At 40.2% G+C, this 144179-nt stretch overlaps 2 protein-coding genes across 3 annotated transcripts; both read right to left on the bottom strand.

Annotated features, from left to right (window-relative positions):
* Window positions 1-24576: 24576 nt before the first annotated feature.
* Window positions 24577-28130, bottom strand: LOC142107841 (uncharacterized). The gene is made up of 4 exons (XM_075191473.1): window positions 28043-28130; window positions 26903-26968; window positions 25805-25958; window positions 24577-25467 (listed from the first exon to the last, which is right to left on the bottom strand). The coding sequence occupies exons 2-4, from the start codon at window positions 26943-26945 to the stop codon at window positions 24873-24875; spliced, it is 792 nt and encodes a 263-aa protein (XP_075047574.1). The 5' UTR covers window positions 26946-26968; window positions 28043-28130; the 3' UTR covers window positions 24577-24872.
* Window positions 28131-35228: 7098 nt separating this feature from the next.
* On the bottom strand, window positions 35229-136698 carry SIK3 (SIK family kinase 3). 2 transcript variants are annotated; one of them, XM_075190377.1, is made up of 25 exons: window positions 136485-136698; window positions 94298-94414; window positions 92743-92806; window positions 88190-88351; window positions 82007-82131; window positions 79093-79216; window positions 75983-76101; window positions 73793-73903; window positions 73487-73624; window positions 73260-73337; window positions 71464-71573; window positions 70982-71138; window positions 65473-65706; window positions 65120-65190; window positions 63802-63948; window positions 52709-52862; window positions 51522-51647; window positions 51119-51219; window positions 49905-50014; window positions 49497-49821; window positions 48066-48847; window positions 45387-45553; window positions 44956-45088; window positions 43905-44056; window positions 35229-43578 (listed from the first exon to the last, which is right to left on the bottom strand). In XM_075190377.1, the coding sequence occupies exons 1-24, from the start codon at window positions 136635-136637 to the stop codon at window positions 43911-43913; spliced, it is 3954 nt and encodes a 1317-aa protein (XP_075046478.1). In that variant the 5' UTR covers window positions 136638-136698; the 3' UTR covers window positions 35229-43578; window positions 43905-43910. The 2 variants fall into 2 exon arrangements, with proteins under 2 accessions (XP_075046478.1, XP_075046480.1); XM_075190379.1 differs by having other exon boundaries at window positions 65551-65706.
* Between the last annotated feature and the right edge of the window lie 7481 nt (window positions 136699-144179).

Genomic DNA, 144179 nt, shown 5'->3' with positions numbered 1-144179 from the left:
CTTTTTAAGGGACCAAAAGTAATGGGACAAACTAAACAATCCTACATCAAACTTTCCATTTTTAATACTTTGTTGCAAATCCTTTGCAGTCAATTACAGCCTGAAGTCTGGAACGCATAGACATCACCAGAAACGCTGGGTTTCATCCCTTGTGATACTCTGCCAGGCCTCTACTGCAAATGTCTTCAGTTCCTGCTTGTTCTTGGGGCATTTTTCCTTCAGTTTTGTCTTCATCAAGTGAAATGCATCAGATTCAGGTCAGGTGATTGACTTGGGCATTGCATAACATTCCACTTGTTAGTCTTAAAAAACCCTTTGGTTGCTTTTGCAGTATGCTTAGGGTCATTGTCCATCTGCACTGTGAAGCACCGTCCAATGAGTTCAGAAGCATTTTACTGAATATGACCAGATAATATTGCCCGAAACACTTCAGAATTCATCCTGCTGCTTTTGTCAGCAGTCACATCATCAATAAATACAAGGGAACCAGTTCCATTGGCAGCCATACATGCCCACGCCATGACACTACTACCACCATGCTTCACTGATGAGGTGGTATGTTTTGGATCATGAGCAGTTCCTTTCCTTCTCCATACTCTTCTCTTCCCATTACTCTGGTACAAGTTGATCTTTGTCTCATCTGTCCATAGGATGTTGTTCCAGAACTGTAATGACTTTTTTAGATGTTGTTTGCCAAACTCTAATCTGGTCTTCCTGTTTTTGTGGTTCACAAATGGTTTACATCTTGTGGTGAACCCTCTATATTCACTCTTGTGAAGTCTTCTCTGGATTGTTGACTTTTACACATATACACCTACCTCCTGGAGAGTGTTCTTGATTTGGCCAACTGTTGTGGAGGGGTTTTTCTTCACCAGGGAAAAAATTATTCTGTCAACCACCACAGTTGTTTTGCATGGTCTTCCGGGTCTTTTGGTGTTGCTGAGCTCTCTGGTGCGTTCTTTCTTGTTAATAATGTTCCAAACAGTTGATTTGTCAACACCTAATGTTTTTTCTATCTGTCTGATGGGTTTGTTTTGATTTTTCAGCCTAATGATGGCTTGCTTCACTGATAGTGACAGCTCTTTGGATCTCATATTGAGAGTCGACAGCAATAGATTCCAAATGCAAATGTCACACTTAGAATCAACTCCAGACCTTTTACCTGCTTAATTGATGAGGAAATAATGAGGGAATAGCCCACACATGTCCATGAAATAGCTTTTGAGTCGATTGTCCCATTACTTTTGGTCCCTTAAAAAGTGGGAGGCACATATAGAAACCGTTGTAATTCCTACACCGTTCACCTGATTTAGATGAAAATACCCTCAAATTAAAGCTGAAAGTCTGCAGTTAAAGCACATCTTGTTAGTTTCATTTCAAATCCATTGTGGTGGTGTATAGAGCCCAACATATGAGAATTGTGTCGATGTACCAATATTTATGGACTTGACTGTAAGTGTTTTAAAGACACCCATTTCAAGCCTGTGTATTTGGCTTAGTATGGAGTAGGATGCAGGTTTCCTACTATCCCGCATAATCCGACTATTTATCCTGCTTTTTCGATCTCCATCTGCTGTAGCCCACCTAAAGGGCTACAGCTTACTTTGCATCCATTTTTGAAGGGATATGTTGTCCTTGGAGGTCTGGAGAGGACTTGTTCTGTCGCATCGGTATAGCCCATTTGGTGATTTTACTCCCTGACACAGGTCCGCTGCCCTATATGTACTGTATGGAGTTAATGTCTATATATATATTACGGGCATGTCTGAAAAAAAAACTTGCAAGAGAGATTGTGGGCTTTTGCTATCTTTGAGGCTGTCATTGCTTCTAAGCATCACTGAGGCTATTTTTGAATAGGCTATCACCATACTGCCACACCTTCACATCTAGTCTTCTTGTGAAACATTTTAAATACCTGTTTTTCTGTTAGTGGGGCTCAGTTATAAGCCTTCCTAAACATTTTGGATACTAATAAACCAGTCTTCTACCCCCTGTACTTCTGCCTATGTCTTAGGATACACTTATCCAATCCTGTATTGATGACTGTGGACTCCTGTTACTATTGAGATTATATAGCCTCTTCATACATGAGAGGTTATTTGGATCAGTGTCTGCTGACATCTAATTATCCTTTAAATATCTGCTGTAGCAGGTGTTGTTGGAAAATTGCCTGTGGCACATATCTTGTCAAACATGGGAAAACTGGACATCTAGCGGCTACTGCGGCCAGATGGGAAAAATATGCGCCTACCAATACCAATGACCCTTCATCAGGATCTCATCCATCTACTATCTTATGGGACCAAGATCATCAAGGTAAAAGGGCACCCCTACCTTCCATCAAGTTCTCTAAGCTTTAACATCTTCTGAAAAAAGGGTCACAGATAACATGTGAGAAATGTTTGCCGCCCGAACCTCCTCAGCCTGGTGCCCCTTGTCACACTTTTATTGCCAAGCTGTTGCACTTCAAAGACCAGAATGCTGTCCTCAGTTCGACAAGACAACAAAGGTCTTTAAAATACACAGTGTTGGTGTTTCCTGACTGTGACCTGGATATCCAGAAGAGTTGTTCACTGTTCACACAGATTAAGAAAAAGTTTCAAAAACTTCAGCTGCCTTACACCATGTTGTTTCCAGGTTGAATGCAAGTGTCGGGAGAAGGGCAGATCCCATTTATTTTCTTCTCCACAGGAGGCAATGCTCTGGCTTAAGAGGAGACCACCAGCTGGGCTCTGGGACCCTATTCTTACATTTATAACCATTATGTTGCTTGCTCCTCATTAGTCTTATATGGGAATCTCTATATCTTCTAAGTTAAGGGTATAATATGTTTGATTTCACACCAGTAGCAGTGATTATTTGTTATGGAAGTGCCTCTAATAGAACTTTTAGAACTTTTCAGTCACCACCCCACCCCTCTGTTTCATATTTGCTTTTCTATACACATTAGTATTGCAAGTTATTTAGTATAGATAGGATCTAGGGGGTCAGTTGTGGATTGGTTCATGTTTTGTTAATATACTTGTAAATCAGTTCATCAGGACACTGAAGCATGGGTGGGCACTGCTGAGCTCTTTATTCAGCCATAAGATCTTGGTGCTACTTGTGCTTGCACAATACCTTTCTGCATCCAAATGCCTTTCTCATGATCTCGGAGACGGACTTGGTCACCTGATCTTAGATCAGATAAGCTTTTTGCTCGCCTATCATGGTACAGTTTCTGTTTCTCCTGTTGACGTACCTTACTCAGTCTCACCAATGCTGAGTTATGCGTATTAAGCAGTTCATCACTTATCGGAAGATTTGCTCTAATCCTCCTTCCCATCAGCATTTGTGCAAGAGAGAGTCTATTCTGTAGAGGTGTACTGCGGTAGATTAAAAGACTTTTAAAGAAGTCTTCTTTTCCGTCTTGTGCTTTTTTCATTAGACTCTTTACAGTTTTTACTGACCTTTCCACCAACCCATTTGACTGTGGATAGTGGGGACGCGATGTTGTATGGACAAATTCCCACTCTTCAGCAAATTGTCTAAATTCAGCGCTGGAAAACTGAGGTCCATTGTCAGTGAACACTTCCATAGGAACACCATGCCTTGCAAAGATTGACTTCATGCAACTGATTACGGCTTTACTAGTAGTTGTAGGTAGAGTCTGCACCTCAGGGTAATTAGAATAATAATCAGTCACGACAATGTGCGTTTTTCCAATACAATCAAACAAATCTGCGCCTACCTTCTGGTATGGTCTCTCTGGCACTGCATGAGGACTCAGCGGCTCGACTTGTTGCTTTGGTCTGTACATAAGACACAGTTCACATGTAGCTGTTGTCTGTGCTATGTCCGGGTTCATTTTTGGCCAAAACATCACTTCACGCGCCCTCCGTTTACATTTCTCTTCTCCTAAGTGGCCTTCATGTATCTTGCACAGCATAATTTTTCTTAGTCGTGCAGGTATAACAATTCTTTTGCCTTTGTAAATAATACCATTGACAACCGTAAGGTCAGTGCGGTACATCCAATAATCATGAATAGACAGTGGGCACGCATTTTTTTCTGCTGGCCATCCTTTCAGAATGATGTCTTGTAACACTTTCATTGTGATGTCTGTCTCTGTTTCTTTTCTTATCTGTTCTTGTCTTGCAAGAGACACAGGTAGAGAAGCTACAATCAACTTAACATATGCATCTATCTCTTTATCCATCAGGCTTTCGGAACCTTCACTTTTGTTCACAGCACGGGAAAGTGTGTCAGCAATGTACATGTATTTACCAGGACAGTACAGCAATTGGACATCATATTTCTGTAGTCTTATAAGCATTCGTTGAATTCTCATGGGACAGTCATGTAACGATTTAGCCATGATAGCTACCAATGGCTTGTGGTCAGTTTCCACTGTAAACGCTTGACCATACACAAATTGATGAAATCGCTCACATGCATATGTGATTGCTAGAAGTTCTTTTTCTATCTGAGCATATCTTGTTTCAGCACTTGTCAATGCTCTTGATGCATAGATTACCGGTTGCCATGTATCCTCATGTTCTTGTAACAACACTAAGCCTAGGCCAAATTGCGAGGCATCTGCTGAAATTCTTATTCTTTTTGTAGGATCAAAGAATCTTAGTACCGAATGCTCTGTGATGGTCCGTTTCAAGTTTTGCCAACTTTCTTCTTGTTCATGTGACCACATCCACTCATTATTTTTGTCCAACAACCATCTTAGAGGTGCTGTTTGTTCGGAGAGTTGAGAAATAAACTTTGCTAAGTAAATAATCATTCCTAGGAATCTTCTCATGTCGTCTTTGTTGTTAGGACGTTCCATGTTTATTATGGCTGATATTTTCCTCGGGTCAGGCTTCACACCTTCCTCCGAGACCACGTCACCCATAAAGGTAAGTGTTTTCACACCAAATTCACATTTGTCCTTGTTCAGCTTTAGATTCACCTTCTTGATAAGTTCCATTACTTGTCTCAGTCTAGAATCATGTTCTTCTTTTGTAGATCCCCAGACAATAATGTCATCCATCATTGTTTCAACACCTGGAATGTGTTCAAAAATCATGTGTATCCTTTTGTGATATACTTCTGGAGCAGACAATATCCCATATGGTAGTCGAAGGAATCTGTATCGACCTTCTGGGGTATTAAATGTACACAGCATTGAGCTGGCTTCATCTAGCTTCATTTGCCAGAATCCTGAAGATGCATCCAATTTACTGAACCATTTTGCTCCCGCAAATTGTGACATGATTTCATCTCTGGTTGGTAGTTTGAAATGTTCTCTTTTAATAGCCTTAATTAAATCTCTTGGATTTTCTACAGGGGTGTATCACTGGAGGAACTTGGGTGTTTAGATTTATCTTATGCTCGCCAGGCAGACAACCTAAACCTTCAAACATGTCTCTGTATTCTATAAACACTGATTTGCATTCATCTTCTACTTGTGATGTCACCATGAAAACTTTCTTTATCAAGTTAAGCTTCTCACATGAACTTAATCCTAGAATCGGTTGTACATCTTTATCCACAATCAGTAGAGATGTTTTGAACTTTTGTCATTTGTAGCTCAGGGTCACTAGGCATGTATCTTTCACAGGAATTTCCTCCCCAGTGTAGCCTGTAACTTTCACATTGGCTGGATGAATTTTAGGTTTTACTTTAAAAGTCTTATAGTCTTGAAACGATATCCAATTCATCTGCGCACCAGTATCAAGCTTCAAGGGAATGACAATTTTGTTCACTGTTAAAGGAACAATCCATTCTTTCTTGTCTGTACTGCTAAGTTCAATACAATTCACAAAAAAATCTTCAGACGTAGCTTGTTCAACGGCATGCACTTTGTTTGTTTCACTATTGGTTCTACAGCATTTGGCAAAGTGATTAAGTCCACCACATTTCATGCAGGTTTTACCATAAGCAGGGCACATTTTAGGATTGTGAGTATTTCCACATCTACTGCAGATTTTCCTATTAGATTGCATTTTAGACTGCTTCATTTTAGAGAATGGTGGTTTGCTTGGCTCTGTTTTCTTCACCACATGTACAGTAGTATCAGATTCCTTGTGTAACTGTTTGGCTTGCAGTCTGGTCATTTCTGCAGATCTGCACATAGTCATTGCCTTGTCTAGTGTTAGGTCTTGCTCTCTCAGCAATCTTTCTCCATTATCAGGTATACCACAGACAATACGATCTCTAATCAGTGAGTCCTTTAAATCACCAAACTCACAGGTTTTGCTGAGTGATTGCAGTTCTGTAACATACTGATCAAATCCTTCTCCAGACTTCTGATCACAGGTGAAAAACTTATATCTTTCATATGTCACATTTTTCCTTGGCACAAAGTAATCTTCAAACTTTTGCATTATAGAAGATAGCACCATATTCTGCCCTTCAGCAAACTGAAAACTGTTATAAATGTCCAGCACATCCTCTCCTATCACATGGAGGAAGATGGATGACTTTGTTTTATCCTCCATTGCATCAGCTCCACATGCAGCAAGATATATATTAAACCTTTGTTTAAATCTTTTCCAGTTTTCAGACAAGTTGCCAGACATGAGCATGCCTGCTGGAGGAGACAGCCTATCCATAGTTACTCACTGTTTGATGTGACCAGAGCACAAGGCAGATATTCAGACACTGCGTGTCACAGCTTTACAGACTTCTGCAGGATCCTTTCACACTCTAGCAGTCCAGTTAAAACTTCTTCTGACACCATGTTTTGTTAATATACTTGTAAATCAGTTCATCGGGACACTGAAGCATGGGTGGGCACTGCTGAACTCTTTATTCAGCCATTTGCAGACTCTGGGTACATTGCACACTGGCCACACCCACTTCCCAGCATTCCCCATGGTCTTAGGGACCATCACTAAAGATTCAAGCTTAAACATATAAGGGAGTGTCTACAAACATTAAGCATATCTAATGCAATAACATCACAGTTCACTTGTTTGTTTTGGGTAATAAAGTATACCTTAGTTAGAAAGAGTATGCAGGGAGGGGTGGTAATGGTGGTAAGTTATATAGGAATTGTAAAATATTGGCTAGATGTATGCAAATGTATTAACCTGTTGATTTGTGTATTTTCTGAAATTGTAGAGTATCTGCTGCAATATTGGCTGCTCATCAGATGCTGATACCAGACTTCAGTCCAAGATACGATTTAATATTATTATCTGATTCATTAATTTGACCACTGATTTCCAATGACTAACAAGAACGTAAGCAGTTCTATTTTGGGGGATTCCGTCTGCTGGTCTGGAAGGTCAGGCGTATGCACGACTAAACTAAACGTTATCTGGTGTTAAGAGGAGGAGATACAGCCCTGATATAGTCTGTCTACTAGAGACACATCTTATGGGGAGTAAAATCATTTCCCTTAAAAAATCCTGGGTGAGATGAGCGTACCATTCTACACCCTCATTGCACTCTAGAGGTGTATCTGTTGTAGTTTTTATTGAATTTTGTTTTGGAGCAGATTAAAATAGATCCATATGGAAGAGATATCTTCTTCAGGGCCATAATCCATTCTTTTCATCTGACACTGTCAATCATCTATATCCCTCCTCCATATAGCAGCAAAATCCTTAAAAAAAAAAAAAAAAAAAGGTGCATCCTTTGTGGTTTTGGCCCTGAAACCTCAGTGTTGTGTTTGGGGGACTTCAATAATGTTGTAGACTCCAACTTAGACAGATGGCACCACTATCCAGCTGATAGTGGATATATGGAGATTTCAGAATGTGACAGCTGAGTATTTCTCCTACCACTCTCATTCTCACCATTCTCTGTCATGCATAGACCTAATCCTTAATTCCCGTACTGGTCACTCTGATATCTGCTGTAGCCTACTTCCCCAGGGGAATCATAGATCACTCCCATTTTGACAGACATTAACCTTACGATGAACAAGGGAATAGAATTCTGGAAACGCAACCATTTCTGGTTGACATTCATCGGAATAGGGTCAGATTAGGTCAGCCTTTAGTAGCTAGCGCAGGTGTATTATGGACTATTTCAAAGCCTACTTTAGGGTAATTTTATACATAGAGTGGCTGGGATCAAGAGATTTAACAGGAGGAAGGAGTTTGAGTTGGAGCAGAGGCGCCATGACTTAGAGGCCTTGTATATTGACTCTCGTTTAATGTCAAATAGATTGAACTCGCTATATGCACAGGCCGAGTGCTCAAACCATTTCTTTGATAAATAGAATGATAAACTCCTCTTTTCTAAACACAATCTGTATTTCCAAGCAGATATAGGTAGTAGTTACTTGACTTACCTGGCCAGGGATGAAATGTCTAACAGGACAATCCCAGTCTTTATGGATAGCAACCACACTAAGCATTATGAGAGGGATAAAATTGCTAATGTTTTCTTTGATTATTCATCATCATCATCATCAACATTTATTTATATAGCGCCAGCAAATTCCGTAGCGCTTTACAATTGGGAACAAACATTGATAAGACAATACTGGGTAATACATACAGACAGAGAGGTAAGAGAACCCTGCTCGAAAGCTTACAATCTATAGGACAATGGGAGTTTGAAACACAAGGGCATGTGCTACATCATATTGCACAATGGACCAGCCAGACTGCAAAGGTAAAAGTACTGAGTGGGCTGTGTGTGTTGCAATGTTGGTCAGAAGGTTGTTGTCTTGCGTTAGGAGTGTAGAGGATGGCAATAGGGTAATCTAGGGAAATTAAGATGATGGTTGAGGAATATCATAACCTTGTCTGAAGAGGTGGGTTTTCAGTGAACGCTTGAAGGTTTGAAGACTAGAGGAAAGTCTTACTGTGCATGGGAGGGAATATCACAAAGTGGGTGCAGCCCGGAAAAAATCCTGTAACCGAGAATGGGAGGATGTGATGAGAGTGGAGGAGAGACGTAGATCTTGTTACAAACACTTATATACGTATATATACTTATACACTTATATACAGTATGTCAAAAGTTTGGTATATGCTGTCCAAGCTCACAGAATACCTAGATAAAATCAAATTGCCTAGACTAACACGGGATTCCTGTGTGTTTTAGAGTTCCACCAACACAGAGGATGAAATAAGGCAATTACCTCATTCCCAAACAGAAAGGCCCTGGGTTTGATGGTATTCCGGGTGAGGTCTATAAGAACTTTGTTTTATATACCTGAACTCATGGATAATTTTTGCTACTTCCTAAAATTTAGAAATCTGGAAAAAAACAATGCAAAAGGTGCTACAAATTACATATAAATAATAAAAATATATCTAAAATCAAAATTAGGTACAATATCAGCCCAAAATAAGAGCCCTATTGTGAATATAATACTAATAATCACCACAAAAGTAAAATTTGAATGATGGCAGAATTCATACTTTAGGTATAAATAAATTCCTTTTATTGTACAGTAATAAATAACTGTAAGCTTACTAGTTCATATACAACGTTCCAAACCTGTTGATATTTTCTGGAGAGTCACCTGTGTGCCCTGCTGTTCGCTTCTGCTTTGATTTTCTCAAACAACGGTCACTTGCTACAGAGAGAGCCCCTACTAATAACTTGCTAAGTCTCGTTCCTAATCTATTTCTTACCCTGCTACAACTTACCATCCAAAGTTTTATATAGAGACTGGTTTAGCCTACTTACCCCATCTGCTGTAATATATTGTGATCTTCAGTTTACCTGGTAGAAGAGTGCATGTTTTATGGAATGTTCTGCAGGCTTTTAGCCATCGCTAAGTGGAATTCCACTCTTCACCATTAGACCTGACACTTATAGTTTGCGGATATTCAGCTCTATAAGAAACGTGGAAGAAAAGAAATAAGATACAAAAAAGCGTTGTATATATATTCTAATATATATGACCTGTTTGAGTTCTACATGGATGTTTGCTTCATGGAGTCTGTTATTTTACATGTATCATTAAGTAAACATCTGGGTCCAGAAATCTGCTGCTTATTATATTTTGATTGAATCTTATTTAGCCTGCCGACATTTTCATGTCTGCAGGTTAAGTGCCGACATTTACACTGTTAGAATTATATACCCTACCCGATGGAAGAGCATCCTAAGAGAGACTGAGCTGTGTGATAAGTCCAGAGATGGTGACTAAGCAGAAGGGCACTGGATTCATGGTCTGGACAGAGAGAACAGACAGTCTGCAGGAGGAGATTTGCAATCACCTCTGTAGAAGGACATTTTGCAAGTCTGATTGCAGCACAGTTGGCGAAGTGGTTAGCACTTCTGCCTCACAGCACTGGGATCATGAGTTCAATTCCCAACCATGACCTTATCTGTGAGGAGTTTGTACATTCTCCCCATGTTTGCGTGGGTTTCCTCCGGGTTCTCCGGTTTCCTCCCACACGCCAAAAATATACTGGTAGGTTCATTGACTGCTATCAAATTGACCCTATACTGTGTCTGTGTTAGGAAATTTAGACTGTAAGCTCAAATGGGCCAGGGACTGATGTAAATGAGTTCTCTGTACAGCGCTGCGGAATTAGTGGCGCTATATAAGTAAATGATGATGAAGTCTGCCATTTTGGAGGGAATCAAGTTCATATGCTGGGACCCACACTAGTGCAGATAAGTAACTGTGATTAATTTACTTGTCTGTTATTGAAATGGGGTTTGGACTATATCTGGCCACAAGGGCTGACGAGTCAGGGATAGATGGGTGGGCAAGTAAACATGCACCAAGTATTTGTTTAATCAGCATTTGAGCATATACTACAATGTGATCCCTCTGGTGTTAAATTAAAGTTGTGGAACTACAAATCCCAGGAAGCAAGAATACAAGCTAAGGATTTTACAGTTGTTGCTACAGAAGAGTTTGCATACTCTGACTGTTGTACCTTACCGCAAGTGATTGCAACTAGACACATGCTGCTTCTATGCTATGCTGGCATCCATGCAGAAGGACCCCAACTTGCAGTGCGCTGCTCCATCTGTGTGGTGTGTTTGAGTGCTGCTGGATTGTGTGTTTGGCAGTATATTGTAGAGATATAATAAATATATATATACATTCACCCCTTGAGATAATTCCCAGTATCAGGAGCCAGTAAGGTTAACATTAATATATTGATCTGGTGTGTAAGGTTGTGACAATTAATGTTTATGTCTTATGCTGTTGATATTATTGATTTATTGACAGTTATTGTGTTAACCTGCTCTTCATAGTAAGGGTTGGTGCTCTACTTTTGTCCATGCTGTCTTATTATTGTATTGTTTACACTATTATTTCAAATTATGCCAAAGTATACTTTTCTATTAAATCACAAAAGCTGCATTTAGTGGTTCCAATTTAATAAATGTGCTTGGCTGGCTTCTGCAGCACACAGTGTGTTAGTATTGGGCAGGTGATTCCCCAAATCTCCCCCTGGTGTATTTCAAGAACACTCTCTAAAAGAGAAAATGGTGATTCAGGTGGAGGCACTGAAAACCAAGTACAGAGGTGAGAAACACCTACGTCATTCAATATATACATCCTCACAACACATAATACAGGAGGGAGTGTTACAATGCCAATGATGCAAATGCTTTAAAATGTGCAACAGAACTTGTTTTTAGTTTGAATAGAGAGATGAAATCTGCTCGCCAGCTACCCAGCCTTCCTCCTCGAGGACCTTCTTCCCCCGTCCCCTCTCGCCTTCTCCTCTTCCTCCTGGGGGTCTCCCTCTCATCCGTGTCCTCCCTCCTAGGTGCCGTTGTTGGCTGACCTTCCCCTCTCCCCTCCCCCGCCCCTCTAGCTGTGCCTTGAGCTTACTGAGTTACTGTGATTATTGTTTACTGTTCTGTGCTGTCTCTCCTCGTATTGTAATCTCATCTGTCCCTGTACGGCGCCACGGACACCTAGTGGCGCCCTATAAATAAAAATTAATAATAATAATGAAATCCGCTAAACACATTAAGCTCATGTTTGGGTGAAGCAAAGTAACAAAATAATTTTATTGTTAAATAGTACTTAAAATTTTAAACATTTTTACTTGCATAAATTATATAGAAGATATCTATAACATTTATCATCTGTTAACCTATTCTGCATTGGACATGACACAAAGTATCACAACACCAATAATGATAGAATCTATATATTTATTTCTCTATAAGCACAGTGACTAGCATTGCTTCCTCACAACGCTGAGGTCATGAGTTTCATTCCACCCAGGGCTCCATCTATGTGGTGTTTGTATGGTCTTCCTGTATTTGTGTGAGATGCCTCCAAGCATTCAGGTTTCCTCCAACACAGTCCAAAAACATACTGGTAGGTTAATTTGCTTTGAACAGAAATGAATCCTAGAGTGTGCGTGGTAGGGAACTTATAATGTAAGCGCTAATGGGGGCATGGACTGAAGAATATGATTACCCAAGATGGCTGCCTCCCCCTCCGCTAAATGTAAAGTGGCTAAATGTAATAAGCTTTGAGTCCTATTGGGAGAAAGGTGTTATATAAATAATAAATACTATAAATAGATGAATAACTTTTTGCTGTGCAATGATATGGGACATCTGTATTTTGTGAAAGTGATAATACAATTGCTATAATGTACTACTTCTTGAGGAAATTACAATGCATGTAAAAATGGTACTGTGTGTAGTTTGTATGTTCTCCCTGTGTTTGCGTGGGGTTCCTCCGGGTGCTCCGGTTTCCTCCCACACTCCAAAAACATACTACTAGGTAAATTGGTTGCTATCAAATTGCCATTACACTCTCTTGGTGTGTGTGTGTGAGTGTGTATGTTAGGGAATTTAGACTGTAAGCTCCAATGGGGTAGGGACTGATGTGAGTGAGTTCTCTGTACAGTGCTGCAGAATTATTGGCATTATATAAATAGCTGATGATGATGTGATGATGAATGGTCAGTGCATCTGTGTGCGACTGCTGCAGAATGATACAAAGTACTGTGTGGGGTACGTGATTCCGAAGAGTAAAAATCAGATAACGGCTATACAGACAGGAAAATGGTGAAAACTATAAGAGTGACGTATACGAAATAGACACTTACTCAAAAATGTGACAGGCAACATCTCCGACATGCGTTCTATAAACCCCCCACAGCAGAAAATCCCGGCAGTGTGGATTGACGTCACTTAAAAGGGCGATGCTCACATTGCAGGTATTAAGGTGGCAATGGCAGATCGCGGCCCGGCCAAGAACCTATCAATGAAATTAATATTTAACACCCCACCCACATCACATAAAATGATATGCCCACAAGCTGCAAAGTGGCTGGTCCCAAGGGCAGGGTCCAGCCACGTCAAGCATACAGTGCAGCAGGCTTGGAGAGGTGGTTTCCAGACATTATGAAACCTGCCCTGGGTGCGCCCCTCACTGATGGTAGGAATAAGAGAGTATAAATATATATCCTGTATATGTGTAATTAATATGAGAGCTCCCTTAACCAGGGGCGGGTTGGGCCGTTTCCCCTATGTGTGGCCTGCCCAGTGTCACATGGGATATGCACCATGTGACAGGTTCCACCCCATGTGTAAAGAGAAAGAAGACTGCATAGCACGTGCGGATGGAACAAGGAACAAGATATATTATGTGTGTGGGGCCAGTGTATTTATAATATGTTTGTGGGGCCAGTGTATTTATAATATGTGAGTGTGAGGGGGCCAGTGTATTTATATTATGTATTAATTTAATGGTGGAGTGCAAGTGGGGGATAATTATTAGGTGCTATTTTATTTGTGGGGTGATGGTAGGGCAATTTAATTTAATATGGAGCCTATCAATTTAGGATGGGATGATTGGATCTTCAATTTAATGCTAGGGTGGCTTGGGAGCTATTAATTGAATATGGGGCTGTTTGGGGAAAATTAGGTCTATTCATTAAATGTGATTATGAATTATTTAATGCCCGGGATGGTTGTGGGAAATGCTTATATTTATTAAATGGAAATTATATTTATTTAATTAATTGCTGTTTGGAGGGAGGGAATTAGGTTTATTAATGAAATGGGAATATTCTTAATTTAATGTTTGGGCTGGTTGCAGTGAAATTGGTCTATTTATGAAATGTGCATGCTATTAATTTAATGTTGGGGCTGAAGGGAGGCCTAATTATAAAACATATTGGTGTTATATTAATTTAACACCGGGGCTGGTTGGAGATTTCTAAGTTTCATGTATCCACTTTTTTTGCCAAATAGGGCCTCCAACATTCCAGGATACAGACAACCAGCAACTGATCTAAAGACACCAGCAGCCACAAGTGGTGAAAGTGACAAGAACAGGTAGGAGAGAGCAGGACAGTTTGCCAACTGTCCTGAATCTGTTGGGGCAGTACCAAATTTGGGTGACTGTCTCGCTTATTCAGTTTATTGTTTTTTGTTGCATTATTTGTTTTACTTATTTAAGATTTAACATTTATAATAATTAAGCATTGTTGGGTTAAACAACACTAAAATAGGCTTTTTTTATATTGATAAATATATATTATACCGAAAACCACCCTTTAAGGATGGTTCACTACTTATGGGCCAGTGCTGTGTGCTTGCCCCCCGGGCTAAAGTCTGCCAACCAGCCCCTGCTGGTATGTGTTCGCAATCCAGTAAACTTGTTCCTCACATTCAAAATGCTTCCAAATCTTCTCTCGATCCGATGACTCCGCTAAGTGTAGGAAGCCTTAGAGAAGACGACCATGTGCCAAAAAATGTTTGGTCCATGGTCTGCTGACCTATAAGTACTGTATGGTATTGTACTGAGTGCTGCTCTATCATCCTACCTCCTGCCATCCCCCCTGTCTGTCTAAATAAATATATATATATAATGGGCCTTACTCATTGAGGCATGTATTTGCAGAGAGTAGTAAAACTCCATGCAAACAACAAGTAATGAATTTCCTAATACATTCCTTGCTGACTGAATAATATTAAATGATTATTTTCAAATCCTTTACCAGCAGTAACTCTTTTCATGTATAAGGTGATGTGATAAAGGACTCCTGTAACCAACGAAAATGGTAAATATACCTTTTCATCCTTTCATAAATAGCCGCTAGGTTCCAATATTAGCTCAAGATAAACTAATCAAGAGTACAGGTAATTCCCTAAAAAAACTAAATTACCTTTAAAACACAAATATGAGTGGTGTATTGTGTATCTTTGTAAACAGTTGCTACTTTGTCAACTCCAAGTGACCCTCTTGTAAATCATTGGTCCAAAACAATGGCAAGTTTTGCTACTACAATTTTATTATTATTGTGGCAGGTGTTCTACATCAATTTGACAGGAGCCAAACATCACTACTATGCTATTGGGGGATCAAACCTACCTCTGTTATCTGTCAGTGTGTGGATTCATTCTTGGCTCCATTCCTCTTATCACATCATGACACTGTCACATGCAACCCCCAGCTTATCCTACCAGTGGTCCGGTCTCTGCCTTCCACAAGATCCACACACTTATCTCCTGAAATAATCTGTGCCATTGTTTGCATTCTGATGATTTTAGAGGCTACAGATTGTTCCTTTCCCAATCACTTAAAAACTGGGATACAAGGACAGCCAGGGGATGAACATCCAAAACAAGAACGGTGCTGTCATCTTAGCCATATGCACCTTAAAGAGTAAGGTAAACGTCTTTAAGGTTTTATACATGTCTGAAACGTTCACTAATGTATTTATAAGTGGTACTATAAGTAGCATTTTGCACAGGGCAAATTGTATGTTACTTTTAAGTAGGGATGTGCACCGGCGACTTTTGAGGTCTCGTGTTTTGTGTTTTGGATCCGGATTTTCGTTATTTTTGAGGTTCGGCTTTGTCTCGCAAAACACTTGACGAAAGGTCTCGGTTCGGATTTAAGGTATTGGATTCGGATTTTTTTGGAAAAAAACATAAAAAGTTTAAAAATCAAGTTTTTGGGCTTATTTTCACTCCTAGGCTATTATTAACCTCAATAACATTCAATAACAAGCATTTCCACTAATTTACAGTGTATTCTGAACACCTCACAATATAGTTATTAGTCCAAAACGTTGCAACAAGGTATCTTTCTGGACTGCGACGAGGAGTGGGTCACCACAATATATATTAAAAACCCTGAACTTTTATGATTCGCACCAATAAATGTACCTGGACTGCGTAGAGGAGTGGGTCACCACAATATCTTAAAAATCCCGAACTTTTATGATTCGCACCAATAATTGTACCTGGACTGCGTAGAGGAGTGGGTCACCACAATATATTAAAAACCCTGAACTTTTATGAATCGCACCAATAATTGTACCTGGACTGCGTAGAGGAGTGGGTCACCACAATATATTAAAAACCCTGAACTTTTATGATTCGCACCAATAATTGTACCTGGACTGCGTAGAGGAGTGGGTCACCACAATATATTAAAAACCCTGAACTTTTATGATTCGCACCAATAATTGTACCTGGACTGCGTAGAGGAGTGGGTCACCACAATATATTAAAAACCCTGAACTTTTATGAATCGCACCAATAATTGTACCTGGACTGCGTAGAGGAGTGGGTCACCACAATATATTAAAAACCCTGAACTTTTATGATTCGCACCAATAATTGTACCTGGACTGCGTAGAGGAGTGGGTCACCACAATATATTAAAAACCCTGAACTTTTATGATTCGCACCAATAATTGTACCTGGACTGCGTAGAGGAGTGGGTCACCACAATATCTTAAAAACCCTGAACTTTTATGATTCGCACCAATAATTGTACCTGGACTGCGTAGAGGAGTGGGTCACCACAATATCTTAAAAACCCTGAACTTTTATGATTCGCACCAATAATTGTACCTGGACTGCGTAGAGGAGTGGGTCACCACAATATATTAAAAACCCTGAACTTTTATGATTCGCACCAATAATTGTACCTGGACTGCGTAGAGGAGTGGGTCACCACAATATATTAAAAACCCTGAACTTTTATGAATCGCACCAATAATTGTACCTGGACTGCGTAGAGGAGTGGGTCACCACAATATCTTAAAAACCCTGAACTTTTATGATTCGCACCAATAATTGTACCTGGACTGCGTAGAGGAGTGGGTCACCACAATATCTTAAAAACCCTGAACTTTTATGATTCGCACCAATAATTGTACCTGGACTGCGTAGAGGAGTGGGTCACCACAATATATTAAAAACCCTGAACTTTTATGATTCGCACAAATAATTGTACCTGGACTGCGTAGAGGAGTGGGTCACCACAATATATTAAAAACCCTGAACTTTTATGATTCGCACCAATAATTGTACCTGGACTGCGTAGAGGAGTGGGTCACCACAATATATTAAAAACCCTGAACTTTTATGATTCGCACCAATAATTGTACCTGGACTGCGTAGAGGAGTGGGTCACCACAATATATTAAAAACCCTGAACTTTTATGATTCGCACCAATAATTGTACCTGGACTGCGTAGAGGAGTGGGCACTGGGCACCACAATAAAATATATAAAAAACCTTCAACAGATCTGCATTACACTACACATACGGCTGCTCCTCCATCCTCTCCATCATATACATGTTGGAGTTTTAGCGTGTGACAACCTCTTGTTTTTGATAATGTCAGTGCATTTTGAATATTTTTCAATTTGCCCCACACCACTGAATGTACTTTATCTATGATACGCAATACGCATCTATCTATCTTGACTGCGTAGTGTGGTGGCCCCGGTACACAATTTGGTACCGAGGCCACAATATAATTAAAAAACCCTCCACGTGTCTGAATTCCACCAAACAAGTATCTGGACTGCATAGTGGGGTGGCCCCGGTACCCAATTTGATACCGGGGCCACAATACCTCCTCCAAACATGGTACAGACAATTCGTCATTGAGATCCCAGACAGACAGGGTCAAAGTGTTATTGTTTGACTTTGTAAACCCAAAAAACTGTCCCTGTTGCACATAGTCGTGCAATGAAGACTGACTTTTTCATTTAAAGGCAAGATCTTTCAAGTGTAGTGTTTGTAAGTCTAAGTCATATTATACTTTTGGTAAAATTGGTTTATTTTGTTCCTCTTTATGGTAATTAATTAGTAATAGAATTAAAGTATGAAATAGAATTAAAGTATGAAATAGAATTAAAGTATGAAATAGAATTAAAGTATGAAATAGAATTAAAGTATGAAATAGAATTAAAGTATGAAATAGAATTAAAGTATGAAATAGAGTGGTATAGAGTTGTAGTGTGGTATAGATAGAGTGGTCCACACAATATAATAATAATAAAACCCTCCACGTGTCAGAATTCCACCAAACAAGTATCTGGACTGCATAGTGGGGTGGCCCCGGTACCCAATTTGATACCGGGGCCACAATACCTCCTCCAAACATGGTACAGACAATTCGTCATTGAGATCCCAGACAGACAGGGTCAAAGTGTTATTGTTTGACTTTGTAAACCCAAAAAACTGTCCCTGTTGCACATAGTCGTGCAATGAAGACTGACTTTTTCATTTAAAGGCACGATCTTTCAAGTGTAGTGTTTGTAAGTCTAAGTCATATTATACTTTTGGTAAAATTGGTTTATTTTGTTCCTCTTTATGGTAATTAATTAGTAATAGAATTAAAGTATGAAATAGAATTAAAGTATGAAATAGAATTAAAGTATGAAATAGAGTGGTATAGAGTTGTAGTGTGGTATAGATAGAGTGGTCCACACAATATAATAATAAAACCCTCAACTGGTCTGAATTCCACCAAACAAGTATCTGGACTGCGTAGTGTGGTGGCCCCGATACACAATTTGGTACCGAGGCCACAATATAATTAAAAAATTGGGCATCAACTGTCACCGTTGTTTAATATCTGATACACCTAAATATGGACTGCACAGTGGAGTGGCCCCGGTAGTAAATTTGGTGCCGGGGCCACAATACCTCCTCCAACTTCCAAGTGTAGTGTTTATAAAGACAGACAGCGTCGAAGTGTTATTAGTTGACTTTCTTAACCCTAAAATTGTCCCTGTTGCAAATATTCGTGCAATGGACAGTTACTTTTCTATTGAAAGACTCAAGCTTTCAAGTGTAGTGTTTATAAAATATAAACAACAATACAGTAGTTTTAGAGCACGTCAATACCTCTTGTTTTAAATTATGACACGGCATTTTACTTTTGGTTTAATTTCTTGAATTTTTTTACATTTGGTTTTACTTTTTGAACATGGCAAACGACTGTTGATTGGTCATCTAATGCAAAAAAAAAAGTTCCAAGATGGAATTGTCCTTGGGCCCTCACACCCACCCTTATGTTGTTGAAATAGGACATGCACACTTTAACAAACCAATCATTTCAGCGACAGGGCCTACCAAACAACTTTGGCTGAAATGATTGGTTTGTTTGGGCCCCCACACCAAAAAAGTTATTCATCTCTCCCTGTACAGACTAAACAGGCTCTACTGAGGCAAGATGTCGTCCTCATCCTCAACCTCTGATTCCTCTCCCCCTACAGTGTGTACTTCCTCCTCATCACACATTATCAATTCGTCCCCGCTGGACTCCACAACCACAGGTCCCTCTGTAGTATCTGGAGGGCAGTGCTGTACTTCATTGAGGAATTGATTATTCATTTTTATAAACATCATTTTTTCAACGTTGTGAGGAAGCAACCTCCTTCGCCGCTCACTGACCAGGTTCCCCGCTGCACTAAAAACTCTTTCCGAGTACACACTGGAGGGGGGACAACTCAGGTAAAATAGAGCCAGTTTGTACAGGGGCTTCCAAACTGCCTTTTTTTCCTGCCAGTAACAATATGGACTGTCTGACATGTCTACTTGGATGGTGTCAGCAAAGTAATCATCCACAATTTTTTCTATTGTGACAGCATCCAATGCAGCGAGAGTAGACATGTCTGCAATGGTTGGCAGGTCCTTCAGTCCGGACCAGATGTTATCAGCATCCCCGCCAGTGCCTCTTTTGGGAAAACTGAGCTTTTTCCTCGCAGCCATAGATGTGGAAGAAAATGAGGGTGGAGCTGTTGGCATGTCACGGTCCTCTTCAGAGGACAATCTCCTGACCAGCAGGTCTTTGCACCGCTGTAGACTTGTGTCCGCCGGAAACAGAGACACAACATACGCTTTAAACCGAGGATCGAGCACGGTGGCCAGAATGTATTCCTCTGACTTTAAAAGAGTGACCACCCTCGGATCCTGGCAAAGCGTACGAAGGGCTACATCCACAAGAGCTACATGCTTGGTGTAATCGCAATGGCTTACCAGCTCCTCCCTCACTTTCTCCAGCTGCTTCTGCAACAGCCTGATCAGGGGAATGACCTGACTCAAGCTGGCAGTGTCGGAACTGACTTCTCGTGTGGCAAGTTCAAATGGCTGCAGAACCTTGCACAACACGGAAATCAGTCTCCACTGCGCTTGACTGAGGCGCATCCCCACTCCTTTGCCTATGTCGTAGGTGGCTGTGTAGGCCTGAATGGCCTTTTGCTGCTCCTCCATCCTCTGCAGCATATAGAGGGTGGAGTTCCAGCGCGTCACAACCTCTTGTTTGAGGTGATGGCAGGGCAGGTTCATGCTTTTTTGATGTGCCTCTAGTCTGCGGTAGGCACTGGCTGAATGCCGAAAGTGTCCAGCAATTTTGCGCGCCACCGCAAGCATCTCCTGCACACCCCTGTCACTCTTGAGGTAATGCTGCACCACCAAATTAATGGTGTGGGCAAAACATGGGACGTGCTGGAAATTGCCCATATTTAATGCCCGCACAATGTTACTGGCATTGTCTGACACCACAAATCCCCATGAGAGTCTAAGTGGGGTAAGCCACTGGGAGATAATTTCCCTCATTTTCTCTAATATGTTGTCAGCGTTGTGCCTCTTATTAAAGCCTGTAATGCACAATGTTGCCTGCCTTTGCATGAGCAGCCATTTTGTAGATGCTGCTACTGATGCAGCTGTTGCTGTTGCTGCGGAAGGGGATGCATCTACCCAGTGGGCTGTCACAGTCATATAGTCCTTCGTTTGCCCAGAACCACTTGTCCACATGTCCGTGGTTAAGTGGACAGTGGGTACAACCGCATTTTTAAGAGCACTGAGGACACTTGATCGTACTTCTCTGTACATTTTTGGTATCGCCTGCCTAGTGAAGTGGAATCTCGAGGGGATTTGGTACCGGGGACACAATACCTTCATCAACCCTCTAAATCCCACTCCACTGATGGCGGACACCGGGCGCACGTCTAACACCAACATTGCAGTTACAGCCGCAGTTATACGCTTTGCAATAGGGTGACTACTATCGTATTTTGTGGTCATGGCAAACGACTGTTTGACGGTCAATTGTTTTGTGAAAGACTTAGCGGTCTTACGACTTCCCCTCTGGGAAGATGACCGACTAACAGCAGCAACAGCAGCAGTGGCAGTAGTAGGCGTACCGCTGCAGGATTCCTCGGATGAATCCCGTATTGAGGAGGACTCAGTCTGGCTGCTGACTTGGGCTGCAGGACTGAATCTGATGGAGATTGTGGAGGAAGTTGACGAGGAGGGTGTTGCTGGTGTGTATCCAACTGGACCACGGGATTTAGGTGTCCCTGTACCGATGAGGGTCCTAGCCCCAGTTCCTGAACTAACCACTGAACTATGAAGGTTATTCAGGTGACGTATAAGGGAGGATGTTCCTAGGTGGGCAAGATCCTTACCCCTGCTTATTTGAGCTTTACATAAGCTACATATGGCCATACATTGGTTGTCTGGATTTGGATAAAAATAACTCCAGACCGAAGAGGTGCATTTTTTGGTCTTCTGACCAGGCATGACGATGGGCTTTTTCATCCCATGGACATCAGCTGTTTCCCCCCCTGGTGCCTCATTTACAATAACCACATCACCATCCTCATCATCAAGTTCCTCCACAGCGCCAGCTACATCATCAATAGCCTCCTCCCGAGCCACCTCTTCCCGTACAGTGATGGGAAGGTCAGGCTTGACAACCACCAACACCCTTGGACTCGCCTTGGGGATTTGTGATAATTTCTCTTTAGAAGGCAGAGTTGTTTGCTGTTTTGTTGCTGACAGCATAACTCTCTTCAATTTTTTGTAGGGGGGGGGGAGGAGGAGGAGGGCTAAGATCCGTGGGTGAAGCTGAACCACTAGTCATGAACACGGGCCAGGGCCTAAGCCGTTCCTTGCCACTCCGTGTCGTAAATGGCATATTGGCAACTTTACGTTTCTCCTCAGATGATTTAAAGTTTCTCTTTTTGCTACATTTTCTTAACTTGGGCTTTTTGGATTTTACATGCCCGGTACTACGAGATTGGGCATCGGGCTTGGAAGACGACGTTGATGGCATTTCATCGTCTATGTCATGACTAGTGGCAGCAGCTTCAGCATTAGGAGGAAGTGGGTCTTGATCTTTCCCTACTTTATCCTCCAAATTTTTGGTCTCCATTATATGTAGCACAAGATACTGCAGAATGTGTGAACTTGGTAATATTGCAGTACCAATGGACTTATACTGCTGGATTGGTTTTGCAAATTTGGTTATAATTATTATATATTTTTTTTTTTTTTTAAATTTTTTTATTTTTTTTTACTTTTTTTTTATTTTTTAAAAACTTGGGAATAATGGGGAAATAACTATGCTCTTAGAAGCACAGAGCACAGGACACAGCACCACTGGACTGAACAGGACACGGCACAGGACCCAGCAGCACTACGGAACTCAGCAGGACAGAGCACAGGACACAGCACCACTGGACTGATACTGCAGAATGTGTGAACTTGGTAATATTGCAGTACCAATGGACTTATACTGCTGGATTGGTTTTGCAAATTTGGTTATAATTATTATATATTTTTTTTTTTTTTTAAATTTTTTTATTTTTTTTTACTTTTTTTTTATTTTTTAAAAACTTGGGAATAATGGGGAAATAACTATGCTCTTAGAAGCACAGAGCACAGGACACAGCACCACTGGACTGAACAGGACACAGCACAGGACCCAGCAGCACCACTGACCTCAGAAGGACAGAGCACAGCACACAGCACCACTGGACTGATACTGCAGAACACAGCACAGCACAGCACAGCACAGCACAGCACAGCACAGCACAGCACAGCACAGCACAGCACAGCACAGCACAGCACAGCACAGCACAGCACTAAACAGCACAGCACTAAACAGCACAGCACTAAACAGCACAGCACTAAACAGCACAGCACTAAACAGCACAGCACTAAACAGCACAGAGGACCACCTAACACACCCTCCCTCTACCCTGATCAATGCCCGAGTGAAGATGGCGGCGACTAGCGGGGAATTTATAGGATCCGAGTATCGCGAGATCCGACAACGGGATTATGAGTCAGAGCCTCAGTTTCACTTTTGAATTTGGCGCCAATACCCGGATCTGTCTCGGATCCGACTCGGATCCGCAACGTTCGGGTGGGCTCGGATTTCATAAATCCGAGTGCGCTCATCCCTACTTTTAAGGCCAGTAAAAATTAATAAAAGCTCTTTGCTTAGTTGCACAGGGGAATGCATATGCTAGAATTACAGTTACAATCAATAATGCCCAGAGGCGCACGCAGGGGGGGTTTCTGGGTCTCCAGGAACAGGGCCATTTTAACAACATTATGGGCCCCCGGGCAAAGCAGTGCACCAGGGCCCCTAGATATAGATATAGATATATAGATGTATATAGATACAGATATAGATATAGATGTATACAGATATAGATATAGATATATAGAGATAGAGATAGATAGATGTACTTGCTCAGTGACCCTTGAAGGTTTTTTTGCAGGTTTTTTTCTTTTGCAGGATTATTTATTTTCATTAAGAGCCGTGCCTATGGGGCCCCCTTGCCCGTGGGGCCCCCCGGCAGCTGCCCATCGTGCCCAATGGAAAAGATGGCCCTGTCCAGGAACCCATCCCCTCCGCTAAAGAAGTGCCCCTACATAGCGGCACTGTACTATATAGCAGCCGCGGCGCTGTCAAAGAAGCGTCCGCGGTGGTGCTGTATTGTATACAGCACCGCCACGGACGCTTCTTTGACACGCTGCGGCTGCTGTATACTACAGTGCTGCCGAAACGGAGCTGCTGCGCATGTGCGGGCGCATGCACAGCAGCTCTCTCGCTTTTTTTTTTTGGGTGGGGAGGACCTTAAAAATCCTGCGTGCACCCCTGATGCCCCCATATATATCATACTGCATCTCAAAGATGTGAGGCCCTACCACAAGACAACTCCAAAATGCTGTTGTATACCCAGAGGGTTATCAAACATTCTTAAAATGTACATGTCAAAGCACAGTAATGTTTTTATCAAAGGTAGGCAAAGTCTGGGAACCAAAGTATTATTTATACATTAACAATTAAATTAGAATGCAAAATTAGGGTAATTGTAAAGTGGAGTAACACTATGTGGAACTGAGCTTTGCTAACAGTTAATTTTAGAGAAAATGTGTTTGAAGGTTTTATGCTTCTTTTTTATTTCTTTTATGTTTCCTTTAAGATACATGTTGTTATTCCTAAACTAAGCTAGTGTGTTTTGAAACTTGCATTTGTTTTATTTGTGTCATTCATTGTGATCTGCAATGTATATTTTGAATTATGTTACAGTATATTACATATTGTATTTACATCAAAATACACTAAAACAAAATATTTTACAGATGCATTTTATTTTCAGACCAGTGTGAAATGAGATGAAAAGGACATGGCCTCGGGGTGGAGGTAACTTGTTTATAATATGTAAACAATGTATCATACATCACATATTTACGCACATTTATTAATGATATTCATGCAGCCTAGAAGTAATATTTTGACATTAGCAACATGTTAATTTGTCCTTCTTTAGTCAATATCATACTTCTGGTAGAACGATAAGAAGGTCATGCAATGTCAGAGAAGAGGATATCTCTAGTGCCATGTCTTCACACAATCATTTGAAGGATGTTAATTTGCTTGGTATCTTTCCTTGATCCTGGCCTTCAAGGCCTCAAACAATTGAGCCAGTTTAACTTTGGCTTCCTCTGCTTTAGGCAAGAGCTGTTCTTTGATGCCTTCAACAACAGGTCCTAATTTTTCTTTTAGGGCTTCAATATTCTGGGCTATCTGTGCCCTGTACTCATCAGCCTTAGGACCATAAATGGCCTTGGCTTCTTCCAGTTTCATGGTCACATGTTGCCTCAGTTCCTCACCATATGGGGCCAAATTGGCACGAAGGGAATCTACTTCAGCACGCAGCTTTTCTCTAGCATCCTCAGCCACGGGTTGAATTTTCTTGTAGAAAGCTTCTAGGTTTTCCCGGGTTTGCTTCCTCAGCTCATCTCCAAAAGGTTCCGCTTTCTCTTTAAAAGCTTTCACCTCCTCACTCCATCTTCTTTGAAAGTTTTCCACCAGGGGACGGACCTTTTCTCTGATAAGAGGGATGTCCTTCGACACTTCTGCAGCCACCTGCTCTCTAATTTTTTCCAAATATGGATGCAATTGTTTTCTCACAGCAAGTGCATTAGCACTGAGGCTGTCAAACTTCTCTGCAATTTTTAAACTAAATAAAAGAAACAGATAATAAAATGTAATACTTCTACAGTAACTACTGAAAAAACACAAAACAGCCTGTAACTTTAATCTATTGATGACACTCCCTGAAATGAATGGCAACTTTCCACAACTTCCATGTACATCAGTCTGCACCCCATCTCACACCATCCAATGTGGGTGTGCTGCCTTCAACATAGATGCATTGTTCCTATCTTATATCCCCCCCCCCCCATTTTACATCAGGGAAAGCACATTCAGCTCCTGATATCTCCCTTCTACAACTGTAAGTGTGTTCCATTCCTTGGAACTTCCTCTAGTCATTTTATGCTCTGCACATCACTTACTCAAGCTGTTTTCCAAGATCTGAGGCCTCCAATTGTGATGAAGCTTCTTTACCAACATCTCGCAGTTTGTTTAGGTAGCTCTCAATCAACTCCCGGGCATGCTGAACAGGGCTCTGGGGTTCCTCATGTTGCCAGTAGTAACGAGCCTGTGTTCCTGAAGAGAAGGAGAAAGAGCTATGTGTTAAAGTGAAACAAAAGTGTCTGTCCACACAATGTAGATGGTTCAATGATGTGCTGCCTATACCATGAACGATAAAGGTACAGAAGAGCGGTATTATGAAAGATATTGATTACAAATATTTTTAAAAATTCTCAACGGATAAAAAATAAATTTTAAAATAAGCCAAATAGCATTTTAATTAAAACTCATCCCTCTAATAGGAGGCCACACATGATTTACACGCCAGCCTCAGAACCTGTATAGATAACAGGTCCATTATTAAAGAAACAATGTAATCTTAGTTAAAGTCAGAACAATATATCTTTGAGTTTGAATCCCCTACTGAGCACAACCTATTTCACAGATATTAGCCATAAGATTCTAATTTCATGCTTACACATGGCTGTCATGGGCATTGCTTCAAAACAAGAAGGGTGACGGTGTATTTTAGTTTAGGAGAACACAATCCACAAAGAAAAGAGCAGGGGATTACAAGTGTCCTCTAACTTCTAAACACTGACTGCAGTGATTCAATGATAAACAAAAGTTATTGCTCATCCTTTTCTAGTAGTGCAGACACCTTGCACTAGATCCACATTTCATTTTAATTTGTACAATTTTCCAAGGCTGAATATATTTAGTGACTATAATGTAAGTAGAACATGTCATTTATGAATTTACAATGGACATTTCAATAAAAGGCAGTAGCTTTTGAGCCGTGTTCTGTAAAAATCCCTTTAGGTTTTGCAATGAAAACAGAGAAGGAATTGCATAAACCTAGGCTATCCTGATATACACATTCTCTGCTGCTATGAGACAGAGAGAGAGCTATACCCTGCCCTACTTATGTGGGAACTCTATAATATTACTGCTTGAGAACATTGAAAGTAAAGATGATAGCAATGATATACTGAATGTCTCCCATATCCCCCACCTACCTGTGAGGAACAGTAGCACAAGGGTTATGGTTAAACCTCTCATAGCTGCAACTTGTCCTTACCAACCTATAACAAAATGCATAAATATTAAAATCTTAACCTTTAATATGTTTCCCGCTTTTTAGAGGTTAAATTTATTTCAATGTTTGCTAATTCATGCATAGACATAATAAGATGAATATGAGTAAGATACTACGTTCAGCCTTTCTTTGTAAATTATCATATATTCCAAATGATTATTTTTGGACTTAATAAATTGGTGTCAATATAAATGTACACTTCTATACAATATACAATCTATATATGCACACCAAAGACCATAGTTTTTCCCAGAGCAATCCATGCAACTGGTCCTTATTCCAGAGGAAAAATGTGCCTTAAGATACTAATTTAATATTATTTCATAATGAATTTATGCAGGCAGCTATATGATTTGAAAAATAAACAAATATATAATTTAGACAATTACGTTAAGGTTATTCCACACAAAATTGTCCATCCGCACAAGAACATTATGTACCTCCCTTTATTTTCTATCTGTGACCATCCACATTATTTCATTTTCTGGGTGGTACTTTCCCAAAACTCAGTAGACATCCGTAACAGAGGGCAAGAAGGGAGGTTCTGTTATGGGGGGCACTCATTTCAGTCCAAAAATTGGTTGAAAATCCTCAAAGTCTATTTGTATTCATTAAAAGCTTACATTTATTTGCAAACATTTTAAAATACATTTTTCCCCACTATATTTTCAAAATATTTTATTGGTAAGCTTTTATTGAATATAAATAAACTTCGAATTTTAAACCAATTTTTATGTACTGAAAAGAGTGCCCCCATAACAGAGCCTTGTGTCTTGTTCTTTGTATTGTGCTAAGGTTGCTACTAATGCAAATAGTCCTATTGGATAGTGGGTCCCCCATCAAAAGTTCTGTTGTTAAGAAGAGACAAGATTTAATAAAATATATTTTTGAAATGGAAAACCCTTAGAAATCCGTCAGCAGCACACACAGCATAGTGAAATTCCCAAAAAATGTTCCCTGGCGTAGAAAATGAAGATATTGTGGCTAAAATAAAATAACTCAGACAGATCACTGCTCATACTTCTCGTTCACGCCCAGTTAGGGTTGTCTGAGCTCTTACCTCTCTCCTTGCTGGTCAGTTGCCGATGGGATTTGAGTTAGGCACCTCTCCAAATTTATACTCCTGTGTACACGCACAGCCTGGGTTTTATCAGCTGAGATAAGCAGGATATGCAGTTTAACATGTGGAACTTGGGGAGTAAAGTTCAAGATGAGCTAGGAAAACACAAGGATCTGCTGTCTCATTCCCAACCCTAGACACACACACATAATATTAATGTATTATAGACACGTGTCTTATTATTCAGGCTATACATTTTACCTTTAGAATTATCATTAATATTTGAAGAAACTAAAACTATGACAACATTAATTTAAGCTCCATTTGGACTATTGTCCCAGTTCTGTTGTTCTATATGACAGAAGCCATGTACAGAACCTATTGTTACCCTCTCAGGAATTGTTAACCTGTAATACACGTACCTCCAAGAACACATCTGATAGATTCTAGTGGGTCAATGTATTAACTTCCGATTTTTTCAACTCAACGCTATTCGGCGAGTTTGCAGTGAAAATTTAAAGCGGCAGTGGCGTTAAAGACAAAACCATGTCTTTAAAGTCATTGCCGCTTTAAATTTTCACTGCAAACTCGCTGAATAGCGGCAAGTTGAAAAATCGGAAGTTAAGACATTTTCCCCCCAAGTGTCTGAAAAATGTAACAACTGGTTACTGTAGAAGGTATACAAGGGATATAATGTCTGTCCTTGGCACAGTTTGCTGCTATGCCCTGGGCAACTGGAGCCCAAACCCAGAGACTGAATCACATTTTAATTAATGATTAATAGTTTTTTCACTGCAACCTATATACAGGTATGGGATCTATTATTGGGGCTCATGTAGTTTTCTATGGTCTTACCTCACACTGCCCTCAGCACCCCTTCTCATTTAATTGTTTAGCAATGCTCCTCACAGTGACTATAGGTGGGAAAACATGTGATTAGGTCTATGTCAATTACATCACCAACCAACGGCAATTATATTTTAATGTCCGGATAATTACTTCCCCAGTAAAAGATCCTATATCTATATTTAAATATCAATTTCACTGTTTTAAAGATAACGTTCCTATTTACGTCTGTTACTTGTAAGTTAATGTATGCTTGGCAAGCGAATCAACAAATTGTGTCATTTAATCACCCACAAATTGTTCCAAATAACACCAGCGATGCAGCTTCTTAGTAGGATTTGGATTAGTGATACTTTATTTGTAACAAATAGGGTTAATCAAGAGTGTAACTACATAAATAGCAACTCATGCAGCCCGGAGGCACTGTGAGCCCAACATGACCTGGTCCTACTCTCACCTCCTCATCATTCTGCCTTCCAAGGCTGCCATGTACCAAGGCAAGCCTGCAATGACAACAATGATAATGCTTACAGTGGCAGAGATAGAGACGTGGAGAACTGTGGGGAGGAGAAGTTGAGGGAAGGAGTGGAGGCTGTTGGACGAAGCGGTTGAGGAGCTTTGTGTCGTTCAAAGCACCTCTACATGGTGTCACACACAAAATTTATGTGATGATGAGGTATTGCTAATTGTCACCACAGATTCTGTAGCGCTTTACAATGAGGAACAAACAGTAATAAAACAATACTGGGTAATAGATACAGACAGAGAGGTAAGAGGGCCCTGCTCGCAAGCTTACAATCTATGGGACAATGGTTTGATAGACAAGGGTTACTTCATCTTGATAATAAATGGTGTGTGCGCGCATTTAATCATATTCTATATGTTAGTTTAAAACATTTGTCTAGATTATAGGAAAGCTATTTGACAGGATATAAGCATAGTTTCAGTGGTATATTATTATTATTATTATAATTTATATGTTAGGCGCCACAAGGTTTCAGCAGCGCCTTACATAGTACAAACAGTAGACCATACAGGGTGAAACATTACAGAACAATGAGCACAAAGTATCAATGCTTCAGAAACTCCGGGCAGACATATGGAGTAAGGGCGGAGCAAAAGAGTAGGCATTGAGACAGAAGGGGAGAGGGGAACTGCTCATGTGAGCTTACATCCTAAGGGAGGGTGGACAAAACAGGCACGAAAGGGAGGCAGTGATGCAAGGGAGAAAAAGGAGACCAGGGGAGAGAGGGGAGAACAAGCAAAGTGGATGAGGGGTTAAGTGGATGTTTGGTAGGCTTTCAGGAACAGGTGAGTCTTGAGTGCCCGTTTGAAGAAGCACAGATTGGGAGCAAGACGAATGGAGCGAGGGAGGTCATTCCAGTGCAGGGGGGCAGCTAGGGAGAAGTCTGACTCTGGAGTGGGAAGAGGTAATTAGAATGGAGGAGAGGTGACATTCATTTGCAGAGGGCAGGGAGATGGCAGGAGTGTGAATGGTAAGGAGGTTGGAGATATAAGGGACTGGGAGAGAGCTTTGTAAGTAGTAGTAAGGAGTTTAAAGAGGATTCTGTAGGGGAAAGGGAGCCAGTGTAAGGCATGGTAGAGAGGTGAGGCAGAGGAGGAGCAGCGTGAGAGAAAGAGGAGTCTAGCAGCCCCATTAAGTACAGATCGGAGGGGGGCGAGATGGAAGAGGGGGAGGCCAGTGAGGAGAAGGTTGAAGTAGTCAAGGCGGGAGATGATGAGTGCGTGGATGATGGTTTTGGTGGCGTCTTGTGAGAGGAAGGGTCGGGTGCGGCAATGTTGCGCAGTTGGAAGCGACAGGCTTGTGCAAAGGATTAGACGTGGGGGGCAAAAGAGAGAGAGGAGTCAAGGGTGACACCCAGGCAACGGAGTTGGGTGACAGAGGAGATGGTTGTGTTATTAACAACGATAGAGAGGTTGTGGTGGGAGGGGAGTCTGGAGGGAGGAATTCAGTCTTAGATATATTAATTTTGAGAAAGAGTGAGGACATCCAGGAGGAGATGACAATAAGGCCTTTGGGGATGGTAGCCCAGTGTCCAAAGCATAGTTTTCAACATTTTAAAATAATTTCCAGGTACATACGTGGAGCGATGTTTAGGTGTAACATGTAACTATATAACCTTTGACCTCCACAAAACTAGTTAAATACTAGTGAATGATCTCAATGTCAAAGTGACTGCATATGTTGGGCAGTGAACAGTGTTAGTTATGTCTTGTGGGAAGTAAAGCGATAGCGTGCTGGTTCCTCTCACCTTCTGTTTCAGTGTGTGTTACAAGATGCTACTCTAGGTATTGTTGTCCTTGAGTAGATAGATAGATCTTGATACATACTGGCTTCCTATGGACTTAGGAAAACTGCTTTTTTCTTTAGATGAGCCATTATTATATGAAGAAGTATACATAAATACATTTGTAGAAGAGTCCTGGATGTAGACATAGAGGTGACATCATTCATATCTAGTGACATTGTCCCAAAACTATAATATATTGATGGAAACATATACAATGGTTGAACAGATATTGGACACTAATTTTCCACTTTTCACCTAGTCTGCTCTTTTGTGCCTCCCTGTCCTGATATGGGTCCACAATCTAGTAAACTTGTTTCTCATATTAGAAATGCTTCCAAATCTTCTATAGATCCAATGATTCAGCTAACTGTAGTAAGTCTTAGAGAAGACCATGGACCAAAATGTTTTCTGAGTTTGTAGCACAAAGCTGGCAGGTAAGGGGAGGAATCCCTTCCCCCTATACCTACTTCTCTATCTGATGAACTGATTAAGCCCTACTAGTGCAGAGGCTGAGCAGTCAGCAGCTCAGCAGGAAAAAAAAGATGATCCAATCTGACATCTTGGGTCCTGGGCTCATTGCCAGATACAGGTCTACTGCCTTATAAGTATTGTACCGAGCGCTGCTCTATCCACCTAATCACCACCATCCCATCACTGTCTATATATATATTAGGCCTGTGTTATTGAGTCACGTATCCGCAGAGTAATAAAACTCCATGCAAATAGGCTCTGCTACACCTGTAGTCAACAAGTAACGGATCTCATGATACGCTCCTTGTTGACTATGGGTGTATGTTCACACCCCTCTCTGCTCTACTACACAGGATGCTGCAGGATAGAAGAGTACCTGACAGCTGCTGCATCCATTACAGCCAGCTTAATGCAGTGTAATAATCAATATTTTTTTTATTTTTTTTAAAGTTTCTTCCCCTTCCACCCAATGATATTAAACCTTGTGCTGCCAGCCTAGTAGTGGCTGGGGCAAAATCGGGGAGAAAACAAACATGGTGTCCTCCCTATTTAACTCCAGTCAGCATTAACAGTCATAGACAAGTCTGAACCTTATTCTAAAGGCTTATTTTCAAATCCTTATCACCTTTTCCAGCAATAACCCTTTTCAACCCTTTATATTACAGCCGGCTCAAGATAGTGTCAAACCTGCCGGGGCAGTTGGCTCTATAGCAGGGGAACCTGCAGCATGTGGAGCCCGTCATAATGATAAACCAGCCTCAGTCTCACTACCCAGGGAGTCGTGGTCCGCAAAATAAAAGTGTGGTACCTGCCGGGACACAAATCCTTTTCCCACAACCCTGGGGGGTGGGAGAGGGGTAAAACAAAAGTGAATAATGTAAGTGTAAACACTATTTTAGTTTGTGGACCTACAGGTCCCAGCAAGCCAAAGTTGCCATTAACAGTCTAGGCCTGCTGGAGGTTGCAGAACTAGAAGCACCAGCCTACCCATGGCAGCCAGATCATGCTGGCAATTGGAGAACCACAAGTTATTTTCTTAATCTGGATAGATTCGCTAGATGTATGCAAATGTATTAACCTTTTGATTTGTGTATTTTCTGAAATTGTAGAGTATTACTATGCTGCAATATTGGCTGCTCATCAGATGTTGGTACTAGACTCCGGTTCAAGATACAATATACCGTATATACTCGAGTATAAGCCGAGTTTTTTAGCACTTTTTTTGTGCTGAAAAAGCCCTCCTCGGCTTATACTCGGGTGATGGAGATGCAGACCTCAATAAATAGTACTGAAGGGAATGGTGGTAGATCCGGAGGCTCCAAACTGTATAGGACATAACAATAAGGAACAATGCAGAGCAGTGTTGGTGTGTATAACTCACGATTTCTTGATAGCAGTTCTCAGTCCGTCCGCGGTATTCCTTAAAGACTGCAAGCAAACAGATGGGGTGCGCTGACTATAATAGCCGTCCAGACACAAAGTCTTTTGAAGGAAAGTTCCTAGCTCCGTTTGGTCCTACCACTCCAATAGCGCTGGTTGAAGTAGTGATGTTTCCATTCTTCAGACGCGCCTGTGCAGGAGGTTCCTGGCGTCCCGGCTGTTACTGATTTCCTCATGTCTCACTAAACAGGCTGTCAGTGCAGTCCAGCGCTGCAGCGGCAGAGGATGAATGGGATGTGAAGCGATGACGCGATGAATGGTAAATGATAGCAACCACATTAAGCATTATGAGGGAGATAAAGTCACTAATGTTTTCTTTGATCAATACAAACATTAATACAATACTGTGCAAAAGTTTTAGGCTTTGTGGAGAAAAAATAGAAATGTTAATAGCTTATTTTTATCAATTAACAAAACGCAAAGTGAATGAACAGAAGAGAAATCAAATCAATATTTGGTGTGATCACCCTTTGCCTTCAAAACAGCATTAATGCATCAATTCTTCTAGGTACATCTCCAAAGAGTTTCTGAAGGAACTTGGCAGGTAGGTTGTTCAAGACATCTTGGAGAACTAACCACAGATCTACTGTGGATGTAGGCTTGGTCAAATCCTACTGTCTCTCCATGTAATCCCAGACACATGTAGAGATCAGGGCTCTGTAGGGGCCATATCATCACCAGTTATTTATATAGCACCACTAATTCCGCAGCGCTGTACAGAGAACTCATTCACATCGGTTCCAGCCCCATTGGAGTTGACAGGCTAAATTCCCTAACATACACACAGAGAGAGACACTAAGGTCAATTTGACAGCAGCCAATTAACCTACTAGTATGTTTTTGGAGTGTGGGAGGAAACTGTAGCATCCGGAGGAAACCCACACAGGCAAGGGGAGAACTTGCAAACTCCACAGATAAGGCCATGGTCGGGAATTTAACTCATAACCCCAGTGCTATGAGGCAGAAGTGCTAACCCCTTAGCCATATCATCACTTCCAGGACTCCTTGTTCCTATTTATATTGAAGATAGCTCTTAATGAAACTGGCTGTATGCTTGGGGTCCTTGCCCTGCTGCAGAACAAATTTGGAGCAAATCAGGAGCCTACCTGATGCCATTTTTACACCTAAACTTATGGATAATTGATTTATAATTAAAAAACTGAAAAACACCGGAAGCAGAAAGCACTACAATTGATATATAAATAATAAAAACATACCTCAAACTAAACTAGGTACAACATCAGCCCAAAATAAGAGCCATATCGTGGACAGAATACTAAAATTCACCCAAAAAACGTAAAATTTTATAGAATTCACACCCTGGGTATACATGAAATTTATTGTACAATAAAAACAATTGTAAAAACCAAATATATATATATATATATATATATATATATATATATATATATATATATATGGCGTTTGATGATCCGGGGCACAAATAAAGGCCATCTCCTGTCTAAGGTTTCAACAAGTGCATTTCTGTTTAGTAGATGTGGTTCTCCTAACAGTATTACCACCATTCCTGGTACTTTTTGCCAGGCTCTGGAGTTGCCCTGTTGTACACTGTTGTACATGTATTTAGGGAAGAGGTGTGGAAGTGTAAATGTTCCCCAATTGTAGCTGCCCCTGCCTTCTATCCTAACACATGCCTCCTCGGCCTTACTCTGGAGGAGTGCTTTAGTAAACCTTCTTTTTCTTTATAAACATATTTTTAATTTACCAACTTTGGCTACAGTCATACTTGCCAGATGTTGGACGCCATATGAGGCACCTACTATTCACAATTGGATTACCCTTGTTAATCATGTATGAAAGATGTATAAGTGTAGAGATGTTTCACAAAAATATCATAAAGTTTGGTCTCACTGGTATCGGTCTCTCTCTATTTTTTTTTATAGATCCCCATCAAGATGATGATTATACTGAATAAGGAGAGGTCTCTGGTCAGTTGTCTCCTCTCTCCATTTTCTCTCGAGTTTTGCACAGCCCTCTGCAGCCTACTTGTCCTATTTTGTACTGTTCACTTATACAGTAATACACTTATACACATTTTATTTAGTTTCATGAAAAAATCCATTTAACCAACACAAATTCACAAAATGGAGAACCAATTTGTCTGCATATCACAAGTTTATTTCCAGGAATTCACTTTCAAAAATCATTTTCTGACGTCTCAAAAAAATTAAAATAAAATAAAAAATTAATCACTGAAACAGCCATTTTTACTACATGTTTTATATTTTTCTTGCTAGGCCAACATAAATTATGGAATAAAAATATCAACCAGAAAACAAAATCTAAATAATTACTTTGGACATACTTCATAGAGCAGTTTTATTACATTCAGCGGATTCCTGCGTGTATTGGATGCAAAGAAATGACTGACTGAAAAATTCCCAGTATAATTTACAAGTTCATCTCTTAGAAGTTGTAATGAGGCTTTGTTGATAGAAGCTCAAAATTATCTCAATCGCTTGCAGTGAAGCTTTACCGATTGCTTTTACAGCAAAAAACGGGTAATTTAGATTGTGTCAAGCTGCTGCAACGTGTTCTGAAAATGTCCATACATGACGTGGCATCATGATCAAAACTGCCAGCAACTGTGAATCATTCCTTCTCCTTTGCTAGGAACTCTGTGGTGTTGATGTGTCATTCAATGGGACAATACAGAGAATTCAGGCTCCAGGTTCAAGTTCATGGTGAATCACTCTGGAAATCAGGATCTGTAATGTTTAGCTGTGCTATGCTGCACATTCTCCAGCACTTACAGTTCTGTGTAAAGATAGTTTTCACAAAATTGAAAGAAAAAGATCAGTTGCACAGTTTTAACAATTTAAAACTCTAATCTATAAATAATGTTTTGAAGACAGCTCTCCAATCCCCTACATGTAGATGGGCGTTACAGAAAGCGAGGGGAGAGACTTGCAGGGCTTGGCCATGCTTTTTAACATATCAAACCTCTTCCATGAGCCGACGACTCCAACAATGGCAGCTCAGTGGGAGACAGACGCTTCTAGAACACCTTAATATAGTTTGTTTGTTTTTTTGTTTTTTGTTTTTTTTTATTATATGTGAAAATGTTTTAAACTGTGCAACAGAACTTATATTTAGTTTGAATAGATAGATGAAATCCACTAACACATTAAGCTCATGTTTGGGTGAAGCAAAGTAAAAAATAATTATATTGTTAAATGTTACTTAATATTTTAAACATTTTTCCTTGCATAAATTATATAGAAGATATCTACAACATTAATCATCTGTTAACCTATTCTGCATTGGACATAACACCAGGTATCACAACACCAATTATGAATAGAGCCTATATATTAATTTCTTTATAAGCACAGTGGCTAGCATTGCTTCCTCACAGCGCTGAGGTCATAAGTTTCACCCAGGACTCCATCTATGTGGTGTTTGTATGTTCTTCCCATATTTGTGTGGGATTCTCTGGGCACTTAATTTGCTTCAGACAGAAATGGATCTTAGAGTGTGTGTGGTAGGGAACTTATAATGTAAGTGCTAAGGAGGCATGGACTGCAGTGAATGATTACCCAAGATGGCTGCCTCACCCTCCACTAAATGTAAAGTGACTAAATGTAATGTGCTTTGAACTTTATTGGGAGACAGGTGCTTTATAAAAGTAATTAATGAGATGAAGAATTTTTTGCTGTGTAATGATATAGGACATATGTATTTTGTGAAAGTGATAATAAAAGTGCTATAATGTACTATTTCTTGAGGAAATTACAAGGTATGTACAATGGTCAGCGTATCTTTGTGCGATTGTTGCAAATGATACTAAGTACTAACTAGCTGCAAACCCAGCATCAGTGTAGAATAATGTAGGAGCATGTCAAAGCATATGGCTATTAAACTTAATACACAGGTGTCCTTTATAAGGTAGAGCACATTTCAGATAATCTGTATTTTGTGGGAAAGGCATATTCCCAATTATAAGTTGTATTATAGAGTTGCTGAAAAAGCATAAGGTAATAGACACAATTCCAAACACTGATTGTATGTAGCTATTGCCTGTTACACAATGGCTTTTCATATGCACGTTATATTTTAAAATTATAATTTTGTTTTTTTTTATTTCATAAGTAACTTGGAAACCATTACAAATAGCATCCTACATTCATTCCAAGTTAACTGAACAAACTTAACACTTCAACATGCAGAAATCTGTGCAGATGACAGTCTTTTGTCTCACCTCTATTCTTTTGACATGCATGAGCTGGTCACAAAGATCGTTGATCCCTATGACGATGTCTGTACAATGCAGGAGCATACACCATATCCCCCTTGTCCAGTCATCCACTTTGATAAGGCTCTGGTGTATACTGTACCAGCATTCACTTGAGTAAAACTCTTTATTGTACCTGTGTCTCTCCACAGAGACTACTGATCATAATGTGACTATGCATCCATCTGTCACAGCTACGTCTATAACACAATACTGATGTATCATCATTTATAGCAGTTATGGAAGCATTTTATATCAGTGCTCCATAATATTTATCTTAGAATAAATGCAGTTCAGCAATGGAAAGTACATTAACAGAAACACAATGTCACGACCAAATTATGATTGCCAACAACCCTGAGAGTAGTATGAGCTCACAGATATTTGCTTTCTACATAATACCCTGCACAGCTAAAGGATATGAATGATGGTAGAAATAAGGGTATAAATAGATATCATGTATAAGTGTAGTCAATATGAGAACTCCCTTAAAAACTACTAATGCTCAAGGAGATATTGGGGTAACATTTTTGCCCCCAGCATAACTACATTTCTGTTTAGTGCCTGAATTGCCTTGTGTATCAGCCAGATGGGAATTTGTACATTTGTTGAATGATTATATGAAAATGATAATTACTGCAAAACAAAAGAGGCCACAGCAGACCATTAATGTGCTATTATTTTGGATGGATCATGAAAAATGAAAAACTACCTGAAAGATGAGTTGGGAAAAGTATGACAGATATTGTCCAGCTGTTTGGAATCTTGTACGGGACGGGACTAAGGGCTAGATTTACTAAACTGCGGGTTTGAAAGAGTGGAAATGTTGCCTATAGCAACCAATCAGATTCTAGCTGTCATTTATTTAGTGCACTCTACAAAATGACAGCTAGAATCTGATTGGTTGCTATAGGCAACATCTCCATTCTTTCAAACCTGCAGTTTAGTAAATATACCCCATAGACTCATTAAACCAGAGGTGTTTTCTGGATTTCTGTCTGCAGAAACAGGTGGGATAATTACTGACCCAGCCCAAAAGACCTGTGCATGATTAAAGAAATCCTGAAAACATTAACTGTTGGTAGCCCTTGAGTACTGAGTTTGGACACCTATGCATTAAACAGTGATGGAGAGTGGGGAGCTTGGTTCTATACAAATAGGTGTGGAGATCCATGTACATCTGACCCTTCTCTATACACAATGGCACTATCTCATGTTGTTTTATCAAGTTTACATAAGTAGATTTATTGATGGATAATTTTTTTTATCAGAATTTTAAAGCAAATTTAACTCTGTTTTACAGCCCTTCTTCAAAAGCCATCTGCAGCAAGTGTACATACACAATATGGCAATAAAATGACAGACCTTAGCAGGTGCGGACTCCATATCCATCTTAGTGTTAAATGATGATAATAACCTGTGTTTTACTGTATATCACACACCACTGCCTAAATAAGCAGATTCACCCAAACAGAAGCCTTTGAAAACATTGTACAGGAGAATGGCCAGCCTATGGCTGCAAAATAATCTCACCATGTTAGCGGTGTGAAAGCATTTAGCTTTAAACGCTTGAAAAATGTAGGTTTTATTGTAATGCACAAGTAGCGATCCTCAATCCAGACCAGAAAACTATATTTATAAGTATTTGCCCATCCACAGGTGCGTAGATAATTTGAGAATGAATGTTATTCCTTTTAGATAGCACAGACATATTTTACAGTACTGTACAATAGGTAAGGTCAGCACTTGCAATAAAAGCATATGTTTATGCTGCTAAATGAAGTGACTCCAAGAAAATAACCCATGCATAGTTATTTCTGTCTTGTAGGGAAATCTGCTCATGAACCTATCAATGTCTATAAGAGCGTTAGAATTAGACTGCAGAGCTGCTCTGCATGGATTTGTAATAAACTTAATACTGGGACATTGTGAGCACTTAAAGCCCTCAGCTATTGACAAAGGCAACTTATCCAGTCAAAAAATAAATAGCATTGCACAACCTCTTGGTAAGCAGTGTTGCAAATAACTGCATTTCCTAGAATGCTTGTTCCATTCTAAGGTACATCCAATGTTTTCCAAGAACTAGACAGCGGCTAAACACGAATACACTGCCACTGGTAATCACATGACTTTCCATGTGCATATAAACCCACAAGGGCAAAGGCAGACTCTGCTAATGCATGTTACCGTTTATATGCTGAGAGAAACATAAGTTGATGTTCAGAAGACTGTTTAAACATGTGTGCAAGTGATTTGTTTTAAGTGCTTATAGAGTGGTACCACTTGGGAATGCTTGCAGTCTTTGATTAAAAGCAAACAGCGGGCAATTTAACAGACAGGAATTAGAAAAACAAAAACACCAAGAACAAAAATAGAAAGAGAAATAGAAAGGATGCATTTAAAAAAATAAAAAAAAAGCATGCAAATCAAAAGATACAGAACATCCACCATAACACCAAGAAAATATCCGGTAATCACTTCAAAGGCTGCTGGAATGTTGCTGTAAGGCAATCAGGATATGTAACCTGGGCTGCAGCAGACTCTAGGTAACCTTCATTCCTGAATGCCCCAACACACTAAAATTAAATCCTTACAAATGCTCATCCCATCTTTCCCTGCTAGGCCCAGCAACACTACTGAGGCAGCAAAAGACAAATTTCGTGCACATGCCAGACTGGTGATTGATGAATGTCTGCACCCCATGTAATAAAAGTTAGGGACAGCAAAATAATGTATGTTTTATGCATGAGTAGGCACAACAATTTTGGAGGGGGAAAAAAAAAAAAAAAAAAAGTATAAATAAAAATAATGAGTTTCTTTTTACAAGTCAAGATTATGTCCACTATGGGCACAAATGTTATGCCAGCTTTTGGACATAACCAGAGCTAGACACACGGATTATCACCAGCTTTTACCTGCTCGCAGTGAAGGTTACTTACGACTTGGAAAGGTTGCAAGATGCAGGTTTTGCAGAATCAAAAGTTCTGTCAAGAGTGGACGGGAGGGTTACATATTCAGATTTGTGACAATTATGGAATGTTATCCAAACATTAAAAGAACAGCACATCTGCACAGTACAACGCTCCCACTGTCTGCATTAGCGCAGTATTACACTTTACAACAATCCTTCACCTAAAGACAAGTTAATCTGGCCCATCCCCAAAATATAAATGGCGCTCTTAATAAGGAGGGTGCAAAAAATAGTTTTCTTTCTATATGGGAAAAGAATGGAAAGGCAAACAAACAAGTAGAAACAGAGATGAGACTATAGAAGTCAGATGTACAGCAAACAAGAAAATGGACATAGCGAGTGGTGACCCACATGCAAACCTACATTTTCTGCCCTCTTAAAACACAAACTGTTTCTTTTTTTTGTTTTTATTATCAATAATAACAATAATTATTATATAACAACATTTAGGGAAACAAGAAAGATGAACTAAGAAATAAAAACGGAAAAAAAAAAGAACATTTCTTACGTCAGAGATGCAGTGGGAGCCTGCTCAGTCCAGCAGGGGTGATTTTTTTTTTCTTCTTTCTCAAATAATAATATATATATATATATTTATTTTACTTTGATATTTGTGTTTGTAAGAGAAAAGAGAGGCTCTTTGGGCCAGAATTGAAATGAACTGGTGACGAGTGCAGGGACAACACACACACTTGTGTATATAAAGACATGTTGCTTCCCCCTCCTCCCTCCCCCTCAACACAAGTTGCTCTGTTCTGCATACATTGCTTCCTATGACACAGATATACACATATCAGCAAGCAGAAAATATGCTGTATGCAACGTTTTAAAACCCCTGTGCCAGCCGCCCACACGGCACTGATATATGACTGAAAGGGCACTATTGCAAAACGCTTGTTCCTCTAGGTAGGAGATCAACAGCTTATGAGGACAGGAATGAGTAGTGTGAGAGGTGGAAATATAGCAGCATTAGAAGACGGGAAAATGGCTAGTTCAGCAAAATAAAATGGTCAGCGTGACACATTGCAAATGTAAAAAGATGCAGAGCAAAGTGCTAGGAAGTTGAATGTGGCTGGAACACTGCTAATCAGAGCAAGGAAATGATGGTAAACAGAAGGACAATGCAGATGGGGATGAGAAACCTTTGTGCATGTGATAAATAAGCACAGATATAGACTGTGTAAGGTTATAGTGCAGGACAAGGTCTTGTTTGCAGTCAATAAAATTTTAACTGGTTTTATGGCTGTACCTCTTGTGGAGCTCCCACATGCAGTGGCCAATTGCTGCGGTTTATCACGCAAGACCATATTTGTCTTAAATACAAATATGCACAGTCTTCCTGAACGCTTCCCTCTATGACAGTCCTGTAACAGACCAGGGGTGCCCTTAGTCCATTAATGACTGCAACAAATTACAGGTTATTCATCTCATATGAGAAAACAGCTAATGTTCATGATTGCAAAACAGGGTTCAGAAGATAAATGGCTATAGATGATGATAGATGAAATAATTGGCAACAATTACTGATCTCTAGTAACAACTGTCTTTATATACACCAACACCCTCACTATATATACATCCATACACACAGACATTTATATACACACACTCACATATGTACAGTCCCCACACATACTTTACATGGAACACTTTAAGATCTCACTTTAACCCTCTCGCTGCCATGTGGAGATGAACTCCTGGCACACTCAGGGTTAATTCTGATCATAATGAATGACAGACAAAACACTAAAATAATAAAAATAATCATATGTAAAATAAGTAGCATATTGCACCAGGCCTAATCTCCCAAGGGCCTCATGGGCACTGTGTGGGATGTGTCTTCAGGGCAGATGGGCAGGAGGAGCTAGCACCCAGGGTGTAGGTTATCCTAGATTATATCCATCTTTCATCACCTCACTACACTATATACCCCACTTGGGTATTCCGCACACTGTCCCCATGCATTTATGTAGTGTGATGTAAGCACCTCTGTAAAAGCCTTTTATCAGGCTCAGTGTGTGCAACAATAAGCTTTCCTACACTCACTGCACCGTACCACCGTATTCTATGCTACAGCAGGACCAACGCTATCTGTAAGAGCATAACTAAAAATATTCAGCTCCAGGTATCAGACATTCCCGTACACTGACTTGCCTAGTTCTGTTAGTCACATTTTTATATATGAATCACCTAACTACTTCTACAAACACGGGGTCTCCTGAAAACTGGCCATGTAATAGACCCTTCAAAGAATAAAATATTTTTGAATCGGGGATTGGAGTTTACGGTCCACCAAAACCTTCTACATGTTAATACACAAAAATAAAACTAAATATATATATATATATATATATATATATATATATATATATATATATATTAAAACTGCACATATTTCCTGTCCTATTTACTCTTTGCAAAGGGGGTTTGTGTGTGTATGTGAACGTTTATATTTTCTTTGGTTTTTTATATCTGAGGTGGATACACAGAACTACATGCCCTAAGCGATAAAATAAATTAGTGCAACTTATGAAAACTGGAGCTTGATCTAGGTCATAGTTTACATTCATGACCACTGCCCAGTGGACCATAATCAACTCTGTAAACATGGATAAAAAACAGATGTAACTATGCTAGTGTAGATTGTGAAATATCAGCTGTCAATCAGATGCCAAACTCTCCTACAACACTTCACCCGAGGCACTAGCAGCTCCTGCCAGACCACCCTGGTCGCTTATGCACTGGTCACCCACAGGTGCCTGTGTCTCCTGTGTCCCTGGTTGGGCACTCCTACTGTGAAGCTGCAGTCTCTCTTGCCACAATAGGTGCCAGACTTCTATATAGGATGCTTTGCTGGTGTTTCTATATTTCAGGCACCACATAATTCCTGCCCTGCCAATGCTACCCTTCCTCACAGCGCCTTTGAAAAAAACCCTCCTCCTTTGCCTGCCACTGCCTGCAAGAGCAGCAAGTTCACAGACTTCTCTTTGAATAAAAGTGGGGTATAGATTCCCCACAACCAATTCCTGCCCTTCTTTATGAAGACCCAATCTCCAGAACGGAGGGTGGACTAAAACACAAATGATAAAATAAAAAGATGGGGCACTCCCAGAATCAGTCTGTGATGTGGTGGGGGCGTGGAGAGTCAGTTTGGGGAAGGAATACAGATGAAAATTTGGCGCTAAAGCTGCAGATACTGTTGGTGTTCAAAAGATGGGATCCTCTGTTCCTTGAAAGAAACCTGCAAAAGAGTAAGATGAACCACTGTAAATACTTCAGTGAAACAGGAATCAGACCGTTGTGCACTGCATCACACAACCACTGTGTACAGCCAACACTGTATAGTGCAAGTACATGGTTAAGCTGTACATCACATCTTCAACGTTTTCAAATATGATCTGTGCGCTGCTCCAAAAGAAGTCACTTTAGTTTAAAAAGCTAACAGGGACATTGTCTTACAATTATATTTCAGGAGTTAGCCAAATCAAAACCAATGTGGAAAAAGTACTAAAAACAGACACGCATAACCAGCATCAGATGGTTGGTTTTTTTTGCAGATCAACATACCTCAATTCACACTCCTGCCTGCTCCATGCTGAAGTTCAGATCAGTGTGTTTGTACCCCAGCAGCATGGTAGCGGGATAGCAAGAGGTGGAAAGATGTTGCCCACTGTCATCTATCACAGATAATTCTGTCTCTTCAGAAGTTCTCTCACAATCTGTACAATAAAAGCAAATACAGAAATTAAAATTGCAGTAACAGAGAGGAGTACAAACATTCAAGGTAGAAAATGCAACAGAAGGCAGGGAAGCAGGCAAAGAGAAAAGGGTGAGCGGACGGGAGGCAGGCAAAGAGAAAAGGGTGAGCGGACGGGAGGCAGGCAAAGAGAAAAGGGGAGCGGACGGGAGGCAGGCAAAGAGAAAAGGGTGAGCGGACGGGAGGCAGGCAAAGAGAAAAGGGTGAGCGGACGAGAGGCAGGCAAAGAGAAAAGGGTGAGCGGACGAGAGGCAGGCAAAGAGAAAAGGGTGAGCGGACGAGAGGCAGGCAAAGAGAAAAGGGTGAGCGGACGAGAGGCAGGCAAAGAGAAAAGGGTGAGCGGACGAGAGGCAGGCAAAGAGAAAAGGGTGAGCGGACGAGAGGCAGGCAAAGAGAAAAGGGTGAGCGGACGAGAGGCAGGCAAAGAGAAAAGGGTGAGCGGACGAGAGGCAGGCAAAGAGAAAAGGGAAGCACGACAGAGGCAGGCAAAGGGTGTAGAGAGCATGAGGGATGCATGGGCTAATGTCAGCCATTTAAATAACCAAATATACCTGGCTGCAAAGTAAATAAGTCTAGAATCATTTTGAAAGCAGTCAGACGTTAACATTGTAAGCATATAAAATGCATCTAAACTCTTCTGGAAGTGTGCTAACGAATACAGAGTATGAGTGAAGAAACAAAGGTAGCTGCAAATACAATGGTGGAACAATGGTTGTTACAAGGAAGGTGTAATTAGCATATAGATGAAGCAAAGCATAGCAAGGACAAGAAAGGAGAAGAAGGTAATGATCACAAGGTAAGAACGTAGTAAGCATGATTAACAACAAAAACCAACAGATATGCTCTTGAGAACACAATCACCTTCACTCTCTCCATCCTGGAGCTGTTGACTTCCCATGAGTGAAGAGTGGCTCAGAACTGCATCGGACATACGAGCAGAGCTAAGAGCTTTACCAGCCATTAAACTCATACCGGCCAAATTATCCAGCTGCACCTGAAATGAAAGCTAGCTGTCAAGTCTACAGACTTAAGGAAAAAATGTGTCATATGTTAGTATAGTCTTTAAAAAAATGCCTACTCTAGCTCCCATGTTGGGCTAGAAGTTTTTCTTATCCCTTTTCTCTACACAATCTTTTGGGCAATATTGTGCATGAAATGCTACCACACAACTCCAATCTGGATATTTATTGTAGACTTTCATATGGATAACATTTATTATATGTATAAAATATTCCTTTAGATTTAACAGATATTCTGTCAAAACCCCATCTACCAACCCTAAATGTACTTACATAGGCATCATCACTAGTTTGGATTGTGTGGTGCCGTTGCAGCATCCTGGTACGAGCATGCTCACTGGGGGAGGATCTAGGAGGGTAAGGGACACCATTGTGGTCTGGAACTTCCATGACATGAGGAGGGGAAACCCTGTCCATGCAGTTCACCGAAGGTCTTGGTTCTTTGGGAAAATAAATGAAAATATTAGCACACTGCATTTGTTGAATTCCAGGCACTCAAGTGTAAATATTCACATATGACTATTAGTATATGCAGAGATTTTTCACAACAAACATTGCATCTCTCTCGCTATCTATATATGGGGGAAATTCAATAAGCCGCGATGATCTGAGGAACATTGCAGCTGTGCATTTTTAGTTACTTACGGTAAAGTATCTGCTTATTTTCCCTCACACCTCTATGGGGCGAGAGGAAAAATAAGTGGAGATTTCTGTAAAAATCTTGCTGCCACGATGCTACTCAGAACATCGCGGCTAATTGAATATATATATATATATATATATATATATATATATATATATATATATATATTTATTTTTTTTTTATATATATGTACACATACACACACACACAGGCTTAATGAGCTTTTCAGAAGTGATATTGGAGTAAACCTGCAATCATAAGAGAACTGTCCCTGAGCACAACAGACTTCCAGCCATTAAGTCTTTTCTTTTGAAGAACACACACACAGTGGTCCTTTCTCAGACTAGAACAGTGGTTCCCAAACTTTTGCTGTTTTAGAAGTAGTTGGGTCAAAAAATTGTAACAAGTATTTAGGACAGGACAGAAATACTTATTTAGTTGTATGCAAAAATGCCCCCTCTGCATCCAGACACTCTGCCCTCAGGCACTCTGTCCCCTCTGCATCCAGACACGCTGTCAGCCTCTCTGCCCCAGCTGTCAGCCTCTCTGCCCCAGCTGTCACGCTCCCTCTCACTCCTCTGCCGCGCGCCAGCCATAGAAAAATAAGAAAGAGCACAGAAACTTACCAATCCGTCGGGCGCCAGGACCCAGCAGCCTCCTCTCTCCCACAGCAGCTCCTTACCGACGTCGATATTCAGTGACAGCTGCGGGAGAGAGGAGTCTTCTGGGTCCTGGCGCCCGGCGGATTGGCAAGTTTCTGTGCTTTTTCTTCTTTTCAATGCTTGGGCCGCGGCACCCCAGTGACAGCGCCGCGGCACCCCTGGGAGCCGCGGCGCACAGTTTGGGAACCGCCGGACTAGAAAATGACTAACAGGTAATAATAGTATCTTGCACTAGGACGCATAGCTAATATAAATAAAATTTAAAGGTAAACTATTATATTTTTGTAAATGTCACTAGACTATTATAACATTACTAGTACAGAATTAAAGTACAACTTTGAAAATGATCTAGCAGATGTTACAAGCCTACTACCAGGAACACAGCCTGTTACTTTATGCCCACAAGGGAAAAGAAAATTCTACTTTACAGTGTACTAGGATGATTTACTAAAAGTGCAAAAGTTTAGGATGGCGAATATGAGCCCCCATTCAGGTTACAAGGAAATTTAAAACCCGTCATATTTCATATAATAATTATTGTGCACTATGTAAGTGTTCTCTGAACGCATTCTTCACTACACTGACTCCTGGGGGTAAATTAGAGATGTTGCCTATAGCAACAAAGTCAGATTCTAGCTGTTATTTTGTAGAATGTACTAAACAAATGAGAACTAGAATCTGATTGGTTGCTATAGGCAACATCTCCACTTTTTCAAACCCGCCAGAAACCCACACTTTGATAAATTTACCTCCCGAACAGTTTTCAGCTTAACCGTCTGGCAAATGCCTGCAAACAATGAAGTTCTGATGCAAGATAGCAGCTGCCTGGAAAGTATAGTGCGTAATCTTGGCTAATGCTCACACAGAGCTCACATTTATATACCGGGTGAATTTTTTTTCTTATGCTCTTTTCTGAGTGGAGCGAGCGTAGAAAAACTATATTTTTGTACACTGCCCGTGCACTAAGCAAAGCATGCGTTACCTGAAATATGATATATTATCTCTAAATTTGAGGAGGCCATGATTTACCGTATTTTACAGCTATATAGCGATTCTAAAACTTTAAGCTCTATTCATTATCTTAAACAGTACTGTTCATCATACATACATACATACATACATACAGGGCAAAACTAAACCAATCTGTAAACAAATTGATCACCTGGATCACTCATCCTCTTAGTACTTTAGTTCCCAAATATATCTGCCCACTAAGTGATTCAGCCGTCATCCCCTGCGTAACCATACTGACAGCCAGTAGATATTCTGCTGTGTTATGGGACAGCTGGTTCAGGCTAATAACTTGAAACACTATGCTGTCGGTCAGGAAGTATAAGGGTTAAATGTTTTGATGGGTTTTTGTGTACAAGGCTTCATGATGAGAGTTCAAGAAGCAGACTGATAAAAAGCTATTAAGATAAAAAGACCAGCAGGAGAAATGCAGTAAACTCATTCACATCAGGTCTACTTGTAAGCATTTTCCAATATAACCCTTCACAGACATTCTGTGTCTTCAGCATTTATTGCAGCTTTGCAAACAGTCATTTTTTCTTATAACTTACAATGGTCACTGTAAAACTTCCATGGAGAATATATCAGAGGGTAAGAGCTTATTATATCAAACACTGTTTGTCTTCTAAGACTTACCTCTGCTGGTTGGCTTGGTCCGGCTATAAGAGGTCTGCGGCTGATACTGCTGCGTACCCAACTCTTGCTCTCTTAGTGTCCCTAGAAGAGATTCTGTATCACCATGTCCAGTCTCCTGCTGGGGTTTGCTTAAACTTCTGAGAGTCTCTCCCTCACCCATCCTGTGTCCCTCCCCAGAACAGTCCTCCTCCATGCTCTCCGAGTGCAGCATAGACGGGTGGAATCTGGGTGGTGGGGGAGCAGTTGTTGCTTGATGCATACATTCTTGTGCTCGAATCTGAAGGAGATGGTGGTAGGGTTCAGGGGGGCTCTGGTAGGAAAGGTTACCTGCATCTCCTTGATTCAGGTGCTGGTTGAGCAGTTCATTCAGTTCCTGCTGCTGTTGCTGGTGCTGTTTAATAAGCTGCATGAAGTCAGCAGGGGGCAAGCGTGCATCCGCATGGCCAGTCAGAGAGTGCCGTGGAGAGAGCAGGCCCTGAAGCATGTGTGGCAATTGCTGGTGATGCCTGGTATATGTGCTAGGAGTAGGTGAAAGCAAGGCCTGTTGCAGCACTGATGTTGGGTAATTCTGTTGGGGGGTTGCAGAGAATGCAGGGTACTGCTCTACTTGAGGAACTTTCAAAGCTTGAGGATAACCAGTGGCACCAGGTGGGTTGTATCCCGTACTTCCTTGGGTTGGGTTGTAGCCTGTGGGGGTAGGCCGTGTCTGATCAGAAAACACATGAGGGTGTAGGTGGGTCTGGTCATAGTTCGTGGAGGGAGAGAAGCGTCCCACATTCAGGCTGAAATACATAAAGGAGTCACATGACTACATCAGTAGTATTGTAAAGGATAACAGCTACTCAAAAGTAAAAGTCACCCTTTTCTTCCAACTAAAACCCCTCAATTTGCAGGATGTTTTACAAAATGTGCTTATTAACAAAAATTATACTGTATTCTGGAGGGTAATACACATACATTTACAAGTTTGCAGGAGGGAATCGATGTAGTCATCACTCTTAATTATAATGGAAGTTCACTCAATTCCTTAAATTAAGCACTTACTGGAATATGTTACTGAAGGAACATTAGACCAGCAGTCTCTCACAGTAACAGTACAACGTCTTTTTAATTTGGCCTTAAAACCTCCAACCAGCAGTTCAAATGATGATTTACGTTAATCTCCCAAGAAAACATTGCTTGACTTATGTAGAAGCCCAACATTTATATCCAACTACTCAATGTATTAAAAAGTTGCAGTGCTTTAAAATGTCAACAAGAGAACTGTGTTCTGCACAAGCTGCTTATACAAGATGTAGGAAATGGCAAGATCAAAACTATTGAGATCTTAAACAAATAATATACACTCAAAGTCACATTAGATTCTCTGTACCATGGACAGCTACTTTCTCCACTGCCCTAAGCCAACCACCCCCGTCTCCCCTCTGTTACCTGTGCACCTCAGCACTGTCAGCACTCAGTTGCTTGGACAGTGGTCGGTGGGTATAACTGCCCAATGAAGCCATAAGTGATGCCCGCTGTTGCATCTGTATGTGATTGGCACAAGGATTGACTGGAATACCCCTCGCAGCTCCTGACATGTCGGATGGCTCTTGCACCTGGATGGTGACATGCTGCGATGACTGCTGCTGGTTCTGCTGCTGCTGTATGCTCATGCGTGGCAGTGTGATGCTAGGAGGAGGGGAGCCACTGCTAGAAGGCTGGTAAATAGCACTGTGACCTGGCATCCCCTGATACTGAGTGGAAGTAGGGGCTCCTGGAAAAGCAAAAAAACAATAATAAATATAAAAGAGTGCAGTAAGTATATCAGGTGGTGTATTGGTCATGACAGAATCATACCATGTGTCTGGAGCATGGCACTGGAGGATGGGGGTGGACTATTGTTTGGCTGTCTGAAAAGGTGGTTGCTGGCTGGATTTGGAGGGGGACTGGAAGGCTGAATTCGCAATCTGAAAGAGGTCAAAAACAGGTGTGGTCAGACAGAATGTAAGAAAATATTTCTGTAGTTTACTTAATTGGCAAACACAAGAACTTGTTTGTATCAGCTTCAGTTACTCACACATTGGGACAAACTACTAGATACAAATGCAGTAATAATGACAACCTGGGCATAATAAAAAGTTCTTACAGCAACAGCAAAAGTCATGTGTACCGAAAGCAGGGAATATTCCTAACATATATGGATAGTCACAAGACTATAAAACGTCATGAACTATGACTTCATGATAAAGGTAACAATACAGAATATAAAAATAGCCATTGCTTCTGTCTTCACTAGCACAATCCACATTCTCTACACAATAATGTTACTATGGGCAAACTTAACAGGGTTTTCAGCCACCACCGCTGGGAAAACACAAACTCTGTTTTTAACTAAACTGACCTTATTACCGGTTTTAGAAACAAAAAGTGAAGAATCAAATTCAATAATTTATGTCGAGAAACATGAGACATGGCATGACTTGGGGTTGTCTCATACAGATTTTAGAATGCTCTAGTACTGACATAATACCACATCACATGACACTCCCACTGAATTATTTGAAAGTTTTCAAATACTTTGATGTACAATGAAATTAAATGAAATGACAATAAAAAAAATAAAAAAAAAAAATAGAAAAATTGCAATGCAAGTTTGACATGTGTAAAACACAAATCTGTATCGTCTTCATTTGATACAATTTTCATTTTCACATTGGTTTACATGCATTTAACTTTTATTCGCAACACATCTAAAAGTTGAATTTAAATAGCAGTCTGTACATAGCCACATGGTTACATGGGATCACTTCAGCTGTTAATAGTTCTGAAACAGAAACACTTCTCATTCCAAATGAATACTATGGGCTCATGCAACTACTTCCACAACTCAAAGATACTATTTTCTTTGCTGAAAGAAGTGTGGAACTCTAAAAACACCTGTGTGGCACACCCTAAAGGGCCTGTAACCCAAAACTTTTTCTGTGCTTAACAAAAATACTGACACACCGCATCATCGTCTAGTTCCAAAAGTGGGAAGTAACCCCATTTCCCCAAGGACTTGACCTCTTTACCTCTGAAGTTGGTGAGTAAGCATGGCAGGCTGATTCTCACAGGCTGGTAGCATGGTCGATGATTGAAGAGGTGGTGACGGCTGTGCAGGATGAATACAGTCCTAAAGTGGAACAAAGAAGGAACCACAGTCATTTGAATGCACAATATCACAAGCTTATAACAGTTTTCAAACTGCGCTAACATTTACCTTAGGCAGTACGTTTCTATAAGCAATGGAAATACAAGATTCCGTTTGACAGTGTAGTGTTAATACACAGAGAGAAGAGTGGAAGTCATGAAACGTGAATCGCCATACATAAAACAAACCTGTGACCACACAACTGCCCATGTAATGTGGCTGGAAAAACGCTGAAGTACTGTAGTAAGACCAACAGAAAAGTATTGCATGAGAACATAATGTACCTGGATTTGATGCTGCATGATGTGCTGCTGATGCTCCTGCTGGTACATGACATGTTGCTGCTGCGTATGTTCCAGGGTTCTCTCATCCATATGTATACCATACAACTTCTGTAGGTGTTCACACTCCTGTGGAGAGAAAAATGTCATCATATGCACCACTTTCAAAACATGTCAATGGGCCTTATATATGCTGGCTGAAGAGTAACCCTTGACAAAGCTCAAAGTGTTCAAGTGTGTTTGTACATCTGCCTGCACAGTGGTTCATTAAAGCACAAAAAACAAACATTCTGGAACGCATTGTGCTTTACAAAAAAAAAAAAAATATACACGTGCATATTCAACTAGAAGAGGAGCAGAAGAAATATCTCTTGATGAATACAGGTGCAGGTAAGCTCTGCTTACACGGCACTTGCTGGATTGAGATGGACTATACACTGCAGGATACGAAGAATACATATAAAGAATATAAAGTTCCAGCAGAACACGCAGAGCAAAAAAAAAAAGTTTTTTTTCTTCTTCATTTTATTTTTCTATGAAATACATTTATCAAGATGTGCCCATAAAATGCATTTTTATAGTTGCTCTTAATTGCAAACATGTTCTAGTATATTTACGCAACAGTCATCACTATCACTTGGCACTTACACCTGAAGTTAAGCTGGTGCAAGCGATACGACAGAAAAACACATACCTTAGATGCCCAAAGCTTGAATTGGACTCATGCGTGAGCTCAAGCTTGGCATGCCCTTACTGTACATTGACTACGTGCATACAACCCAGTCCCCTCCCCGTTGCGCCTGTGAAATTGTAGCCTATCAGAAGTTTCCTTTGCGGCGCTCGAAGATGAACTGCATACACCTACATTCACTGGCGACACTTTTTGCGTATGCAGAGTGTAATTTAACACAAAGTACGGCATGTATCGACATATACGTTCCTTAATGAATCAGGCCCATAATGTGTCCAGCCCTCATATCACCACACACTACCCTGATGTGTACACAAAAGCTGCATATGCATTCCTTCTACATGACCCATAGGAAAGAGAAGTTTTCATCCAAACCTACACACGTGTACAATTTATATTCTGGTCCAACATAAACTGGATTGTTGAGTGGATTTTGTGGCAGTGATTTGCTTGTTAATAACCAGCTACACGTTTATCTTCATACATGATGGCCTGTTACCTGTTGGAGCTGTTTGATGCTGCTATTCTGGAGTCCGGTCTTCTCCAGGTGAGCTTTGAAAGCTTGGATTGTGGCAGCGCCATCAGAGAATCTGCGCACTGGGGAGAATCGCTCAGCGGGAAGATGTAGAGTGTTTGAATCTTTGTACATGGAACTGAGAAGATAAAATACAGATTATTAGTTTAAAATACGACATCGGCCTAAAATCTAAATGTTATAATTTTTTAAATATGTAAATGTTGTCCATTATTATTGTGGCTGGATCACTCATAAATAACTTATTGTAATAATATATTTAAATTATTAGCACTGTGTGCCAATTTATATAGTTGCAAATGTACTAATTCTTGACACTATTAGAAATATACTTATTTTATTATATTGGGTTATATTTCTGTATAGGAAATGCATTAATTTCTGAGGTATTGATTTGTAACTTCTGAGACAGGATGTCATGATTGGATTTGTACAACTTTTCTAAAGAAAGTCCCTCATGTTAATTAGACCTTTTCATCCCAGTGGCCAACTCATCTGTTTGGCCTGTATACACAGCAGGTGGCCGCTGCCTCTCTGTTCGTGTGACTTGTTATCCTGCATCTCAGATCCTGTCCGAATAATTCACACAGCAAGTTTTGGGATATAGCAGATTAGTGTAAATGTTGTTAACTTTGCATTGCATTTAAATCCATGTTTCATTGCATCCTGATACTAAAAATAACTCAGACGTGGTGGGGCCAGGGAGGATCAGGGGGCGGCGTTACGCCCTGCTGACGCGTGTCAGAATGTGTATAAAAAGAGCACTGGTTTGTACTGAAACGTATCATTCCTTTCTGGATGTTGCTAATACCATCAACTAGTGGCTGTAACTGTCCTTTTTTAAGGACTTCCTGAATTAATCAACATCACCGCTTAAGGAAATTGCTTTGACGCCTAATTCCTACGATCTGCAGATTAGACCTTATCCGTTTTCCGGCTGTTCTGTGTTTGGACCCAGCTTTCCAGTACCAGCGCTTTGCCCGCTACCTGCAGCGCTGGCCTGTGTGATAAGCCAGGGGGTACCATCCACAGCAACCCTGATCTGAAGGCAAGAGGTCAGGGGTACCAACCGAGGTGTACCAGCACGGGGGCACACTAGCAACGACAGTTACCCGAAAGGACGCGGTTCTGGATGCCGCTAAGGAGTCCTGTGGTGGCAGCAGCTTAAGCCCCTACTACTGAGGTTAAAGGGGGCATTTGGGATAAAGAAAGGGACGTAAGCAAGACAAGCTCAACCGGTCCCCAGCAACACAGAGTGTGGCATGGACGGTCCATCGTGTCACAATTATAAAATATGGCAACATATTAAGACCATAACTCTCCAGCAACACCACACGAGTCAGACATAAATCAATGTAAACATCAGTTATATATGCTCAAAATATAAACATTTGTTTTGGGGCTTATGAAGAGATAATCTACAAAATATATAGATGTCCTAAATCCTTCACTCCCAGGTGACATACACTGCTGTATGTGGGAAAGACGACTGCTGAGTGTAAGAACAAAAGTCACACTAGGATAAGCAAGAGCAAACTACACCAACAATTTTATCTTTTTGGGCATTATTTACTTAGACCTAACACTAAAGATAACATTGATTACTACGAATGGGAAATAGGAGTTGCTAAAATCCCAATAAATATACACTACACTTTCTGGAGTGAAACTGACATACCACAATACTACCTAGGTTAGTTTTGCCAGTGAATAGGCACCTATTGTATGAAATGTTTACATGCTTCTAGAATTAGGCTAGGTACACAATGGAGGTTTTTCAGCCGATTATCGGGCCATGGCAGTGCCGGTTATCGGGGAGGCTGGAGGAGCGACAGCGGTCCGTGAGACCGCTTGTTCACTCCTCAATCAGGCACCTCTAGACTCTCCAAATGTATACCAGTGAGCGCCGCTAGCGCTCATCTGGCAAACGGATGCCTGCGCTGCTGAAGCTGTGAGTGTGTTCTCTGTAGTAGAACACACTCCAGCGCTGCCACTGCTGAAGGAAAAAACCCTAAAAAAAAGGAAATAAAATAAAGTAAATCTATAAAATTTACCTAAGTACTAAAACACTGCCCCAACTCCAGGGCACCTAAAAAAACTGGACAGGAAGAGGCAGGGGGATTGTAGAGGGGAGGGGTTTGCCAGCAGTACTAAAATTAACTAGTTAGGTGCCAACTCCCAAGCTCCCCTCCACCACCCATGGTAAAGCAGTGTCCCCCAGACCGGATGAAAGAGAAATCCCAATAAATATACACTACACTTTCTGGAGTGAAACGGACATACCACAATACTACCTAGGTTAGCTTTGCCAGTGAATAGGCACCTATTGTATGAAATGTTTACATGCTTCTAGAATTAGGCTAGGTACACAAAGGAGGTTTTTCAGCCGATTATCGGGCCAATCACCGGATAAACGACCACTCAGCCACATTAACAACAATAATAATTTAATAATCTCCTTCCAATCACATTCCAATCATGTAGTGTGTATGCATTCACGATCCCCATAGAATTTACAGAGCCATGGTCTTTTCAGCCGCTGCCGAAAATGAACATGCCCTGGTGACTAAATGTAGAGAGTGCTGTAGATGGAATAATTTGTTTGTTCATTCTGAGACTAAAAATTTTGTTTCAGAAACGAAATATAACAAGGCAGTTTTAATCATTGTGACAGGAATGAATGAGTGAGTGACTTGTGCTGTCAATCTCGAAACGACTAGAGGACCAGATGGAGAGCAAAGATCTGAAAGTAAATCGTCCAAGCAATCGGGCCTTCAGTCGTTCGTAAAATCGTTGTAGATAACACGTCGTTCGGAAAATTCTTCATTGTGTACCTAGCCTAAATCTGGTATACTGACATCTAACAATATGATGTGGCGCTCCTCTTTGTTCTTCCAGGAAGGAGATGATTACACAAAGTTAAGTGTCACAATGTTTAGTGGCCCTCACTAATCACAAAGCAATGATAGCAATACTGCACATATTTATTCCATAAATTAGTTAGCCAAATGTGACAGGGCGCATGGTCAGCTTGATATTTCATTCGGCTAAACGCTGTGCTTACTGCTAATTAGATAGAGATTCTCAATGTGCTACATTCCAATTATTCCCTGCTGAACATCTAAGTAATTTCAACTGATCTTTTCTAAGCAAGTGCGCACTGTACACCAGAGACCTCTTAAGCACATGGGTTCATACGGCCATTTCAGCAAAGCTTTCACCTACAGAGCTGTGTACACACTACACGGTTCGCAGACGATTACTGGGTCAATCACCCGATAGACGACTGTTCGGCCTGATATCGCATTAGTATGTACACTGCAACGATGAATGATTCATTCGAAAGCACATTGTATCATTTGATTTTTTAAACCCGACTAAAAATCTCGTGGAAAGATGTCGCTCCAATTTTGAAGCACTCACGATCAGGATCTCTATAGAGTTTACAGAGTCATGATCTATTCAGCCGATGGTTATGACAGAAGGTTATGGCACAGATCTGAAGGCAAATCGTGTAAAACGTGTATAGTGTGTACTGAATCGGCATACTGATTGGGACTCTTTTAATCAGTCATTGGTAAAATCATTATACATAACAAATAGGGATAACATTTTTGTAGTGTGTATCCAGTCTAATTCAGCTACAAAAGTAGGTGATCAAACTGTATGTGAGACAGCCGTTTGGCACATATGCCAGTCAGCTGGCATCAATTTGATATGGTCGTGCAGTTGGATGAGCAGCACAGAGGACGACAGCAGTTATCTCATGACCCCATTTCCTAACATGCCTGATAAAAATCTGCTCAATATCAATGTTATTATTAATGGGCTTCTTTTGGGGCCACACACGCTGCAATATTTATTCTTTTGCAGCTGTGTGTATCTTGTTGTCAAAGTTACATTTTGTAGAATATTTGCAATCTGACACTTTTCTTTGAGCCTTAAAGTTTGCATTGATTTCAAGCTTCTAACATACATACGCCTTTTACTTCCACACATAAGAAGTGTGGAAAATAGTAGAAAAAGTGCTTCTTAATGACAAAGCTCAACAGTACAATGGATTATAAATGCCCCACAACTTGTACCTATCAAAATATCACTAGTTTTCCTATCTATCCTATCTACAAACACTACTTACCTTGTATTAATGTGCCACCAAACACTGCAAGTACCTAACTGAGGGGATGTCATCCACTAAACGATATCATCGCCTCCCCGAATGTGTTTTCTGAGTACAGTGTATCTATCTTTCGTAAGGTGTTGATATTTAAACTGGGAATAGGGGTCATAATCTGTAATATTTCTCTGCCCATTTAGTTCTCATTCATAACTCTTCTTATTTCACCAGATGACGTTTTGAATATTTTTGTTATGTGCCGATTAAACCAAAAGCAACTATATTTGAAACAGTATTCCAGCCATTTCATAAACAGGACTACACAGGTGACAAGGGGGCATACAGTGCACCAAAAAAGAACAAAAAAAGTTGCTAGGCTGCCAAATTCCCTGCCCCCGTATAAAATCTTATTTTCTCTGGCATATAATTGGGTGACCCAGAAACATCCCCAAGTTACCCTTACAGGTGGGTCTTACACATTAAACCTATACAATTTTGTAAATGTGTCAAGTGAGAACCAAGTGACAGCCAGACAAAGCTGCTCAGACGAGGCCCCATACCGTATCTCAAAGAAGCCCCATCAACCTGGTGGAGTGATCCTTGAGAATTTCAGGAAAAAGGTAGCCCTACTCCCTTGTAAGTCTGATGAACTACAAACAATCAACTTCGCATACATATCTTGGATGCTGGCCAACCTTTATTATGGATTCATACAGGGTCAAAAGACTTTCTGTCTTGCAAATATCTCTAGTCCTTTGAACACAGATCCTTGAAACCCTGACCACATCCAGATATTGAAGAGAGCACTCCCTCTGGAGACCTACTGTGAACCAAGGCCAGAATCACTATATCTTTGTTAAGGCGAAATCTAGAAACCAATTTAGGCTGAAAGAAAGGCCTGGTCCGAAGGAGCACACTATCCTCCTGTAAAAGAAACGAGAGACTTGCACAATAAAACTGCCAGCTTTGAAACACTTCTTGCAGTTGAAATTGCTAAAAGGAAAACAGTCTTTCAGGTCAGGAATTTTATTTCTATTTCATTCAAGGATTCAAATGGTGACTACTGCAAAGCATATAACACCGAAATTAGATTGAGTATTGCCACAGGAAAAACCTAAGGAGGGTGTATACGCAGTGCACCCTATAAAAATGTCTTCACATCTGGCAATAAAGCCAATCTTTATTTAAAAAAAAAAAAAAAAAGAGCAGACAATTGAACCTTTAGGCGACTAAGGTTCAATACATAATTAGCCTGGATGCTCAAAATAATAATAATAATATAAAAAAATAAAAGGTAGGAAACCCCCTTCCTCTTGCACCAAGCAATACAATGCCTCCTCACTGTGTGGTAATTTTTGGTTGAAACTGGTTTCCTCACCCCGAGCATAGTTTGGATCAAACTATCTGGCAAACCCGTTGCTCTCAGAATCATGACTTCAGCAACCATACCATTAAAGCTAGACGCTGTAAATCTTGGTTCAGAAACGGCCCTTCACTTAAAAAGTCTGGCCTGAGTGGAAAGACTGACCCCTTGACATGGTGACTATATCTGGGTACCAGATTCATCGTGGCCAATCTGGAGACACCAGAATAACCTTCTCTTTTTACTTCAAGACTTCCCGGAAGTATTTCCACAAGGGGAGAAGAATGCGTCGAACTGCCAAGGGACTGACATGGTGTCTACTAAAATTGTCTTTCAGTCTCTTGCCCTTGAACAAAAAGGAGTCACCATGTGGTTGAACCGCAGCACCATCATATCAACATCCGGCTGACTCCACCTGTTCACAATCTGCTGAAAGACCTCTGGGTGAAGGGACTATTCCCCTGGGTGAACACACTGTCTGCTCATAAAATCACACTCCAGTTGACTACCCTGGAATGAAGACTGCAATAATGGCCTGAAAATTCTGTTCCACCCAACGGAAAATCTTGCTGGTCTCTCGCATGGCGGGATGACTTCTTGTCCCTCCTTGGTGGTTGAGGTACTTACAGGTCACCCACTCAAATATTCTCTGCCGAGTAGAGTGCAGAACACCGATTGCAATTCCAATACGTTTAATAGGAGCTTTGACTTCTCCGGAATTCAAAGACCCCAAAAGCAGGCCTGAAGAATAACATCCCCCAACCCCAAAGGTTGGCATCCATAGTCACCAAAGTACACCCCCAAATAGCGAAAAGGTGACATTTGCTGAGGGTCTCCCTCCTCAGTCACCAAAAGAGTGACGCACCTTTTGGGAAAGGGGCATCACCTGGCTGGATAGACAAAGGTGGAATTTGCTCCACTTGGAGAAGAGTTTCTAATTAGAACTCTCTCACATGAAACTGGGTAAATGGGACCTCCTCCAAAGTTGAAACCATCTTGCACATTACGCTCATGCAGAAATGTACAGAGGTCTGTGAGCCAACACAGACTTTACCATACTCTGTAAAGATAGAATTTTGTCAACTGGAAAAAAAACATCCTCTGTCTGTGTCATAATAAAGACCCCAAAAGATCATTCACTGTGATGGTGTCAATTTGGATTGCTTGAGATTGAGAATCCACCCATGGGATTCTACAGTCTGAGCAGTCTCCTGCACTTGGGCCTGAAATACAACTGGTGTTTCTGTTTTTATCAACGGATTGTTCAAATGGGGCAGTGTTTCTCAAACTCAGTCCTCAGTACCCCTAACGGTGCATGTTTTCCAGGTGACAAGGGAAATAATTAGTACCACCTGTGGATCTCTTACAATATGTCAGTTAGTAATGAATACAACTGTGCTAAAGCAAGGAGATATGGAAAAGATGCACTGTTAGGGGTAATGAAGACCAGTTTTAAGAAACACTGAAATAGGGAATGATTTTTATTCCCCTGGAGTTAAGCAGACACCATGACCACCAAGATTTTGGTGAAAACTCTTGGGGATGTGGCCAGACAAAAGAGAAGAGCTCGAAATTGGTAGTGATGGTACTAAACAGCAAACCTGAGCAGAAAAGGACATCCTTCCCAGATAGGAATGTGTAGTTAAGCGTAGTTGGAATCCAAGGACACCATATTCTCATTATATTTCATGCTGTTCACTACTGTTTTCAGGGACTCCCATCTTGAATATATCCACATGCAGCTGGGTGTTTAGGGTTTACAGACTCAAAATGGGCCTAAAAGAACAGGCAGGTTTTGAACCAGAAATAGGTTTGCGCAGAATCCCAAACCTTTTTGGGGATTCAAACCGGAACAACCACTCCTGAAGAAATCAAAACTTGAATGATCTCTTGCATTGTCTATGGGAAGCACCATGGTGAAGAATGTTCTGGATGGGGATCTGAGGAGATCTAGAATGTATCCTTGAGCAACAATCACTCCGTTCACCCAGGCATCTGTAGTGAACTTTACCCACTGGTCCCAGAAGAGGAGTAAATAGGCTCCCACCACAGACTATTTTCTGTGGGCAGAACGTCCGTCATGCTAAAGGCTAGTCAGAGAAGCTGGCAGCTGCATATCTAGCAGCCCAAGCCTGTTTCACCCTATGCAAACTTCCCTAGGTGCAAAGTCTTGCCCTCTTGCTTAGTGACACCTAGATTTCCTTTCAAGAACCTCCCCTGAAAAATGAAACAACTGAAACCTGGAAGCTCTCGTTTTTGGAGCATTAACAGGAAGAAAAGCACTGCTTCCCCCCTGAGGTCTGGCTGATTTTATCTAGCTCAGGCCTACATATTACACATCAAGTTAATGGAAGAGAGTCTAGAGTTGGTTGAAACTCTAGATCAGCTTCCTAGGTCTTAAGCCAGAGAGTGCGACGAGCATCTAGAGCAACTGTTCATCAAATACTCTGTAGCTCCTTGCATCTGTTTCACCAATGGCAACATCCAGACCCCAGTCTACCAGCTTTCAGGCCTTCTGCAAGCTGTTCCAACCACCTCTTCACAGCCTTGTTAACCCACTAAGAGGCTAAAATGGGTCGCAAAGACGCCCTTGCAGACACAAAAATGGATTTAAGAGTGCTCTCAACCTTACAGTCAGCAACGTTCTTGACATTCGTCGCATTGAGAATTGGAAGTGTGGTTGTTTTGGACAAGCTCGCTACAGAAGCATTCACCTTAGGAGGCACTTCCCATTTAATTGTATCCGCTACAGGAAGAGGAAAACAATTTTGCAGCTTACAGGACACCTGGAACTTAGCGAGTCTAGTATGGTCCACGCATTGCAAGACTTCTTGCCTCCATGGAACCCATTAGCTGCTTGCTAGGGGCACATGTCCACAAGGATCTCCCCCAGAACCTGAATGAATCTGGAAAAGACTCCTCACGAGAATGGGTCAGCTGAGCAATCACAGCAAACACACTACTAAGGATTTAGCCGAGGCTGGTTCTACCATATCAGCACCAGAGCCTACTGGCTTACAAGGAACCTGACCCTGGGCATAACACATCAGTGCCTGACTGTCCCAGAAGTAATTTAGCAACACATTTACAACATGTAAAAATCCTTACAGATGCCACATTCACAGCCTTTGCACTGGAAGAACTCCCCTTGTCAGAAAAAGCAGAAGAGAGAGAAAAAAGGACACAAACAAAAAGAAAGTGGATGTCTGTTAAACGGAGTTAAAATTTAATGACAGATCACTGCCAAGTATTACTCACAACACCAGTGGCACAGAAGGGGAGAGCAGGGCTTGAAAATGCCTGCTGCTTCTGGCGTGCTTCGATCGCAGTGAAAGAGCATGCCAAGGAGGAAGGCCTAAGGATGCACCTTATGAAGGAAAAAAAAACCTTGCAGTACTGAAGGAAGGTCCCTGCAACCAAACCAGTGCCTAGCAAGGGCATTACTGTCATGGTACCTGGTTCTAGGGAAAATGATGACTGATTTGGCTTTTATTAAAATCTCCCTTCCAGCACTACTATACTGAGTTTTTACCTACCTTAAACCGCTCTCCGATGTGTGGTGGTGCAGCGACTGCCTTCCTGCGAAGGCAGTGACTAGTTCCCCTAGAGCCATCCAACAATGGGAGCGGGGAGGCGGCACCTGCTCCTCGGCTCCCCACTTTAGAATCGTACAGCCATCCGCGCTGTGCGCCGTCATTTCAAAGCAATGTGGCTGGGTTCAATTAACAGCCATCTATATGGCTGAAATATTAAAAAATAAAATAAAGAAAAGCAGCTCTTAACATGGCCCCACTGAAAGGCACTTTAAAAACCTGAATTGTGCTCTGGCAGATGCGGGGTACAAAGGAGGGGGGGGCTCTGGATTTAATGCCTAGATTTAAATTGCTCTCGCTTCTCGCTGCACCAAATACCCAAATGTCCAGGGGTCACCCAACTGGATTAAACAGAAAATTATTTAATCTTCTTGCATCAGGATATGAGCCGCATACTCTGTGCTGCTAAAGAAATCGGACTAGTGAACAAGTCAATGGGAGACGTTTATGAAAACTGGGGCAAAAGATATAGGAATCAGGTAGAAACCAGATTCTGTCATTTTCCTGGTGTAGATTAGAAAACAAAACCACCTGATTGTTTCCTGTGTACAACACCACCTTACTTATTTGCACAAGCTTTCATAAATGCTCACCTGATACTCACTGCTGCTGGGTGCTGATTTAGCTAGATTTCTATAATCTCACTCACTTCAGAACTGCTGACAAAAGGAAATGCATGAGATGTAGAATTATAAAAATGTGCCATCCTCCAAGTCTAGTTCACTTTTGAAAATGGACTGTCCTTCTTACAAGTAATGGTGTCTTCAGATATAAAATTAGTAGATGGCATTTTTAAGGTGATAGCAACCAGATTATCTCCCCGATTCTAAGTAAAATGTTTTTCTTAACCAACTTGGGATACGACTAACCAGGATACACAAAGTTCTCCATACCTTCTGTGAGATATATAGATTATATACGCACAAATATATGCAAAGATATGTATACACACCAAGCACACTTTTTACCCATGGTATAGCATCAAATCATAGAATAGGGCTCATTTACAATCATTACATTTAGGCACATATTCCACACTGAATCACAACCACCAGCCAGGCTGTTCAGTGCAAATTAAACATTGACAACTATTTACTGAAAATTTTTCAAATCAATGCAACATTTGCAAAGGAGCCCTAATGTGTCAGTAAAAACGAGTGGTTGTCCGTATTTTAACAAAACTGCAAGCTAAAAACAGATTTTTTTTTTCCATGGGTTAGCAACCCTGGACATTGTACATGTCTTTCCAGCTTTCAATAGAATAAATACGTTGCGGAGAGTTTACACATACAAAACAGAGATGTAATATTACACACCCAAGAATTTTACAAGGTCAGAGAACAGCTGACCTCTTTGGGAAAACACAACACCCCCCTTCTATTTGCTCCAGCGTGGCAATCAGTGGGTGTTGTACAAAGTTTGCAAACTCACGTATGCATTCACTGGTCAAAGGTTGAGAGGGCACCTTTGGATAGATTCCCAGGAAAACACAGGACTTTTTGTTCTCCAATCGTTGAAAAGGCCATAAAGATTATTAACTACATATACAAGGCGCAAGAGAAAGGAAAAAAAAAGTACTATTATTATCCTTTATATAGTGCCAACAATATGTGCAGCACTTTACAGAGAATATTTATTCATTCACATTCTTCACAGAATGGAACTTGCAGTCTAATCATCTACTATATACACATTAGGTTTAATTTAGACAGAAGCCAATTAGACAATATCTTCTTGGACAAAACCACAGCACCCAGAGGAACCACATGTAAACACAGGGAGAACATATAAACTTCACACAGTCCGTGCCCTAGAAGTAATAACACCCGTGCGCTGTGAAGAAACAATACTAGCCACTGTGCCACTCATCTCAGGATCTCTACATCTAATGTGCAAGAAATGATGCTCATATATTGGTTTTGCGATCAACGACCATGTGCCCGCTTTACCAGAAAACACTGTATAGCAGGTTCTAGGTACTCACCGATGCTGGTCTGGACCAAGGTGTGGAGGCCACACTCTGTTTCGAAAGGCTTGCTGCTGGCCCAGCTGACGCTGTAGGTCTGGAGGAATCTCTGCTGTAGGACTGGTCATTGCCAATGTATGTCTTTTGGTGCGGTTGGCAAGATACCTGCAATTGTGATACTGATAAAAGAGGACATCCCAGGAGAACAACATTTCTTTAAAACAGAGCCCACATTTCTTTTCCTTCCACATAAAAGCACAATATTAATGTGAACACACGTTACATTTCATGAAAAGTTACATGCTTTGTGGCGAAATTATTATTAAGAGATAATGTCACATTCAATGTGCAACATTTTGCAAATAGAACCCCTATCAGATATATCCAAACTTTTGTTAGATACACTCCCCGGTGCATCTCATGAGTACTTTATGAATCAGATTTCAGGGGGGCTGTGAATATGCACTTCTATGTTCAATGACATCGAATTTGTGATGCACTGGTGGAATCTGAACAAAAAATGATTACATATGCCAGTGGAGACACTAATCTGTAGTGTACGTGTTAGACAAAAGAAGAAAAGCAAGTCACCTAGTAATACTAAATAGCAAACAAAGGTGCCACCTGCAGGTACACTAAGAAATTGCACACAAAATGCACTGGCCATATGCATGCTTGCAACACAGCTTCAAAGGAAGGTCAGCTTTCACATCAGTCACACAGGTGACTTCACTGCTGGCACAATCATTTATCCCTATATCACATAAAACTTGCAGCAAGTCAAGCTGATGACTGGCGTCTCTACCACTGTACTTTATGGATTACAAGGGATTAATCCCACACGCAATTGTTTTCCTGTAGTGCCAGCCATGCTGCTGATGTTACAAAAAAGGAAAGAAAAATTTATGGTGTTGTACACCTCAAACAGTACTATGGTCCCCGTGTATACTACAAGAAGAGAAATGTAAGTCTGCCAGATATAGTGATATGTTCTGTGATGACTGTGCCCCAGCACCTATTTCCCGGGTGCTCTACTCTACTGTTTCTACTTGACCCCGGCTCATGGAGTCCAGCAGAGCCCTATTATAATACAATAAACCGTTGTTTCTCCTATTAGAAGAGGCAATATGTGAGCACTACAGCCAGCAGTGTATGTTAAGACCACTGATCACCAGTCTGACCAGTCCTGGCAGGTGTGGGCAATAAACTCCAACATTTTTCAATAGTATTGCAAAGTATTATAGTGTCCCCACCCGGCTGGCAAATTTTTCTAGGGAGAATACTGGATGATGTGATACCAAGGGTCATCATGTGCTGAAAGGGACTGATATTTTACCTCTGCACAGCCTCTTGATCCGGCTCTCCATCTGAACTCTCCTCATCTACTGGTGTAACCGCAGGTACCGCCTGTGGTAGGGGGACCAAAAATCAAAATTTAAATTAAAAGGAACTTTCATTAAATAAACAATAACACTATGCATAGAATCTAGATGTGGTGCACAGAGCATACTTAATATAATGACATTATTATGAGTCACCAATTTGTCGCCATCTGGCAGTACAAGGAAATGCCAAGATGATCATACATCCTTGGTCACACGGCCAAAATAAAATACATCTTATGCACCGGCAAGTAAGAACATATTTCAGGCTTGATTCTCAGTCATCCTCGCATGTCAGTACAAATACCTGCTCTATATTCACATGTTCCCCACACAACAGCTCTGACCCTCTCCTGCCCTGACAAGTTAGCCATCGTGCACTCACAGTCGTCATTGTGACCAGCGGGGAAGGTCCACGTGGTCTCTTCAAGAGCTGTTGTGCATGTAACTGGATATTGGCCCCTCCATCAGATGCTCTGCGTCCAAGTGGCCCCATGCCATTAAGAAGCTGAAGCGTGGGAGGCTGCAAGAGAGACTGTTCCTAAAAAAAAAAAGAAAAGAAAAGATAATAATAATAATAGATTTGCAACTAGTGTGCTCTTTGTAAAATAAATGAAGAAATGTAGTACATATTTTAACTCTGCTTTTAAAATTCATTTCTGGATGTGTAAAGCTGAAATAGATTATAACGAAGATGTCAGCATTGCAATTTTTGTGGTCTCAAAAAGTTTAAGGGAACAAATAGGTGGCAGCTCTAAAAGTCTGGTCTGCTAAGGCACAGTGATGCACTGCCGAAGAGGGAACAACTGCCCTGGGTAAATGCGTCATTAATCCAGTGGGACACACAGAATTGGCCTGCGGAAGAAGCATGCATGTAGCAGGAAACAGTGTTGAAGGAGGTGCCACATTCCTTCTAATGCCAACAACAGAGTCTCGTCAAAAACACTCCTGTGTCCCTGACAAATAAATCTGTAGGCAGTAAACCCCATTCCATGAAGCAAATCAGATAACGGTTTCATAGTGCAAATATAAAAAAGGTACCAACCATTGGTTGAAGTAAAAACCAGACACTACCTTAGGGTGAAAAGATGGCACAGTGCAAAGAGCTGTCCTATGCTCGGTGATGGTTTAGAAAGATCTGCAGGCTCAGAGACTTGGCTAGGAGAAAAACTACCTTCCAACTGATGCTCACGGGGGAACTGAACTAAGGGCCAAAAAATTAGAGCCTGGCAGACCCATCAGACCATCTTCCAAATGTCCATCTGTGGAATTTAGAAAGCAGAAATGGTCATATCATACCATTCTACCCACCGCGCCATACAATTTGCCCCACTCATGGCCTGTGAGATATGGGTGCCATCTTGGTGGTTCAGGTGAGCCATCATAGGGGCATTGTTCACCTATACTTTTAAAACTTGGGACATTGAAGGATGAAGTTCATGAGATAGTGGACTCCTTCGAAGACCACATACCCTGAAAACGATGACAAAGATAAACTGCTAAGTAGACCTGTGCTGAACAGGTTGAAGGGGAACTTCCTCACACCTGGTCTTCACCAGTAAGCCATCCAGGTAATGTCCAATCATGATACCCTGGTCAGTTAGCAGGGTCAACATGGCTGCGATGGCCATGATAAAGACCAGCTGAGGCAATGACAGGAGGAGCACCCCATGGAAGCAGAACTGAAGGAAACAATGATCCTCCCAGATGAGGTTATTCGTAGGGATGGTTAGAATCCTAAAGTGCCTATTTGTGACTTTGTAGGTTAGTGCCAGAACAGTATACAGCCTGAGGGATGAAAAAAATCTTGCATCAAAAACTGGTATACTTAGGTCTGTTCTGTAGAAGGAAGGCAATCTACCCTCTTGTTAATTAATTGATGATCCATTCCAATTTAACCTTTTCATAAATGGGAAGGAAAGAGACAGACTCCTTTTATGTGTTTTCGGCTAACCAGTGCTTTTTTGCAACCTCTCCAGGAGTGCACCTATGTGGACAAGTAGGTCTAATCAAATTTGCACTTTGCAAGCCAAGTGGCAGCAAATGCAGGCCTAAGTGCACAACCTAAGGTCTAAAATAATCCACTCCATCCTCTTATTGCAGCGGTCCTTGAAGAAAGGCACATCAAGGAGAACATCCCCCTAGAGGTGGGTTCAGTCTGTATGATTTCCTATAAGCTCCAGGTCATCTTGGGGGGAAAAAGATTAAGACCTCCAAAAGTGTATAACAAAATTATCTATATTTCAACTTATTCTCCAAAACCAATTACTTAACAAGCGGTTCTGGAGTGGGAAGAGTAAATGCCTGGCAAGTAAATTTTCTAAAGATGAATCAAACAGGCTGCTTTGGTCCTTAGAGCCCTGAACATTTAGGGATTACAGCAGTTGCTGAAAATGACTTAAGATTCCGACGGAGTGACCGAATAATCTTTGACTGCATCCTCAATGACCAATCTGATTCCCAGCAGTTAGTGGCAGGGAAGAAGGATCATTGTACTTTGGGAACCAATTTTACTACAATGTTAAGAGACTGAAAGGATCAAAGGCCTGGCCCAGGAAGGTTTCAAGATGAAGAGTACGCGCTCATGCCCTTTGACACAAATATATGAAGGGAAAAAAAAAAATAAAAAATTTTTATACTTAAGTTAAATCCTTTTCTCCGAGTCCATTGGGGGGACACTGGAAACATTGTGGGACAGAGGGATTTTAATTTTTTTTTTTTTAAACAAAGTTTCAAGGACAGTGCTAGGAGGAATAAAACGAAAGAGGAGAGTACAAGGTTCTCAAACAATAGGAACATAGAACCATAACAAGGAGATCAGGAAAGAACAAAGAACAAGAGTGTGAAGGGTGGGAGTCCATTGCCCTATAGAGAAAGGGATTAAATATAAGCATAAATATCCAGTTTTCCCTTTCATCCATGTGGGGGACACTGGAAACATTGGGCTTTACCCAAAGCTTTCCCTACAGGAGAACATGATTAGAAGTACGCTGTACCTTATGTTCAAAGCTGGCACCTTTGGATGCAAAAATGTTGACTATGTAAAAGTGAACGTGTGTAGCAACCCAACTGCTCTGCCAAAAGCTCAGCATCACACCGCACAGGAGGCACTGACCGATCTGGTAGAATATGCAGTCACCTTTTTCGGGAACAGAATTTCCAGTCATAATATAAGCCTGTCGAATTAATGCAGGAATCCAAAGGTCTATTTGGACTCAGGCCAACCTCTGTTGTGGACATAATAGGGGAACAAAAGATCATCCATCGTGTGCACTTCACAGGTTCTATAAAGATAGGTCTCTCAAGGCCCTGACAACATCCAGAGAGTATTTAGTACCTTATTCTTCTGGAGACCTACACCAGTGTAAAGCTGGAATCACAAAGTCCTGATTAAGGTAGAACTTGGAGACCACCAAGTGCTAAAAGAAACAGCCAAATCTTCATTAAAGATGAGAAAATCCTCCTAGCTGCGGAGATAACCAGCAGAAAGGTAGTCTTCTACATAAGGAACGCTAACCCCATCATCATCATCATCATTTATTTATATAGCGCCACTAATTCCGCAGCGCTGTACAGAGAACTCATTCACATCAGTCCCTGCCCCACTGAATAAATGGTTTTGATGTGAGGTTGCTGTAAGGCTGTCAGCACCAGGTTAAGATCCCAATGAGCTATTGAAGATGAAGGATGTATGGAGGCTGCACATGCATCACTCCCTATAAGAAAGTGTGCAATTTCCGGTAAAAGTGACCGTTTTCTGTGAAAGAAAAACTGTACAGAAATTATCACAAAGTGTAGATTGACCAGTTATTTTCAGCTGTCCAGTTTACTGCTGTTGTTGCAGAAGTATCTGATTGGTGGCTTGAGACTTGGCTCCTGCAAAGATAAGGTTTTATCCCCCTTGGTTGCTAAATCTGAACTTACTCTGAATTGCTCTGTCATCAGCCACGCCATTAAAGCTAACCAACCTAACCTTTGATGAGGAGAAGGCTGGTGACTTAAGTTCTTGTTAGAGGCCCGTTGCCACGTTGAGAATGTCTATGCACCATTACCTAACACTCTTTGTTTTTTAAACCTTCTTTAGCACCCACTGAAGTATTGCTTCCTGAGGAAACAGGAACATTAGGTGAAAGCTCCGACAGACAATGCATCTACCGATAATGCTTTCATTGTTCTGAAGCAGAAGAGCACCACTTTGTGGATCACTTGGGATGCCATCATGTCTGACTAACCCCACCTGTCCACAATCTGCTGGAAGACTTCCAGGTGAAGGGACCATTCCCCCAGGGTGAACAGATAATCTCCTTCCCAGTTTTGTACCCGAGGGACGAATACTACTGCAATGGATGGAACACTCCTTTCTGCCAATTGCATGATGTTGTTTCTTTGATGGCCAGGGCACACTTGGTGTTCCTGCTGATAAGTGAGGTATGCCACTGTCGTGGCATTGTGTGATTGGATCTCTGAATAAAAAGTGTTGAAAACTGCCCAAGTCCCTGCACATTTACCAGGAGATTTGACTTCTCTGGAGTGCAAAGACTCTAAATGTGGCACTGAAGAGTGGACAGCCCACCAACTGCAAAGGCTGGCATCTGTAGTCACCAGTGTCCAACCAGAAACAGTGAATGGATGACCCCTGTTGAGTTGGTCTTTCCTCAGCCAGCAGAGACCATCTTTCCTAAGACCCTCATGCAAAACTGAACAGACCTCAGACCTCTGTCATAAACACCTTCTGCTGACAAATTTCTAACAGGAGTCCTGGGATGACCATCAGCTGGGAAGGTGTCAGGTTGGATTTCTACTAGCTGATGATCCAACCATGATAATCTAATATCTGTTATGTCTCCATATTATGAAGCTGCAGCAAGGCTGGAGACCGCCTTAAATAGCAGATTGTCCAAATAGCATCTACCTTAGGCATTTTGTCGTATCCATGCTAGGGATAGGATAAATGGACTGTAACCTGCGTGTGATCTGAAATCTAAGATCAGGCTGGATGCAGGCTTCACTTAACAGGAAACAGTCTGCTTCTTCCTCTGCTTAAAGTGTGAATCGTCAAGAACCTCCGACTCCGCTATTCTACATATTTAGTGCCAGACAGATGGCTCTCACTAAACCCTCTACATTGTTTCCTGTTGCAATGCTCATCCAAGCAGAAGGAAATCTAAGAGTCTGAATCCTCAGGCACTTTAACCCTGCTCCAGGGAGGAAAATTCAGAATCTGACCCGTCCCAGTGCTGAACAACAGACAGCGTTTGATCATTGCACAATCTACAAGTGATGTCCATTTTCATGATCCTTTTCCAAAGAAGATGAAACCTTGACCAGACTTTGCCAGGCATTGAGCGCAAGCCGACTCTTCAGGCCCTGCAGAGGAAGAGCCCAAAAGGCCCTCGTAGAGAGCACCAGGGGAGGAGGTATGTCCCTCCAAATACTCCCATGGGAAGTGCAGATTAGTATGAATCCCTGCTTGGCTACCTGGGATGTGCTATGCGCTGCGCAAGCTCTGCAACAGACTGGCCCAAGGATGGATCTGCTATTTCAGTCACTCGAGGGAAAATATGAGGTTGTCCCTCAGTATACTGAGGGACAACCTCACCTGACTTGAGGCTCTGACCCAGAGCTTGTGTCCCTAGAACACACAGAAACAAACACGTGTACTCAGCCTGCTTTTGGGGTGAATGTCATTTTGGACAAAATAGAATAAGAGCTAAGTGAATATTCAATAACACTTTAGTCTAGAATTTAAGAGTGGTGAATTTTCCTTCCTTGTTTTAGTGAGCAGAAGTGATGTTTCTGATGTAATGTGTACATACCTTATATTCAAGGTGACCGCTGGGTGGCATGTTTTGCATTGGTAGCAGCGGATGAAGAGTGTTTGTGTTCTGTGTCACTGGACGGAATGGAGTCTGTGGGGTGACCCTTGGGAATCCAGGAATAATCTTCTGCAGCTCTTCTGCCCCACCCTCAGTGCTGAAAAGTATAGTACAAGTCAGTACAAACATCAAGTCACTAAAGCATATTTATACAACTGTTAAAAACTATATTACACCATAAAATACTACATACATTGCAAAAATATGGCACTACAAGGAAATGTGATCTACAGTCTACCAATTACTTTTAAACTACAGATTTAGGCATGTACTGCCCACTGTTTATCCCACACTGCTGAGTGCAATAAGAAAATTACAGGATGCATATCACACAAGAGAATATAGGTTTTGGAATGTATTCCATTCGCTCATAATGGCACAGCTATTTTGTAGCACTGAGCATGTTTACTGAGAGGACTCACTGTGTGTCCGGCACTCCCACTGTATGCCTCCTCATAGACAGATATCGAGCCAATGCTTCAGGCGAAGGTTCTTCTCCTTCATCACTGTCCAGATTCATGGTGCCATTAGTCTACAACCCAACAAAAAAGGGATTAATACAAGCACCACACAGGCAAATCTGCAATGCAGTATGTCACAGTAGCGGACCACACTGCACAATGTAATTGATATGTTGGCCAGATACCATCAGAAACAGGACGATTATAAAATATGGTCCTTTGTGCTTAAAATTAGTTTATAGTGCATCATCCGACTTTAGCCATTATAAAACACCTTTGTTCCCCTACCACCAAGACTTCATGTGAAAGGACAGTAAGACTGATTTGCAGTATTTCACATTACTGAAGGATTATACCTGTACTTGAATCAAATATATACTTAATGTAATTCCTGCTTTACTAATGAAGCATTTTGTGTATGGCCTAAAATAAATATTGACATTAATGATTCTGAAATGATATGTACAATTAAACATACATACAAGGTGCAATTATTTATTTAGTGAAAAATTATTATAGGTTTGGTTGGTTTAGATGTTGTAATGTCTGAGTACAGCCAGCAGGTGACACTGTACAGCCTAACAAGCAAGCAATTGCTTATTCAGTGAGCTGTCTCCTCCCAACTAGTGGAATTACAAGGGTATCAAGCCCAGAAATACTGCAGTAATATATATCTTTAACTATACTATTGCCCATACTGAATTGTTCTAAAAGGCTAAAACGTCTGGAGAGGTTTGAATGCTGACAGCTGATTCGAACAAGCATCAGCAGTTGTCATTCAAATATCTTGCACTGCACAATTAACATTGCATCTTCTCCAGGGTGTTACCCCTTGAACCCTGCCAATGCTTGCACTCTGGTTTTCAGGCGGTATCTCCCACACATACATAACGCAAGATTTAACCTACAGCACCCACATGGGTTACAAACATTTACGTATGTTTCATTTTTTAAATGAAAATAAATTATACTAATTAGAGGTCAGGAATTAAAAGCGTGCAACGTTTATTATTAAATAGGGACATAATGAAAGAAATCAAATAACCTGAACTTTAGTACAAACTAAATTGTTATTTAATCGCATATTGAATGTATTGTAACCAATTTTAATAGAAGAATATGGATGTGTTCAAATGACATTGAGATGGAGACAGATGTAATCCTTTACCATTTAGTGGGTAAAATACAAACTTAGTGACACATCTTAAGTTCCTCCTGGTTGACTATTGAACATAAGCATCTTTAAAAGCAAATGCCACATTTAGTAACAGCATTTTAAGTGAATTCTGCACAAAACCCCTTAGCTACAGTGATGAGCCCTAAACAGAATGAAATAGTCTGCTAAAGCGGGATTCTGTCTCTGCACATCCCCTGTGCAGTATACCCAATGGGTAAAGCAGGGACATAAAGTGTTATCAGAATGGACACCGGATTAATGTAGATGCTTATTTAACCACAGCTAAATGGTCATGGATTTTAAAAATGCCAAATATTTTACCTAAGTGTCTGTGAATGTACCTCAGGCCAGCTAACATGCAATCCTAAACACCTTGAACAACATTGCTGACATACATCACTTTTCTAGCTACAGTAAGGGGGCGATACAGATTACAAAATATGCAAACATTTACTGTCAGACACTTCCCCACTTAAACTCTGTGCAAATGTCACTCACTTGATTCATAACCCAGACTTAATCAATTGTGTATCTCTATAGAATTATATAATCCATTACAATTAATGATCACTGTGCTCACCTCAACAATTTGATTCTCAGGATTGATGAGCTGAACTTGAGGCACGTTCATACTGACTGCACTACCAGTTCCATCAACCTGTAAGGGAACCAGAAATACATGCAACAACCATCATGAATGTAGCAGGGATTTTCTATACAGTGACAACAGCATAAATCAGTAAATTCCATAAACTTTAGAAACATGTGCATTACACAGGAAATAACGAGACAGGGGAAAGGGCTTACCTGTAATGGTGAAGCAGAGTACACCGGGCGCGGTGCACCAGGTGGATTTGGGAGACGTAGAGTTTTGTGTCGTTTTAGACGTTCGCACAGCAAACTGTAGATAGCACTGTAGTTATCATAGGCATCTGTCCTCAAAGACTGAAGGAGAGAAAAAAAAGAAAAAGGTGGATGAGGGAATACAATATCCACCATAGAAGAAACAACGGGAAGGGAGGTAAATTTGTCAAGAAAATGCAAAAAAAAAGATGAATATCAGAAAATAAAGGGACAGCGAGACACAGGAGATATAAATATGATGCATGTCACCTGCAAAGTACGGTCTTTGTCCAATCCCATTTCCACCATAGTATGCAGAACTTGCTCATTTAGAGGCTCCCTCTGCCTCTCCAACTTCACATGCTGGCATTCTGCTATTAACTGGAATAGAAAGTGTAATTAGAATATATAAGACAGTGAAGTGCACTTGTATTTTAAATAAATATATAATAATTAAACGCAATTTGTAGGTAATAGCTAGTCAAGTACAGATGCAGCACACATCAAACTCCTGGTTATTTTGTTACTCTTCCTTGTGTTCCTGCTTTAAGAAAACATATTGCATCACAAAGCGTAATAGTGAAATGCCCTTTGTGTCACCAGACGCCACTGAGAGAATCATAGTATGCATGGCAAATGCACGAAACCTATTCAGCGCATTTGTACATAGCTTTGTGAATCAAATTACTAAACTTACATCCTGGCTAAAATGAATGAAGTTTACCCTCAGTTCCAAATTTCAGAGAAATGCATCATTAATTGACCATGGGGTGCAACCACAAATTCAGTACTAATAAAAACAAAGAAATGAAGTTTATTCAAAAGATGATGCACAAAAAACTCCCTTATGTTCTCTATTGTTAATATGTGTCTTATTTTAAAATTTAACCTTTAATCGATTAAATTACAATACAATATAAAAACCAGCAAAGTATTAAAGAAAAAACCGTGTATGTGAAAAAAACAAAATGTGTTTAAAATTGCTGGATGCACTTAAATTGTCTCCTGTATTTATTGAGGATTTTATACTCCAAATGTTCAGGTGCCATAATAGGGAAAGGCTCATCTTTTAGGGACTGGAATTCCCTTATATGTAGCCAACATATTTGCTTACAGAATTGCAATCCTCAATTATATCGCAACAGTCATTCCTCTTATGCTATTGATAGGTCTAGCAAGTTACTATATTGCAATTAGTTACTTGTTATAAATGTATCTTTTTGTATCCCCCTGTGTTGGATCGCTAGCTAGAGATTACTATTGTCTGTAATTTGTATAAATCAGTGATTAATCAGCTGACTGTCTCCTAAATGCTATATTATCAATAAGAGCTTACACGGGATTGTAGCAGTGCACATACCTAGCTATAACCTAGGGGTAACTTGCTGCCTGCATCCTAGATTCTCCCTTCTCACTAGGGGCTAATATAAGGCTATTGCAGGATACGAGCCTGGCTGTAATAGGGAATGGCTTACTGACTGCCTCCTAAATGCACCGTTCTCGTTAAAGGTTTGAAGGAGCCATTTGCTTAAAAGTGCAGTCAGCGAACACGTCGACGCACATTTGGCTGACAAGTAGCTGTGTCTGGGTATCCAGCAATTTAAAATTTAGTATTTATATTGTATTAATTTTAATATATTAAAATCAAATAAAGGTTACATTTTTAAAAAAAATAAAATAAAACGTTCTATAATAAAAATATTCACAATAGTTAACATAAGGGAGTTTTTTGTGCGCCATCTTTTGAATAAACATCTCCTTTCTTTCTTTTTATTAAATGAATGAATCATCAACCAGTAACAAGCTGGTTCCCCACACTTGCTGCCTGTTATTGGCTGGCGGTGGAGGGCAATGCCAAAACCCCCCAGCTTTTGATCATTTGTCACCATTCATTTATAGTAAGTAGACAGGTGGGTTATTTTTATGGGGCTTTTCAGGATTTTGTTTTTGTTTTTCCCCACCATCACAATTTGTACTTCGACCGATCAAGCAAATTAAGAAAAAAGAAAAATATATATTTAATAGGTGAATAGCCTATTTGGGGAATGCTGTTTTCAATTCAACTTAAACAAAAACTAGACATCCAATTTTATAATATTTATTTACTGTTTAATGAAAGAGGGGCCAGAGACCCATGTCTATTATACTGGGACCAGTGGGGTGACAAAGTGGACTCTAGGCGTCCCAACCTCTCAGTCCAGGGATCTCAAGAAGATAACCACTGTCAGACAGTTTACTGTTTAATGTAACATTACGGGTAGAGAAATTATACTGCAATGACTTCTAATAGTCGGTCACTAAAGGTATCAACTTTAATTACTTTTGTTACTTTTACATGCTATTAACTGGAAAATATTAGAAAAGTAGAAAGAGTTAGCAAAAGAACAAATGGGAAGGATGACAGATAAAGAAAGCAAGGCATAACGGAAAAGGGGAAAGTAAAACATAGTATACACTTACCCTTTCAAACTCGAGATCCTGCTCTCCCTGGCACATCCATTTGTGTTTACAGATCTGCTCCATTGACAGACGCCTAGTAGGCTCCAAAACCAGCATGTGTCTGATGAGATGTTCACATTCTGTGAGAAAGATCAAGGGGGCAGTCACCACACCTACTCACTCTTCCACATACAAAATAGCATATTTGAACTCCCATGCTTAGTGTTTTGATTTTTTTTTTAAGTGACCCTCGCAGCTTCTCCAACTGCAAGTAATAATTATTTGTATAGCATATTTCTCCCAATAGGACTCAAAGCACTTTGCATTGTTGCAATTGGTGAGGCAGCCACCTTTGGTGCACGCAACTACTATTATATGGAATAATTCAGATCAGTCCCTTTGACATTTACAGTATATATTTGGACAGTTCAGAATGGTCATTTGACACCTTATAAATATCATCTCAGTTGAAAGTTTAAAAAAAAAAAAAAAAAAACATATTTAGCAGCTGATCACTTCAATTTCCCTCAATATATTTAGCACTCTCATATCTAATCTTTAGCATACAATACTACACTCATATCATATGCATCCATGCCCCCCAATGGCAAAACTCTTACGCTACTGTGCACATCTCCTGAATCAGACAGACAATGTTTCTGAAATCTACTCCACCTGCCCAACATATTACACCTCCAATCTGGCTTTTCCTTTTTACTCAGTTTATTTTGAACCTATGTGCTCCGACATACCGGGAGCATAAGAGCTTCTAGAGCTGCTGTTGAAACATCCATGGGGGCACAGAGTGCCATAGAAGAGCCATATAGGGTAACACAGAGCTCGCCAGGAGACTGGAGGACAGTGTCAAGAAGATTCTGTCCAATCAAACTCTGCAGAGAATAGTTATTCTCTAGCAGCTGACAGGATAAAGCAGCTCCCAGCGGTCATGAGACTAAAGTTAGCATAGAAACTAGAACATAGAGGTTTATAAAAAAACAAAACAAAAACACATTTTAAAGTGAGTTTTCACTCTATTATTATTAAAACCGAATCTCTAACCCGTTATGTTAATTAACCTAAGGATGCCGGTACCTATATATAACATAAACCTTTGTCAAGCATCTAGTTAATCTTGAGGCGTTTCTGGTGCAGGTGAGATATGACGCAGAGGGTGTCCCGGAAGGAAGATTGCATACAAGAGCACACAATCCTATGCGCAGGTAGTTTTCAATAAGACACTGGCAGTTCTCTCCTGGTCTGAAGAGGCCCAATTGGTAAAGATTAGAGATGCTCACTGACCCCGGTGTTTTGGTTTTGGATCTGGATTACCGTCGTGTTTTGGTTTTGGTATTTGTTTTGCCAAACCGTCATTGCGTGTTTTGGTTTTGTTTTGCCATTTTTTTTAAAAAGTAAAAAATTTTTTGGTCTAAAATAACCTAATTTAGTGTTCCACTAGTTTCTTGGGTAAGTGAGGTAATTCTAAAGCTAATAAATTATGAAAAAAAACAGTTTAATCCCTGGTAGGCCGTCCTTAATACGAACACTTGCCTGCAAATTATACAGACAAACCTGGTTGTCTATCTCCTCCATCTTTGATTATTGACAATGTAGCCATCGTCTTTGGGTGTATATTACACCCTCCACTTGTAGTTGAATAGAAAAAAAAAGCAGCCTGCATAGACTGTGGAATTAGAAAGTAAAAATAAATGGACCAAGGTAGTTTGGTATCTGTCTGCATCAGACCCCCTCTCCACTAGGAGTAAAATAGAAAACTATTCAGCCGTTATAGAGTCTAGAATATAAATAGAAATTGAGAAAGGCAATTTGGTATCTGTCTGCATCATAATCATCAACATCATCATTAGTGTCCTCGTCGCCTACACAAATCTCCCCCTCATCCTCTTCTAATTCAAAAGTGGCATCCTCAATTGGTGTATCACCGACTACACTCGGGCTGTTTTGGCACACATCAGCAGAACTGCTGAAAGGAATCTTCTTTATGGGTACACTGTCACTAACAGAATGCTCACGATTAGACATACCACTGGTGGATGGACTCTCCACAGGGATTGGTGTAATTTCTGAATCAGAGCATACATTATCCTCTAATGCCTTACTGTTTTCTTGCAGCTCGGCTTTCACGCATAACAGTACTTGTGCACCACTTTTAGACTCCAAATTACTTGGTTTTGCTTTGTCACGAGTGTCCGTACAAGAAGGCGGCTCAGTAACATTTTTTGATCTGCACTAATAGACAAAGGTGAAGGCCTCATTCTCTCTTTGCCACTGCGTGTGTAGAATGGCATGTTGGCAATTTTTTTTTTTATCAGCACTTAACTTTTGCTCAGTAACACTTCTTTTTCGCTTCAACACAGTAAAAAAAATTTGGTGTGTGTTTTTTTAACGGATTTCAAAAGACTGTGTAGTTTGACATCGCCTTTCCCAAATGACGTACTGGGAACACTACCATCAGGACTGGTGACAGAACCTGGTTGCTCATTCTGCTCATATGTGGACTGCTTTGAATCCATTATGAGCCCAAAGCACTTGTAGTGCTACAAATTGTTTTAGATACTGCTGACAAATATGACTTTTGACAGCCACAAAAATTAATGCAAATGAATGGGGGGACACCCCAAAAGCACTTGGGAGTGCTAAATATTGAAAAATAAAAAAAAGACTCCTCTATGCTCCTCTCTTCTCTATCAATTGTAATCAGAATTGTATTCTCTGTCCCTGCTCTAATCAGCCTGGGACTACACCCTGCTCTCTCCCTCTGTCAAATGGCAATGGATTGATGTGGAGGCAGGTATTTATAATTTTCAAATACCGCGAGAACCGAGCCCCGACGATGTCACGATAGTACTCGGATAGGCAAAGTTTGGGTGAGTTCGGTTCTCGGGGAACCGAGCCCGCCCATCTCTAGTAAAGATGCAAGTACCCGGACATTACTTGATAAACTGTAGGTGCCCCAAGCAGGAGTCACACACTAAGAAAATAAAAATGCTTAATGTTTACAATCAAGTAAATTAACCTTCGACAGATACTATGCATACTACAATCTGTACAGATGGAATAATGAGAAAAGAAAGCACATGGTTACAGTAAAATAGAGAAGAAAAACCTTGTACCTGTGGACATGAAAAAGGGGATGCGGAACTTTCCACTCAAGACCCTGGCCCGCAGGTTTTGTAATGTGCTTCCATCAAAGGGGAGAGCACCGCAGACCAGCACATACAAGACCACTCCTAAACTCTGTCGGGAGAAAAAGAGAGGACTTTAAGATTGAGAAACTGCAGTAGAAGCTGTAGCGTGCAAGAATTTTACTCTTACTCAAAAGAATTGTGGCTAATATTATTCTATCAGATCAAACATCACTCAAACCAATCAAAAGTCTTTAAAGGAAACAAAGTAAATTCTCAATCACAGACCTTAGAATTCAACATTTGTTGGAAGCAATCTGAATAAAATACATAAGGTATATAGCATTATACTGTTTAAAGAACTAAACACATTTGTACAGTTGTTACACTCACAGGAGTTCAGGCTCAAATAATCTAAATGCACCTGTTAAGGGCTGGGAATAGGTTCTTCCTGCCATGTCTCAGTCGCCACAGATCCTGACAATGTAGAATGATGTTACTGCAAGCCAGAAACATCCATCCCAGAAGTGAACACTAGATATGAGTAAATGATCTCACCATGAATTAACTCTGCTACATGGGACAATTACCAGTAGCTGGGAGTGGTGTCCCTAAAGAGTTTGGTGGAGGGTAATCTGAACAAAATCCGCTAACTTGTTTATTCCCTCAAATGGGACTTCCTCTACAGCACTGGACCCTATTTTACATTGCCATTGTCCTAGACATAGGTGGAGCAGCAGAAGAGGGCCCTCGGATTCCCTTTCCCAAGTGCATTTAAACTCAATCTGAGTCTGGAGCTTTGTGAGCGTAGCAACTAAAGTTTTTACCTCTGTGTTGTCTAAACATGTACTATGCCAAGGCTCAACAAGCTCCAAGTCACCATGGTACCTAACTTCTGGGGAACTGTGCCCTGTTTAAATCAGGACATTTACCCTTCTCCTTTACGGCGGTGTCATTTTGTGGTCAGAGGAGAAGATTTGGCATACAGGGCCAAAGAGATTTCTAATAAGCTCTCTGCTCTGACCGACAATACCGGCATCTACTTACTCACAGCCCAGCATATAGGAGAACCAAATTAAAACTTAGTCAGAGGGAATCAGAAAATAGATCAGTTCCTCAGTGATCAAGCAGGCCACCATGCAGTAAAGGTGTAACATCAGCATGGCAGTGAGTGTTGGAGAGGAGTTGTTAATGGAGGAACTAACCATAAAGCACGGGGTTAATAATGCAGTACTTAATGATAGGATGGCAGGATAAGACTGATGTAGAAAGGAGGAGTCTGTAATAATAAAAATGGAGGGGTTCACGATGGAGAGATTTATGATATAGTGGTACAAGAAAGCTCGTGAGCCGTTTAAAATTTTCTGAATAAGATCTAAAATGTGTTCATACAAGTAATAAAAATAACTAGAACCCAATAAATTGAGTAACGCACAAAACAAACAAAATATCTTTGTCTGGAAAGAATGTGAACCTATACTCTCAGTAACTGGTGTGAAATACTTGAGCAGCAATTACTTCAATCAAATGTTTGCTGTAATCGCTGATCAGTACCACACATCGGCTTGGAGGAATTCTGTCCAATTCCACCTTACAGAACTGATGAATATTGATGGCATTTCCTTTCATGAATATACTGTGTTAGGACCTGCCACTACATTTATATTGGTTTAAGGTCTGAGTATTGACTCAGTAATTCAAAAATGCTAAATTTCTTTTGCTTGAACCATTTTTCTGTAGACCGACTTGTGTGGTTAGGGTAATTGTCCTGCTGCAACACCTTCTGTTTAGCATAAGTTCAAGGATGGATACCCTGCCTGTCTCCTGCAGAATTTGTTGATACAAATCCAGAACTCATAGTCTCATCAAGGACAGCAAACCACCCTGGTCCCGTGGCAGCAAAACACACCAAAACCATAATACTGCCACCACTGTATTTTGACATTTGGGATGAGGTTCTTATGTTGGAATGCAGTGTTGAGTTTTCTTCAAAGTCTCTCCTTTAAGCCAAAAAAAGCTCTATTTTAGACACTCTGCCAGCAGTCTTATGGCTCATCCAGGGGTTCTTTAGCAAAGCTTTAAATGGGGCAATAATGTTCTTCTTAGAGAGTAGTGGTTTCCTCCTAGCTATTCTCTCATACACTCTATTCTTGTTCAGTGCTTGCCGGATGGTGGACTCATGAGCACAGACATAGGCCAGTGGAAAAGAGGCCTGCAGATCCTTTGACATTACCCTGGGTTCTTTGTGATCTCCTGCAATATAATATGCCTTGTTCTTGAGATGATTTTTAAAGGACAACCACTTCTGGGGGGACTGGGGGGATAAGGAATAATGGTGTTGACAACCATTTTTGTCAGTCCTCAGTCATTTCTTTTGATCGAGGTATGGCATGCATTAACAAACCTGTGTGGTGAAGACCAGTCTTTGGTAGTTAAGACCAAAGTTTGTTCTTTATTTATTTATTTATTTTGCTAAAGAGGGCAAAGCCACCCAAACGCTCACCTGATTGACACTCCCCCTCTAATTATCTCCTGAACTGTACCCTAGTTTCACATACTTTTTCCAAGAAATGTACTTTGTTCATTTTAAATAAATAAAAAGTATAATCTTCTGTGTATTTGATAAATTTGGTTCTCTATGTTTAGGATTTGAACACATTTAGGTCACATATGTAGATATTCAGAAAATTCTAAAAGGTTTACAAACGTTCTAAAACCACTGTAGATGAGTTAACTATGACGTAGGATAAAGAGTTAATAATAACTGAGGATGGGGGCCTAATGAGGACTATGTAGATTATGTGGATAGGGAAATAGTTGTCAGTTTTACCCAGCTTTCTATTAAACAGTCATTTTGACATCCTTATCACTGGTTTCTTGAATACATAGAGTTGTTACTTACCCAGATGTCCACCTTGGGTCCTTCATACTCCTTCCCTTCAAACAGTTCTGGGGCTGCGTATGGGGGGCTACCACACCAGGTCTTCAATAGCTGCCCCGGAGTAAAACGATTACTGAAGCCAAAATCTGGAGGGGAAAAGTTATATAAACAATAAAAAAAATGATTGATTACAGTATTGCGGAAAATATGACTTACGGTGATTACAAGGATCTCTAATTTACATTACATCAGACCATAAACCTTTAGGAATACATGACAACCAGCAAATGTACAGTAACAATTATTTATATTCTTTATAGTAGTCAGTTGTGAGGCATCTCACTTTATCAATCAATGCTCATTAAGGTTATTTGTATATCTATTCTTATACTTGTATGTATGCATGTAACCTCTTATCTTAATAATGTGTCCAAAATGGTTAGAATGCATCTGGGAATACAATGATGGATTAGGTATAGACTGTTTTGTTGGTTATGTTTATTAAAAAATTAAGGGGCAAGGCATACACGTGAACTTTAATATAGACACCTGTTATTCCGCTATACAACTTTCAAGAGGTGGAAATCGAAGCTGTCCATTGGCCATTTGTGTAGTACATGTGTACCCCCTGGAAGTCAGAGCTGCATTCTGATATGTCTATCTGTGCAGATCTACAAAAATCCAGTTGTTAGATTTATTTCCCACTGTGGCATTCCAGAGGCCAGTTACCTCAGTCTAGTATGGTGGGCTTGAGTGATCTACCTCAGGCGTCCTCATGATGATTTGCAACCTCCTACAGACAATCATTTTTAAGCTTATGAGTGAGGCTCTCCAGACTGAGCTCATTTCTGTTAATAGACATCCACTAGGACATACAGGCCCTAGGTTGGATGAAGACAGCCAGCAAGTGTATTACAAATGTGTTGCCTAGGTGAAGAGGGAGTTAGAGGTTATGCAAGATAACCTGAAGATAATGACCAAGTCAGAGTACTTGGAGAACTGTACCAGAAACTATAACAGATGCCACAGGCCTCCTTTTTCATAGCTGACAATTTACTGAAAGCTAATAGGACTTTTTAACAGAATCCATTGAAAAGAATGAAGACGAAAAGAGCAAATTTATCACATTGTATTTTATGCTACCGATTATATCTAAAATGTTTATTACTTTTAATATAAAATTGTTGAACAGTCCTACAGCAAAGAAAAATGGACTTCCAAGGTGTTAAACTGAGAGATTCCTTTAAAAATGGCAACCAAAACGCCAAGTCTTGGCATACTAATAACTTCATATAAATCCTTCCTGTGTTTCAATCATAACAATCCTCCTATAAGGAGGACATTGTGATGCTCTGAGATGGCACTTACAGCCGGTAAATGTCTGGTGGGCTGTAACACCAGCAGGGGTGGTCAATAACTACACATTACCGACTGTAAGAAAGGGATCCCATGCATGACATACCGGTAAACCCACTAAAAACAGCAAGACAGGGTGTCAGAGTAAGACCATCCTGCCACCGCCATCCTCCATCCATTTACTGTCCTTTTTATGGTATCTTATTAGGCTCATAACACAATGTATATAAAATTGCATTATTGAAAACAGATTACTTGTCCTTTGAATGCACCAATATAGTTTGTTTTTTTCTGCTATGTAATGGAGAGGGGGGGGGGGGGATTCAACCATTTACCAGCTTGTGATTCTCTTCCACTGATTTCAGGGTTAAAAAATAAATAAATGAAATAAATAAATAAAAAGTCCCCAAATATTTTGTGTTTTTCTTTAGAAGCTAATAGTTCCAGTGAGAACATTATCCATCATTTTCCCCACTATTGCCCCAATTTTTTTTTAAAAACAAATGTAATTGTTTTTTTTAAAAAAAAGAAAAGAGTCCCTAAAATAAGCCTTAAATGTTCATTAAAAACATGTCAGTACCAGTAGTGTAAGAAAGAGGACACATCAGTGAAAACATAACATTATTTTTTCCCACCCACTACCTGATGTACTGTTCAGGTGTAATCAGAGGCTACTTTGTGGTTCTTAAACTGCAACACTGAGCACGCTGATTAGGTCTCAGAAACACATATATGGAAATCAAGGCACGCATTCAACGCAATTCCAAAAATGTACTGACATGAAGACTAAATATCGGTGAGAGAGCAGTGCACTTATTTCACATCCTGTAATCAGGGTAAATGGAGTACAGATCTTGATAACACAGATTTCCACATGCAGTGATATGGGTAAATGGCCGGTCAGGAAGCATTGGGACATGAAAAGGGTCAGAACAAAAAGAAGCAAAATAAGCGTCCGACATTCACTTCTGGCACATCTGCGGCTTTAACAGAATCTGGGAAAGATAAATAGAAAAACAAGCAAGATACACGGAGCGGTTCTGACAGTAAATCAGGTTTTCCATCCTACTCATCAGATGACTGAACGGAGCAGCTGCCAAAGCAAACAGCAGATGGGAGGATCCATAGCATTTCCAGAGCAGCTCCTGCCGCAGGATTCCCAGGAACATTTATCCTCATCACTTGCACTAAAGTTTTCCATACAGAAGACTTCCCTAGGATTCCTCAGTATTTGCAGTGTTGAGAACCGAGAGACTAGGCCACTGTCAATTAATATTTTCCTCAAACTACTCTCATTTGACAGATTCAGAGCTATTTTACTCTATGTACTATCCCCCTTTATGATGCCACACTCACCCTACCATCAGGCGTATTGTATTCTCTGCATAAAATGTTTCATTATATACCACCTATGTAACACTGCTCTATCTAGAACAGCAGTAACAGCTGCTATTCAGACAGGCAGTATACTGAATAATATAATGATTTTCTCATAACCTGCTTTTTTAATATACCGGTATTTTAATATCTTAATATATTTTGGTTAACATTTTTGACATCTGTGAAACTATTTGCTAGTATTTATTATCCTGTTGGCAAACTATTGTTAGTATCTACCATCTTCTTTATTGACCATGTAGTGCACAATAGTAACATGATTTGGGAGGACATTGTAATAGATGTGTAATAATGCCTATAAAGATGATAGTATGGGATAGAATGCCCATATTCAAGATGGCTGCTGTCTACAGTTCCCAGTTTTATTATGGGAGCTTTTTGCGCATAAGAAACATGGCCCCTATGAATGATAACAAATTCATTAGGGGCCAGATACATTTTTACCCTATAGATATAGAAGAAAGGATTAAGGGACAGCCACTGTAGCTAGATATACAAAAAAGCTTTCTACACATCTCCCCTGAACAGAGAACGCATGCGCAAAATGGCCAACGCTACAAGTATAAATAAAGGAATAGGTAGATGGCACTTTTTAACCTCTTGTCCGGAGACAAAACGCGTTGAGGACTATCACACTTGCCCTACATCCATATGGGAATACTTTGTATTGTCATATGAAGTCGCTGTATTTACCATTATTTACATGTAAGTGATACTTTGTTTTTAATCAATAAATGGAATTACTTTTAACTTGCATGATATTTTCCAATTGCTGACCACTTCAACCTATGAGAGGAATTGTCCTCGACCCCCAACACGAGCAAACCAGCCCCGTGACACTGACAACTGATTCCTGGACATGATCCATAAAGAACCCCTATAATTGGAAGAATATCTGGACCGCATCACAAACAGGACACCTCATCCGAAAACTAACTGTAAGCTTTCTGTTGCTTTATTAGTTACTATATTTATCATCTAACTTCCTGATATCATCTGTTTGTGTTCACATATACAATTGGAGTGTACGTCGCATTATTCATGACATCAGTGTGTTAGAACTACTGAACCCTTCAATCAATTATACGGAATTGTTACAGACTATGTGAGCAATGGACATTATTATATTTGCTAGAATGTCACGACCCTTATTTTAGGTTATGTTATTCATGCTGTTGTTCTCACTACGAGAACTATTTTTTGGCAAGTTCTAGCCTCTACAGTGAGATCTGAGATTGAGGGCTGTGTTTGTGGATTGCATTTTAGTATAAAAGGTATAGCCTGTACATACCTAATTTAAATTGTGTCAAAATCACTGTACACTGTCAAACTTTTTATCACTGGGTACTTAGTGTGCTTTTTGGTGGAAATCCTTCTAAAAACGTGGATAGAAAGCATCATCATATCCAGGGGCATGACCTATAACAGTGTTGGCTAACCTGTGACACTCCAGGTGTTGTGAAACTACAAGTCCCAGCATAGCCTTCCAGCAATAAGCTGCTAAATATTGGCAAAGCATGCTGGGACTTGTAGTTTCACAAACACCTGGAGTGTCACAGGTTAGCAAACACTGCCCTATAACGTCACATGCTGACTTTTATGTACTCTTTAAAGTTGTCTGAATATATAACAATAGAAAGAGTGATGAAAAGGTCTTCAATCCCTAACAGGTGTGATGCAGCTGAGCCTCTTGTTCCTGTAAGTTGTAGACAGAACTGCAAATTATAAATTATCCTCACACGGGGCCAGAAGTGATGCTAGGTTAAAGGCTGCAACTCAGGCTTCCCTCTACAGCTAGTGCCCCTTCCTAAAAGGATATCACCCCCTTCCCCCTCTTCCTCATCACATGGCTGCCTGGAACCCAGTGTACAAAGAGTAAGATACGGACTTGTACACATCAGTCTGGGGTTAGCAGACTTTAATGCTGACACTACGTCTGCCATACTGCCCATCTACTTACTCACTGTCCTGTCACAAGTTATACATTCTTGCTATGTGGTCCTTCTGTTGTAAGGTATCTATAGAGCATTCCAGTTGAGAACATACCCTTCATTGCAGAGCTAGTTATTAGTGGTGACTCCAAGAGGATCTGTCATCCCCACATGATACCACATTAAAATATCAAATAAGCACTTGTCGTGTTGACCATATGTTAAAACAAAAATGAACTTTGAAACTATTTTTTCATTCCTCAAAAACAGATGGCCCTGCAGTTACAGACTCCAGCTGCTAGGACACCTTCTGAATATCTCTCCTCTCGTTTGTATGCAAAGACAGTGGCAAAAGGAAGAAAGGAGATGAGGATACCAATAAAGATGAAAATAAAAGTCTGCACTTCTGGAACAAAAGTGCTAGTATGGTATGTGGCATAGAGTTAGTGTCTGATGCACTACTGAAAAATAAGTAACAGGGTTTAAGGATTACCAATTCTGAACTTGAAAGAGAACATTTCCACTAACGTTTTCATTCATTTACAATTTGTTTTATATAGTTAATTCACTTACACACTGCTGCACCCAGAACTGTTCAGCCAGTTTCCCTGTCCACGTAAGCATACAAAATCACTTTTTACAGCTCACAAGAAACCAACTCTGTAACCCAAATTAAATTCTGCCACTGCTTTATGGTCAGCACCCTTAGGTCCCTTAACCACTGCCATTTTTTCAGTGCTATTAAAAGCATGTAAATAGGGGTCTGCAATGGAACTTTAGTTCCGATGACCCCATATCGAATGCTCCTCCAGTCAGAATGGCCACATGTTTTGGATGCTGCCGGTTCCATTTACTAAGTTGATCAGGACAGACGATCTCAGAAGACAGACATTCTTTATTCTACTTTTGGGGCGGCTGCACTCCTGATTGGAGATAACAGCCGTTATTTCTGTGCAGAACCAGTTGTGTCAGAAGAGCTGTTTGTATCCACTTAATTTTACCTGTAGGTTTTAAAAGTATTCTCTCTTTGCAATCTAAATATAAGCAAAGTTCAGTCTTTGATGTGCTAAATAAAAGCACAAGAGCTTCTTTAAAGAATACCTATATTAACCCTTTTTACACTTGTATAAGTATTAACCAATGCACGTTAAATCAATATGCTTCATTGCACATGTTTGCTAAATACTTTTTGGCAATAAGAAGAATTCCTTTAGAACTGTAGATGTAGGTAGTGTGCATGAGCTGTTTGGCCTAAGCCTTTCACCTGAGCTCCAGAAGCAACTTGAATTGAATCCCAGAGTGGTAAGATTAATTAACCCTTTACATAATACATTTGTGCCTGTGTACAGTACATAGCAATGACAAGTCCACTTGCAAAGAGAAGGAATCATAAATAATATAAAGCCCTATCAGCCCAATTATGAAAATGCTTCATATTGTTCCACGTTACCAACAGCTGCCTAAAATTACACACATTAAAACATGAACAAAGGACATAATATGGTTTATGTCTACTCACCTGCAATCTTGATGTTGAGGTTTGCATCGAGCAACAAATTCTCTGCCTTCAGGTCTCTGTGCACAATATTCCTACAGTGACAAAAATGGACAGCAGCAACAATCTGCTTAAATTTCTTCCGTGCTTCTTTCTCTGCCATGCGCCCGTGGGCCACTAGGTGATCTGTCATGGGAAAAGGGCCTGTCAGAGCTTGGAGTTCTAGAGCATTTGGTTACTGAACAATTACAAAGAGAGAAAGAACTTCAACGTTGAAAGGACCATAACCTCAAAGATGTCCTTTGGTTAATTGTGCTTAGCACAGGGTGATGTATATGCTATACCTCTATGAAGAAACTTGGGGTTGTGAAGGCTCTCTCTCTGCCTTTCCGCACTTGACAATGCTCCCCAAATATGTCACACCCCATGCCCAACACACAACCATCATACACACATTGTGGGAGGATTATCACATCTCAATTAGATTGACAGTGCAGCTAAAAAATGGTTTCTTAGGGAAAGAAAAGAGCAACAGCAGCATCTGACTTAAACATACACTTGTTTTATTCACTTTTAAACATTCAGCTATTCGAATATCTTTATGAGACAAGACCCTTAAGTGCCTGTGGTCCATTGTTCTGTTTCCTAGAAAGGGGCAGCTCCCCTTTTGCATGGCATCTCTAACAATCATAGATCCCAAAAACAAATTATGGGACCCAACCTAGGGATACGTCCACAAATTGCGTAACGCTGATTAAAATTATTGTAATGAATGGACTAAAACTAATAAATGTATTTATTTTTGTGAATTTATTATTAATGACCGATATTCATGTCTGGCTGCATTTAATATTTTATTATTTTTTAACAATTAAAATGTGAACTTTAAAATGTGCCCATACTTGGAGCATGACTGCATTGCAGGACAGATTTGCCGTTTTTATATATTTGGGGGGAGGTGGGTGGATGGCGTCAGTAGTACCTCTAGAATATATTTTCGCTCACTCTTGACAGATATATTTACTAACCATTTGTATATTTGGGAATACTTAATTATCAGCTCAGGAACCAGGCCTCACACTGCAGATTGGAGTATATTTATTTTATTGTCAAAGTCTCTACTGTGCCCAAAAACCACATGCAGCTATCAGCTTCATTAGCATCAAGAAATGCAAACAATGTGTCACACACTGTTCTGCCCCCCTCTCCCTCCATCCAGAAAGTGTCAGAAAGAAATGAAGCATCCCTGTATCAGCTAAAGATCAGGTTCTTCTCTAGTCTATGAACTTGCATTTTACAATATCTTGAGTCTCACCTCTCAAGTACTGAAATAATCCAACACAAAATTGCCACAGGAAACACTGGTCATATAATCTTACTCACTTGACCAAACTGCAGTCACATGATTCACCTCCAAATAAAGCGAGGACTAAATGTTGTTACACCGAGCTCCACTTGCAAAGCCCAACACACAGATTTGACATATTTATAAATTACAAAGTATTTACAAAAGTTTCAAGGAATACCTAAATCTAAACACATACAAAATAAAATAAATTACATGAAACCAGCCGTTTTAATAGAGAATGAATGGAGAGTAATAAAGGGGGGGTAACCACCATATTAGAATACATGTACATTGTATAGCTATTCCTGTTGCCACCTTTTTGTGATGTCTCAACCAAAAGCAAGCAAATGTCACTGCTCCCACTGCTAAGTACGGTAAAAATCTGTCAACTAAATGCTCTCAATGGACAGCAATTACAACACTGACATCTAGAGGTTAAAAGAAGGTTCTGCAGTTTAGAGAAACCATACTAAGGATGAACAAAAACGTATTTAACTATAAAATAAATTTTGATAATGCTGCAAATTTCAATAGTTTGTATACAACACATTTAAAATAAAGTGTTCATACTATCCCTTGTGACACTCCTTAAACCATTTTTACTATTGAAAAGTTTAGGAGAAAGCTTTTATGACAAGTCAGCATTTTATATTCTAATTTCATTGTATATACACCTGTATATAAAAGCCCCCACCCTGAACACAATACCCCAAAATCATACATACACCAGAAAAACAGAGGGCAAAGGAAGGTATGACCATACTTTTAGTACAATGCACGTCTCCACCATACTCTGTACCTCCTCTATTACAATAGCCAACTTCTACACGTATCATATACTGACTGGGAAGGAGGTGAACGGTGATTGGTCTATTCGTAGAGTTTTTTCAAACAGCCCTCAATTTATAGGAAAGAGGTAGTTGCATTGGTGGTATAATAAATGGCTGCATTTCTTTGGTAACCATTCCAGGCAATGCTTATATATTTAAAATGGAGAAATGCTTGTAGACTTAATATGGCGCATGGATGATATACACAACATGGAGACACCAAAAGTGTAATTAATATGTGCTGTTAGCGAGTTTAAGCTCTCAGTGTATATAGTACAGAACTACACACTATTACCGAGATCACGGCAGCCCCATTGTAAACTAAAGTTTATAAAGTCAGTTTAAAATACCCTTCTAATTAAGTTTTCAAATACGTGTTTACATGTTTTGGTGTAGCACCACTTTAAGAGACATCACTCTGTTTGAACCAGAATTCTGTTTTGGAGTTTTCCACTTTTGTGAGGATAGGGTTTTACACACTACTCTCTGCAATATGGGTGGGGGGACCTTCCACTGGAACCCCCACACTACTGCCAAGTAGATTGGGTTCCTGTACTTATCGTTACTGGGAACCACTGTAAGACTATGCCAGTAACAGATCCAGAAGAGCCGGTTTGGACAAGTGCGGTAGCTATCCACTAAAGAACTATGACATTTCTATCCATGCCTGGATCTTTCAAGCATCCCACAGCTCTACAGAAACTGTCTAGACACAATAAGTACCTGTACCCTCTTATATATAGGGGCTGGATGGAAGTGGTCCCCAGTAATAGGCTAATGATGGGTTGTATGAATGTAAACTACAATTAGAATCACCTAACATACTATTTAACAGCGTAAAATTAAGGACAGCTGAAATTCTATAGAACATAGAGGTTATGGCTAATAAAACTTGTCCAAGGAAAGGTAAAGACTACTTTAAAAACAGGAAATTACTACAACATCTCCTACTGTATGTAGAAATAGGAATCTCAGACTTGGAGCCCTTTTTATAATTGCAGGAAAATGTCATTAGAATAAACACGTATTGTAAACGATACGCATTAGATGTAATACATAAACATTCCAATGTCTACCAACGTTATGACAATGCAATACAATTAAGAACTCAGGTTTTTCAGCATCCATCCTTGTAAAGGTCCTATGTGCTAACCCACAATGAAAATAAATTATATATCACTTTAAATATGAGCATTAACCCATTCATATGATCTTCATGCAAATTTTTAAGCCTGAAATTTAGACTAAATCCATGTGATTGATAAACGTGTGAAAGGGCTCTTGATTTTAGCTTTGCAATTTGGCAGCGGCAACTACAGCAGAGTACATCCTGTATATTCACACAGAAGTGGTTCCAACTCAACGCAACCCCTATTTCCCCTGGCTGTCCTGCACAGCAGAACAGGATTCATCCTGCACTTTGGGAAGGAATGTCAGACATTTCATTGAAGAGAGTGGTCCTATTTATAGGGGTGGTTGCTGAAAGAATGCATGAAAACCAAAGCGTTCCTCTGCAGCGGGAATATTTGGATAGCCAGGAGGCTGGTGCAAGGGAGGAAGGGAGCTGGAGATATGTTAACAAGGAGAGCTCAGAACAGAATGTTCAGCCAAGGAAAGGGGGGCAATGGGATCCCCTAACACCTCCAGAAATTAGGACATTCTGCTAGTAGTTGAATGTTTCCTGCCTAATCCCCTTGATTTTTAATCCACTGCAGTAGCAAGATATAGCTTAATGCCGTAGCTGAAATTCCATTACTGCAGTTGTATGTAACAAAGCGATAAGAGGACAACTTAATACAAGGATCATACATTAATACCGTAAACCTGAAGATGATTTTTTGTTAAGTCTCTGTTAAGTCTCCATAGCCCCCTGTGGAAAGAGACTGGTTAAATGATGTTATGACTCCCACACACGATACATCCTGTTTACAGAGTCAGGCTGTTGCATGCACGACAGACCCGTATCTCATTACCAGTCACGAGGCATCATTAGCCCTGCCTCTGCTGTTGGCGATAGTTATACGTGCTCCCAAACATGCCTCAGGCAAACTAATGGTTTATCCGCTTCTCAGTATTCAGTGTGGGAGACGAGCAACCCTGAAGCATAATAATTCAAGACAACAGATACCACAGGACCCTCACTCTGCATGGCCCTATCTTACTTATCGCAGGTCACAACAGAATGACTGCTACTACAGATTGGAGTATAACCAACCAGCGTCATTTAGGTAGTTGGATGAAAAAAGGCTCCTCTAACACCTAATGGGAGAGATACAATAAACTACAAGTCCAATAACAGATCAAGCACACACGCAAAGTGAGAGAACATAAAACTCACTGTCACACCCACTTTCTGCATGCATATCGTTTTAACTGACCGCATTCATTGCAAGACTTACCGAATATCTCCCCTCCGCTGGCATATTCTGTTACAAGATAGATCATCCTTTCAGTCTCCATCACCTATAAAAGGGACAAATTATACAGCAATAAGGACAGACAGGAAGGCAAGAAACAGTATGAGAGTGTGAATTTATAAACCACAAAGGGATATTTACTTAAAACATACACCAACATAAGTTATTTATTTTTTTTATAAATGGATATGGTCTACTCAGCATTATTCTACTGCACTATTCCTATAGAATACCCAGTAGGTCTCCAGCATTGCCAGAACAAGAATGACCCTCTGCATGACCAAATCAAAAGCATATTGAGAAGTAGACATGACTTTCACATCAGACCATTTTGAGAGCACCAATCGTAACAGCCACAGCTGGTAAAATTTGTCATTATTTGGTGACGTGAAAGGTCACATGCTCCGTTTTTAAGGCCGTTCCTTGGCTTAGCTGTTAACATTCGGCTACATCTTTATATTGAGCGGTTTCATCAATGGCTCTCCTTCTGGAAGCCACAGCAAAGCTTGCATGCCATTAGAAAATAAGTTGATCACTAAGACAATCAACCAACAAAAAACAATGGCAATGAAACACTTTTTTGTGGCATTTAAAAGCTTATCAAGCTTAGAGGATGTCTCCTACCAACAACCTACTGCCACCTACAAAAGGAGGGGGAATTGCCCCACATTAGGCAAAAACTTGTCTAACTGTGCACAAGAAATACACTCAGATAATAAACCTGCAAAAATGCTTGTGTTAGGTTTTTGTAACCCTGATCAAATTAGGGACTTCGTTTCTTATTCAAGTGCTCCCATCATTCCTAAAACCGCAATCTTTGGTTCAATAGTACTTCAGAAAACATTTGTTTCTGAATAAGTGTTTAGTTATTTTCCCCATTTCTTTTGTTTTCTGCCTTTCCTGATGGCATTTCCTATTTAATGTCAATGACACTAGTATTTAAATGTAAAGGAGAAGACACAAACTGCAGAATTCAGCAATGTATAAAGACAAAAGGGACTTAGCTGTAGTACTGGTGAAAGGACATTCATGGCTTTTTACTAAACAAATCCTTAGCTCTATTTGGGGAAAACAGGCCCACTTTATTCCATTAACTCAATAATCCAATCACAGCACATAAATCAGATGAGTATTGTGCAAATATCTCATTACATTTCTACACAATGGTAGTTGTGGACCCATTTGTGGTTATTAATTTATTTCAGAATAAATAATTTTGGATGCACTATTTGTACTAATTGCGTTGTGCATTTTGTCCTTAAACTTCGTTACCCACTGCCTTCTTTTGCTATAAAAAACAAAAACAAAAAATCAAAGTGTTTTTACCAGGATACTGAGATCATCGGAGGTCACTGTAGGCCTCCCCAATGCGTTTTACCTTTGGTAACTGTTGCATTGCTTTTTTCAATATTTATGGCGCTTGGGGTCATAGATGGATTGAATAAACTATACCATATAGACACAATTTGGGATATCAGGCAGAGAATTTAGGTATAACCAAGCATTGCAATTAATATTGTTTTCTGGGTACACATACCTGATACAGACAAATAATGTGGGGGTGACAAAGCATCTTCATGATCTGTACTTCACGGAAAATTTTCTTCAGGTTTTCCTCATCTAGTTTGGTCTTGTCAATTATCTTGATTGCAACCTTATATTTAAAAAACAGAACAGTGATGCTTAGCGAGAAAAGCAAAAAGTGAGTGCACACTACATAGTCTACTTTAAGCCAATATGCACCTTTTATTGTCTTAAGCATCTAGCACACCTTACACAGTGACCTGGGGGAACAATGGCAGGGAATCAAAAACATTTTAGCAACTTTACATTTTGAATAAGACTTAAATGTGCAATAAACTACCATATATACTATAAGCCTAGTGTAATGTGCTCATAGTGGTGAGTATTGCTAATCAAACCATGGGTTTGATTCTGACCAGGGCCCTATGGAGTTTGAATGTTCGCTCTGTGTTTGTGTGGACTTTCTATAGGTGCTCTTGTTTCCTCCAACACTCCAAAGTAGGTTAACTGGCTGCTGACAAGAGACTCATTTCGGTAGGGAGCATAAACTAAGCTCCACTAGGGCAGGGACTGATGAATGATGACATTATCCCCTTATCTATAAAGCACTGCATAATACATGAGCACTATATAAATAAAGGTCTTCCATCCGGGCCTTAAAATGTGGAAGCCAAATGGAAAGGAAACTTCACAATATTCCAGTTTTTTCTCTCTTCCCAAATATATGCATCTTAAAAAGATTACTAATTCTGCTCTGTTCATTTAAAGCCACCAGCTGACTTGATAGCTGCAAATTGTGGCACCTATATTGGTCGCATAAAAAAATAATTCAATAAAACGAAGGACTTGCTCAGCATCTCTAGGCAAACACATGCTTTGTGACATTTACATGTGGGTACTAATGATTAAGAATGAAAACACTGTGTAGGCAGCCTCCTTAAGCATGAGCTAATCAGAAACATGTCTTCAGCCCATTTCCATCTGCCATCTTCCCCATGTGGACATGATCTTTGTGAGCTACAAAGGATACCAATTCTCAGAGTCTGATAAGTGAAAGTCTTCACCCAGTGCCCAGCTCACCCCTCTTCCCACATCACCACACTTCATGTTTATAACTGGGATGAATTGAGTACTTGTCTGTGTAGGGAACTGCCCCTCTAAGCACCAGAATAGGAGGAGGAAGCCAGGCGTCTCGGATATATCAAGCCTTCAACATCATCACCGCACATTTAACTTCTTTGCAAGGCAATAAATTGTACCTTAAAACAAGTTTACTTTCTCAGGGAAATCACAAAGGACGCATTTATTTCACCCCCTTTGTAAATATGGGCTTGGAATATGAGTTATTAATTCAAGAAGAATTATGTATTGGGGACAATGTTGGTAAACATTTTTCACATATCACAAATAGTGGATACATGGTAAGAGTGTTTGTAGCAGCTACATTAGTCGATATGCTACCGCTTCAAATTGACGTCATATTTATTGCCTGTCCACATTTAATGCCAATACCCACAACCACCACCATACGCTATTCTATTTACAGCCTTAACCAATATCTATCCTTCAATGTAACCCCAGATAGCAAATGCTTAAATTGTATAACTGGTGTATATTAGTGGATATGACTAATGTGTCACTTGTAAAAGCATGACTCTTACGTGGAGTTCTAAAGTATTTTCTCCCTTTGTGGGGTTTAGCTCCACTTGAAATGGTCACGACATCCAAAATACAATTTGACCACGAAAAGCCATCTAGTAAGTCACAAAATATATAATTAAATGTATCTACACGTCATTGGTGAAATCTGCTCTACATAAATATATATTGCACACACACACACACACATATACACTATATAATAATATATATATATATATATATATATATATATATATATATATATATGCACGCGCACACACACACACTGTTGAAACACGTTTCAGTTTAGTAAAGAAGCAAACAAGAATTTATTACGTTGTAGGGGACATTGTGATTTTTCAAGCCTGTGTATTTTGATCACTCAGAAATACAAGCCACTAGCTGCCATATTTCTATGAAAGCCCATAGTGCACTGCTCCCTCCAGCATGATAGCAAATCATTTTACATGTATAAATGTAAGATTTGTTCAAGCTGACATATTCCACTTATTGTAAAACATTACCAACAGCAAAATATTGCATCCCCAAGCACACTGAATACAGATGCCCATCAGAGAGACATATTTCAATTTCTTGCCTATCAGAGCTGTAAGTCTTCCATATAGGTACGCGACAGATCCGGTGTGAACAACTATTAGAACCAGTGCTTTTAATTACCGATATAACTCCATTTTCAACAATAAACGTTTGATAAAAGCACCATGTATGGGACTGCTACATGTGTTATACACTGTTTGTAACACATTTCAGCCAGTACAGGAACAGAGAAAATATTCAGAAAACTGTAAACCTCTCCCTTTGCATCCTTACACTCCAGCATGTTTGCATGGAATGTTCTCTTGTACTCAATCAATTTATATCTGTGTCTGCAACTATACCAATCTCCACCCCGTTCACAAACTCTAAGATCTCTCTCATCCTTCATGGACTAACTCCTAAGCTGTGCCACGTCTGTTTATTCTGAACGCCTGAACCAGGAGACACAGTTCAAGACATGCATCCCATCTACACGTGTGCTGGGAAGGTAAACATGCATCACACTCTTTGCACAAAAACACAAGAGACCAACGCTCACATACACCCTTGCATTCCTGCACAGAACCACTCCAAAAATGTCCATATATATCTAGAAGTCATGTGACACTACTGATATATAGCATCAAAATATAATATAAACAGTATGTCCCAAAGCAAAGTCAAGCCTGTACATCTGCAGTGCAGTGGTTAAGAGAAAGGTATGGGGTGCAATAGGATTAGTGAATTAAACATACTTGTGAGGATATTTTCCGCTGCCACTACAAGGAATGTTCTGCAATGTAGGCAGTGCTGGTCTATTAGGCTGTCAGTAAAAAGCAGCAGATAACTAACTAATATCACAATCACAAAAGTATATGGGCTCTGCTATCAGCTAGCCGTTTCCAAAGCCTTTAATGCTGAATGGCGTTTTCCCCTAACTGATGTATAAATAAATTAAAAAAAACAACGAATTTGGAACACAAAATTTTGCAGCATTGAAGTGAATGCAAAAACCTGACCGATAAAGCCTCTATTGTAAACAAAGATATTCTAAACATCTGCAAGCAAAAAATGGGTATAACCCGCTGACATTACACATCAGGCATGATCATGGGGAGGCCAACACAGAGCACTCCTTAGACTCCAAGTAAATGGAACATGCAGCGGGCAAAAAACAGTGCTGTAATGCCAGCAAGAGTAAATAGGTATGTGAAAAAAAATACTAGTAAATACTTGTAAAATCCCATATCTTGGCCCCCAGTTCATAAAGATCTTTAGTCACAAGACAAGTTCCAAATGAGGTAAACCCATGACATGCTACAACCATGATGTTTATTAAGAGAAAACCTTTGGAAGCAACCCCCTAATATCACAATGTAATGGTGGGTGCCAGTAACATAGCCTGAGATAACCCAATGCGAGGTCTTTCAAATAACTTTTACAACAGTCCTGTGGAAGCATGTCGTTATTGGTTCTTCAAACGATCCTGCTGGAGCAGAGAATCAATGACTAGCTCCTCCATTCAACACAACTTTGTCCACCCATGCATATTATTATCATTATTTATTGGTTAGGCGCCACAAGGTATCCACAGCGCCGCACACAGTACTAACAGTAGACTATACAGGGTGAAACCATACAGAACAATGAGCAAAAAGTACCAATACTTCAGAAACTCCGGCCAGTCAAATGCAGTAAAGACGGAGCAGAAGAACAGGTATGGAGACAGGAGGGAAGGGGGCCCTGCTCATACGAGCTTACATCCTAAGGGAGGGTAAACAGACCAGGCACAAGAGGAGCCAGTTGAGGCAAGAGGAGAGAAGGGAGGACGAGCTATAGGGAGGAGATGGGGGTTAAGGAGATGGTTGGTAGGCTTTGAGGAAGAGGTGAGTTTTGAGTGCACGTTTGAAGGAGCACAGAGTAGGAGAGAGGTGGATGGAACGAGGGAGGTCGTTCCAGAGAAGGGGGGCTGCACGGGAAATGCATATCCCTATATTGGGATCTTAAAATTTCAATAAACGGTTTGTCTTAATGACAGTATGATACAAAAAGGAATAAACTGCCACCTGTCTGATTCTGAAACAAACAATGAAAGGGATCGTCTTGTTTTCATGTCGCTCGAAAATAGCTAAATCTGTCTCTTCCCACTCAATAGCATCATGGAGCCAATAAAATTAGGCTGGAAATGCCAGCGAAAATAATAAAAAGGAAATAAGATTTAAACAATAAAAAAAAAAATTAAGCATGTTTGGAATAACCATAAGCATGGTACTGGCAGTTGGTAATACACTACGTAATTATCAAAAAGAAATAATATGACCGTTGATCTTGAAAGATTATTTGTGAACTTTTAGACTATATTAGTTATGCAGTGTGAAATATTCACAGACTACGCAAACAAAGAACATTGTTTTTATTTTATTTTTTTGAACCCCTCAACAATAGCTTAACTGACATACCAACTATACACAGCAAGGGGACAAAAGCTAAGAAACAATCCACCCATTAGACACACCAAAAACCCTAATGTATTAAACAAAAAAAAAATGTTCTGTTGTAGATTAACTAACTATAACCAGGTTACCCATCCTAGAATGGCAGAAAATCATTCATTTGAAAATCTACCTTATAAGCCAAGTCATTAAAGTTGTTTACAGATCAAACTGTCCCATTACCAGCAAATGGTAGTATGCTAGTGCTTATTGCCATGTTCACTTGTTTATCTATAGTCCATAGAACACACACTAGAAATAGCAGCCCCTCCAATACCCTAGAATAAATAGTCTTTACTCTGCAGCATAGTGTCAGACTTTGAGACAGGTCATCATGACAGCTTCCTGTGAGTAAAATCAGATATTCTAGATGTGATGCAAGAACAATAAAACGTCCATTTATCACTTGGCGATAAATAGCTCCCTCTTTAGCAAAATTTTACAAATAAAAGTTGCTCAGCTGTTAACTGTTAGTAGGAGCACTCCCTGTGAGCAGTGGCTTACCTACTGACATAACACTATGAGCTTGTTACAGAGCAAGGCAATAGAGAGGGCCCCAGGATCAAACTGATGTTGGGTCAGTAACAACTGCTCTGTGCCCCCAATCATTACTCAGAGGCAAGGCCATCTCAGGTCTACACTGTATCTGAGCTCATTGGTTCATCTTGCAGACAACACGATACGGATTCTGATGAATCCACTGCACTCTGAGACAAAGCTCTGCAGTACAGTTATGAATCAAACATCTATAAGCTGCAAATATATTTAATGTGCATTTTCTATACATTTAGAGATATAGTATAGTTTTACCTGCATTCATCAAACACCCTGAAATGGAACAAAAAGAATTGAAAAACAACAGAATGCTAGTTTAATGCAAGTAAAAATATAAATATGTAGTCTCAATTGGTAGATTTTTATTTTCACATCTATTTACGCGCATCACAGCTAAAATGCATGTTAAGCACATGCCGCATGTAGGTGAATGTGGGGGTCTGGTGGGGATGAAACCCATGACATAGCAATCACTCCCTGCTGGGTACCAATGGATTATTTCTTCTTCCTTTCCTGTTATTTGCCCATTTGAATAATACTTTGTGTCATATGCTCATTGCTCTGTAGCTTCAATTGCATCTTAAAAAATAAAATGATGGCTTTGGTGTTGTGTAGCATGTTTTTGGGTGAATCATGCATATGGCAGTTGTTATTGCATTTTGCTATGTGGCCCTTCAAAGTTTAGCTATGCTCTTGGTAAGCGCTGCTTCAAGTCGACATGCAACATATGCTCACAAAGAAATATATACTGACCCAAGAAGATACTGTTAAAGAAATGTATATGAAGATAGTTAATTTGTCAATGTATAGACTAAGAACACCATTTGATTTAAACCTGTGAAGCCGGTTTTACAATAATTAAGTTCTGTGTTTTCAGATTACTCATTACCACACCCTAGTTGTTGTACACTATGTGAGACTGCAGTGCCAAAAGAATAATGTTAATACTTTAACAAGAACCAATCTGTAGGTGATTTTTGCCTATGTTCCAGCAATACAGCGTTACCTTGTCTGCAGTACTGAGAAATGTGTTGAGTCACTGAGGTATTGTGTTTAATTTTCTCCTAAACTTGCCTTCTCTGTGGAAGTAAAAACATGCCAAGATGCCCTGGAATCACCCTGGGTACCCAAGCTCCTGCACAAAAATGTGTCATCCACAATGATACAAGCAATAGGGACTAATATTTTTTGGGAAATTCAAACTACCTGCTCAATCCAGGGGGAGATCATCTAAAATTCAATGTCAAGTGTACAATCAAGAACTAGATTTTATGAGGCTCCAACATTGTCTACAGTACTAATTAAAGTAAATCTTATCCATAACGATTTTGAAAAACAATTATGACCTCTCCTTCAAGGAAACAACATAGACCCCAACTGATACTTTGTACAACAATTATTGTTTGGTTAAGCCAATTGGGGGATGATTCCATTACAATCTATGGGGGAAGGGGGGGGGGGGGGAGCACACATTTCAATTTTGTTTAAAGTGAACCCAGAATGTCCTGCTCATCTGTGCGGTGCACGAAAAATTAAACGGAGATTCCTCTACCGCAGTAACCGGCAGTGTCTGATGTCCGCCGGCACATTGCTCAGAATTTAATTCCCCTGTATGGATTCTATTTATTTTCACCACGGCAGAGGAAAGTATCGTGGCTTCTCCTATCCACATTAATGCGTTCTCTACAGAACCTCTCCTACTCATCTGATTTGGGATGAATTTTTCCCTAACTGATCAGAAGCACGGGATTTTGTCTAACACAAACAGTAGAAAATGTCTTTATCACCTATTATTTATAAAAGAAAGACATATTACACAAAGCTGTACATTGAGGATAACTTGACAAACAAATTACACGACAATCTATCAATTTTCTTCCGTTGCAATTTAACAGTACCCATATTCTATGTCTAAGATTACCAAGCTACAACTCCCTGGTCCCTCAAAGCATGTCCATCCCCCAGGTAATGAAAACATGGATCCTTTCCTTGAGACTACACTGCAACCTCTATAGCGAGACTCATACTTTAGACCAGGCTTGTCCAACCCGCGGCCCAGCTCGCCTGTAAATGTGGTCCAGCAGGAGTTTTGGTTGTGGCAAGGGGGCAGCGCTGTTAATAAAAAATAAAAAAATAAAAAAAAAATCTGCAAAATAAAGAAAAGAAAATGCTTACCTTGCGGTCACGCGGTCCCGTCAGCTGGTACTCCGGCTCCCTCCAGCGTTCGCAGTGAATGTCGGGCGTGATGTCATCACGCCCAACATCCATTGCGGAGCGCAGCACGGAGGAGTCACCCGCACGAGAAGAAAAATAAGCAGCAGAGAAGTGCAGAAAAGAAGAGAAGAGGACAGGAGAACAAGCCAATTAAAAGGTAAGTTAAGGGGAATTTTTTTTATTATTTCAAGGGACGCTGACCAGTGAATAAAAGTCACCTGGTCCTGGAGCAACATGGACGTTATCTCCCTGCTACATACCTCTACTTGTAATACTAATGGGGCATTATATATTATTCTCTTTGGCCCATTATAAGTTGTTATCCCTTAACTAACAGTGGTGTAATTAGCAAAACAGGTCTTAATTTGGGGTCACAGTGGTGTATATGTCAGGTACCGCAGGCCTGGTCAGGGCACCCTGATATACAATGCCTGGCTTAAATGCCCTTTATTGATATTGCATCGAAACAATACTAAAAGTGAATATAGTATAATAACTTGAGGATTTTTTGAACAGGGCGATTGAAAGGTAAGTATAGGGGGATTAGAAAAAAATAGATATATATATATAACTTTTTTTTCCATATTGAGATGGAGAGAATATATATTTGATCATCTAAGGAACCTATTTATGTTTTTACCTAGAAAACATCTGGTACGCAGTTTATTATTATACATCACGTGGGTGTCTAATATACTATATATGGTCCTCCACCTTGGGTATATATGATTTCTCTCACAACAAGGAAACCTAAATAGGTGGTGTGCATGCTCACAAGAAGTGTGATGTATACTATGACCGTACTACTCTATGTTACTCTCTTTTTCCTGCATTGTCCGATGTGTGATTTATTGGGAGGAACAGCCTAGAAGGAGGGTCTCCCATCTATGATTAAGACGACCTACTAAAATCTTATGGTACGCAGCTTATTACATCCGTCTATATATATATATATATATATACACATATATATACACATATACACACACACACACAATTGATAATACACATTGAGGCGCCGTGCCTGTCTTCTGTTGCTATATATATATATATATATATATATATATATATATATATATATATATATATATACATATACATATACACACACATAGTTTATATATATATATATATATATATATATAAACTATGTCATCTTTTTTTTTTGGATGATCAGCTATCGTTAGTGTATTTTATGTGCGGCCCAAACCAACTCGTCGTCTTCCAATGTGGCCCAGGGAGGCTAAAAGGTTGGACACCCCTGCTTTAGGCCATCTGTGTGATTTATAGATCTCCCAGTGCTACTCAAATATCAGTTGAATGATTTCTCAGAGGTAGCTCATGATTACAGTGTAAGCTGCACCCAATTGTACAGATGACAAGGTTTGACTAATTCTATATGTTCTCATGGCTTCAACAGTCCTTTGCAGTTTAAAAACTGAAGACTACAGTGTAATGACGCGGCATCAGCATAGAAGTAACTATGGGTCTACACTGTTTCATAATATCCAGAATAAGGGTAAGCCTACGAGTTCTCCATAGGTGTTGTCGTCCATTAACTAGCGGCCAAAAGTACAGGCTGAAAAGGTGCATTGTTCAGAGCAATGATTGGCAACCAGCGTCCCTCGAAGCCTTCCTCCTGTAAATCGTGCGCTTGGAAGGCCATAAAACATTGTACGACTCAACTTAATCATCATTTATTTTTATGGCACCTCAGATTCCATGGTGCCTGATATAACGGGCATAAATGACAATGAAATCAGTAAGCAGAATAGTACAAGGCATGGATGCAAAAGAACACATCACAGACAATACAGGAAATTCTGTATCAGACCAGATAAGGGACAAATGATGTAGACAGATGGTGGGCAAAAATGAGATGCACAGTTGAGAGAACCCTGTCAGAGATTATATTCTGACAGGGGCCGAAGAGACATAAGGAACAAGTAGGACACCTTAGAGTATTGACCTGTTAAAAAGTTTGGGGAGCAGGCGATTAGATTGCGAGTAGAAAAATGAACACTTATGAGCAAAGCAGCCCAGAAAGGACCTGCCATGGTGCACGTTCATATCTGCAGTGTTGGGGAAGGTCATGAGTCCCAGATCGCGCATGAGGTTCGAAGCATTTTCGGAATTAGGTTAAAAATGATCAGGTGGCCGCTATGGGCGCAAATAGCGGAGTAGTGTCCCTATTACAGCGCAAAATGCCAGATGGAGGTGGATATGGGGGCCAAGGATGGGAGCACTATGAGCGTGCAACCAGTCTCGGAGAGGCAGACTGGTTGTTCAAACGTATTATTTGCCCAAGAAGCCAACTTCTACATCACATGCCCTCTATTCCATGTGACCTCTTCCACACAACGCAGAGCATCACACAGTGCCAACAGCCCATCTGAGATCAGATGGATAAGGGCGTGCAGTCTGTACCATATGGTCTACTCTTCCCGCTGCAGTAAAGAGCTTTGTGATTCCTGCTTATTTCATCAAGTCTTGTTATGTGTGCTACAATTTAATATCTATTTTTGTTTCTACTTCCACATGTGAACAGACAGGTTGACTAACTGAAACCCCTTTGCAGAATTGCATTGTGACTTACGCGTACCTTTCAAAATATGGTATAAAATCTGGTTACCCTGAAGCCACGCGATTTGTCAGATTTGTTTGTTATAACTTTAACACTCATTTGCTTTACATTAAAATACTTGCTTATCTTTCTCTGGTTAAATGTATTAATGTGGTTAAATGTATTGTTTAACTTATTACTAAGATTAAGGATAATGTATGGCTCTTCTAAAGATTAGAGGGCTGTGTACATGGCCCTGGAAATGATTTATGTTGCCTATCACTGGTTTAGACAGCAACAAACCAGTAACAATAAACTGAAATGCTAAAGATGGATACACACTACAGAAATTTCAACCAACTTTTTACGCCGAGCGATTTTACATGCGATCGATGGTCCGATCGCTCTGTCCATGAACTGCATACACACTAGCCTTGTTTAGGACGATAAAGGGAAGAGCGGACGTCCCTTTAGCGACTTTTTACAGCCATGTTGTCGTGAGCAATGACTAATTTCGTACTCACTGTTGTGGATCGGTCGGAAGTTTATACACACTACACAGCGAAAACGAGATTGGAACGAAAATATTAAACGGTACGACCAACCAAATGAGGCGATAATCGTCCATTTGGGCAGACTTTCAACCATCGTGTCACTGCACACACTGACCCGACTTTTGAACGAGCGGTCGTATGTCGGCTGTTTGAGCCGATTATTGGACGAAAACTGTGTAGTGTGTACCCAGCTTAATTTTACTGGAGCATAAATTAAGGATAAACACCTCAAATACCCAAAAGACTAAATCAAAGTAGTCAGCAGTTTGGTGTATGTAAAGGACCGTCTACAGTACCTAGATTTGTGTTACACACTCCACTGTGAGCACCACGCTGAGCAAGAAAATACAATATAACAGGGCATGTCTATAGAGTACCAAATGTTTGGATGAAGACAGGAAACACTATATGCTTTTGGGGTTTTTACACCGTGGACAGGATCACGGAGTACAGATGTTTTTGCGTTTACGTCTGCTTCCTTTTCAATTGTTAGAGAGAATCATAGGTTTTGGTAGATTCAACACTACTGTAAAACTCCCACAGTTATTTGTAGCACGTATTCATTATTTGGAATATGTTTATATGTATTTTCAAACATTTTTAAATTCTTTTACTGTATTAGTCTGTCACTTGTGCTGGGAAACTATTCCAAACATCCACTAACTTTCCTGCAAACGTAGCTTTTTTGTACATACAACTTTCAGTTATGCTTTCTCCAACAAACACTATAAACATGAAAATTCCTCATATGTTCTTAGTGCAGAGGGTCTTCTGTAGCCACCCAAACATGCTTCAAAAAACTCTACGGCCCACCTGTTTTGCAGCAGCCTATTTCCTAAATCTATAGTATAAAAAGCTGCTAGTTTTACACTTAAACACACATTTAACCACAATGCATAGTTCTCTATATATACGCTTATATAAACATTTTACTCCATCTAAGTAAATTTATGCAGATTTTTACATAAACACACTCCCCTGATTGTCCCCCATGCATTTTTCAGACTTCTCCCCCATCCGAGCACTGCTTCCTCTCCATAGAGTCTATATGTATTATGCATTGAAATCCTACACGGATTGGCCAATCAGTGACAGAGCTTACTTCAGAATAGTGTCAGAAAAGAATGATCACCTGCTAGTGGGCAACCAGTCTCGTGGCCACCCTTGTCCTAGCACAGCTAAACCAGGATTAGGCCATTTTTATCACTGCAGTTATTACTCCGGAAAATTAAAAAACGATGGGAAGTGAGCTACTAGCACATTCCTTGTTCAAGAGAGAAAATAAACCCTATTTTAACCAGATTGGTCACAAAAATTACTTACTAAAACACAGGCATCAGAGATTAAACCAAAATGTATATTTTTATATTTTTAGTCAATTACATGACTGAAAGCTGCTCATGCATATTAAAAAAGGACCACGGGTTATCTGGTATTATTGTTGTACTACCTAATACCTTGTGCTATGTGTAGTAAGCAGAGAGAAGAATGGAAACAAATAAAAAAATATTCCCCATGAACAGTTTGCCTAGGAAAGGGCATTCAATAAAGCATGCTCATTATTTGCTATGCTCCCTCCCAGGCCAGAACCTCTCCAGCTGTGAGTTTTGGATAGATCCAGGTCTGGGGAGAGAGCATAGTGCATACACAGAACACTGGATTAAATGTTCACTCAGGTATTAGCAACCATATAATGCACAAAGTATTAATGCAATAAGGACCAGCCAACAAGTCATCTTTACAAATAAAACTTATGTATATATTACAAACTAATCATTCCATTGGATAGTATATTTTATTGAACTGTTCAAGTAGGGTGTGGTTGCAATCTATACGTAAAAAGAGCAGCATGAATAAATGAAGTGTGTTATACTATATTCAAGTCTAATATAATCCTACAAGTGTCCTATACTGAACAAAGAATTTCCGAATTGTAATGTGTACTGAGCAATTCCTTGTTATTTATGAGCTCATTACAGATCATAGTATTAAAAATATTCAGATTGTGTGTCCCCCAATTGAATATTTATGTGATTGCACAGAAAAAGCTGTATATTATGTACACACACACACACATATATATATATATATATATATATATATATATATATATATATATATATATATATATATATATATATATATACACACATATACATACATATATATATATATATATATATATATATATATATATATATATATATAATGTCAGTATACCAAATTTCAGGTCATTCGTATGAGCCCTTTCTGAGAAAATAGTTTTTTCCACAGACACACACACTAACACACGCTACACATGCAGGGGCGGATCTAGAAAATGTTTGTTCCCCGAGGGGATGTTAGGGCGTGGCGATTTAGGCCCCGCCCCCTTTCTGACTTCTGGGGCTGCACAGTATGTGCAGGTCCGCTCGGCAGTGACAGGCAGGGACAGTGTGCTGCCCGGCTGCTCTGATTGTGTTTAAAACACAATCAGAGCAGCCGGGCAGCACACTGTCACTGCCAAACGGACCTGCACATACTGTGCAGCCCCCCCGCAGCAAACCCCTGCTAGGGGGGGGGGGCGATTGCCCCGATCGCACCCCCCTGGATACGCCACTGTACACGTGTGTTCATGAGGTAAAATTACCTCACGAAAATGTGTTTGACCCCTCAACTCGTCAATGTCAGTATACCAAATTTCAGCCCTTTTTGAGTTTTTTTTTCCCCACACACACTAAGAATTTAGTAGGTCGGTTAACCCGTGCATGATACTCATGCATTCTAGTCAAATCAAGCTACTTATGGTGTTAAAAACTCCCCACTGTCACCCCCGGCAACCACCAACCACTCCCAACTGTCACTTCTTCAAGAAATATATAGGTCAGTGTATAACTCTGCCCAGCAGGTGGCGCTGCAGCTTGGTTTTTTTGGGTGTTTTTTCACACAGACAGACTAACACACGCCACTAGACATTTATATTATAGAAACATACACACATATACATATATATATATATATACATATACATACATATATATATATATATATATACACATACATACATACATACATATATACACACACAAAAACAGTTTGTACATGGTGAGTGCAGAGGATCTATGTCTGTTTTTGTTTATATAATGTAAGTCCCATAACTCTTGCACCCCATTTTCTACATTCTTTACATTTATTAATGCCAACTTGTGTCAGGTTAGTCCCAGGTGTCCCATGGCTGCTAGTGCTTGGGAAAGCCTTGCCTTTAAAAGCTGTGTGCAGGTAAGCCTTAAGCCCAGATAAAATAGCATATAGAACAGTACTTGGTATAGCATTAACTATGTGTTTGGAGAGTGCAGAGTATCCCTGTTATATATATATATATATATATATATATATATATATATATATATATATATATATATATATATATATATATATATATACACACACACACACACACACACACACACACACACACACAGCCAGATGTCTACATAGTCAAACTAACATGAAGAGTTTGTACAATTGAATTCTATGTTGACTATCAGCTACTTTAACAACTGGTCCCCACAAACTACCCATCCACTCTTCGATCCTCCATTGTCCTGCTCTGACCACTGCACTTTGCAGAGCACTCTCCTATCATCATCAGCTATTTATATAGCACCATTAATTCCGCAGCACTGTACAGAAAACTCACTCACATCAGTCCCTGCCCCATTGGAGCCTACAGTCTAAATTTCCTATGATACACACACAGACCAAGGGGGAGTAAGGTCAATTTAATAGCAGCCAGTTAACCTACCAGTAGGTTTTTTGGAATGTGAGTGGAAACCAGAGCACCTGGAGGAATCTCACACAAACACAGGGATAAAAACATACAAACTCCACACTGATAATGCCACGTTGTGTGGCAGAAATGCTAACCACTAAGCCACTATGCTGCCCATCTTCTATCAGCAGCACTTTGGGTTTACTCCCTATTTTGCTTGTGCACATATCTATTGTATTCCCCATTTCTAAAATCAGCACTCTTGCTTTTAAGAGTCAGAATAATGGCCCTCATCCAATCCTAGATTTATAAAATTATTAAAACAGAACAATCAGAAACTCTATATATCTATCTCTATATGCATATCTATATCACCAAGAATGTTGTCAATAGAGAAGAGCAAAATTTCTAAAACTTGAAATATTCACAATTGGCCGAGACATTTTGCCCGTTTGGAAGCACAGAATTTTGGTCCCATAGGTTCCCAGTTTTATCTCAACTACAAGGAAATTGACAGCTGTCCTAACTTTATTCATTGCGTGAAATCGTAACTTACAAAGAGTAGAATACAGTGCAGAATGGCATCAACGCAAAGTGGAACAGCAAAAATGAGAATCGTGTGAGCAGATCACCTCTGCAAAACAGCCTATGCTGCTGCTAAACTGTCTGCGCTAACATTCTATTAGTTTCTACCCATTAGCAATAATCTATCTTGGTTATTACGCCAACAGTCAGAAAATCTGTGTGTATTAATACCTCAACAGTTGAGAATCAGAAGAGATAAAATTAAGCAACACATAGATGCATCACAGGGAGCTCATTCTTGTTCTAAATGGTTCTCACTCATACATACAGATTCACCCCAGCCTATACAAAGGTATCTCTCCCACGGAACACCTTCTCACAGTGTAAAAAAAGGGATTCCTCCTACAAGCTTTCCAAAGAATTACTGGAGCAGGAGGAGGAGGGCTATGCAGTGAGATCATTTGTTGCTGTACAGCTGAGATTCTTCACTTGTCTAGGCCAGTACAATAACATATTGTGGCTATATAAATGCAAAGTGCTTTCCGTCCTAAACAGAAACCCTTCGATACCGATACATCATGAAACGCTAAAATCTGTCAGTTATCTCCACCAGAGAAAACAAAAATGACAGTATGTAGGAAGAAATAAAACTCTGGTAAAAAAATAAAAAATAAACTGCACTATGAACGATTACAAATATATTTCAGGCCACATGACAGTTTGCTGCAGTTCATATAATTTTGACTGCAATAAATAGAAAAGATAAATTGATGGCCATATCCTCTGACCATGAGAAAGCAACTCAGGCATTTTTCTTAGGTAAAAACAAAATCCTCAATGTACTCATTGCAAAATGAGTGGCATTTTGCACGAGATCTCCAAAAAACAAAACCATACTGACCAGTACCATACTACAGAAGCAACAGGACTTTCAATTGGTAGCACACTAGATTCAATATATTTTATCAGGGAATTAAACTTACTCCCTCCCTGCTACCATTAGCCATGTCCATCGTATGGAATTTATGATGAGCATCATTAATAATTCCTCCAAATCTTCCAATAAAATATGGGACCCTTGGTTGTCCTTCTTTCAATACCATTCTCCCTTTCCCTAACAAGATGTTTGCTATTGTCCTACTCCTTGTTCCTCTCATCTTTCTCAACCCTACTACTTTTCTTCTTTCACCCGTTTTTTCTTCCTTATCTCTCTTATCAATTCCTTTAAAACTACATCTATTCTATTGGTTTAACTTCATCTTCTCACACTACTGACAATTCAGTACATGTGGTTACCACTGCTTTTGCAGCTGTTTATTTGTTGTTGTAATATTGTTTTGTTATCGTGATTATGACCTTGAATAAATAAATCTTTACAAAAAAATAGTTAAAACTAGCAAAACATTTTTAATTGTCTATATAGCTTATGCTTCACAATTAGCACAAACTCTGAAAATCATCAACTATTTATATAGCGTTATTAATTCTGCAGCGCTGTACAGAGAACTCACTCACATCAGTCCCTGCCCCAATGGAGCTTACAGTCAAAATTCCCTAACATACACACAGACAGAGACTAGGGTCAATTTGATAGCAGCCAATTAACCTACTAGTATGTTATTGGAATGTGGGAGGAAACCAGAGCACCCAGAGGAAACCCATGCAAAAACGAAGAGTACAAACTCCACACAGATAAGGTCATGGTGAGGAATTGAACTCATGACCCCAGTGCTGTGAGGCAGAAGTGCTAGCCACTAAGCCACTGTGCTGCTGACCAATTTTATCCCTTTGTACTCCATAGTAAGAGAATACCAGCACATATGTACTTTCTTGATGTTTGAAGTAGTTATGGAGCCAAAAGTATCGTTATGATTTTTCACTATTACATTATTTTTGTTTGTATATTGAGACCTCGAGGAGTCATCTGCACCTATTAAGTCTTCTAAATTTTTACCAACAATAAATCCTAGATACTATTTTTAATCATTAGTTATTGAGGTGAGTAGTAAATCAATAACTATTTGACCCATGCAGCGGTCTTATTAGTAATGCTGTCTCATGTACTGTACAAAGCATGTTAGCTTAGTACTCTTTATGGAAATACCGGTGACTTTACTTGATGTTGGGATATGTCCTTACACATGCGGAAATGCATAGTCATTCAGACTAAAAGTATGTATGATGACCCTGGGGCCAGGAACCACTTGGCATGTTGGGATTCAGGCTTATACATGGCATTACAGAGAGATCAACTGTCAGAATCCAACCAGAACAAAACGTTTTTAAGAGAAATCCACCTCTGTGGACCTAATTTCCCCACTAATAGGACCTGGATGTTAAGACTTCAGTTCAGTGAGAGGTCCATGTGTATTTTGGTCATTTGCCCGATGTCAGTCATTTTGAAACTCCCTTTGTAATTAGCTTTTCACATTGGAGATGTCAAAACCCCCAACAGCCGTCCTACTCTGATGCAAAATAGCGAAGCACAACCAACCTGTCTGCTGCCTCTAGTGGACAAAATAGACAGCATGTTGGGCAAATTTAGCCTAGAATAAATATATCTGTTATTTTAGGTATATTGAGTTTAGTACCACACATGCTTTGATATAGCCTAGATCAACTTTTAAACCTTTCTTTAAGAGTGGTGTCACACAAACAGTTTGACAGTTTCAGAAGAGCTTGGTCTAATTTTTCACAACTAAATTTTTCACAGCATAAAATGCTCTATGTTAAATTGGATTTCAATTGGAGATGGTTCTTATTGAGAACTTTGGGCACTTGTCAAAACGCTGCTGCTAGTTTTTTTTTGTTTTTTTTAACACTTGAGCAATGCAAAACATTTACTTGAAGACCAGTGCGAATATTAAAAACACAGACAAGATAATGATATCATTAGAACGCCAAGTATCTCAAACAAAAGGGGGAGGTGGGTACATTTAGAAATTTGTTTATTAATCTTAGGAGAACTGCTCTGTGGCTGCCGATATATTTGACGTTTACGAAACAGGTAACGCAGCAAACACAGGGGTGTTGAAGCATCGGTAATTTGACCTGGCTTCATGGGAGCTCTGCGACACGTTCAGTATCAAACCTCACAGCTGCATTACAGCACAGGGCACTATAGTGTTTTCAAAGACACTGATTAAGCATTCCCACAGAACATTATGTTTTACAGAGCGTTAATGATTGTGAACGCTGCAGGAACCATCAAACCCAATGTGACGTAGTGCTAAGCAAACGCTTGTCAAAAAACGAGCGTGCAGGTCTATTAGCTCACATTATGTTTTACAATCCTGACATCAGAACATTTATTTGGCTTTGCTGGCATGCTTTGAGCACCTGATTAACACCATATGTACAAGTCCGAACAAATCAGATTTATTTGGGCATGAATAGGCTAAAATGAGACTAGCAGTGTTAGGATTGCTGTAATTCATCCTTACCACGCCACAGCAGAGAGTTAATTCTGTCTAGGAAAGAGCGTGCACAGCAATGTTAACGAAATCCCAGAAGGACAGTGTGAAAACAGACACTTAATTATAAGGTTGTTTAATTAATTCAAAACAATGATAATAAATAAGGCAGCCTGTAGTTGCTTCAGCTAGCAGGAAAGGCAGAAGCACTAATGTATGTATATTAATTCTGTGACCATCTTGTACTAGCTAATACAATTTATCAGTATAGGAAATATAATGCAATGATTATTGGCTATGGCAGTATGAATTATTACAACAGATAGCTGCAGTTCCTAATTCAATCTAACTGGAAAACAAGCTGGTACGGTGACAAATATGGACTATGGCCAGGGGTTAAACCATCGGTGGAAAGAAGCACGTACGAGACAGTCGGGATTAGAGTAAAGACGTTTTTGCAATATATATTTGACAACAAAAAGTACATACATTATAAAGATCACTAAACCTGAATTGAAAGTTGTTTAGTACGCAAGGGTTTCAAGAGCTTAACATTAAAGATAACTGTACTGAGCTACCCGATTAGTAGAATTGGTAAACTCTGGGATTCAGTCTTGACATATAGGAAGGATGCAGTTGTCAGAACTCGGGAAGAGCATGAGCATCACATAGGACCCTGTAAGTACATTCAGCCAATTGCTCCTCCCACTGCCAGGTTGTGGTCATCAGCAGGCTGGATTTTCTGGCAGCTCCGATTCCATGTTCAGGATTGCCAATTGTATTAGCACAGAAGGATTTGGGGTTGAAAACTACTTAACTGGCCGTCCACATTACTTCATTTGTGGGCAGGTTTACACACGAGAAAGATGCTGTCACAGAGGTAGCAGTTTATTTCCTATGGACACCAGATTTCCTGTAACTATATTACAGGTGCAGCTCCACATAGACTTTTTTTATTTTTTTATTTAAAACAGCAAATCCTATATCTTTTTATCATTAAACTGATTTTTCAGGCGGTCCTTCTACAATTGAGGATTCCATTTCAAAAATTGTTCTATGGGGGGGTGGGGAATTAATAGGTAATCCGTGGCAAAATAAATACAAACTATCTCTTGCTTGGAAATATTTTATTTCTGCTTTTTCCCCGAGGAGATTCTAACCAGATCTCTTAATCTGAGCCAGTCAGTGACCAAGCACCTTAGTGGTCATGTGATGGAGGAGATCGAAAATTCTGTCCTCGCCTTTACTTAATATTAAAAAACAAAAAAAAACTAAGCCTGCTCATATTAAGTGACTGTGGTTGTCATGCTAATGTCATGAAGCTTATGCAATCTTTAATAGCATCTTGAAACAAAGAAAAAAAAATGAATAACTCCATGTATCTTGTTGTAGGTAACCTGACCGATTTACATTAAAGGACTACACCTCATTTTTCTGGTGGAATGCACATTTAAAGGACCCTGCAAAAAAAATCCTTTAAAAAACAGTGATTATGAAAAAAGTGTTGGGACTCATTCACGTGTCACCATAACATGTTGGACATGTCATAAAAATAAGTGTAATCAGAGAAATGTGAAACAAATTATGCAACAATATCTGAAACTTTCATTAAAAAGGATTCAGCAAAGATGTGTTTTGCATTTTAAATTTACTGATATTTGTCCACGACTAAGGTGTTAAAGATTCTGCATCATGACATCAAAAAGTTTAAACCGTAGTACATTCAAACAAAGGTATACGAAAAGGTGTTATAAAGTCAGCGCTATACACAATGGAGAATGGTTTCAGTTTTGGTAGATATAGGGCTCTTTGGGGCTTATGATAACCCTGAAGTAGTTTCGAAACACAATACTCCTTCCTTCAAAACTAGTTGCAGAGAGCATACTTGGAAAAACAGGTTAAAACAATGGTAAAACAATGTTTTCTACATTATTCAAGGCAACCATAAGCCCCAAAATGCACTATATCTGCAAAAACTAAGTGCATGCATTTGTATTTGTATCAGTGATAAAGCGTTTGGTTTAAGATAAATAGCAGAAACCAAGTAGATGATGGGGTTGCACAATTACTGAACATTAAAAACCACACAGAATAATATATGTTTGGGATAAGGATGCAGGTAACCCCGCTAACTGTAGACTGGGCAATGAAAATGGGCACAGCAGCTGGTAGAATAGCATGGGCAAAGAGTGGGTAGGAAAGGCTTGATGGAAAACTGAAGCAGTTCACTGTGTTAGTCTCACACCAGGAATGCAGATTCAGAGCATCTGATCTACATGTTGCCTGGAGACCAAATACACAATAAATGCAGCTACCGGCTGGCGCAGTGCATCACACATATATTTGAATAGGCATAGCATATACACGAATACATGCTCATGCTGTGCATTCACTTGCCTTTGCAAGCAAACCATCAACTGGTTAACTTTTCTTTTTTTTTTAAAAAACATCTTGTAAGAGTCAATCTATCTATCTATCTATAAGCCATTACATAGTGCTGAATGAAAACAAAATGTTAAGACCAATCAGGAGACAGCCCTATACATTTCTGTTACATTAGGATGGGGGATGATTGCAGTTTTATAGTAACTGGTCTGGTTTTCCCTACCTGTGACATAGACTTGCAGTAATAGACTGACATGCACATACTATTACATATCTCCAAACTGTCCCAATTTATGCGGGACTGCCAACAATATTGGGAGGTATTTCCTGCTTACCATAGTGAGCGAGTGATGCCCGGCAATTCAAGGATCTACTTATGGGACAAGAGGGAGATGGGCCTAGAACTTTGGGAAGAGCCACGCTCCAGTGTAGCATGACCATGATCCCTTTGCACGCATGCAATGACACCAAGTCTCATTCCAAAAGTTCCATATCGCAGGGTATGTTACTAAATAAAAAAAAAAACACTGCTCTAACACGATGACAGAAGCAATGTATTAACAATATAAAACACAAGGCAAATTACAAATTAGTTACTCTCCCATATCATATTCTATTTACATCCTCCTCCCTCTTATTATACTCTATGATCTAGAGCCGTCAAGCCCAGAACCGCCATCTTGTAATTCCTGTTAAGCTCCACCCCCTTGGGGCTTCCGCCTTTCAATGCCCACATGCTAGGTCTCTTGCCAGGTAATATGCTTACTCTAAAATTTACATAAAGAATTCTGTTTTCTGCTTTTTTTTTTGGGGGGGGGGGGATCCTTTGTGGGTGGGTTTTTGTGTTTGTTAATATGCCTACAAAACAAAAGGAAATCTATGCTTTTCAGTGTTAATGAACAAATATATCATTTAGTTCCTCCCAAATAAATTAATAAGCTTGGTGATCGGTAATTACACAAATAAGGGTTCCCCATCAGTCTTTCCTGGCAGTTCCAACCCTACCTACCACATACACTTGGTTGGTGCGCTTTATAGGAGCCGCACACCCACAGTGTTCCATCACATTTTATTGCAGTATTATCTGAAGCTATGGGGGAGGGGGGATCTCAGCTGGTATAGGGAAGTCCTTGGGGCTTCCAAGTGCCCTGATACCACCACAATTATGATGATGAAACAGGAAGCAGAAGTGCGGCTCCAATAAGAGAGAAGCACACCTGGTTCTTGTGTAAGAGCGGAGCAGCAGGGGTGCCAGTGAATAGTGTGGAAGGTTCCCAAATGCTGCTGAGGGACCCTGATTGTCAATCAACTTTTTAACTTTTGCCATTATAGACAGAAGCTTGAAACACACAGTTCTCTGCATGTCACCAGTGGTCTGGATTTTGTTAGATCTGCAAATGGATCCGATTTGATGTTAGGAGTGCTCCATAATGTTAAATCACAAAAGGTAACACAAATTTCAAACCCAATCTTTGATTTAAAAACAAACACACAAAAACAAAACAACACATATCAAGCCAACACCTTAGCTTCAGTGTAGAAAATATTAAATCCTTCTAGTGTGCACACCCAGCTAAAATATTCCTAACAAGGAAGCACATTTTAAAATCTATTTAAATACGTACAAAAGATTAATGGCATTTGCTGCAAGTATACCACAAATGCTTGGTAAGGAGATAAAATGTCTCAGAATCACATGACACAGTCCAGCAGCTCCTAGGGTAACAAAGGTGAGCCATCTGACATAGCTGGAGGGCAATAATGAGACAGAAACAAGAAGCTGCTGCTATAAGATCAGCTCAGCTGACAGACGTATCACCATCACATCATAACCTTTCAACACATTCTGAAAGTGCAGAGCAATAGCCAAAGGTAGAATGGCAGTAGTTGTTCAGTTTCAGGTTAACAAAATGGAAAAGTGCACATGTATAGTATTCATCCCATGTCAAGTTGGGGGCGGGAAGAATCCCAGATGAGGCAACGGATGAAGACAGAAACTTACTCAGACTTAAACTTGATGAAAGAGCTTTAGACCAGGCCACTCTGTTATCTACACTACATGCTGTGTGAACCTGGCCTTGTTTGGTTGCTTGTTTATTATAAGTAATTGAACATCCTCCTCCCTTGCTTTCCACACATTCCTAAATACCACAATTCATTAGCTGGCTCCCATGGGCCCTATATTCCTGCTCTCAGTTAATTACAAGACAGGGAGCACACTTGTGTGCCAGAAGCCTTGCTACTCTACATCATTCTTGAACCTTTCTTAATAGGTACTATAGCAGACCCCTGAGTTGTTGGAGAGCTCAGAACAGTGATCAATAGAACAATATAGGGAACAGTACTTACTCCACATCCTTCAAATACCAGCTGGACTAAAAATGCAGCAAGCTCCAATAATTCAAAGACGATCAGTCTCTCAGTAGCGCCAAGCAGTATGCAACAGAATCATTTTTCAATTTAACCATCCATGTGTTTTGGATCCTGAGTGTTGTTGATCAAGACTGCAGATGACCGCACACATATGCAGAGGGTACATTTCTGTCAACCAGAATGAAGGAAATGCCAGAATAAGATCAGACCACTTTCAGCCATGCTGATTATTTCAAGGCCACACGTATGAACAGCGCCACCACCTAGGAAACCCCCCGTGCAGATATTTTCCCTGAATGCTGTTGGTTCTGTAGTAAAGAACTGGCAAACTAATTTGATAAACCGCTTTTTAATGGGAAGGAGGGGGGGGGGGGGGGGTCACAAGCCACAATCTCAATCAGGTGCTGAGAGAGAAATGAGGACAAGGCTGCACATGGGTGGTTGTGCAGCTTTAGCACAACAGAGACAATGGAGTGGTACAAGAGATTTGCTACAGTGCTACCTTTGGAACTCGTGCCTAGGTGTTATAGTGAATTGAGTGCAGAGATCAGGCACTCAGTAAAAAAGGCAGAGGTGGATCAAGTATTGTAAAGTGTTAGATGTTCAGAATAGTCTCCTGATGTAATAACTGGTCATAAACTGCATCCAGTAACAAGTATATATGAAGACTGAAGTTGTTTCGGAAGTGATATACTGTATATTCTTCTCTCTGTGCAATCTGCCTCATGGAGAAGTTATAACATGTAAAACCTGCACTGCAGCAGCAAGAGAGTCTGCCTGCAAAATTGAAAGTGACATCCTCAGCAGTCTAGTTAGTCATCAATCTGGATGTTGCTAAATAACAGCTACTCATGAGTGCTGCAGTCCTGTAAGCCATACACCGAGACAGCAGATATCGTCACAGACAGTTATTTGCCGCTCATACTACTCATTTTAGCAGGTACAGTATTTATATTATACGACAGTGGTATGCAATATGAAACTTGGTTCCATGACGGGACAGTACACTACTTTAGTAAAAAAAAAAGCATCAGGTCAAATGATGTATAAATTGCTCACATAGCTTAAAACAGTAGGATAACACCCCACTGACCAGGCCATGCTGCAGTGTTTAGCACAGGATTGTCCAACCCGCGGCCCGCGGGCCGTATGCAGCCCAGCACGCCTGTAAATGTGGCCCAGAAGGAGTTTTGGTTGTGGCAAGTGGGCAGCATTGTTAATGGAAAAAAAAATCCTGCAAAAAAAAGAAAAGAAAATACTTACCTTGCGGTCACACGGTCACGTCAGCTGGTACTCCGGCTCCCTCCCTTGTCTCCTCCTCCGTGCGGTGCTCGCAGTGAATGTCGGGCGTGATGTCATCACGCCCAACATCCATTGCGGAGCCCAGCACAGAGGAGTCACCCGCGCGAGAAGAACAATCAGCAGCACAGAATTGGAGAAGAGAAGAGGACAGGAGAACAAGCCGATTAAAAGGTAAGTTAAGGGGAATTTTTTTTATTATTTCAAGGGACGCTAACCAGTGAATAAAAGTCACCTGGTCCTGGAGCATTATGGACCTTATCTCCCTGCTACATACTTCTACTTGTAATACTAATGGGGCATTATATATTATTCTCTTTGGCCCATTATAAGTTGTTATCCCTTAACTAACAGTGGTGTAATTAGAAAAACAGGTCTTAATTTGGGGTCACAGTGGTGTATATGTCAGGTACCGCAGGCCTGGCCAGGGCACCCTGATATACAATGCCTGGCTTAAATGCACTTTATTGATATTGCATCAACACAATACAAAAAGTGATTATAGTATAATAGCTAGAGAGGATTTTTTGAACAGGGCGATTGAAAGATAAGTATAGGGGGATTTGAAAAAAAAAGTGATATATATATATATCACTTTTTTCTCATATATATATATATATATATATATATATATATATATATATATATATATATATATATATTAACTATGTTTTCTATGGTTTTTTGGATGATCAGCTATCGTTATTGTTAGTGTATCTTATGTGCGGCCCAAACCAACTGGTCGTCTTCCAATGTGGCCCAGGGAAACTAAAAGGTTGGACACCCCTGGTTTAGCACCACAAGATGAGAGTTTGATCATGCCAGACTCACAATACTAACAGCTCTGCAGTACTGTATATGACTAGGTACACACTACAGGGTTTGCACCCGATAAACGACTGTTCGGCCCGATATTGTATTAAATGTGTACACTGCAAATGGTGAACGATTATCGTTCCAAAGCTCATCGCATAATTTCATTTGATTTTTAAATCAGACTAAAAATCTCAGTCAACTATGGAATGATGTTTATAGTGAGTGAACACTCGTGATCACAATCTCCATAGAGTTTACAGAGTCATGATCTTTTCAGCCGGTGGTTGTACCAGATGAAGAGCACAGATCTAAATGTAAATCTTGCAAATTGTGTATAGTGTGTACACATGAATCAGCATGCTGATCGGGTCTATTTTTTTATCATTATGGTTAAATCTTTATAGATAACCAATTGGGAGAAAATTTCAACGAATCAGAGTGCAGATGGTACATTCAGATTCTCACCAGTTCCTCCTCTCCTGAGAGATCCAGACCTTCCCTGCCTGCGCTGGGAGAGAAAGAACACAGGGGATCTTGTCAAACCGAATGCAGCTCCACTATAGTACATTCGTCAGGGTGTACCAGATTTTGGCGAGCCCTGAATTAGGGTACCACTACAATTACAATTTGCCCAATATCAGACTTGCACATAAACATGCAAGAGCTTAGCTGAAACTTAAAACTATTTAAAATATTGATTGTGAGAAAAGCACAAGTGTGTCATTTTATAAATTAATTGATCTTTTTGTAGCAAATATAGTTAAAGGCAATAAAATATATCATCCTAACTGCACAAATGGCAAAAAAAGGGTCACCGGGAATCTACTTTGTTGTTCACATTGTTACAATAAAGAATAAAAGAATGCCTTCAAAGACACTTTTCTTTTTATTTCTAATTTACAGCAATTACTCAAATAAGATCATCTATCCTGTTTAATCTCGGTTTGGTTTTATCATTCATGAGAAAAGAATTTGAGAGCAAGTACAATGTCACACTACTTTAATTTGAGATAAAAAAAATAAAGATAAAAATGTGAAATAAGGTTTAAACTACAAGGAAATGTTTTCTAAATTGGTTTTATTCAGCAGCAGAAGCACCTATAAAAGAATAACAATATACAGTACAAGCCCAATTCAAAAGATTCTCTAGAGATATTTTAATCAACATGACTGCACAAGGTCATCCCTAGAGATTAGAATAAATGATATTTCACCTTCAGCAGCAGGAACGGTTATTTACAAATGGAGCATGATTGTTTGGGAATTCACTACATTTAGTCATGTCAAGCAAGAGGCCTAAGGAGTTCAGAACATTTATATTTTAGTAGAGCCATCATATTTAAAACAAATCTACTGTTTGTTGTTTCAGGGAGTATGCCAAACACTACATAGCTCAGAGAAAGATTTTTTTCCCCTTTTGAGGCATAATTATGACCATTTTGTTTTCCAAGTTGGAAAACACAGTGGCACAGTAGTCAGCATTGCTACCTCACAGCAACTGGGGTCATGAGTTTAATTCCGATCAGGGTTTTATTTGCATGGAGTTTGTACGGTCTGCCCGTTTCGCGTGGTTTTTGTCTTGGTGCTGCAGTTTCCTCCCACACTGCGAAGACATGGTGGGCCAATCGCCTTCTGACGAAATTAACATCATTTGTGTGCGCCCATGTGGTACGGAGTATACATTGTAACCTCCACTGGGGTAGGGACGGATGTGAATGATAGTGTCTGTAAAGAGCTGTGCGATATTTAGGCACAACATAAAACCCTATTCGTAAATAATTATTCGGACCTTTTAACATTAAACCGTAAAGAAAATTATATATACACATACATACTTTTCACACACACGCAGTATAATATATATCATACACACATATACCATATACACACACACACACACGTGTGTAAATTCACCAGGCATCAGATAAATACATTAGTAATGTACAATCATGTCCTGCTGCAGATGAAATGCAAACCCAAATAATCGTGACCCTTAAGTACTTACCTATCAGGGCAGGACCATTTTCAAAGGTTTTAATCCCCCACTGTACTGATATATTCTGTGTGCGCCACCCTATGTATGGTGTTCCATACCTATTACAGCACTAACAAAAACCATGTCAAGCACAAGGTATTAGTAGATCAATAAATAATTGTAATGCATTGCCAATAACGTTTCTTTATTAACGTTTCTCTAATTAGAAGCCCCCATAAAATCACCAATATGTTTCTTATTTGTCAGTATCAGTGGTCATTCACATCTATGCACTAAATGCTCACTGTATATGATTTTTATGATATTCCGAGAACACTTGGAATATCATAAAAAGCTAATTTAAAAGCTAGTCTATGCGAAACCTGCGGTGTAATAAAATGGCTGAGGTTCATACAGCAGTCAACAGAATGTTCTTGCTTATTCAAAAGTAGTTGTGGTGTCTGATCTCTAACACTCAGTGACATCACAGACCACAGCACCAATTGTGGAGTAAGGCCTGCACTGTCCTTAGGACGTCCAGTACATATCTGCGGAATAATGGAAGTTGTATTGAAAGGTAAACTTTACAAAATACATTTTGCAAAAACATTTAGCTAACTAAGCATTTCTAGAGGCTGTCAACAAAAAATACTTTTGTATATAAAACCAAGCAAAAAAAAATATCATGGAATGAACTACAAACAGTACTGCCAAATAAAATATGTTGTGTCATAAAAGAGGCAGAACACACACACATATATACACACACACGTACACACACACATCTGTGCTTTACTTACAAACATAAAGCATCTAGTCCTCACCAAATCCTAAAACTGTTATAAATCTAATCTCATATGATAGATAAATCTTTTGTTATCATAACTTGTTTTTTTTAATTTAAAACAAAGTACAGTCTGTGTTTAAGACTATGAAGACTAGATGAATGTTCCCATTAGATATATAAACACCCAAAATGAAAGAATGTGTACTTCTAGCGCATCGTATCTCGTCACATATTGAATTTTATATTCAGTGTGCCTCCAGCTACTATTTTTTTCTGGGTTGGCCTCGAGAAGCAAAGAGAGAAGAGTAACATACAGGCTGCAATACCGTTCATAAAGCTAAAAGCTCTAAACAAAATAAACACTTTATCAACTCCTATATCATGGTTATGAATACATTGTCATCCAAGGTAAAGCAAGAGTTAATTACAATGTTAGCCGAAACTGATCAGCGCAAACACAGACCAATGCAATAATTAGCACGGCTTTATTGCTTTGACTAAATCAGATCTAGTCAGTTTTCTTTTGCCGATTATTTCGGTGATCAAAAGATACCCCGTTGTTGTCTAGCAATTTGCCCAAACAACAAAATCTACAAGTCTGCAGGCAACATTCTTACAGAAAAACACATGGCTCTCACACCACTGAAATGTATTCCAAAAGTGCAATTCATAATAGTGTTCAAAAGATGATATTGACCAACAGTAAAAAAAAAAAAAAATAAAAGGGAATGGACCGACTGATAAGTGTAAGCATAAACCCCACCTAATATTTTAATACTGCAAGAGACTGGCAGAATGGACAGCTTTGTACATACTTTGAATAAGTCAATGCCTTCCTTGTTTTCTTCAGTCTAACATGCCTAACACACTGCACTGCTGCTGAAGTCAGCCCAACAAACAGGAAAACAGGCTCCAGCTGACTTCTAGTTTGCATTACCATAACCAGAGGTAGAAGAATAAAGCTCAAGCATTATAATATGCTGCTGTAGCCACAATATGGCAAACAGGGTGCATTCAGAACGTGTGGTTGCCAACTTTCCCCTATTAAGCCAGGACGTCTCAATTTAAAAACCAATTCATTTTCTCCCATAACTGATCCCATCTGTCCCAGCTCAAATGTAATAAAAAGAAAAAAAAAAAAAAATAGTGCAGAGCTGCTGGTGCACCACACACCCAGTGCTTTAGCAGCTAGTACAGCACTTTACACAAGCAACACACACCGTGACTCACAAGGATTCCCAATCACGAAGGCTTTTCTGTCTTATTGGGAGGCATGTGACATATCAGTGTCTCCTGACATTAGTGCTATGGAGACTGGCAGGATTGTAAGCATCAATTAGACATGATTGGAGTGACGCAGGATGTTGGGCATATTGATGTAATATTGGGATATTGTTTCTGTTGTATTAATGCTATTGCTTCCGACTGTTTCCAGTGACTTACTGGAGTCACTAGCCAATAGCTAAAAGGCCTAGTTGTTATATAGGGTGTATGATTTGTCCAGTTATAGCACAGACCCATATTACAATTTAAATATACATTGGCATAAATATAATAGCTAGACATATTGTGAAGGGCACTGTTGTGCAGTTTATGTATGGAAAAAAAATGGTTGAATACCACGCTCATTAATTCGCATAACGCCACCCGTAAATCTGTATAGAGCCTTGCAACACAACTACTTCTGGACATGTTATTTATTTGGGATATATATGGTTGACAAAACCAAGCATGCTGCGTCTTGTTATTTAGCAAAATTGACACCCACATATGCCAACAAACATATTTTTGTACCAAAAAATGGGGTAAAAAGGCAAGAACATGTAAGGAATTCTGAACAGTATGCACAACCCAAACCACCAGACCACACACAGTTGTGCAGAACCCATAAGAGCTTATTGCCACAGAAAGGGCTAGTACATTCACATAGGTAAACAGGATGCACAGTGAAAAAAGTAGGGTAGCCCCAAACATACACAACAAAATTGGACAGCCTCAAGCAAAGATTCACAACAAAGCGGGGCAGCCCCAAGCAAACATACACAACAAAGCGGGGCAGCCCCAAGCAAACATACAAGACATCTCCCTGCTGCAACCCACTTATGGAAATCCCTACCACACCCAATTAGACTTTCCAACAGCCTTCAAATCTTTAGACGCTCTCTGAAAATGCATTTCTTTATTACAACTGATTTTACTCCCCATATTATTAGCCACCCCAATCAGATGGGCTTACTTCGCCATCCGGTCAATAGGGGGAGGAAGAAAGAATGTAGGCAGGGATGTTTTTCCTGCACAGTTTATTTGGGTTTCTTTCTTACCATCAGTAACGGTTACTGACTACTCCTACTGGCGTCACCTTGCCACCAGATACTCGCCGACTACGAATGCCAACTGTAGAATAGTTGTAAAACAAACTCGTTGCCAACACTAGGCTTCTTTGCGGCACTTAGTACCACTTACTTCTAGGTAGCTGTTATAGCTGCTGCAATGCCTCTTTGCTGGCTGGCATCTGACAACTTACAAAAGATCAGGACTGCTGGGTAGCCAGCAGAGCGTTGACACAGAGATGCTGGGTTCAACACAGGACAGCCGAGAAGGGAAACGGATTAGAGTATAAGGATACAGCAGGTAATGGTCTCAGGCAGAATCTTCAAGCAGTGATGTTTTATTGCTCAATAGTCCTGACAAGGAATTTTCCCACACCATTAGTGGTACTGGTGATCAACCAGAGGTTACAGATGGAAGGATACTAGATGGTAAAACATAGCTCTTTATATACAGTACACACCCTGGCAGGAGGTAATCCAGCCTCCTGCCCCTTGAACCACTGCACACTGCTTCATGCAGCTTGCATATAAATCAGCTTGGAGGTGTTAACACCTTTTACAACGTCTGAGATATTACATCAGATACATAACATAAGGATATAATATTCTCTAGACTTGAGATAACGCTTTTTTAGCAAAATTTACATCAACCTGTGATTTCCCAAATCACTTGCCGTTACATTATTCAGACAGGTTCTAACATACACAGGATGAAAAGGTAATGACTCCCTACTGTGTATTCAGGCAAAAAGAAGTGTTGGTCACTCACGGAGAAAATATGTCTAATTAGCATGAGGCTTCCTTTACGTGATCCAGCCACACTAACATTAAAGCACTCTCACAACTGTCCCAATCTCCACTTTGAGCCACACTCCCTTTTGTTTCAGCTATGCCAATAACACTGTATGCTCTCATGGGGAGAGTTCTCCTTGCCCTTTGTTTCCATGTCTGCATTTTTGTATCCACCTTCTTTGCCCTGTTTTCCCTCCCATACTGCGCTATGGGACACTGTGGCACCTTACAATTCTACAATAATACACAACAAAGCAGGGGATAACCGGGAAACCACACACAGCAGCGTAATGTAATCCATGGAGCAAACACTGCAACACAGTCATAAGCAAAAAAAAAAAAAGGCAATACAAAGTAATACAGATTTTAATTTACAAGCAATATTTTAATTTTTATTTGCGCCACATAACATAGTATTTCGCCAATCAACTTTTCACAAACCCCATGACACTATAAAAAATAGCAGTCATAACAATGCTTCACAAACAAGGGCAAGCATAGACACACGGATGGGACAAACATCCAAAGGAAAGTAGACATGCAGAGGCAGCCTACCTAACATACATGGGCAGACACTACACTGCACTGCAGAGAACTCCAGAATAACTAGGCAGAGGCAGAGAATACAGCACATACTATTCTGCAAAGTAAAAGACTTAATACAGCAGCACAATGTGTGTTTATAGCTCAATGTTCTACCCAGCACCTATTGCCCAGGTGCTCCACCCGGCTGTTTTTATTTGCCACCCGACTCTTGGAGCCCAATAGGGTTTCATTATAACTGAATAAACCATTGTTTCTCCTATTACAACAGGCACTATGGTAGCACTACAGCCAGCAGTGTTTGAGACCACTGACCACCAGTCTGACCAGGCAGTCTTGGCAGGTGTGGGCAATAATCTCCAACAGTTTTCAATCATATTGCAAAGTATTACAACTGCCCCCACCAGACTACTTCTTAATGCCATCTGGCTTGCAAAATTTTCTGGGGAGAACACTGTAGCTCATGTAAGTTCAGACACAAATAAAATACAATTTTTCAACCGGCTACTTCTTTGGAATATTTAATTTTTTTCTTCATAATCTCTTCCCAACAGTCTGCTTACACTATTTTGAAGCCTTCTGATTGGTTGATGTTTGCGGTGAAGACAGTGCATAGTGACAAATGTCAGTAGTATGCAATTAATGGTGCATGATTTTCATACAAGTAACAGCATCCATCCCACTTTGTGTGGTTTGTTGCGGTACATTACTGCAGACACGTACAGGTAGTACACACAACAAAAAAAACATGGAATCCCCAATATAAAAGGAAGTTAATAGGGCATCCGGCCACCACTATGACCTATATGACTATGGTTTCCAGCCTACAATATCTGGAACTGAGTATGAGGGATATAGTACCATTTTTCCACAAGAAATTCATTCAACTGACCCCATATTTGTGGTGGTGGAAAATGCTGTCACAGGCATTAATCTAAAATATCCCATAAATGCTCTACTGGGGACAAATCTGGTAACTGTTATGCACATCAAACCATTGGCATGTGCACTGTGGATGGGAGGATTGTCACCCTGGAAGACACGCCTACAGTCAGGGTATAAGTAGTAATGATGCAACATGAAGATGATCACTCAGTACCGCTAAGTAGTTATTGGAATCACCATTGTCCGATTAGAGCTGATTTGGTCATTGAAGTTCCAAATATATCTCAAAAAAACCCTGTTTGAAAGTCACAGCCGCTTGCAGCCAAGCCCAGCATACTTATACATAACCCCGACCTTGCTGGGATGTTATGTGCCCAATACATGGACCACATCTCTGTGGTACCCTTCACTTTCACTATGCTTGGTGTTCCTTACAGACTCAGTTGTTTCCATTTTTATCCACTACCTGTAAGTTGACTAATAAAAATGCACCAACTTTCATTATTTTTCTCACTGCTCCATATAATCTATAGGCTTGTCTTTTAAACAAAGCAGAGTACTCCCCTGCATGTAAACATTTAAAACAGTGGCCCCAGTGTGTAAATGATCACGCAACACAATCATGATCATGTGTGGTTTTCTTTCTATCATTTCTGCATTCCTTCAAGGCACATTTTCAAAAAAATAATCATTTGAGGCAAGTTCTTTTAACACAATGACAGATAAAGCTCAAAAGGATTTCTTGTTTTGCAAAACAAGCCTCCAAATTGAGTATGCCTTATGTATTTTGAAAACAATGTGTTTTCTATTGCTCTTTTTGCTGATTAAAGGTAATTTCAATAATAACATATCAATTACGTTACATTATCCTTAAAATTATGTTTAATCATCTTTTGTGCATTTTTTTTCCCCCCAGGGAAGTGAACATTTTACAGAAGGAATAATGTCCTGCAGGTGTTATCTCTGCTGTTCTTCTGTCACTTTTCACTCTGCTGGAAAATACACAGTGTTATTTCACAACCCGATAAAGGGCCACTAAACCTAACAGGAAAGTTACATGCATATTTCTGAATGTTATTAGTAATCCTTTTACATAAGGGACAAGTTCCTATCCTCTGACTTGAAATATTTACTGTTCTTACTACTGATGTCTGTAATCGGTTATTTATGCTACAGGAGGCTGGATGCAGTGTTATTCAATGGAATCAACCAGGAAGTTTTTAAAAATAAATGAAATCACTCTCCCATCGAATGTCTTCTGTTGTAATAAGCTTAAACGTATACATATGTTTTTGTGAATGTTGTTAGCAACTTTCATATAAGCCACCTTCTATTTTGGGTTTAGTTTTCCGTTAAATGCTGCTTCAAACTCTAAATGCCACACTCTTACAGATCTTTGATCCCTAACAGGACCATCCATTTGCTGTACACAAGTTTTTAAGAAAATAGATCATCAAAAGAAAAGAACCATGCCTAAAACCAGTGTACATTGTGTGTGCATTTTAAATAGGGATAAACGATCCTACAACTTAACTGCATCTAAAGCTTATACATTCACACATGAAAAAAGATGAACGATCATCTCAATCTGCAGTGTAAATAAAAGGGGTTTTATCCCTAAACACAGAATTAAATATGTACATAGTCCCCCACCCCTGGTTACGGTAAAGCGTGTGTGTCATCACACATCCGGTGGCTGATGTTGCTAAGCTGGCTCCCTACTCTGTTTACACTTCGATTTCACGTTCTACCCCCCTTTGAACACTACTTGAACTGTAGTGATAAAATTCACTATGCTGGTCTAGGTGGAAAAGAACCAGCGTCATGCTAGTCATTGCCTTGGCATTAAAAAGTCTTAAAAGACAATGTACAGGGTGGTGATACTATGATCCAAATGAACTAAACAAAACTGGCTGCTTCTATAACACAAGAAATAGCAATGTCCAGAACTGGGTCATTTTGAACAACTACAAAACACTAACTGAGCGATACTTCCTCTTTATGAATAGACTGATTTTTTTTCCCCTCAAAAATCCCACTAGCAAAGTAGTTAATTGTTCTCCAGAGAGTAATTATGGTATGTGATGTTGTTGCATAAGAAGAATGACTTTGTCATAGTATGTATTACGGTTTAATTAAAATTTTAATATTTCACTAAAATCCACAATAACTCTTATACTCACTAGCTGGATACCTGAAAACATGATGCAAGAACATCAGCCACAAATCGAAATTTGAACGAAAAGTTTGTCAAGCTAAGCAAAATAAAAGTACTAAGTAGTACAAACCAAATGGCGAAGAGATGGTTTGCAAGTAAATATTTAGTATGGAATCATACAATTATATATGTTGAGATCCAATCTTTCAGTCTGATTGCTAAACGATTGGATTGGTGTTCAATTTGGCTACACATGGTAGGTCAAACTGCACAAACTAAGCCAAACGGCCGGGTCATATAGAGCACAATCAGTGTGGTTATCCAATGACCACGGGCACTGATAAACTGTAGTGAGCGACAGAATGAGGTCAGATGACTTCAATCTGTTCTTGTTAACGTGATTACTTTGTATTTATTTGGTTTGACAGTTCTGAGGATAGCACCCATCTGTAATTTGCTACACTGTAGGGGGGGGTGTCTAAGACTCCTTTGCCACTGCATAATATACAAACATACTTTTGTATACATAAATAAATGCCAACCGCAAAACACAAAAAGCTATGCATGTTTTTGCGTTACCAAGTTTCATTAATTTCCACCAAATCTCCTTAGATATACTTGGTACTGAACTATGCATATTTAGCAAACATGGAAACATAGTTATATAACAAATGGGAAAAGTAAAAAATTGGCGTAAATAAATGCAAAATTATACTACCAAAGTGAAATGCAACATTGAAATAACCACAAATGGGTATTTTAAGCATAGCTTCCTATTTTACTCACAGCTCCAGGTACGAGAAGATGGCACAAAGATGTAAGAAGGGGCAGAGACTGGGCAACAGGCCTTTAGGGAGTGGTAGTGGCAATAGAGGGAACTTAAAGACTGCAGCTAATGTACATCATCATCCCCATCAGGACTTTCAGGTCCTTATGCATTATCTTTTAGCACTGGATGGGTTCTGCGGGTATGTCTTCAGTAACGTCACACAGCTGCTTCAGGAAGCACACACAGTTCTGTTTTCAACAAGGATAACCTGATCCTGTACCTTCCAATTAACCTAAGCCCACGATACAAAAAAGATACTGTAACCAGGAGAGTTGCTACATCCACCATTATTATTTGTGGAACCTAGCAGCTGCACCAACGCCCTTTTCTACAAGACTGAAATGGAAGTAATGGGAAAAAACGATTGTGTCACTTTTTGTCCCATTAGTGCTTGTATGTTTTGTTTTTATTAAGTGCTGGCAAGTGTAGGGGGACAGCGTGCTGGTGGGGTACAAGGCTGATCATATGGGCTGTATAACAGAACACATGGCCTACTGTTCATTTAAAGCATTATCAACTGGGGTAGCATGCTGTCTCAGAAATATTATACAATGCCACACCTGCCAATGTGCATAACCACTCCCAAATTTTTGTACGCAGCTCACAACACATTTTGTATTTCAAAAGTGCTAGCTCCTAACATTTGGCCTGGCTCATAACTTTTGGAGACATTTGCCCAGGCCTGTAGTAGAGCACTCTTTTATTGCTGTGCTATCTGCAGATAACACAACTTGTTACCTAAAGTATGAACCAAAAACAGTTTTTGATAGCATGTCTGTACTGATAAAGTTGCCATTTTAGTCTTCATTTCATCAAGCCAACTTAACAGGACAGAGAAATCCTCATTTTACTTAGTAGATTACCCTAATACCAGCTGATGAAGTGACTAAAAACATAGCAACATAATACAAACAAGAAAACATAAAGCACACACAAGTATGACAAATCGTCACCTCACCTCTTACAAATTCATGGAAGCCATAGTTCCTCTAACACAAACACTCTGTGTGCTGAATATGACCACTTTGAGAGTCCTTTTTTGACTCTCTGGACCACGAATCTTACAGATCTCTACCTCCCTTGGGAGTGTCCAGCTTCCAGTGCCGTAATTGTAATGGAGAAGTGGCAATGAAGAATGTGGCGGTCCAGTGACTGTGGTGTCCAGTGACATGAAAGAATGGAATCCACCAGTGAAAGCTTTCAGGGTCTTTTGGAGATAGAATGTCCGTATGGAGCTCAGCATTCTCTTAAAGAGGGTATTGGTTGGTATTCCAGGGAATACATCTCTTATTTGGCCCCAAGTTTATTTCTCCAGGCTCAGCTTGCACCAACACTCAGACCCCTTACCATGTTTCACTTTCAAACATCCAAATAAAGATGCTGTGATTGAAAATTGTTACTGCTGCCTGAAGCACTGTATACAGCTGAATATAGTACTGCAGGTTTTTGCAGGATAATGCGAGACATACTGCTGCAATGTCAGTAAATGACGCTTGGTAGATCCTATATTACACATCCTTTCCAGACCATATCAAAACATATGCAAAAAGACTTGTTGTATGCAGTAAAATATTGCATGAACTTGTAACTATTGTACTCATTTAAGATACAACAAATATTTAAAACTAAAATTGCTAGGCAATTTTTTTTTCTCACCAAACTGTTTACTAGCAAAATAAATGGCAAGAGTGGGGGATAATCATTTAATAGTAGATGTTAATTTATTGGTAGGGTAAAGGGACTTTTGGTTTAATGCTGGGAGGGTCTGGGGCTATTAATTGAACGTTAAGGCATGTTTGGAAAAAAATATTCTATTTATTTATTCTTATGCCATTAATGTGGGATCTGGTTGGGTGGAAAACCTGTCTATTTATTAAATTTGAATGTTATTAATTTAATGTGCCTGGTTTCAGGGAGGGAAGCCTAATTAATAATTGTGAGTCCTTTTGATTTAATGTCAACGCTGGTTGGGCAGAGGGAAAGGTAGAGTGTTCGCTCATTGCTAGGCTTCCCATATGTCATGTGCCTATGCTTTTTCCAAACAGAGCCCCAACATTCCAGGACCCAGGCAAGCAGCAACTGAGCTTAAGAAACAAACAGCCACAGGTAGTGAAAGCTGCGAGAAAGGCAGTAGGCCAACAATCCAAATTCTAGTGGGGCAGTCCGGATTTGGGTGAATGTCCTGCTCAGTCAAAACTTTGTGCTGACTGTAAGGACATTTGGGCAGTATGCCAAACTTCTCGCTGCTCTCCTCATGAAGGGGGAGCTGTGTGCACTCAACAGTAGTGCATGAAGCATTGCCTGTGTATTTGAAGTAGAGGAAGGGTTTGGAATGCAGCCAAGCACCGGCTAAAATTAAAACCACGCCCCTAACATCATGGCCATGCCCACTCTAGAGGTGTGGAAACCCCCTTGTAGAAATCCTGGCTTTTCTCTTGACCAGATCTTTCAAATCAGTGACAGGGCTTCGGAATGCATTCATATTCAAGGCATCAGTGTCAAGTCACCTTGGGTACTCTTTTTTAAGGACTTCAATCTTTCCAAAAGAAGGGCCTACTTCAGCAAGCATTTACATTAAGTTATTTGATATTTAAGTACACTAGTGGACTGAATTGAATCCGTTTAGACAGATTTGTTCTTTTTTGGGTCTAACGTATTCTCAATAGCATCCTCCAGCACATGACAGTTGTATCTACACCCATATACTCTGCAAACAACAGCAGCTGACAAGTACTCAGCAGACACAGAACATTTGAAGAGAATGATTCATGACCATAGCCTGTAATAAAGTGCTTAATGGCATGTATTAATGAGATGTAGCATTTAAAATCTATTGTCCTACAAAAAGTTATTTCCTTAGGAACCTGGGGGACATTGAAAATCCATGTAAGTGTAGCCTTTGCCATTTCTTTCCATGAAGGTTTCTCATATTTTCCTTTAAAGGAAAAAAAAAATCATATTTCTATACAAAGGCCACTATTTTTACTGTCCATTTAAGGAAAACATTACTACATAATCAGTGTATTTCACTTTTACTTCCTGCTCCAAATACAATAGTACACACTGAATTGGATGTTTTTTACATGGAAAATGACCAAATTCCATTTTACAAACCAAAATGTGGTCTCCCCTTGTGCGGTTCATGAAATAAAAGCATAGCACACATCATCTCTATAAGTAATAGCCAATAACAACTCAATAGGAGATGCTTACTATATAGAATAAACAAAAAGCAAAGCATGAGAGATACCCCGATAAATCCCTATGCACGGAGTGCACATAAAAAAATAAGTATAAGTCTTATTAACAACAATGCATGAAGTTGACAAAATATTAAACCAATTAACGAAACAAATAAGCAGGGAGAAACACCTCTAAGACCAAGTAAAGGTACATATAACTGTTGTGTGGATGGCAGTCATTGCACCAAGGATCTACTAGACTACTAGTTAAACTCAGCCATAATCAGTGTTGCCTTTCCTGTTTGGATGCTTCACCCAGTGCTCTGGCGTATATTTGGCAGACGATTCTTAGGAAACCTTACTGGCCTGCTGTGCCCTAGAAAGTACCTGGTATGGTTAGCTATTTGATGCAGCATTCAGTCTAGATTATACTTTATTTACACCAGTCCATGAAATTACAGCTCCATAATTAAGAGCAGTTAATGGTCTAGTGGTTTAGCATACCATTTGATCAGGATTACAACATTGGGCAGCAGTTAGTCCGAATTCTGCTCCCTAAGTTTCCTCAAGCCCAACACCAGAGTTTAATTGTTAGAGCCCTAATCAGGCCAGGACTAGCGCTGCACCCTCTTCTCTGGGAATTCTGGCAAACAGATCACCAATGAATGGTCAAACTCCTTTTCTTGATCTTAGCAGTCGCCTTAGTGGCATCAACTACTTACGTAACTTTCAATTTCATGTCTCCAACTTTCACTGTCTCTCCTCATTCCAACCATACCGCACCACTGTTGCCAATGGCTGCTTTAAATTGGTGGCTGATAACGCTTCTGTCTAACCAGTAGCTACATACACTTTCCTGAGCAGCTTCAATTGTCACCTCTCAGATTGCAAGGGCAATCTAACTTTCTTTTTTCATGTTATTGCACAAGTTTTGTTAGTATCACGATACCCTCAATGTACAGAGCTGCATATTATGCCGCTGCTCTATAAATAAAAGTTAATAAATAGCATGTCTACTGCATTATATATGTATACAGCAAAAACTGCTAAGAGAAAAACATACAGATGTGAAATAGAGCTGGAAACTTTAAATTGAAGCTATAATCTACACACAGTATAGACATTATTCACTAGAAATAAGTACTTTAAGGGGCATATTCAATTGTTTGATTTTCCTACAGCGTTAAAAGTATTACCGTTATTACGGTACAACTAAGCCCTGAGCTGCGAGCTGAAATTCAGTGTGAAAGGTACCGTAATAACAGACACTATTACCATAATGATGGTAATAGTGCGCACGCTGCGTTACTTTTCCGTGTAACTCCAACAACTGAATATGCCCCTAAGAATAGAACTCTAGCATCACAAATAAGCCAGGTAAGCACCTCAATGATGTCACTGATTTCAAGCACACTGGTAGGCTGAATACATCAACAATTTGATGCATTCACTATGTGTAGTTGACAGGTACACTTTAAAGCAGCATGCCCAAGCAAGGTGAAAAGTTCACCAGAGCCCCCAGGGGCTGCTCCATGTAGCCATTTTCACTGGGGTTTTTCTCAAAGTCCCAGCTGAAAACCCTGCATAGAAAGGCTACAAAAAGAGAGTATAGCAAATATCCATAAGTTGAACAAAATACTTGCAAAAAGCAACTTCATATCAAAATGATGGCAATAATCTGTAAAATGAGATACTTACAGAAATCAAATTTAAATGTAATAAATGTTATAATAAAGGTACACAAGTCATGTGTATTCTGCTCAGAAATACAGCTAGACAAAGATGAGCAAGTCCTAAACACTGCTTGAAGTGTATTACCAAACAAGAGCAGCTTAGCTGCTCAAGGACGAGCTTCATCAATACTTTTCCTAGCCTGATCAACGATGGCCAATCAGAAAATGGCTGACTTTCACTGAGAAATGTTATTTCAATACTAAAGAAATGTACTGTACTGCACTGATAAATTTCAATGGAAAATAAGATAATTCCCCAGAGTAAAATCTATGCGCTAGCAGTATTGTTTAAGTAACAATGGAAGACATTAATAAAAATGTTTAAAAAAAAAACTAGATGCCAACAATAGAGTGTTTGTGTTTTGTTTTTTGTCACCCAAAGTGTTTATTGAAGGATCAAAAGAATGTTGCATAGTGTGATCACTTAACAGGTACTACTACAACACAGTAGTAGCAAGAAGATGAAAAAAAAAATGATACCTGCTAAAGAGCTCCTCAGATCTTTATTTTCCATAACAGGGGGCAGGAGGGAGTTTTTACAATCCAAGAGATGCCATTCCTCAAAAAAAGTCTCAGGATGTAATGAACCACCCAGGGCTCCCCATGTTTTGGAAAACAGACTTGGCTTATATAAAGCAGGAAATATATTCCATCCATGCTATAGTCTATTCAATACTGCAGGATCAGAAGGAGTTTTTGTTTATTCTAAAGGTGAAAAGGCTATATGGCCCCATGGATTTATCCAGCCTTGATTTACTTTTATCAATTCCTTACCAACAAAAGAAAACAAAAAACAAAATAAGGATCTGCAGTCAACATGGTTCCTCTCTTCTCTTAGGAAAACAGCCAATACATGTGTTACATCAGATGTGGAAACCAAAAAGGCCATGCCACAGCGCTGAAGTATATGTACCCACTATCAATGAACCATATACCTCAAAACAGCCATCTTTTACCCCACAAATCTACATTCATCATCAGCAACCAGTATACATTTACAGCCAATATCAATAAGCTGCAAAGCTCACACAGGCTTTTTCTCTCTCAAACTATACAAGCAAGCAAATCAGTTATATATATAAATATATATATATATATATATATATATATATATATATATATATATATATATACACACACACACACATACAATAAGGGTTACAAAGGAATAGACAAACACCACATAAAGTGACATACAGATTAAGCATCTGTGGGTAAATAAATTAAACAAAGGTGTGTGTTTACACATATTGTATCCTATTGATCACTGCAAGAGGATGGAGACACTACCTGTCACAGAGCTGGGAGCAGGGTACACAGTGCTGTCTACTTGAGCAGGGATACAGAGAACTAAGGTTTACAACCCTCTCCACTGGCAGACCACCACAAGTGAGAGGACATAGTAAGGTAATGGAAAAAGAGAGCAGAAATGACAGTGTTCCCATTATCCAGGTGACATCTCACACACCTTCTGGCTTATCTACATGTGACAAGATAACACCTGGCCGATGAGGTCTGTCCCCGGCACTGCTCGCAGCCCGTTACAGAAGCCGCAGGTTCTATGTTCACCTGAGTAACCAGACTGGCAGCGTCACACTTTCCCCCCACTGGGATCCCCCTGGTTGTTCCCCAGATGAATCGGCCTATTGAGGATGTGCTCAGTCCCCCGCATGATTCCCCCGCTCCCTCCTGACCCCATCCTGCCTGATCGCCCCTCTATGTGGCCGGCGGGATGTCCCCCGCATTCCCCACGCCCTCCCCTGACAGTTTCCTCCAGTCCCCCCTGCCCAGGTTACCAGCCGCCTCACACAGACAACAAGCTGCTGTACCCCGGTGTCACCGTACGACATCCCTCCACTCCCGGTTACCTTTGCCCGTGTCACGATGTGCGTGGCCAGTTTCACCACCGCAAAGTTGCCCTTGCCGATTGTCCTTTCTATGTCATAGTACCCAATCCGAGCCGGGGCCGAGCGGTGCGGCGGGAGTTGGGTCCCGGTGCCCCCGGGCACTGTGGCCGCCATCTTGTGCGAGCGAGTCCCGGTCTGACCGGCGGACACCGCGGCCTGACGTCACGGAGGCGGGGCTTGCTGACGGCAGAGCGAGGGGGCGGGAGCCGCTGACGAGACCAGCAGAGCGGGCGGGAGTGAGAGTGAGTGTGTCAGGAAAGGGGAGGAGCCTCACTCTTCAGACCAGTATTGCTGAGTGACAGAGCCCAGTGGGGCTCTCTGTACATAGTCTGACTATGAGGCGGTGTAGGTTAGGAAAACAGATATAATTGAATCTGTTGCTAGTAAAAGAACATTTTAACATTAATCATTAAAGTTACTGATAGTTAAATTAAAGCGAAGTTTATGGTTATGAACCTGTCCATCCTCATTTTCAGAGTTGGCAACACTGATATTGACTCCGCAATATCAGAGATGGAGCCATTGACCATGGGTCCTGATTCATTAAGGATCTTAACTTGAGAAACTTCTTATTTCAGTCTCATGGACAAAACCATGTTACAATGCAATGGGTGCAAATTATTATTTTGTTTTGCACACAAGTTAAATACTGCCTGTTTTTCATGTAACACACAAATACTTGATAGCTTGTTTGTACACTGAAATTTAAAGTTGATATTACATGAAAAAACAGTCAGTATTTAACTTATGTGCAAAACAGAACACTCATTTGCACCCCTTGCAATGTAACATGGTTTTGTCAAGGAGACTGAAATAAGGATCCTCTACATTTAAGATCCTTAATGAATCAGGCCCCATATCTCTAAGTGTCCATCTATTAGAGCTCCTTACACTTATTTATTTTTCCCAAAACAACGATTCTACTTCTTTCCAAGGGGCCTATTTATCAAAGATCTCCCCCCTGTAATTTAGAAGTAAATCCCCGAAAACTGTTGTTTTAGGGGATTTACCACTAAATTACTATGTATTATTCTAGCATTGCAGCAGATTATCTCAGATATCTGCTGCTTTGCTTCTCTCATCGTTTTACTGAGCACTCCTCATAACAGTGTATGGGAAGTGCTCAGTAACGCTATGTACCAATGACCGATACTTAGTTTTCAATCATGTTAATGTGCGCCATCTGAAGCTGGCGCCATCTGAAGCTGGAGTACATTACCATGATTGAAAACTTTCACTGAAAACAGCTCTGCTCCGAAGAGCAGAGCTGCACAGCGTCTGTGTAAAGGGATCATGTGATCCCTCCATCACATGCCTCAGGTTCCTTCATTCTGGAATCTCTGTGTGCATGCCCGAGTTTACCGGTCGGCACATGTGCACAGGGATTGAAAGAGGGGCGAGCAGCACTGCACAGGGAGGAGAAGAGAAGACCCAAGTGAAAGGTAAGTGTTGATCTTCACAGGCTGTTCCTGTGTTGATTTTTTAAATTCATATGAGAAACTCTTCAATCCCCTTCTATGCGATGAGGATTGAAAAGTTTCATTCATATTCTGTGGTGATTAGTAAATACACCTCCAACAGTGCTTGGCTCAGAGCCTCTGATCTGTAGATCTGACTGGTCTTCAAATGTTCTCTGAAAACCCTCCTCTTTAGGTAAGCTTACAAAATTCAACCATCCTCTTAACCTCACTAGGTGATTCTATTACCGCCCTTCACACAGTTCACACAGGACAACAACCCTCTGACCCCCTGACCATCATTGTGTGATGAATCATATAGCCCACAAAGCACTTTTTACCTTTACAATCTGGCTGGACCAATATGCAATATGCAGCACTTAACCCAGGGTTGGATTAAGGGGGGGAGGGGGCATCAGGGGCACGTGCCCCGGACCAGGCTCAATATGCCTCTTTTGCTGTTCCCAATTGTCGCAACACAGGGTCCCGCGAGGATGCTTTTGCTTCTTTCTTTTTTTGAGCCTTCTGGACTTTTGTAGCTGCCGCGCAGATGACAATGTGAAGCAGAGAAGAGCCGCGCTGCCTTCCAGGCATAAGGTAAGTAAAGTGTGTGTGTGTGTCAGCCAGAGGAGGTGGTTGTTGGACGTTTTTGACAGAAAAGTGCTGACACTGACAGGAAACAAAGGTTGTCAAATCATCTGCTACTTCAAATTCTGTGTTTCTGCCAGCATACAGGTATATAGCAGCGGTTGCAGCTTATATTACCTGCCAACATTACTAAGACAAATTAAATCATGCCTATGATTTAACCAAAATGATCCCCAATCAACCCAAGCCACAAATAATTTCCTATGTCTCTTTTTTTATGTAGGCCACACTCCTATAGAATGCTGAAAATCTGAGCTGCTCCATAAAAATTAGGACTTTTAGCAGGAATGTGGCAGTAGTTCCACTTCCAGTCTTCAGCCTCCACCCCAGAAAGGAGCACTGCCAGGGCTGTCTTTCCCATTGGGCATGCTGGGCAACTGCCCGGGGGCCCCTCGGTCAAGGGGACCCCATAGGCAGGGCTCCGAACTAAGCTCTGAAAAAAAAAACCTTACCCTTTTGCGGTCATGCAGTGGCGATCTGGCTCCCTCACTGTTCTCCTCCTCTGTGCTGCGCTGGCACTGAATGTCGGGCATGACGTCATCACGCTCGGCATTTTGAGTGAGGAGAGCAGCACGGAGGAGCCACAACGCAACAGACAAGTAAGCGAGGAAGAAAGACAACAGAAAAGAAGGGGCAGCACGGTGGCTTAGTGGTGAGCACTTCTGCCTTACAACACTGAAGTCATGAGTTCAATTCCCGACCATGGTCTTATCTGTGTGGAGTTTGTATGTTCTCCCGGTGTTTGCATGGGTTTCCTCCAGGTGCTTCAGTTTCCTCCCACACTCCAAAACATACTAGTAGTTTAATTGGCTGCTAACAAATTGACGTGTGTGTTAGGGAATTTAGACTGTAAGCTCCAATGGGGCAGGGACTGATGTGAATGAGTTCTCTGTACAGCGCTGCAGAATTAGTGGAGCTATATAAATAAATAGATGATGATGATGATAAAAAGAAGAGAAGAAGGTAATAGAAAGGTAAGGGAAGGGGGACAAATAGAGGAATAATGGAGGGTACATTATCTGATACAGAGGCAGGGGAACAGAAGCATAATGAAGGGGGCAAATAGGAAAATAATGGAGGGCACAGTATCAGGTACAGGGACAGACCAGAAGCATGATGAAGGGGGTCAAACAGGAGCATAATGGAGGGCACAGTGTCTGATACATTATGGAGAAAAAAGGCAGCTGATGTGGATGTAAGGGGCATATGGAGAGATCTGATGGGCCTGCAAGGGGCATTTAGTTAGGTTTGATAGCATGTGGAGTGGTGTTATGGGTATGTTGGCCATTTATGACTTTTTTTTATCCCCACTTCAACAGTTCCCGCCACAGCGATTGTGAAGTACTGCGAGGAGACTATATGTAGCTCTTTGAAACCTCCTCTCCTGGATACAGCAGCAAGGTAAGAGAAGAGTTTGGTGATTATTGTGAACATTTTGGCATAGTCGGATATTTTCTTTTTCACTTGGCAAGATATTGTAAAAAAAATATTTGGATTAATCTCTGTAGTACAGCATGTTTTTTAATGTTTAAACACTGACATTTTTTTGCAGGTAACAATATATATAAACTTAATTTTATTGATAATTTACATTTGTATTCCTGTGAGTGGTTGTGTAGGTAGCGCCCCAGGGCACTGCTTTGCCCAGGGGCCCGTAATGTTGTTAAGATGGCCCTGAGCACTGCAGGCTCTAAAACAACAGTGGTCTATTCATTCTCTAAAGTATGCAAGATCTCTAGTTCCTTTATTAGAAATCCTTCTTCTGACACAGTGTAGTCCATTTAGGCAACAAATGACATCTCTTGAGCCCTGCATATAATCATCAGAATATTTTCTGCATGTGGGCATATAAATCTACAATGAACTCACCTGCTTGCCCTGCTCCATCAAAACTGTCACGCTTTTATTCTGATATTGCTACACACATTTATATGGGTATGGAACTCCCCAATGGTACAAAATGAGCAGAAATAAAAAAAAATTGTATATTAATATCAATTGATGTGACTAAATGTTTATCAAATTAATCATTGTAAGAGCCACTCTGCGATTTTTCATTGTTAAATGTGGTTTCCACCTTCACAATATTTTAATTTAATTAATCTAATTGATCACAGCAGAGCTGTGTCTCTGACGGTACAAATGCGCCCCTTAATGTAATGTAGGAAGGAGGTCAGCTATTAATTTAATGGTGGAGTTTGGGTGGGGGCTATTAGTTAATGGCGGGTGCTATTAATTTATTTGTGCAGTCATGGTGGGGTATTTCATCTGGGGTTGGGTTTGGGGAGAAGGAGGGCTATTTTTTAAATGTGAATATGAATTATTTTATGTTGGAAATGGTTTTGGGAAATGGGTTTATTTATTACATGTAAATGCTATTAATTTGTTTTTGGGCTGTTTGGGGGGGAACGTAATAAGTTTATTTATTAAATGTTTACACTACTAATTTAATGTCGGGGCAGAATGGGGAAAATAGTTCTATTATTAAATGTGAATACTATTAATTTTATTTCATTTCATATTTTGGTCTGGTTGCAGGGAGGGAGACCTAATTATTATAGGGGGTGCTGTTGATTTAAACCCGGGTTGTTTGGGGATTCCTAAATTTTATGTACCTGTCTTTTTTCCAAATAGGGCCCCGATATTCCAGTATACTGAATAGAAACATAAGACAGGGGAAAGTGCTGGATTTATAGGGGTGGTTTCTACATGCTTGCTGTGCTGTTCTGTACTATAGAACTGATACGCAATGATGCAATGAATGGACTTTGATAGTGTTACAATGAACCTGGTAGAATAAGTGAAGGTATGGCATAGCACTGTATACCAGCTCACTGCGACCACTGTTACTAACACTCTATGCCAGGGGTCAGCTACCTCAGGCATGTGTGCCAGACGTGGCACGTGGACCACTTCTGTCTGTCACGCCGATGCTGCGGCTGCTTCAGTAAAGCAGCCAATGACAGCTGTCATCGGCTGCTTTACTTAAGCAGCTCCCAGATGTCTGGAACTGAAGACATGTCTCCAAAGGTAAGTAAGAGCAGCACTAAAATTGATGGGCACATCTAATTGGCATACTATGTATAGGGGGACAGCTATGTGGCATACTATGATTTGGGGGCACAACTATGTGGCATACTATGATTTGGGGGCACAACTATGTGGCATACTATGATTTGACGCACAACTATGTGGCATGATATGATTTGGGGGCACAACTATGTGGTATGATATGAATTGGGGCACAATTATGTGGCATGATATGAATTGGGGCACAATTATGTGGCATGATATGAATTTTGGCCACAACTATAAGGCATGGTATGAATGTGGGGGCACAACTATTTGGCATGATATGAATTGTGGGCACTATAATGTGGCATGATATGAATTGTGGGCACAACTGTGAGGCATGATATGAATTTGTGGCACAATTATGAGGCATGATATGAATTTGGGACTCAACTAAGTGGCATAATTTGAACTGGGGCATTACTTATATATACACATGTCCAACTGGCACACCTGAGCTTGACTAGATTTTAGCCGGCACACTAATAGAAAAAGGTTGCCAAGCCCTGCTCTATGCCAATTCTAACTAGGTCTGTAACATGATTAATAACTAATGTGATCAACAGAGTAATATATGCACCTTGTGCTGTAACGTGTACAAATTTAGTACCCTTGCATCCCACTGTTGTAATATGAATACCAATTTATTGGTAAAAAAATGGGGGCGGGACAACAAATTAAAAACATGCAACACAACAGGTGTGTTGTCCTGCTGTCCCCACCTCTCCTCTTTCATTACACAGTGGAAGCAGATAGAGGAGCAGTAGTGCCTCGTTGCTTGTGATCACATGATGCTGCAGCTCGCAGGTACTGATAGACTGGGATCCAGTGTTGCAGTGACCTCATCACTGTGCAACACGTTTCCAACTCATGACCTACCTATGTAGATATCTGCAGCATAGTTGTCAGGTGCTTCTCTACCCACCACTTCTACTATGTAAGGTGAGAGAAAAGTCAGGGAATAAGGAAGGAAGGAGTGAGGAAGAGGGTGGGTAATAAGGTTAATTAACAGTGATAGGTGGGTAATAAAGGGGGTAATGAATTACATTGCTTGGGAATGATGGTTAAGGGTGAGGTGAGATGTGATAAAGAGAAAGATGGGGATAAAGAATTACAGGAAAGGGTGGTGGGGCTGTGGAGGAAAATGAACTACACCTCCAAGGCCATACTGATAGTACACCAACACTCCACAGTGACACAGGCACTCTTTTACCAACAGAGATGAGGGGGTACATCACTGTCACTACCACCATTTCTGGTGGCTATTATATAATACAGACCTCCAATTCTGGTGACATCTATATAATTGAATACAAGGAGTTAATATGTTTAGTGCATGAGCAGATGTTATTTACAAATGACATCTAATAATTATCCCCTAGATTTAAAATCAAAATCTCTATTGGTAATTCATTCAAAATAATAGATGCAATTATGTGCTAGTGAAAGTAAAATGTAAATTGTAAGTATTGAGCTTTCTCTTGTACATTTAATATTTTTATCATTGATTGTCCTAACACAGATGTATGCAGTTTATGAAGAGGTGATCTCAATCCTAAGTTTTTTTTCTTTACTAAGAATTATAGGATTGAATTTATAATATGCTTGATTAACCATTAAGAGGAGAATCTGTATCTGCAGTAGGTGAGGCAAACCTTACGATGCCCGTCTGGGAGTAAATTATTCACAAATCACAGGGGTGAATAAAGATGGGGGAGTAAATTCTCCACACACTCTATGCCCTTCTTCATCTCCACACACTCTGTGCCCTCCTTCATCTCCACACACTGTGCCCCTGCATCCACTCACTCTGTGCCCCTGCATCCATTCACTCTGTGCCCCTGAATCCACTCTGTGCCCCTCTGCATCATCCTCTCACTCTGCCCCCTCTGCATCCCCTCACTCTACCCCCTCTTCATCCTCTCACTCTGCCCCCTCTACATCCTCTCACTCTGCCCCCTCTGCATCCACACACTCTGCATCCACTCACTCTGCCCCCTCTGCATCCTCTCACTCTGCCCCCTCTGCATCCTCTCACTATGCCCCCTCTGCATCCTCTCACTCTGCCCCCTCTGCATCCACACACTCTGTGCCTCTGCATCCACACACTCTGCCCCCTCTGCATCCTCTCACTCTGTCCCCTCTGCATCCTCCTTTCACTCTGCCCCCTCTGCATCCTCCTCTCACTCTGCGCCCTCTGCATCCTCCTATCACTCTGCTCTCTCTGCATCCTCCTCTCACTCTGCCCCCTCTGCATCCTCCACTCACTCTGCCCCCTCTGCATCCTCTCACTCTGCCCCCTCTGCATCCACACACTCTGTGCCTCTGCATCCACACACTCTGCCCCCTCTGCATCCTCTCACTCTGTCCCCTCTGCATCCTCCTCTCACTCTGCCCCCTCTGCATTCTCCTCTCACTCTGTGCCCTCTGCATCCTCCTATCACTCTGCTCTCTCTGCATCCTCCTCTCACTCTGCATC

The sequence above is a fragment of the Mixophyes fleayi genome, chromosome 11 (assembly GCF_038048845.1).
Source record: "Mixophyes fleayi isolate aMixFle1 chromosome 11, aMixFle1.hap1, whole genome shotgun sequence".
In the NCBI taxonomy this organism is placed as follows: Eukaryota; Metazoa; Chordata; class Amphibia; order Anura; family Limnodynastidae; genus Mixophyes; species Mixophyes fleayi.
This window is presented reverse-complemented; position numbering and strand designations above follow the sequence as displayed.

Bases quoted from the DNA above. Each gene is read 5' to 3' on its own strand.
- LOC142107841 (XM_075191473.1), bottom strand. From the start codon at position 26,945: ATGAGAGGTTTAACCATAACCCTTGTGCTACTGTTCCTCACAG. The intron at 25,959-26,902 runs GTAGGTGGGGGA...CCTTCTCTTCAG, and splicing joins TGTGCTACTGTTCCTCACAG to GAACACAGGCTCGTTACTAC. The intron at 25,468-25,804 runs GTAAGTGATGTG...TCTTTTATTTAG, and splicing joins GATCTTGGAAAACAGCTTGA to TTTAAAAATTGCAGAGAAGT.
- SIK3 (XM_075190377.1), bottom strand. From the start codon at position 136,637: ATGGCGGCCACAGTGCCCGGGGGCACCGGGACCCAACTCCCGCCGCAC. The intron at 71,139-71,463 runs GTGAGTCCTCTC...TATACTTTTCAG, and splicing joins GTGGGAGTGCCGGACACACA to CACTGAGGGTGGGGCAGAAG. The intron at 51,648-52,708 runs GTAACAGGCCAT...TTCTCTCCACAG, and splicing joins GCATCAAACAGCTCCAACAG to GAGTGTGAACACCTACAGAA.